At 39.6% G+C, this 144179-nt stretch overlaps 4 protein-coding genes and 1 long non-coding RNA gene across 6 annotated transcripts in view; 2 read left to right on the forward strand and 3 right to left on the reverse strand.

Moving 5' to 3' along the window:
* Positions 1 to 36767: 36767 nt before the first annotated feature.
* Positions 36768 to 37596, reverse strand: LOC136097919 (uncharacterized). The gene is made up of 3 exons (XR_010650882.2): positions 37420 to 37596; positions 37133 to 37179; positions 36768 to 37027 (listed from the first exon to the last, which is right to left on the reverse strand). It is a non-coding gene; the product is annotated as an uncharacterized lncRNA (long non-coding RNA).
* A 468-nt stretch (positions 37597 to 38064) lies between these two features.
* NSMAF (neutral sphingomyelinase activation associated factor) lies at positions 38065 to 77674 on the forward strand. The gene is made up of 31 exons (XM_065830821.2): positions 38065 to 38179; positions 48865 to 48954; positions 49053 to 49131; positions 49225 to 49292; positions 49380 to 49416; positions 52184 to 52234; positions 54578 to 54649; positions 55018 to 55065; positions 55163 to 55215; positions 55725 to 55854; positions 56810 to 56881; positions 57760 to 57868; positions 60268 to 60444; positions 61356 to 61435; positions 62844 to 62934; positions 63028 to 63091; positions 63211 to 63262; positions 64152 to 64272; positions 64566 to 64697; positions 66558 to 66600; positions 67125 to 67288; positions 68383 to 68491; positions 69863 to 69921; positions 70624 to 70691; positions 72331 to 72398; positions 72632 to 72755; positions 73505 to 73588; positions 74589 to 74739; positions 75125 to 75227; positions 76223 to 76332; positions 77299 to 77674. Exons 1-31 carry the CDS (start codon positions 38127 to 38129, stop codon positions 77391 to 77393), a joined length of 2757 nt encoding a protein of 918 aa, XP_065686893.1. The 5' UTR covers positions 38065 to 38126; the 3' UTR covers positions 77394 to 77674.
* A 4237-nt stretch (positions 77675 to 81911) lies between these two features.
* SDCBP (syndecan binding protein) lies at positions 81912 to 97335 on the reverse strand. Its single transcript, XM_065832595.2, has 9 exons — positions 97197 to 97335; positions 93038 to 93103; positions 89791 to 89869; positions 87124 to 87233; positions 86635 to 86793; positions 85406 to 85581; positions 83937 to 84108; positions 83292 to 83383; positions 81912 to 82631 (listed from the first exon to the last, which is right to left on the reverse strand). Exons 2-9 carry the CDS (start codon positions 93086 to 93088, stop codon positions 82577 to 82579), a joined length of 894 nt encoding a protein of 297 aa, XP_065688667.1. The 5' UTR covers positions 93089 to 93103; positions 97197 to 97335; the 3' UTR covers positions 81912 to 82576.
* Positions 97336 to 113463: 16128 nt separating this feature from the next.
* Positions 113464 to 120451, forward strand: CYP7A1 (cytochrome P450 family 7 subfamily A member 1). Its single transcript, XM_065831867.2, has 6 exons — positions 113464 to 113594; positions 114936 to 115176; positions 115830 to 116443; positions 117779 to 117909; positions 118854 to 119029; positions 119510 to 120451. Exons 1-6 carry the CDS (start codon positions 113512 to 113514, stop codon positions 119807 to 119809), a joined length of 1545 nt encoding a protein of 514 aa, XP_065687939.1. The 5' UTR covers positions 113464 to 113511; the 3' UTR covers positions 119810 to 120451.
* A 22115-nt stretch (positions 120452 to 142566) lies between these two features.
* Positions 142567 to 144179, reverse strand: part of UBXN2B (UBX domain protein 2B) — a 14031-nt gene continuing 12418 nt past the window's right edge. For both annotated transcript variants that reach the window (XM_065832839.2, XM_065832840.2), the window contains one exon: positions 142567 to 144179. This exon is cut by the window's right edge. In XM_065832839.2, the coding sequence (XP_065688911.1) occupies positions 144057 to 144179 (123 nt within the window). In that variant the 3' untranslated portion in view covers positions 142567 to 144056.

Genomic DNA, 144179 nt, shown 5'->3' on the forward strand with positions numbered 1-144179 from the left:
GTCTAATAATTGCCTTGGGGGACTTCCACACCCAGCAATGCTGTATCAACATGCCAACACAGCAGCAGGTGGGCAGGCAAAGGTACTAGCTACCTCTTCCTCAGCACTTTTCTGCCCTTATCTCCACTCTCCTCTCTGTGCTTTGATGTGAACTGAAGCTGGGTCATCAGCCATTACCAACTATTTCAATCACACCTGAAAAACTGATCATTGTATGACTCTGAGACAGAGTAAGAACTGTCTCCATGGCCAGGATTGTATGGAATTGTATTAAAATTGCACGGAAGTTTCTCAGCCTATTGCTTTGGGGAGCATACCTCCCCTCCATGCTCCAAGAAAACGAACTCTCATCATAGCAACAAGTAATCATGACTATGATTTTGCCATAATGAATATTTGTACCAGATTCTAGTCAGGGAAAATGGACGCAAAGCATGACCTGAGTGCCCTCAAAGAGCTGTGACTTGAATTACAACAAGCCATTCATGAATAAGCTGCATATCAAGAAACAGTTCATCTCTCTAAACATCAGATTCACAGTGCATATTTGCAAACAGGAAAAAAATGAATTAATTGTATGAATAATCTGTTGCAATTGCTTTACCTGCATTGGTTACTTTTCAAAAATCTCAACATTTTCATGCCTTTCCCAAAATGAATCAGAAAATTTCCTCTTGAGAGACACATGCAAGTCAAAAAGCCTAAGAAGGTGTTTCTCCAGTAAGACCTGACCTTCTGTCATTAAGACTAAAGGAACTTTTGTCATTGTTTTGAATAGAACTGAATTTAAAAGTAGAAAAACAGTTTAGATTGTAGAAATATATGAATGGAACCAAGCACAGAATGGTGTTGAATTAATGCCTTAATTCCATGCCATGCTGTTTTTCAAAAGAAAAAACAGATAAAATAGGTGAAGGCACAGAAGCAAGCACTTAAAATGAATTAAGTTCTACTTCAAGAGAGGGTTGAAATTCCCTTTTGTCCTCAAAACAGAGTCTTCTTTCCTTGTCCTTAGACAAGCCAGAGATTTAATTTGCCTCACACAAAGGAAGTGCTCCCAGAGGAATAAGCATCCAATTTGCAACATGACGTGAATGCTCCGCCTGCTTTGGGCCATGCAGAGAACCTGCCTTTCTCCTGAGGACACTGCTGCAGCAAGGTCTCCATGGAGATTTAAAAAATTACAGCCTGAGATGACTTCTGGATATGAGCAAGTATGGCCTGATCAGTGGTAAAAAAAAAAAAAACATAGGTAAATAAACTGTATTCCCCTTCAGCGCATCTTTAGGATTTAAAGGGTGCATAACTTAATTCACTGATTCACTCTTAGGCTCTGATATCTGGTGTTGCTTAAGTGGTAGCTCACTCCCAGGGTCTCTCTAGGAGTGAAGTTCCCCTTCATCCCAGGCCTGTGTGTGGTTTTAAGCCCATTTCCCTATGGAAACCCCTTAGTTTTGTCCCTGAGGACAGGTGAGATGGCACCAGACCTACACAGTACCCCAGGACTATCCCTGTATGCCCATCGCCCCCAAGGAGTCTGCTCCTACACCCGCACACAGCCTCCCTTTCCTGATGTACACTCCGGGGGGCTACATGGGTTTTGAGAAAAAAAACAACACCACTTCACCAACACTGATCTGTGTGTTATGGCTCCAGATTACTGTGGGAGAGCACAGGACACTGAGCTGAGGGTAGAGTTGTAGCCACCCTGCCCAAGGAAAGGCTGGCCCTGGTCTGGGGGGTGCTGGACCACACTAAACTGCTTGGTCTGGAGGCCTGAGGTGGTCCTTGCAGTGTTTGCCTTCAACTACAGCACAGCTAAAGAAACATATCTGCCCCTTGCACCTTTTCTGTGTCTCATTCAGGGAATCCTCCAGATCAAATGGCCGTGCAGACACGTTGGCCAGCGAGCAAGGCTTCAGTCATTTGGCAGTGCTGTTTTTTGCACACCATACAGGAAAGACTGCTGTTTTTTTTCTTGCTCATCCAGTTATGCTCAGATTCCTGTCTATTCTGGAACTGTATGTAGGAAAAACTTCTTCACAGAAAGGGTTGTGAAGCAGTGGAACAAGCTGCCCAGGGAAGTGGTGGAGTCACCATCCCTGGAGATGTTGAAAAGGTGCATAGACAAGGTTCTTAGGGACATGGTTTAGAGCTAGAGTTAGGTTACGGTTTGACTCAATGATCTTGAGGGTCTCCTCCAACCAGAATGATTCTGTGAATCTATGTACATACATGGGGAAGAGAGTTTTAATTTCATTTCTGAGTTTCCAACCTATCTCTCTGAGACAGTAAAAATGATTTTGCAAATGCAATAGAACTTTTTTAACATAGCTTGTACCAAACATAGTGTACAAACTAAAGCAAACCCTTAATGGAATAAAATAAAACAGCCAATGGGAGAATATAATAGAAAAAAGGTGAGACTAAGCATTTGACAGTTTCCCACTGCTGAGTATTATTATCAGTAGCACTATATTCAGCCATGTGAATTATCATCATGAGCTACACTTCATCTTATAATATGAAAAAGGCCATGTTTGAAAATTCTGATCAACATAAATTATGCAGTTCATAAGTGATTTCTAATTCATGTTTTGATTCATTTTGTGACTCACAGCTATAGTGATATCTCAGTCCCAAAGCACTGAAGAGTCTGCTGTATGCCAACCAGGAAGACAGAAACTGTGCAAGCAGCAAATGGAATGAGCTGGCCAGGGAGGACACTCCAGCACCCTGCTGCATGGGCTCACGCCACAAGAGCCAGAGCCAGAGCTGACTGGGAGGTGAAAAGGTTTGCTACTGAGTCATAATTCTGTCATTGCCCATAGATTATCAAATAAAAGCAGGAGAGTTCATACTCTTTGGGGACAGTACATGTTATCTGTACACCAGACAGGCATGTATGGAGTGATATGAGAAGATGATCACTTGGGAGCAGTGATCATCCTTGTCTCTTTGGATGAAACCAAGTGGTTTAATTGTTGCTCGTGGCTGAATATCACAGCATACAACTCCGAGTGATACTCTCCTGATGATGGGTTTCTTTTCAGCCTCCACACCCGGAATAGGTGGCAATACCATGGACCTTTTTTATCTTCAAGCCATGGAGACTTAGCCCAAGGCCAAAGAGTAGTCTTTTCCAACATAGAATGAGCCAGAGAAGCAGCTGCACAGAGTGACCTACTGTCACAGAGCAAGACATTACCATAATAGCAGCCAGATGGTCAGGCTTTGCCTTTATTATTGGAATCATCATTCATATCACAGGAGTGCTGAGAATCCGCAGCCAAGATTGGCACTCGACAGATACATGATAAAATACATCCTTTGTCCTACAGAGGTTCTCATCTAAAATGTTGGGACAGGTAAAAAGGAAGGAAGAAACAGGTCCACAGAGAAGTTAAGGTAGCAGAGCCAGAGAGATGGGGGGTACAGGCACCCACCAGACCCAGTGTCAGGCACCCACCAGCCCTGCTGTCACACTGCTCTCCCAGCCACACCAACCACCCCACAGCTGCCAGGGCTCACAGCTGTCCCACCTGTCAGAGACGTCCACAGGCCCCAGTGTGAGAGGTCCCAATCTCTGCCCAGGTGCTCCTGCAGTACCATAATAAATACTAGCAGTTTTACCAGAGGGCAAAGTGAAGTTTCAACAAGTTAAAGACAGATGTTTGCTAGAAACCTTCCTATCCTGGCCATCCCTGTGTCAAATATGACAAATTAATTTTGCCAGCATCTCCTTGCTATGTTGCTGGTAAAAACTGGTTGGTTTTATCTTTGTCCACTCCCAGTAGAGGAAAAATATCTCCGTAGTTAATAAGAGCGTAGAGAAAGATCCAGCATCAGATAGCATGTGTGCACTGGCTTTGTTTATTGTAAACCCACAAGGAGTCACATGCCATTTTGGTTTCAGTTTTGCCAAGATCGGAAAAATCAGTTTAACAGAAACACCAAGAACTCACCCACAAAGGTAAAAACCCTGGGGCAAGAGATAACCATATGGGATATTATCAAGGTACGTACATTTTTCTCTAAAGTTGAGTAAACTCCTAGAACTGATAAAATCTTGCAGCCAGACTTCATTTGATATGAGAAAGCATTTGTGGGAGGGAAGCATCTGTTCATTATCACTCACGGGCTTAATTGTATGTTTCTTATCACGCAGTGGTGTTTTCATACTTACCACATGCACTACCGTATGCCCAGCTTCAAAGAGAGTAAAAAAAAACTGCAGTGCTGAGTGACTTGTTTCAAAAAGGAAGATAGGTAGTTTCAAACAACCTGTTTTTCTTCTGAGTAAAGGGAAAGGAGCAAAATCTGGGGAGTGCTGTCTCCTATAGGAGTTGAGCTGATACCTTGGAGAATAGCAAACTGTTTTGAAAGACCATACAGCTCCAACGAGTTAGTTATCACTCTGCCTAGTGCTCACAGGAGCTAATGTGATTCATTTTTCCCTTGAGACAAAGACTTACTCTTTTGCCTCACTTAAAATAAATAAGCAAAACAAAACAATTTGCTATTTCTCTTGAAAGAGCATATCGCAGTTCAGAGACAAAAGTGAACTAAGGGGGAGAGGCAAAAAGCCAGAGGAATACCGAAAAGAAATAAGAAAGGAGAACAAATTAATGTGAGGGGTGATGATATTTGAGAGATTTTGTCCATTCCTTCTTGCAGTACTTCCCTCCCGTCTGTGCCTGTCACCTCTCACCTCATGCTCTGCTCCCAGACTTGGGTCTGTGGTTTGAGCTCTGGTTTCCACTCAAAAGTCTTCAACATCAGAAAATGGGGGAGAAAAAAAAAAAAAAAGAAAAAAAAAAAAAAGCCTACCAAATTCTTTTGAAATTGCTTTTCCTACTTTCCCATTAAAAAAAAAAATCATTGCAGGGCTGAAGTAGTCCTCTCAGTGTGAGTTTAATTAATTGAAGCAAGAGACTCCCCAGGAACCCTGTCATAATTCTCATCAAAAACATTGTAGTAAGTAACCCATAGCTATAGATGAAGGTTTTTTTCCATTACTGTTTCAATCTCAACCCTTCAGAAATCCTTTTCGTATTTCAGCCATGACTCAGCTGATTTAGGTACTTTAATTCTTCCTTTCTTCCTTCATGCTTTCCATATTGTTCTGTATTTCCTAACAATACGGACATGAAACTCATGCTGTGAAAGATGAGAGGTAATCTCTGATAGCTACTTGAAAGCTCAAGTTAAAAATAATCTTGTGGCACAAAGGGCTGCCTTTTCTTGTTCTGAAGACTTATACTCAATACTGGTCACATGCAAGGAGTTTACAAAGATGTTTATTTCCCCACATATAGCCATCTCAGCGTGCTAGTCTGTTGAAATACACCCAAGAGTAGCCGTCTGCTGCACTTCCATGACATACTGCATTAAAAAAAATAAGCGGACACATTTCAGTGACATCTGAGGATTTCTTCTCCCTAATACCCTAAGAAGCTTAAGTTCCAAAAACTGTTTGTTTATCCAAAACCCCATTATCACAGACAGTGAGAATTAGGCTGTTCAATCTCTCTCCTTTTTTTTTTTTCCTAATTTTTAATTGGAAACCCCTAGATGTGGCTGGCTGAGGCAGTAAAATGGAGAATTTTGAACATCCAGCACCTTTGTCTCCTTCCCTGTGCTTTCAGTCCTGTTGCCCCTGTCTGGTCCGGGACATCATTTTTTTGCTCTCTTACAGGAAGACACCGCCTGCATTTCCCCGTCTCCATTTCCCCATCTCCCTTTCAGCCCCTGCCACAGGCAGCGACCTGGGCAGAGGACACACAAGCTGGTCTGGGAAACTTCTTTTTCCTCTTTCCTTTCCAGGATTAGTTCACCCCCCAAGCTCATCTTGTTCATCAACCTTTAAGTTACCCTTATTGAAGTTACTATAAATCCATTAGATTTTGGATCCAAGGAAGAAATTCTGTAAAATCTACTGCAGTATCTGCTGCACTCAACACCTTTTTTGTTGAGGTATTACCTTGATTTTCCTCTTTTCTCTGTCCTCTGGCTGCAACAGGACAGAGCGTCCTACACACTAGCTCTTAACATGGAGCTCCACGACCTCAACTGTGCACCCTCATCTCCCCCATCCTGCTCCCACCAAACATAGCTTCTTGCTGCTGTAACTATCTGAGGTAAGTGTCCTCAGGGTAGAGTAAACCCTTCATTTGCCTGGTGGCCCTGGCCCCAGTGGCACTTCTAAGCTGACAATTAAACTAAGCTCCCCAAACTAGAATGTTACAATCCTTTGCTCCCCGTCCCTGCACATTTCCTTCGTCTGTAAACTAGACCAGCATCACTTACAGGAGTTTGACAGAACTTATATAATTCTGGGCCATTTCAGATCTTTATTAAATCCAAGCAGCTCTGCTATGTTTCCATAGTTCAAATTTTTTAAAAAATGCAAGAAGTATCAAAATTAAACTTTCAATAGTGGCTTTAGTTTGCTGCAACATAGTTGAAGAATGTATTCCCATAGCTGTTGACCACAAAAACAATACAGCATATCAAGATACTCATTTAACCAGAAAAAGAGAAGACAAAAGCATTTGTAAATGTCCCCTGCAGGCAAGGCACTGTTTCTCTAGGAAATTTAATGTTCACATACTTTGAATTTTTAATTTTTTGTTTTGCATTTAATTTCCTCTTTGGGGTTGTAGCTGGGTGTTTTTTAAACAACAACAAAAAAAATATTTGGAGTTACTTGATTTGAGAAATTTATTGATTCTTTGGACATGACCTCCTAAGTTAAGGGGCATTTTTATGATGCTCATTTTCCAGAGCACCCTTTGCTTACCTCATCTAAACACTGCTCTTAGCTATTATCAGCAAAAAAGAAAATATTTTCTTCTATTTTTTTTTTTTTTGCATAGTCTGTCACTTCCTTTCATAACTTCAGAATTTAAACTTAGAAAACATTTCTCAGAGTGCTTTTTCTGCCTTCTACCATTCCTCAAAAAGTGAGCATTTATGTGATCTGGTCACTTGTTTACAGTTCCTAGTTCCCAAAGAATGAGGGCAAAAGTTTTGCTCAGGAAACTTTTCCTCTACTTTCCATCAAAGTACAAAATCCAACGGTCACAAATGATGGTCATCCAAATGATGGATCTTATTTACTTCAGGGACCATGCAGTCCAGCAGGCAGTGCCTCCATCCCATCTGAAAACTCCTCTTCTGGTAGAATAAAGAAGCCTTTCAGACCCTTTTGCTAGTGCCTTGACAGGGGATAAATCCCCACTTCTACCACACAAATATGTTTCTTTATGCTTTTTGGAAACGTTATGCAAGTAAGAAAGCAGTTTCCCTGACAGCTACTTATAAGGACTAACTGGAAGCACAGAGAAGCAGTTCTCCACTGACATTTAAAGCCACTTTTAGGATTAGGAAAGCACAGTGGGGGTGGAGCAGTTGACACCATCATTATACAGTCAATGTACTGATATCCCCACCAAGGGTATTAATAATTGTATTCTTTTGTATTCAAATAATAGTAAAAGCTATCAAATCAAATGATGAAGGTAAACAAGGAGCTAATCAGGAAGGAGATTTAGTAGTTACAGAATAATTCCCCCCAAACCCCCAGCCTAATTAGTAAAGAAGATAAACTGGTTGACAGATTGCACGGCTAGAAAAACATAAAGCAAAGAAGGTTATAATATTTATTATTATTGTATAAGACAGTGATTAGACCCCCAACCTATGCACAGATCTAATCACCATCCCCTGGAAAGGATAACAGCCAGCTTTGCAAGTCTGGTTTGACAAATTAATCCAAGGCTCATCTAAATAAAGAGATTTGTAGCTTTCAATGAAAAATTAACTCCCTGGCTGTGCAGTGGGGACATCATTGCATGTACTAATGGCATTGCTACCCAGAGACAGTGCTGCACCATGTTTGTGCTCAAGGGTCTGTCAAACAGTACATGGTTTGTTATTGCAGTAAGGGAAAAGAATTAATGTAGAAATTTGTGTGTTTGTGAAGCACTAGGCATCATAGGACATAAAAACTGATCCCAGAATGTAGGCACTAGTCTACACACGTGAGTTGACAAAGCTTGTCATCCTCTAATCCCCGGCTTTCTTGAAGGACATCCATATAACTCAGAAAGGTTAGGGTGAGGAAATGGCTCACACTGAGCATCCCACAGTGTAGAAAAAAAAAAAAAATAGAAAAAAGATTTCATCACATATTTATACTACTGATAGCAACATAAGAAAGAAGCAACACAATCAGTGAGATGTTGTATGGACACCCATGTGTCTGTAATAAGAAAGAGTGTACGAAACTCAGGGAACTCAGGAATCCTCAGAAAACTGGTAGAACAAAAAGCAAAAAATGCTGAAAAGGATCTACCCAGAAAAACAACAGTGGGGAAAAGGAAGGTCTGATTTTTTTTCCATGTACATGGAAAAAGGTTTTCTGGTTTGTGTTCTACAAGAGCTGTAAGGATTTCAGTCCCTTTGGTATATTTGAGGAAGTGGCACGGCCATTGCCTTCAGGGCCATAGCCTGTGTGGTATTCCCTCACAGAATATTAATAAATATTGTCCATATTATAGCCTTTACTTCATTCACCTCAACAGTACTAAAAATATACAGTGATATATCAAGCAAGCACGATTTCTGCTATAGTGCTTTTAATGAGGTGTGGAGGGAGACCGAGGCAGCAAAGCTCAGCAGCTTGATGGAGCAGTTCTTACTTTTTATGTGTCTAGACTCCTGAAATGAAAGCTTTCATGTAGAGTCGGGCAGGTAAGCACTCCATGCGATCGCAGGGCACGTTGTGTGTATCAGAAGAGCTTTCACAGCAGTCAGCAGCCCGAGAGAGTTCAGGTTGCTGCTAGGAGAAGGTGAGGACAGAAGTGGGTCTGAAGTCCTGCCCATCTCCTGTCCTGTGGCACGTGGTTCTCTGCTACCAGGAGACACTCACCGACTTCCCTGGGTTTTCTCCAAACCTCTTTGCAAAAGCACTGAGGGGGGACCAATCTTTCTCCTCAGGTGACAGCAGCAGCAGTGGTCTTCTGGTCAGAAAGCAGAAAACAGGAGTTTATTTTCTGCCATTTCCAAAGAGGGCATCAACCCATTATCCCACCTCGTGGCACAATGTCCCAACCATCGGACTGAAAGATTTTCCTCAGTAGGAGTAGTGCAGATGGTGCCCCTGAAGTGAAGTTCTAGCTCTGAAGGATCACTTTTGTAAAATATGCAGGTGTCCTTGGGATTAGATGGCACTATCACAATATTGAACTTCAGTGTTTAACTTGGAAATTAGGTTGGACTGGAAATCTAACCCAATTTTCTACCTACATCTAATCTTCCTTTCCCAAATTGTGCAGAATTCAATGTAATCTTCTTTTTCAATTTTCAGTCTAGATGGTTTTTCCATTTTTGGCCAAATGTAGAACTCTTCAAGAGATTCTTTCCCACCCTTCTGGCACTAAAGCCTTTATTGAAGCAATGTAGAGTGTTTGCCATCCTTTGTGCCTGCATCTGAGTGATTTAAAGAAGTGACACTATGTTATTGTCAAGCTGTCTTTTAAACAGCTGGGCTTTACAACAGCACAGAAAAATAGCTGAGGAGAATGCAGGCTTTTGTAATACTATGAACACAATATTCAGGAAACAGAAGTTACAAAATAATCTTCTTTTATTCCACCAGCTAAGTGTTTGAGTGAAATTCATATTTGAGGGGACTAGATAACTAGCAGCAAGTCCTTAAGGTAAATACCCAAAACACTACTGCACTTGTGCTATACAAAGATTATATATGGTGATAACCAGATACAGACACTGAGAGAAGAAAGTAAATTCTCATAAAACACTTTCTTGAACTACTAAATAAAGAAAAATACAACAGAATTACAAAGATAAAAGTCAAGGAGATTTAAAGGTAGGTTTTCTTGCCAGAAAGGTTCTGACTACTGAATCTAAATCATCTCCCAAGTTATGGTCAAGGAAAAGTTATCAGGAAAAATGTTGTAAGCACACTAAGTCTGGTAAGAGCATCTAAGGCCCACTGATGCACTTGCAGTGCACTGATAAACATGAAGGAAGAGTTTCGTTGTGGCTAAGGTTGTTCTGTCCTTAGGCTGTTTAAATAAGGCTGCCTCTGGTGCTACTAAATAAATAGACCTCAGTGTGCCATCTACAGTCCTGCTGAAGAATGATACCAATAAAGTTACATAGTCTTGTTGAACTAAACTCAAAGATTAGGTAGAGAGAAGATACCACTGTGATGACTCAGCCTGTTTCACAGAATCACAGAACCACAGAATGTTAGGGATTGGAAGGGACCTCAAAAGATTATCTAGTCCAATCCCGCTGCCGGAGCAGGAACACCTAGATGAGGTTACACAGGAATGTGTCTGGGTAGGTTTTGAATGTCTCCAGAGCAGGAGACTCCACAACCTCCCTGAGCAGCCTGTTCCAGTGTTCTGGCACCCTCACTGAGAAGTAGTTTCTTCTCAGATTTAAGTGGAACCTCCTGTGTTCCAGTTTTTACCCACTGTCCCTTGCCTTATCATTGGTTTTCCTGCCTGTATTGTCCAAGCCTATCTGACTTACACTCCAATGCAGGTGCAAGTGAAGTCCTATGTCCTGAGCCATGAGCAGATGGCATAGGAGAGATGACTCCAGTAGTAATTGCTTATCCCACACAAATGTAACAGCTCCTGGCTCTAAGAGGCTCTCTGTGTGCTGGAGAAGGTACCAAAATGGTGGGTTTTCATCTCCTGCCAGACAGTGAAATAAATGTGCTGGACTGGAAGGAAGCATGTTGTGGGTAGGATTTGACTCAGAGATCAGCATTTAGATATTGGCCATAGGACTTCACTGTGTTGATTGCTGCCTGTAATGAAAAACACTTTAAAGAACACATGATCTTAACTGAGATATTCCCCAATAACTTCAGCACAGATTTTGATAAACAATTAAAGTGTTTAACTGTATGTGTCTTCAACTTCTCAATGCTGGATTTTGTTACGCATTTATATCCAGACCAAAGAATCCTCTGTTCTGACCTATTTTCCCCCTGCAGTCGGCTATGGACCACGACCAAAGGCATCCTCCTATCTGTTCCTCCGTGAGCTAAACAGACAGAGCTCTTGCATTCTCCCTCTCTCTCTCTCTCCAAGGTATGTTTACTTGTCCTTTTGTATCTGTCATGGCTGTTCCCTGAATCCTTTCCAAATCGTAAACATTTTCCTCAGGCTGCAGAGAAAACAGTAACACAGGCTTGCAGTAATAGTCAGATTCATGCCAAATGAAGAGGGAATATAATTTTTCAGCTCTTAAGATCACTCTGTTTGCAGTTCACAGATCATGTCAGCACCACAGCCCACTGCCATACAACAAGCACTTGTACTGAGCTGAGGTATATCTTCACAATTTGGTGACACTCTTTGCAGAAAGAGGGTTAACTTGAGTGATATTGTATTCATATGTGACGTTCTGAAAAAGATTTGCTTACACCGAGCAGCTCACCCCTTCCTCTCCATTACTCACCTTTCCCAACAGTCTTCCTATCATCTGCAAACCCAGTCAGTAATGACAGAGTTATGAAACGGTTCCAAAAGGTATGAAATGGTTCCAGATCCTCTCTCCGCAGAACAAAATAACTGAACAACACGTTCTCTACATTTGCAAAGAGTAGTTAGTCAGTTTTCTATGAGTTACATGTGCCATTTAATTCCAGCTTTCACCCCAAATCTTGTGTTGAACCCTGTCAAAAACTTCTAAAAGTCATGTTTATCAGCCAGCTTCACTGAAAAAACCTATCAGGTTGGTCAGACAGAATCGTTTTTCCATCCATGCATGTGAGTTGCCATTAACTAGATCAGGCCTATAAAAGCAACTGTAGCACAGAACTATATGAGCACTAAGGTTTGCTTATTCTGTGTCAGCTGTTTATTATTTGAACAGGAAAAGGCTGATAGACCCACACTTGCCTAGCCTATTCCTCTTACCTGTGAAAATCCATAACTTTTAAAAATGACTAACGGAATTTCTTTAGTGCTCTGAGACTGACTAAATTTCAGCATTAATGTTCATGGAGTTCCTTTGCCAGTTCTTTTAAAACTCATGGGTACGGGGTGACCAGGTTGCAGATTTGAAAATATCTTCTTCCACTGCTGTTTTCTAACATATTCTTCAACTGCAACTGGAGAGTACAGATTTGACACTGACATATTCTACACTCTATGCTGTACATGCATACAAATAGAAATGTTTCCCTTTTTTTACAGTACTATTGGACTGACATAACTTACCATTTTTGCATTAATAAACTTTAGAAAGAATTGTATTATTCTTTTATTTGTGGTTGTTTCAAAAATGTTCAGTTATGATTAATGTTTATTACTAGCAATTTCTCCTTTCTATTTCTCCCAATAAATAGAGAGACAACTTTAATCCTTTCTTTAAGCAAGTCTGAGTGAGTTAGGCTTTTCTTTTTCACTTGGGAAATGTGGCTTCTGGATTATTTCATACAATGTTCATAAACATTTGCAAATAATCATTCACATCAATTATTTACTACAACTTTTTTTACAGATTTTTGAAAATTACTTTTTTCTGTATTTCTAGCTTCCTCAGACTGAATGTTTACACAGTCGTGCAATATAACGAATAGGCAATGTTCAATATAAAACACTTTTGGGATTGGGATCAGTTTACTGATGACCTTAGAATGAAGAGAATTTGAAGGGAGTCATGAAAGTAAATAGAATTATCTTACATTCAAAGAAAAAGAAAAAAAAAAAGAGGAGCCAGTGCAGCTATGCAAGAGATGTATGTATTTGAAATGCTGAGTCAAGAAAGCAATTTTTGCACTCTGACTTGATACTAGTGATAAGAAGTAGCTTCAGCAACAGAACTTCTGCATGAAGTTGAATGTCTCTTCAGAACTGAAAAATGATCTTTGGGAAAAACTCTCCTAAATAACTCCCAACCCACTACTGAGACTGCCTCTGTGAATAAGTCATCACATCATGACACTATTAGCGTATAAGATTTGCTCATTGTAAAGGAAGCATTATAAGTATCTCATCACCATTTGTTGATGAAGATTTAAGGTGGTGGTTGCAATAGTGCTTATAAAGCTTGTTATTTTCTGTGATTGTCATCAACTCATTCATTAGATTTTTATGTATTCTCTTATAATTTTAATGTATCAAATGAGTACTGAAATGTAATGATATTAACATAAAACTATGACAAGCACCCAGTCTTTCTCTATTACAAAATATGAGAACAGGTTATATGGTGTAATTAATGGCAGTTAAATAAAGAACAAATTTAAGGAAATATTATTTCATGCAAAATATGGGATTTACAGCCCCAAGAGACCTTTTGAGTGAAATAGTGAGTTGAGTGATTGGATTTTTAAAAAATCTAGATAATTATGTGACCATTAGCATTTATAATTATGCTAAGATAATTACATATAATGAAATCTCATACTTCTTGGTATAAACAGATTACTTACAGAAGTCAGGAAGGAATACATTTTAGGAAATCAGCATTTCACAGCTGGCCAGGTGGGTTTTGTTTTTGTTGCACAGACTCTTTATTTTAATTTTTCCAATAAGACAACGAACACATCTGTAGGCAGAATGATAGATTGAATTGGGTAGCCATCTATTTTACTCCAGAATATCTAATCTCCTTAGCAGTTGAAGATAATAGAGTTTCACTGTCTAGTTGTGGAACTCTTTAGAAGTGTTCAAAATTGACTATTCAAAATTGCTACAGAGGAAATCCTATTTAGAGATATGTCAGTAACCTTATCTGCTGTATCACCTTCTTGTTGCTCTTTCACAAACAGGAATTTCATTGATGGACACCATAGTTTCAGAAGCCAGATGTGTTTTTCAGAGAAAATGTCATTGATCTAATAGAGGGCAGGCTTTTGGCAGAAGACAAAAAAATCCTGTATGAATACTTTTAACCAAGGCAAGACTTGCAAAGGTGGGATTTTTAATAAAAATAAGTGTGAATCAGAGATATGTCACTGTTTACAAAGTTGAAAATCTGTTTTAATGTATTGCACAGTCTGGTTCTTATTTAGTCATTCATTTAAAATAAGACAGTTACAACATTTTACTGGTGAATATCTTTGTTTACAAGTTGCATGGCTGATTTATATAACCCTGCATGTTGCATACATATTTAGGGTATCATAAAGTGAATGTGTTCTGATTGAAATATCAGTCTATTTTGGCTGTGTTTCACATCACGTGTTCACAAAGAACAAACCTGATGTAGTCTAGGTATTTCTTGCCCATTTTGTCCATTCGGTGATAAGCAAAAATATTTTGTACAGGCTGAAGTATAAATCTATGTTGTTCTGAAAGAGACTGTATTTAAAGTACTGAAGAGAAGTTTAAAAATGAGCTGGAGGTCAATAGACATGGCATATAGTTCTGGTTCACACAAAGCCTTTGTTGGCCAGTTATGCAATACTTCAGTATGTTGCTTTCCCTAGCTGCAGGACGACAATAGCAGCATTTATTTCAGCCACTTTGGAACTGCAAAGGTTTATAAAGTTCCTTAAGATCTGGCTGCCAGTTGTTTAGAGGATAATGCTTAGACTTGCAGAACTGTGGACACTTGTAGAAATTATTTAAGAAACAAACAAACAAAATACCCAAGAAAAACCCACAACACCAAAACACAACTCCAGCAGCACATCTAGTCCACTCCAGTCACTAACAGGCATTCAGCCTGTACGACCAGAACAGAATTAGCCCAAACTAACACCTCCTGATAATGCATATAATATGAATGTCTGCAGATCCACTCCTATTCATCTGCACATTTGCTATCGTAGGCATAGCCAAAGAGCTTTTCAGGTCAAAGGACAGTCTGAGTTATCCCAAAAAATACGTAAATGCAAAAACCTTTTGCATGAGCAAGCCACACAAACACATCATTTATAACATTTGCTAGGTGTAGTTTCTGCTTAGATTTTTTTTCCAAGCAGAGGTTGATACGTTGTTATATATTGCATATACATACATATATATATATATGGGCATAACAAACTGTTCTAAGAGCTGAAAGGTAAAAGTTACATTCCCATGACAGGAGTCCCTTCTATGGGCCACCATAGTAGTTTATTCCTCTAACTGGAGCTAAGGTACCAGTAGCTGGACAGATTGCCCACTTCTCTTGCAATGGCTCTAGAAAACCATGGCTCAGACTTCACTTCACTTGTGCCCTTCAGAAATTGTTTATCTGCCTGTATATCCATCTACTGCACTTATACAATTCATATCACTGTAGTACCTATAACTTTGAAATACATGAGCAAACACTTAATTATAATTTCTATCTACTCTTGAAGAAAAGGGAATCTGCAGCCATTTTAATAGGTTCAATGATCAATGGTGTCAGGGCAGCTGATGGGACAGAATCAATTGAGGTGGACTTCCCTTTTTCCTAAAGAAAAAATCTGCTCTTCTGCAGCTATGAAATAGTGCTTTCAGTTCTCGGAACCTCCCTTGGAAGTTTCAGAAAAGTAACATACTACTGAAGTATCAACACACAGGATCTTTAAAGACTCATTTCTTGTTAAGCTGCCTCGGCTTCGGCCTGCCGAGTCAGCCCAGCTTGGGTTATATTTCATTCACTTTTCCAAAATCCACTACTGCTGAGTCGTGGATTATCCCTGCCTAAAAATTCAGTCCCCCTGTGTGTGAAGGTGAAATTTGGTTTAGCAGCAGGAAGGTGTTAACACAACTACGTTGTGGAGATTAACGTTACAGCAAATCATCAAAAGAACCAGAAATATCCAACACACTCAAGACTTCTATTTTTGATGAATGCTTCAAGAAAGTAATAAGAGAATAGGGTTTTATAGTAGATCAGTTATTAGTTTTTCTTGGAACACCAGCAAGAGCTTGTCAAGAAGCAACATGTCTGAAATATATTTTTTTTATTTTTTATTTAATAAGAAGTTCCATACACCATTTAACTTTCTTTTTGGCTCAAACTAAGTATTTACTGTATTATCTGATTTGAACTAGGAACTTTGATCTCATTAATAAAAGGTTAGAAGCACTGTTTAGTTTCATTGTAGTTCCTGTAAATATCCCTTTGTTAGCACTGAAAAAGGAGCATGTGATATGCAGCAGCAGCATTCATGATGATTCACAACTCAAGTCCCTCCCATGCCAAGAGCTTTGTAACTACCCATACACACGCAAAAGTGAGAGTTGAAGGGGCTCTCCCTTTTCTGTGTTCAGGTCTTAAGGGGGGACAACTGCTATCCTGGCACCCCTGCACAGTTAAGATGCTCCAGGTTGTACTTGCTAACCTGCAAAAAGAGTAAGAGAGCTGCAGAACGTGGTAGCATCACCTCTTCCTGGCCAGACTCTCCAAGAGAATGGCCCCTATTCCTAAAAAAAAATTGTTGTGTCCACCCTACATGTCTAAAATGCACTGAGTCTTGTGGTGTGACAGCATGGCCACATGACAGCATGATTACAGAAGGACTGCCCTTACCCACATTAGCTTTAATGAAATGAAAACTAAGGTGAAAAAAAGCAGTGATACCTTATAAGGGTTTGAAACATGGGTAACTCAGCAAAGCAAGGGTTCATTTCAGACAATAGTCTCATGAAGTGTGGTCCCCCTTGTTCTGCTAACATAGAATCATAGAAGAGTTTGGGTTGAAAGGGACCTTCAAAGGTCATCTAGTCCAATCCCCCTGCAATGAGCACGGACATCTTCAACTACCCCAGGTTGCTCAGAGCCCCATCCAGCCTGGCCTTGAATGTTTCCAGGGATGGGGCTTCTACCACCTCTTTGGGCAACCCGTTCCAGTGTTTTACAACTCTCATTGCAAATACTTTCTTCCTCATGTCTAGCCTTAATCTTCTCTCCTTTAGTTTAAAACCATCACTCCTTGTCCTGTTGTAACAGGCCCTTCTAAAATGTCTGTCCCCATCCTTCTTATAGGCCCCTTTTAATTACTGAAAGGCCACAATAAGGTGTCCCAGGAACCTTGTCTTCTCCAGGCTGAAGAACTCCAACTCTCTCAGCCTGTTCTCACAGGAGAGGTGTTCCAGCCCTCTGGTCATCTTGGTGGCCTCATCTGGACTCCCTCCAACAGGTCCATGTCTTTCCTGTACTGAGGGCTTGTCCCGTCCCAACAGATGGGATGAGGGATGAGTTAACTCCGAACGTGACACACGCCCTGACTCAACAGATGAGATCAGGTGTGAGTTAACTCCGGGTAATTCTGCACGGCAATGTGAAGTGAATGACAGACAATCACTTCGGGGGTCCAATTATGAATTTACTAAAAGCACAGGGCGGTATACAAATTACAGCAATTAGTGACTTGGCAAAAGTATGTTATAGTACCACAAAACTTATCAATACATTGACAGCAAAAACCCTTCTAAAAACGGTGGATTGGCAACAATTAGTAAACTGTAATGCAAAACTTAACAAGACTTTCACAGCAGAACTTAAAATGATATTACTTTATATGTTTAAGAAAAAAGAAGAGAGAGAAGAGGAAAACTAAGATATCAGAAAGAGAAAGGGAGAGAGAGAGAGAGACAGAGAGGGAGAGTAAGATATCACCACTCCACAGGTACATCGGTCCCGCGACGACCTCCGGAGGGTGGGACGCGCTGAAGATTTACACGCCACCCACCTGTATCGTATGTGAGGTTGTTTTATAACCCAGTTCATTTACATGCGAGATAGGAGAAGGCGGTTCGTCTCCTCCCTCTGCTCGCTCTTCATGCTAATTAGGAAGACTCTTCTGGAAATGGGTCTGGGGTCTTCAAACTAGGGGAAAGTTCATCGTATTGACCAGAAGTGAGTTGTCTTGCCCGTCAGGGGTAGCTGTTGGTTCGTGGTTTCTTCTGGTAGTTTGTTGTCCGACAGATGGTTCATCTCTATCATCCCAATTAGGCCATGAGGACTTTCACAGCAACACTGTTAATTGTCCTTATCTTCCAAGGTGTCTACCTTCATGGTCATAAAACTTCGGGAAAGATAAGATGAGATGTCATCTATCTCTTCCTCCCAAAGTTACAAAAAACAGACATTTAAAGCATAACAAGGTCCTTTGTTCTGCTAAGAATGGGGGGGAAGTGCTTCAAGGTTGTCACAGGGCTGCAGAGTGGGACACAGGACTCCAGGTGGGGTCTCAGCAGAGCAGAGTAGATGGGCAGAACTACCTCCCTCAACCTGCTGGCCATGCTTCTTTTGATGCCTGTCCTGTGCTGCTACTCTGCTACAGCTGTCTGCTCAGCTTTTTGGCAATATCAAGTTCTCATAAAGCGTGCTTAGTCCTTCACCATGCTAATAACATAAGCGGTTTTAGTATATACTACTGCCTCTGCTGAGTTGGTGTGTGTGAAGTCCCACTTCACTAATGGTGATTCTGGAAGCGTTTTGGGCAGCAGTCTGAAAATCTTTTAAAGAACCAGTGGTTCCATCAACTTTCCAGTCATTTGAAACAAACCTATTTAAAATCCAGCCCTTTAAAACAAAACCACCGTAAGTATGTACTAGATATAAATGGATATAATGCTGGGAAAAGTAGTGAGCAACTGACAGAAAAGACCTGATTTAATAGCAGATTGCCAGCTGTAGTGTCTGTTTCACTAATCTTTGATCCATACGGTTAAAACAGAACAAAACATTTGTATCTGTCAACTACAGACTGCTTAGCTCACAATGGCCACACTTAGAAGAGAAGTTCATGCTGTAAAATTAGTACCTTCCGTATTTAATCTGTCAAATCTACATGAGGTAGATTGGAGAGGAAAAGATCATGCATCAACTGCTAGACAGCAGCCCAAACAAATGGCCTTGCAAAGTGAAGTGGACTTGCTCAGCTAAGGCTTCAGACACACATTTCGCTGGTATCTAAACTTCATCAATCTATGAAAACATAGTCACTCAGTTTGAAATTTTTCCCATCTGAGCTCAAAGGTTTCACTCTAATACTTCTGTTACTGTAAGAAATCAAAGCAGCAAAGAAAAAAACCTTTTTCCCTAAAGCCTCTCGCAGAACTATCATTGCTGCTTCAGACATAGCAACAAAACAAACTAAGATGTGTGTGGAACCACTGACTTAAAACTGGCAGTATATGCACTCGAGTATGGGTGCTAGTCATGCGTGTGCATAATCATGTTAAAACTGCTAGCCCATGAGCCTAAGCTCACACTCAAATAACAGTCCTCTGAAATGACTTGAACAACACAGGGAAGAGCTTTTCCTGAGTAGCTTCTAGCTTTTCTACATCATATCCTCATATACTGTGTTGGGGGATGAAGAAGAGAAATATGATTAAGGTATTTCAAGCCTGACATGAATATTTTTCCAGTGGAGAGGGTTTTGATAATGTAGGCTTGTGGACTGAATTTGGAATTTTCTTTGCTTCTGTAATTGGGCTTCTACTGCCAGCAGAAGAATCAAGGCCTGACAAGCAAACTAAAAATACATTTCAAGGGAATGCACGTATCTGTGCTACGGTAAAACTATTAGGCTACTGAATGCCTGTTTCGAATTACATCAAATCACCTGAAGACCATATGGCAAATGGAAATTTTAAAGTTAACATTTACTGCCTTGTACAATATCAGTAAAGATTTTTTTGTTATTTTAGCTAAACTTACATATGTAAACTCACACACTTTCAACTTTTTGTAATCAATATCTGAAGGCCAAATGCAACCTGATACAAATGTATAATCTGCAGAACAGTGAGACATCTTCCAGTGGAGAATCATGTCTGCATTTTTTAAAATGGGGTGAATAAAGGCCCAGTCACCTAATTCTCAGATAGTATCACCGATTCTTCTCAAGATCACACAGAATCACAGAATCGACTGGGTTGGAAAAGACCTGAGAGATCATCAAGTCCAACCCTTGGTCCAACTCCAGTCTATTTACTAGATCATGGCACTAAGTGCCATGTCCAATCTCAGTTTAAAAACCTCCAGGAACGGTGAGTCCACCACCTCCCTGGGCAGGCCATTCCAATGCCTGACCACTCTCTCTGTAAAGAATTTCTTCGTAATATCCAGCCTAAATTTCCCTTGACAAAGTTCAATCTCATGCCCCCTTGTCCTACTGCTAACTGCCTGGGAGAAGAGACCAATCCCCACCTGGCTATAACTTCCCTTCAGTTAGTTACAGAGAGTGATGAGGTCACCTCTAAGCCTCCTCTTTTCCAGACTAAACAACCCCAGCTCCCTCAGCCTCTCCCCATAGGTCTTATGTTCAAGTCCCTTCACCAGTCTTGTTGCTCTTCTATGCATCAGCTCCAGCACTTCAATATCTTTCCTGAACTGAGGGGCCCAGAACTGAACACAATACTCCAGGTGTGGCCTCACCAATGCAGAGTACAGGGGAAGGATCACTTCCCTTGTCCTGCTGACCACGCTGTTTTTGATACAGGACAGGATACCATGGGCCTTCTTGGCCTTCAAAATGCTGAACTGGTGACTCAGGTACCTGACTTCAGGTGCCAATATTTGAAAACATTGACCTATTTGTCTGCCTCTAAGAGGAGAAACTGTTCTAGCAAGTCTAATTTCCCTATGCACTTTCCCACATACATCCCACACCGTATGTAAGTTGCAGATGGAAAGTGGACAGCAGTCCTAAGAACAGTTTTCTTGCAACATGGCAGAAGAACTTTGATAAAATGTTAAAACAAAATTTTGTCATTTTCTAAGCACATTTTCAAATATACATACAGCAATTAGCCAAATTGTTGCATAAAACAGTTGTCTAACACAATTGATGAACATTTGCCCTTACATTGTCAGAATGTGACTTCATATTAATGTCAACATTTCATTACACATGCACCATGGGGAGCAGTCCCATGGTCTCAGGTTGTTTCCCAATACCTAAGAAAATTGGAACCTTTCAGACTAGAATGCCCATCACAATAGAAACTAATTTAAAGTTTGCATCGTATCTTAAGGCCATTCTGAATATATATTTCTCATTGTTGGGATGTATTATGTCTCTCCTGGCCCAGGATTTATAATGTTTGTCCAGCTATGCTTGAACTGGCTTTTCTGTACTGGGTCTTGAGCAGTCTGTCGCAGGAATATTTACTCTCAATAACTAAACATGAGTATGTAAGTGTTGTAACACACAGATCAGCACTAAATACACATTTAAGGCAACAGGAATTGTGTGAGCATTGCTGAGTAATGGCTACCTGGACTTAAATGTCCTTGTACCTAATGTTTTCAAAAATAGCCATCTCTCACTGCAAGGTTCTTTCCTGTTTTCCACAGGAGAGAAAGAGCATCAGTCTCTTAGAGCTACCACTTTAGTTTATTATTCATATTCTTACTTCATCCCAGTGAGAAAAGAGGAACCTCCCTAGATGGAAAAGGTTGCATTATGCATTCTGTCCAATAAAACATGGGGGTCTCTTATTGTTGTGTTCTGTTTTGTTAGATGTAATTAGGCATATCAATGAGTTGCACTTGTCTAACAATTGAGGACTTTTTAAAATAAAAAGGTACCTTATTTAAAAGAATTACTGTAACGAAAAACATACCAGACTGATTTATATTTCGATATTTTAGTTTATTTTTATATGCTCTACATCAATGTGCTCACCTAAAGCATGTATAGGATAAAGGCCTTTCCTATGCTTGAACATGCTATGTTCTGTGAGGTGTTACGTCAACTCACAGAATTAAGTTACTCTGCAGCACTAATATTCATTATTTGAACGTTATATTGCAGTTGCTGTGACTATGGCTATTCTGCTAAATAACACTTATTTGAGGACCATTCTCTGGTGGCCTGGCCTGATCCTGTCTACACTAGGTACCACTTGTCCTTCAGGTCTCCTTCAGGCCTGTTGTGGTATCCCTGAGGGTCTAAAATACAAATATCTTTATATGTGTGTGTGCATGTGCTCAAAACGCTCACAGTAATACGAAAGCACATTACAGCTTGCTAAAACGGTGCTTTTGCTACATGAAAATAAAATTATGGTTGCATGCCTTGGGACTGATATGCTGACATGCTTGAGGGTACAAAATCCACTAGCAAAGTTTAGGAGAATTGGGAGAGGTGGAGGAAGACAAGTCTCGTCATTCTTTTGGGAATGGTCTTTAATATCTTCAGACCACAAATCTGAATCTGACTGTCGTGGCACAGCACAGTGGCTGTCAGAGGATAAAATCAGGCCAGTGGACTACTGAGTAATCAAGCAGCACAAATGATCAGAGGATGAGTTTCCTCCACGACCCCTGTTATTCAGCTGGGTAGAGCAGTGTTAAACACTTCCATGGCTTCCAGTGGTTGAAGAGTACAGGATTCAGGTGTGTAGGTTTATCTGGGTATGTATATCCTCTGTTTGGTTTTCCACTTGGCATCATTAACTTTAATTATCCTTGTTTTCCATGGCTGACTGAAAAGTCAAAACTCCCATTTTGTCCTGCTTAACCCAGATAATGGGAAAACCATTCTTTTTGCAGCTCTGAGTTACAGGGCTGTGCGTGGAATCATAGAAATGCCCAATCCTTGGGCATTTCTGGCAGGACAGTTCATTTTACCTGCATAACAATACCAGGGGTATATTCAGCCTTTGTGCCTGTCTGCCCTCAGCTGCGGTCTCTGCTGGGACCCCACAGCACCCCACGCTGCTGGTACAGGGGGATGCAGGGGAAGGGGTCCTTCAACAGGCAGAGAAGATGCAGAGGCAGAGAGGATTGGTATCATGGAGGTACTGCACCATCAACACACACAACTGCAATCACACCTCTTGGGTAACAACTAAGCCCTTCCAAAATTTCGCACATTATTCAGGACTAGAATTAAGAGTTTAAAAGGAAGATTAACACTTAGCAAAGAGAGGAAAGAATGTCTTTGCTACACTTAATTGATGAGGGAAGACAGCTGAATTAAGTTCAGCCTCTTGAGCAGATCTTCATGCACACTGTGGTTAATCTGGGATGAGTGAATGCACTTTGTGTGAACTCCATAGCCTTCTTTATTTTAATTATTTTTTCAAAACTTTTATCTTAATTTTCCTTTGAATTAACAACATGTTTCTGTTTCTTTCAGGGAACAATATGAGCACTTCCTAGTGGCCAAAAATAATGTCTAAATTCCAGTAAACTTTAATGAAAGACTGCACAGACCTGCGGATAAAGTGTCTGCCGTACATTTCAAAGTACAAAGTTCAAATTTATTAGGTAACTGTAGTTTTATTTTTAAATTTTAGCTGGCCAGATTCTCAGATTGGGTAAATCAGCAGAGCTCCACTGATGTTAAAGGACCTACGTCAAGCTGCATTAGCTTAGTATCTGGTTTCACAAATTTTTTTCTCTTTGTATTTAATTCAGCCTTCAGGACTCACACAATAATAATTCATTTGAAGTCTGTAACTAAATGGTTTTTTCTTTTATTATAAGTAGAAATATAGTCTGTGAATTTGCAAAAATGAGTAGGCTTTCTGGAGGGAGGATTGTAGGCACAAAAACATATTAAAGCTGGACTGACTTACCCAGTTTAGACTTCTACTGAAGTCAGTGGAAATGTTGACAGATAACGAACAAAATCATACAGATTGAGCCTCTTCAGTCTCTTCTGCCTAGCAAGGCAGAAGAGGATGCAACAATTTCATTCCTTCTTTTACACTCGGGCACAAGACTGTTTAGAGTTATAAAGCGACAGCAACCTGATTTTTGCCATGGATCTCAATGTCTGCATCTTTCAAAAGCGACCTGAGGCCACAACAAACTGCTGGATGTGCCCATTCCCTAACTGTTGACATCCATGGATCCCTTTCCATGCTTTGCCATCCACTTCCTTGAATGTAATGATTAATTAAAACCTGGTATTTAATTTTGTTTAATGTTTGCATCTAACACACAACCAAGTATTATACAAGGTCCCGTGTGTTTTGTGGTACCACTGCTGGGGCCAGGTTTGCTGGATGGATGAGCTGCAAACTTGAGCCTTGCTGGGGATGTCCCTCCTGATTCAATATGAACCTATCCACTTAGACCAAGATTTTATCTTTTAGTTTTATTATGAAACTCCGGCGAGCACATTCTCCAACTAGGAAGGTCTATAACTAAAATTGTTTGCAATGAAGAGTTAAGCTAAGCATCTGTCAGATGCATAAATCTTAGCATATCTGACTGTACACAGAGAAGATAGAACCGAATAGAGCAGAGCTGTGGGTCTGCCCTGGTAGGTAGCTAATGGATGATCAGGGCTAAAAGGGATAAGTAGTGAAGTGAGTGGACACGAGAGGTCTCCCTAAGAGTCTCTAGGAGTGTTTCTGGTTGTGTAACAGTCATCTTTGCATTTTATGCCATTTTATTCTGATAGAAATCTAATGCAAATCTGTTTGAGTAAGGATCATGAAGTTCCATGAAGACACAGAGTAGCAATGCAGCAGCGCCCATACCATTTGGGCAGCAAACTCACCCCTCAGCCAGGCAGACCCCCTGAGACTCCTGTGTCCATCTTCCTGAAAGTCCCCTAGTAACTCTTTCAACAAATGCTTGATTTTTTCTTAAAATCTTTACCAAATGATTACTTTTGCCATGTTTTAAAAAACCTTTAGAAATTTATAAACCATTTAATTTAGGCTGTATGACCAAAAAACAATTTGGGGAATGATCACAGTTCAGCAACATAAGGTGAGGGTAGTTTCTGATCTACATACATACAACTGTAATCAAACCTTCACATTTAATTAAAATGATCATTTTTTTACCAGGCCTGTAAAAAATTAGGTTTTGTGTTATGTGATTCCACCACATGTATGGGAAGCACAAAAGACTAAGACATGTAACAGTGGAAAACTTGGACAGTGTACGATACTGAAAGGAGAATTTCTTGAGCTTTTCCTCATTTCTCTTCTTTGTTTCACTGGTAGTGAGTTTGCAGATTTGAATTTAGGCTTGAGATCCTATGCTTTTATTTATCATGTAAAAATTAGACCTGCATCTATTAATTTTTAGAAGATTTTCATACATATTTCTATATTTCCATATATTTTTTAAATACAATTTGACTGGTACTGCATAGAACGGTGTGACTTTTCACATGGTTTATATTAGCTTAGCTCACATTTATCCAACTTCATGAACAGATGCAGCTTGTTGTAGTTGGATTAAGTTTAGTGAGCACATAATCAGATAGCCATGAAAACAAGGTATTTTTAAGCTAAGAAAGCCAAATTCATCCTCACCTCCTGTGGAAAACCATTAACTTTTGTGAGTAGAAAGGAGGACAGAAACTGGCTCTGCATGCTGTGGAGATCACTGCAATGCTTTGGCCAACCCTTATTGAGATTACAAATCCAATCAAATCTTTACAATGGATTTACTGGTTGACAAGTTGCAGATCTACTGTCTAACTGAAGCCATTGTAAAGTCCACAAAACTCCCAGGAAGCATCTTACTTCTTGATATTTGCAGAATCACTGAAGACAGGCAAGTATGAGGACATGAGAAAGCCAAACCCATCACAATACTCTCTCTGCATTAGTTAGACAATGACAACATGAAAAAAACCTGCAGATAAATGCTCTGGGGCACCAGAAGTAGTGGTGAAGTCATGGAGGATTTATCCCCTCAGGATGAGTACCATCCAATTCTCTCATACTTCAAGTAGATGAAAATGTAATAGGTAATAAAAGGGGAATGGAAACACATTTAAAGGAAAAAAAAAAAAAGGTTTTAACTTTAAAAATTACCAAAATAAAAGCATTACCTTAAGATACAATGACCACATTTCCTTCCCCTTAAGCTAGGACAGATGCATGTGGCATCACGGGATTCCCCACGCTCAGCTCTATGAAAGTCCATCTGTGGAAGCATCACTCAGTCAGTCACACCGGCTCTTTCAGGATCACTGTGAGGGACGGGGAGCACGGCTGCGATCTGCAGCATCATTTCTAGAGCTGCCTGGGAATTTCGTGCCACAACTTGTTGTGTTTACTGATTCATTTTAACCTAATTTGTGAGAAAGGTTTGAATGTAATCTGCATTTGAAAGAGAAAAAAAAATTCCCTCCCCACCTTTCTAACTTGCTGAAATATTGTGCTTTATGTTTCCAAACTAAGAGCTTGCCTTTGCAGGTCGTAAAAAAAAAATATTTCAAAATTTTTAGAGGTTTTGAAATCTAAGTACCTTCTTGTTGAAAAATAAGTTAAAAACATCCAGAGAAAAGGCATTATCAGAATAAAATATGTTCTTTGATCCAATGAAAGCATTGTTTATTACTGATATGTTAAAAATTTACAAAAAATTTGTTTTTCTTCCCTTTGTAGCAGGGGAAAATGTTTTGAAAGCTCAAAACTTTCTGACAATCAAATGAAAATGTTCCCTTACTATTTCGTTTGTATCCTGATAAGTTCCAAAAAAAAAGGTTCCATTTAGCTGAGAATTTCTAAGTACACATAAAGATAATACAGACATTTTTCTAGACAGTCCATGAGGAGGTTGGACTAGATGATCTCCAGAGGTCCCTTCCAGTCCTAACCATTCTGTGTGATTGTATGAGGTGCCTTTACGAGGAAACTTGGTGGACTACAACCCCTTCCCCAGCCATCTATGACCCCAAAAGCTTCCTATTACAACTGAGACCATCCAAGCAAAGTTCTCCCTGCTTCACCTCTTCATTGACACAATGAACCCAACATTCAGCCCTGAAATATCGACAGTTTCCCTGTAGATACTGAGATGTGAAAGTCCAGGATGTCCATGTGCTCTGCCTCATGTAGCTGGCCACCTGATGGCCACAGATTTTGGTGGAAGTGCCACTGTCCAAAGTTTGCAGATATTTCTCCCAGGTTTTACATTGGAAGGCTTGATTTGGTCTCTGGCCTGGTATGTTGTAAAACTGACTTGTTTTGCTCAGAAATGCAATGTATTTCACTATGTCGTGGTATTTGTTGTATGTCATGAACTTTAACAAGACAGATGGAACATAGTCAGCCAGATTTTATAACTGTTTCCTGGTTTTATGTTTGTTTATTTTTTAATCTCTTTTATGTCTGAAATCTGCCCTCAACAAAACAAAGCACTTTCATCAGGCCAAGGCTTAAAAAAAATACACTGGCACAGAAATATTCTTATGCTATTGGTGATTAATATGTATACAGTGTTAGTTTAGTGCCATCAAGTGACCAAAAATATGAAACAGCACTTCTATTTTTGTTGTGGTTTTTTTTTTTTCCAGATTTTTTTTTTTTTAATCTAAGGAAAGGCGACCTGGTTTATACTTTTGATATAAGTACAGGGAAATACCTTCACAGGCTTTTGGTGGTCTGCTTCTATGGCATTTCTGATAAGAAGCCCAACTTTATCTTCAAATTTTCTTGCACACATTGATAAATGCCTCCTCTGTTTTCTCTGTTTAAAAGGTTTGAAGAAAATCACCCAACTCTCTGGCTGAAATCTCTGCTGTGTAGAATTCAGTAGGAAGTCTTGCCTAGCTGAAAACTCATAACAATTTTTATGGTGTGGTGGTATCCCGAGGCTCTGATAGATGGGTTTTTAATGAAGAACACCATAAACTGGGTATATAAATCCCTATTTTAGTTTCTGAAATGAAGAAGCTAGGTCTGCCAGAAACAAGCATTCTAAATGGATTGAAATGGATACATCAAGGAAAATGCTTAGGTTTTAGTATGTCCACTTATTGTATTATCAAACATTGCATAAACAAGCATAGGTAATGTAGACGTCTAAAAAAAACCCATTTCTACAAATTATTTTTCCAGAGTTCATCTATCTAAAATTTATGTAAATTGATTTCAAAACACTCATTAATGTAGTAGCTAAATAAAAATTAAGTTTCTGATTTGTTAGTGTGGAACCAACCTCAGAAGTGTCACTCTCTGAGGTGAAGAGGGCACATTTTCTCCTGAGTCTGTTGTACTGATTTTCCATCAGCAGATAGACCTGAGCATCAGCTACCAGTTAAACACCAGCCATACGATCTGGCAGAAAAGTGATGCTAAGACTGCAAAACACACTTGAAAGTGAAGGGAGAAGTTTGCAGAGCTGAACATCTGCGGACAGGTTACTAAATACAAGCATTTTAAAAATCCCAGATCATGCCTTGGTGAGCAATAATCAAGCTTCAAGAATATCGGTCTGCCAGGGCTTGCTGTGGTCGAGAGCAGAGCAGAGTATCACTGCAAATCATGTTTGTTACCTGGTACTCCCAAAAGCAGAAATAATATCATAGGTGATCTTGTAAAAATCTTTTATTGATAGTTCACCACATCTATCCTTTTACGAATTAATTCTTATATTGTGTGTAGACAGTTAGCACTTGTGGTTATAACTTAGGATGAAATACACGGAAGAACAAACCTTTGTGATGTTGCTATTTCACAAGAACCTGTGGTTTACAGTTGGATCTATTTTTTGAAAAGCCAGCAAGAACTGAAAGCTCTGCACATACCCCCTAGCTTTTAAAGTGGTTTCATGTGCTGGCTGGGAGTGTTCTAGGTGCACTGGGAGCTGTGTGAGCAATATTCACGTATTTAGACACTATCTGTGTTTTAAATGCATATTTAAAGGTGTGGTAACTTCCTGTCTTTTCATTATACTTCCTCTTGCTTTGTTTCTCACATTCCTACAAAGTTATAAAAAATTATAATTCAAAAACTATTTGCTTCTTAATAAAGTTTCTAAATCTCTCTATAAAAAGGTGGTGGAGAAAAGAGCTGCTACATATCCAAAGGGCATGTGACAGTGACAAGAGCTCAGCTAGCAGCAGAGATCAGCCAGAGAAACCTCTGTACCAGTTGCAAAGAGATGTGCATTTGCTGGCAAAAAATTGAAAAACATTTCTGAAGAGACAAATTTACTTAAACATCACCTCTAATTACAAGGTTTCAAATTCTGGAAGGGTTTAGCCACTCTACTGATTGAATGAAAAGTGGTGGTCAGAGTAGAGCAAAACTTGAATGTTAACCAAATACTGTCAGTAATTTACAGGTAGAATTTACCTTGTTCATCATAACATTTCCTTTTGCTTATGATCTCATAATTTAGACCTTTTGTGTCTTGCTGATTTCCTTGACTTCCTCATGGACCAGTAGCCATCATCATCAACCACAAATGTAGCTCTATTGTTGTAATTTATTTAGCATCATAGACCACAATACCCTGCTATATACTACACGAATGCAACCAAAAGATGCCAACAAATTTACTGTTTACATGCGTAAAAAGGTAACAAATCCTCACAGGGAGAGAAAGGAAAATAGCTAAAGTCAAAAATAACCAATTCACAGGTAAAACTGGCTAGAAGAATGCATCCCACTTGTTGGACACAGATACGGTGATGCATGGAGTGATGATAAACCATACTCTTGTTTTTTCCTCCCGTTCCCTTCTTCCCAAACCACCAAGGCTCATTGCTTAAGTTGTCAACCCAAGTGCTGCATCCTTTGATGCCTGACCATTAGAGATGCTGAGCATACAGACTCCTTTGAAGCCATGTATTTCAGGTTCAAAACCTCAGAAGAAGAGTCAGTGCTTTTTGCTTTGGACTTTGAAAAATTCTTAGTTACTTAAAGTACACCATTGCGGCATATGAACTCTTTAATCTTTACCACTAAGAATGACAAGGCAAATAATGCTGCAATGTCTAAACCATCTTTCCAATATCCTTTTGAAAGAAGTGATCAGATATATTGAAGTTGAACAGCTTCTTCCAATAATGGTCTTTCCCTTTACAATTTTTTTAAATATTTAAACATTGGAAGGCTTATAGCATGAGGAGCTATTCAATTTATTTTCTGCATATTGCTGAGTGATGAAGTCCTAAGTAGTTTCTCACACTCTATTCTGTTCCAGTTCTTTGAACAGAAGGCTATTGAAGTCAGGCTATTATAATGAGGCAGCAATATCAAGTACCAAATTTTTCTCTTTCATATCATACCAAGTGGGAACTCTAAATGTGATACTGTAAAAATTACCATATGCTCATAACTGCTGAGCAAAAGTGCTGGCTTGGTTTTGGAAATTTTTCAGAGCACACAAGAACCTAGAATTTCACCTCTGCTCCTGAATTAAAAACAGTTCCCTCAAAATGCAAAAGTCTCCTTTTCTTCTTTCCTTCTAACCAGAGAGCTGACATTGGCTGTGTATCCACCACAATTAAAAACACAACTTACAAATCAGCTGTAAGAGCAGTTTGCTTTATGTCCAGCAAACTTTCCCTCCACAATGCTGCCTGGTGGACAGCCTGTCCAGGAATGCCTGGTCACTATAATTCATGAGATCAGCATGGCCACAGAGATTTTGACATGTTTAAAGTGGGCTGGAACTTATTCCTGCATGCGTGTGATATGGCAATGGGTGAGTTAAATCTTTGGAGCCATTTTGGGGTTGCTGTTAACAAATAACATAAAATAATCCATTGATTTTCTTCGAAAAGCACCTCTTGGTGCACAGTTCATTTTACCCAGCTGTGATTACCTTAAAATTGAATATCTAATCTGGACCCTCTTCACAGTGAACAGAGATCCTATAGGAAAGAATTCATTTTCCTTAGGTGTGATGTCTAAGATAAGAATGGTGAATCACTCACCTTTCTCCATGATGTACAGTACATGGAAGACTCTCAGACTGGAGGCTTAGCTTATATATTTGGCTACATTTAAGTGTGAAAAATCCATCCTTAGTGCCTCATGTGCAATTATATCCTGAAGAAATTCTGTTCCAAACAATTACCCTGAATAGATGTTTACATTCATTTGTCACTTCTCTAGCTGCTCTGAAATAAAATCTAACTCTACTGACTGGTAACAGAGGAGACAGCATTTTTCAGTTAAGAAAAAGATCTGGTCTTGCATTCAGAAATATAGTCATAGGACATCCGTGCTTTACATCATATAAAATATGTCAAGTTTCCTAGATTGGAATGAAAAAGGAAGGGCCTTTATACATTTTTTGTGTTCTTCGATATAGGGTAAGCAATCTGATTTGCTTATTCAGGTTTTGGCTGAGCTGATCTTGTATCTCCCCAGTTCATCACACAGTATCAGCTTTTATACAAAACTTGAGTTATCATAGTTTGCTCTCTATCTTTGCTGAAGTGGCTTCTGATTTATGGAAAGCAGGATACAGTCAAACAATAATTTAGAATATAGATCAAAGAAATATTACGTGCTTGCATACATGTCTGAAAATTAATCTAAATTATGGTTTTGTTTTACTGAACTAAAATGGAAGCATGAATACTATTCTATTACATCTCTTCTTTGCAGCAAGAATGTTGTTGGATACAGAACAGAAGTAGTTAACAAACAAATGGCCTAACACACCTGTGACTATTACCTATGGAAAAAATATGGGCATTTAAACTATTCTTAGCTACCTAAGCAAATTAAACAGTTCAGTCCTGCAGCTCAGTTCTTCTGCTTTCTTTTCCCTCCCCCACATCTAATCAAACCACCTCCTGCCAGGGAAGGTACTTCCCAGCAGAACACTGAACCTGTTTACCAAAAAAGGGAGACATGGGATTTTAGCACTTACAGAGTGGGATTTAAACTTCTGTTTGTCACAGTTTTATATATATGTATTCTTAAACATAATAGTCATATGCACTTGCTTACAAGGAAATAAATAAAACAATGTATGAATCTGCAAACTAATGTTCTGCCAACAACTCAACTTCGCCCATGCACAAGTAGAGAAAAGCCAATATTACAAGTTGCTTCTAAAATTTCCATTTAAGTGATATATTATGGTTATGGATAAAATGGAAATCCGAGTTTAATCTGTAAGGCTGTATTTGTATGGTACTTCTGTATAATGTATCTCTCCTCAATAGATGCTCTCTTGCTCTTTCAGACTTTTTGGGTTTCCTCTCACCATCACTATCCCAAATTATTGTCGTTAATGTTATATGAAATACAGCTCCATTGCCTTGTGGACTATATGTAACTAGTTCACTAAAAGGGTTTACTTAAAACACTTGCTATACAGAGAATTAATTCAACTGCTCATCCACTTTTCAAATTAACGTTTGTGGTACCATATTTAGTACCCCTACAGCAGAGCAGAGTGACTCATGCATCTAATGACATGAAGTACATATGGGTGTTGGAGGGGAACCAAGTCATCAGCTTGCTAAAGTAGCTGGGACAGCAAATGTGTGAGGAGGGATCTTACTCGACAAACACAATCATCTGTTTTTCCCAGTATAGTTAGTATGAGTTCTAAAGCTGATTTAACAAAGAAACTATACTCTTTTCTGCTAAAATGTTGTTTCTGATCTTTTGATCTCACATGCCTTTAAATAGAGTAAATTAGTATTCCCCAGCAGTGAGGATATATAAGAGTGTACTAGATTATTTCTGGATCACCATACACCCTGTGCTATTTTACCAGTCCTCTTCAGGACACTCCTATAATCAAGTTCCCAGATCTCTCCGAGCAGTGTATTCCAAACCAGAGGCTGAGAATGTAGCTCTCAAATTCTGCATGGCTTAACCTATGGAAAAGAGCTGTTAGTAATGTTACCAAAGGACTGCAGAGACCTAAAGGAGGTGTATTAACTACATAATCCTTCAATGAGTACTAAAATCAAATTAATTTATAGTCAAGTGTTTCATTTAATCATGGGCGTAGTTCAGAGAGATTTCACTATAAACATTACTTTTACATAAAATTGTCAACTTAAATTGCTGTGTAAAATAATTTTACAAAATTCTCTCTTCCTTGCCTTCACAGTTTTACTTAGGGAAGACCTTTAAATGCTGACACTGCAAATCTGCCTCCAGGATTGTTTTACTTCAGGTAAAATGGTAAATTATGCATTTGTTTATTGACAAAAAATGGTTTAATTAAAATTGATTTTAGATCAGTTCAACACAAACTGATTTGTGGACACATATAAATTGATTTACAACTAGCTCAAAAAACTTAGACTTTAGTAAGAATAAGCTGATTACAAGCTAGTATAGATGTGTTCACAATGGAGCTTGCAATGGTCTGATTAAGGTAAACTTTACATAGAGATTATTTTTAAATTAGTGGAATTTCTGCATGTACCTCCAAGCCATCAATCAGATCAGGGCAATAAGTAAGCCATGGCACATCTAATTATTGTTGTCGCTGATGTTTTAGATTCTATTATCGTTACTATGATAGAAGCAAGATTTACCAGTTAAGGATCTATTATTCTAGGCTGTGAGTACATACACAATTAAAAGATAGCATGAGCCACAAAAGAACTCAGAGCTAGCATCTCTTTTGCAGAAATTAGCCTGCCCTAAACTTTTGCTGAAAGCGAAACTATTCATCTTTATCTTTAGAAAAATGCTAACTTTACAAAACTGCAGACTTATTTTAAATAGTTTAAATGTCACTGAAAAACAGTGAGAGGTGGCTGTTATTTTCCATGAAAAAATGCTTCTGTTTTCTGACTAGCTCTGGTAACAATAAGCTAAAGTACTCTTTACCAGCTCTGCTTTTGGTTATGTGTCATGGGTTGGTCATTGACATATCTTGCAGAATAAATACATTATTCGATGAATCCTTGAAATACATTCAGGAGTCTTTTATGCCCCCAACAATTCAGTGGGAACTTTACCACTGACTTCAACAGTTGAGGTTAAACCTATTCTGAACATGTCTGAAAATTCTCAATAGAATGGATTGACATGGAACACTTGAGCATTGTATTTCATGAAGCTTTTTAGGTACCTGACAGACAAAGCTTTACCGGAAAAATACTCTGAAGAATATCTGCCAGAAACCCACTGCTGTAAAAACCTTCACTAATAAAACTGTTGGCACAGTAAGTATAGTACTACACCTGAGACATGAATCCTGTACTCACAATGACATTAATGTATATAGTGGGTAACATACATTCATATGTACTTCTTTGTACCCGAAAGAAAAAACTATGTACACCTTTAAGGTTGTGCTGACATGTGGGCGTTGCCTGAATTTAACCCTTTATTTATTTAAGATGGCGCTAGCGGTGTGAAAATATAATAGTTCTAGGTCTTGTCACTCTGATTCTTCCAATTATTTGCTCTCCATCAATTTCACCAGGAAAAGGAAAATAAGCAGGGGTGCTTATCCAAAAAAATACAAGCAAAGATGAAGACATCATTAGCAGGATTCTGGCAGAAATCAAGAACGGAAACTAGCCAGACTGACAGGATTATAACAGCACTTTGACAGAAGAAAGACCAATATCTCTATAGGGAGGATTGGGTTTTGGCCACCCTGTGGCAAATACTCGGGTTAACAGCACAGATTTGTGAATGATTTGGCCTTATGACCATGCGGTATTGTTCCATAATATTATTGCAAAGAAATAATGTCCATTCAACAAGGTTATGAAAGAGCATTTGAGGACAGTGACTCACAGACATGGGGAGGTGACCGTTTAAAAACAGAGAAGGGGGCTTTGAAAGAGACCCGTTACAAAGAGCTAGAAATCAGGAATCTCAAAGAGGAAGACGGGGTAAAGAAGTAGGCATTAAGAGATAAAACATGAAATCTTGGGATATTTGAAGTCAAATTGAAGAAAACATTGTTTCAGTAGCATCCCAGAGATGCGGTGGCACACTTCAGTGATATTTGTACATAATAATGCTAAGGAAAATGGGCACAGGAAATCAGGGGAGGATGATTCATTTTGTATTGAACCCAGGAAGGGACAAAAGTTGCTATTCTTGGTGAAAATGAAAAGGAGGAAGTAAAAGTATGTCATGATCGGGGTCTATTTTTCATAATAGATTATAGGTGTATTCAAAAGGAGGAAGTTGATGCTTTTTCTGACTTATTTTGAGCAACCAATAAAAGTATTCAAAAAGTTTGCCAGTGAGGTAACAGTGGATTTTGATTACTTGGATACCAATTAGAAAAACAATACAGCAGGACAAAAAAGGTCCACCAAGTTCTTGCAATATTTTAGGGATGATCTTTTGCTTCACGGGACAGAGGAAGTAATCAGAGGTATTAGCAACTCGTATTGCATGACAAGTAGGGAGGAGATCATTTCAATTTTAAAGGCAGAAAGTAAAGTGGGTGAAAGTGATGATGACACGTTTTACCAAAATAGGCTTCCCTGCTCTAAGAGAAAGAGGAAGAAAAAGCAGGATCACCCTGACAACTATGGACTGCATTGTTATGTAGAAATAGCTAAACTAGCTTTAATCAAGCCAGTCTTGGTACTAAAAGCATGCTCATCATAACAGCATGCCATTCTATATGAGTTAATTAACCTCCTTTCTGTATGGTCTAGGCCTGAGCTCAGTCATTTAAAGCTAACCTAGATTTTCTGCAGAGAACAATAGACTCATTTTTAATTAAACATACAATAGCAAGCTATCTTGATGCGAACAAAAGGAAGCAGGAGAAGCTTAAGTAGACTCTGTTAACATCACATTAAGAGCTCTTCAAGGACTTGGAAAAAAAAAAGTCACAATAAGCGGGCACAACTGAAGAGTAACATAAAAGAATATGAATAAAAGAATAAAATTACAAAGCCTACAGTACAAAATGAATGACAGGTAAAAAGGAGTATAAAGGGCAACAAGAAAATTTTCTGGAAATACATTAGAAGTGTCCAGATGCTTAGTTAAATTTATCTTACCATAGAGTTTAGAGAAGGATTGAGTTAAATCTATTTAAATTGCATATATTCGAGTTAATAGGGCCTGAAGAATTTTACTTAATAATAGAGCAAAAATAAATTCTGAGTTCCTAAAATACTATATAGGTTCAAGGAGACTAGAAAAGGATAAAGAAAGTAGGTCCAAAGCTATCCAGATTAATTTTGATCCCAGCGGATACTCTAGGAGAAATTCTGTGATGAAGAGGTTAGCATAAGATGGTCAGGAACGGTTGTTCTCACACTAGTCCAATGTTTTTTTTTTTTTTTTACAATCAATTTCACTCATTCAGTAGAATAAGAGAAAACAGTAAGTATCATAGATCTTGAGTTTAGTGAAATTTAGACACTGTCCCATGACAGTTTCATTAAAACAAAAATCAAAGGAAATACAGTCTTAACGAAACCACCCACCAATTGGCGTGCTGCCTGCAAAAATCAAAGTTGGAGAGAATTTTCAGTGAGATCCCATAAGGATCTGTTATTATTTCCGTTGTACTGAATATTTCCATTAGTGATATGCAAGACACAATAGAATAAAGACATATGAAAAAATCTGGTTTTCACCAACCTGGGAGCTAGAAGACAGAATCAGATTTCAAAAGTAGTTTCATAACTTGATAAACATCTAAAGTTAGCAGCATGAAATCATCAAGGCTAAGACAAGCATTATACCTGAGAAGAACTTAAACATACAACATAAAATGGGGAGAGCTAGGTGGCAATACATTAGAAAAGGTTCTAAGAGGAGGCTTCTGTCATGAGAAGAAAAGCAAGTTATTTCTGGGATGTATTTATAGATGCTTCTGTCATGAGAAGAAAAGCAAGTTATTTCTGGGATGTATTTATAGATGTTTCTGTCATGTGTAATACATGCGACATAATTACTGTGTTAATGCCTCAAATGGACAACTATAAGGGGCTTAATACCTTAAGAAAAAAGTCATACTGGAAAGAAGTCAAGAGTAAAGCTCTAAGAATAAACCACTTAAGAGTGCATTCTGTGAGGAAAGTGAACAAAATTGTTTAGCCTATGAGAAGACGACATACATATCTGCACATACAAACGATTGTATAAATGAATAAACACATATTTACACATACATATTTATTAAAATATATGTGAACAAAGTAACAAATATTGTCTGTTTCTACTGGGAGTATGACAACAAAGAATGCAGCAAGGAAAATTCAGGTTGGATACTTGACAAATACGTATTCATAAATGCAGTTAGACATTTGTACAAGCTACATGCAAGTGTTGCAGATTTTGTTCAAACAGGTGCTTTTACAAATGGATTAGACAAAAGTTCTTGCAGATGATACCACTGGTTTTCAAATTGTGATCTGTTGCCTCTTTAGATTCTGTGAACTACTCCTAAGAGGTTTCTGAAAGACAATTACCAAAAGCAAACCTCAGTATATACACTTCTTGTATTCATGTTTATGGCTTCACAAATTGAAAATGTTTGAGTAACACTGATCACCACATACCTGATTCAGTCTCAGTGCAGAGATTGGATTAGACGATCTCTTGAGGCCTGCAAGCATATAATTCTTTTTATTCCTATGTGAAAAATTACATCCCCTCTGTGAATCGATTTTTTTACTTATAAAAATGCAAATAGCAGTACTTTTCTACCTCACAAGAGATCGTGTCAGTAAACACATTATAAATTGTTCAGATACAATGGCAGTTATATGAACTGAAGTGTTTTATATGAACTAAGGGATTTTATTTACCTCCCCCTCCCATGGAAGTATTTTTAGGTTTTAAACACCTGGCAGAACTTCACCTCCTGCGCGGGCAGCATCTGTCTCACGTACTACAGGTAGAAGCAATCTCACTGCAACATTATATATACAATTTTAATTTAAATGCAGGTAAACAAGGCTCTTTCACAACGTAATGATGTGCGTGCTTCCCTCTGCACACACACGATGGTTTTGGGGCGGGCATCACCATCGCTGTCCGCCCCGGACGCAGCCCACAGGCCGGGCCCCCCGTCAACCCGGGTCCCCAGGGGCCGCGGTTCCACACCCGGGCCCTGCTGCCGTGGGCTGGGGACACGGGTGGCACCTTCGTGCCAGCAACAATAAAACCAGAAGGCAGAAGCTTTAAGGAAAGGGAAGGAAGGAGGGTGTGTGTGGGGGCGGCCGCGTTCCCGTCGTGTGGCCCCCCAAGGCAGCCTGGCTGCCCCAGCCCAGGCCTCACCGCCCCGGAGGCCCTAAAGGGCCGCAGAGACGTCGCAGGCCGGGAAAAAACGCAGAGTTCTTGGTGCCGTCCGGCTCCCTTTCCTCGGCTGCTTGTGCCACCTTCCCCCGCCTACCCGGCGCTAAAAACAGGGCGGGCGCCCCCGGCCGGACCTGCCAGACCGGCTGCCTGCGGCCGCGGGCCGGCCCGCTCTCCCCGCCTCCCTGCGGAGCGGCGCGGCCTGGCCTGGCCTGGCGTGCTGTGGCGGCGACTGCACTGAGGCCGGGTGGCTCCATGGCTTTCATCCGCAAGCGGCGGCTAGAGCGGGAGCTGTACTCCAAGGAGAGGTGAGCGGCCCGGGCCCGGCCTCCCTCCGCTCGGCCTCGGCCCCCGCGGCAGGGGCGGGGGGTGGGGGCACCTCCCGCGGGGCAGCGCCGGCCTCGCCCGCTCCCTCGCCGGGGAGAGGGACTCGGTTTCCCTGAAACCCGGTCTTCCCCCGCCGCCGGGGTGGCCGGGCCCTCCGAGGCGGGGAGGCGGAGGGCCCGGCGGGGCGCCGCGGGCGGTGGGGCCGCCTCCAGGGAGGGAGCCGGCCCCGGCGGAGCGGCGGAACCAGAAGCCGGATACTGTACTGGGCTTCACCCTCCTTGTTGTTACAGTTGTAACCATATGGCTGGTGATTCCTGAGAGTTAAGGTTGAAAAGGCTGTAAAGCGGACCTGGGAACATATGAATGCCTCTCACCTTGTGTAAACTGCATGAAAATAGCATCTGGAGATTTTTATATATTTGTTCTCCCTTGTGTTAGTGGCATGGAGTCAAAGCTCTGTATCACGGTAGATGAAGTTTATTATTTTTTTTTTCCCTGAACATTATAATCAGCATATTTTCATCCCTTAAATTGCAGACTGTGCTGGCTCTTCAAAGTGTTAAATACAATAGCCCCATTCCTGCTTTCTGACTGTGGTCTCTATTTTGTGTTGCTGTGGCTAACCGAACATACAAGAAAGGCTTATCACACGTGTTTGAGTATGTTGTGAATTTGCTCTCTTATTTTTAGCCACTGTCTGGCTTGCTTTTCCACGGCTTATCTGCATCTGGCTTGTTACAAAGTTTTAAAGCCCTTTACGATATTAATATTGCCGTGTAGGAAGTCGGTATGAGGTGAGAGCAATAGGTCAGTGTGGGTCACGCAGTGGAGGGACATGGGTGTTTTCTCTGGGGGGAACAGGGCTCCCAGTTTGCCTCCTGCTGCAGGAATTGGGGAGCCAGCAGCAGAGGGTCTGGACTGCGGACTGGTCCTGTTCCAGCCCTGGGCAAATCCCTGATGCAGGTCTGCGCAGCGCTGTTTCTTGTTGGTGAGAAAACCGCATGACGAAGAGCTCGGCTCACTTTGTCCATATAAATTCTGATTCATAGCTGTTCAGCCTGTAAAGCTGTTACAGCTTTTGAAGTGTTTTTGAACCACAGGCACATTCTGGATCACTTTTTGTCTTGTATATCTTCTCCTTGTTGCTTTTGGGGGCTGCTGTGGTTTCAGTCGTGTATGAGGGGCTGGAGGGAGAATGGAAAAACTTGTGTAGAAGGAAAAGAGAAGGCTTTTTAATTTTGAAGTAAAAAATCTTAAGTATAGGAAAAGCTAGAAAAATGACTATATTAGCTCTGTTAAGAATTTAATATAAATAGTTGTTTTTCTGGTTTGTTTTTTTTTTTTTTTTTAAGCTGAGAAAAAGGCCAAAACTCATCAGACTTGTCCCAAAGAACCGAAGTGGGATCAAAGTATCTTTTCCAAAAAGCCCTGAAACACACCCAAGATATCAATGTCTGCAGATCAGCATTACTGCAGTTATTGAAGGTGTCTAATGAGAAATATTTTTCTTTGCTCATATTTGGAAGCATTTTAGGATCTTATTATTTGAGTTTGTAATTTGAGCACTTCATGAAAGATGAGTCTTGTTCTCATTTGCACGGGTAGCTTGTCCTGTCTAAATATCTGAAAACTCATTTCTGTGTTTCTTTCTCTTGCTGAACAATTGATAGTTTTGTAAAAGAAAAGCAAATTTTTATATGTTTTGTACCCTATATGAGATCTTTTCCCCTCCCACTCTTCCTATGGTTTTCTAGATTAGGAAATCTTAAAAACATTTAAGTGATGTAAAAAGTTTTGGGTTCTGAAGTATCAAATAAGAAATATCAAATTCTGTTTCCTGTTTTCCTTAGTGTCCTGCCTTAAAACAGTAAAAAAACCAACCAAACAAAAAAACCAACCACCAAACAACAACCACAAAAACAAACAAACCCAAAGCAAACAAAAAAAATGAGCTCTTTTATATCATTTAATGGAAGGGATAGCCTCTGAGAACTTTTCTTTTTGCCTGCTTGCTGGGTAATTGTTAGAGAGACACCAATTCCTGCTTCAGAGCTTCTCTTGATTTTCATAGTCTTGGTGTAAATATTTCCTAGTGAGATGATCAGGACTCTCTGAAACTTTATGACAACTGCATTTCAGGTGTGGGTTGTTTTTTTATTTGCTTGTTTGGGTTTTTTGTTGTTGTTATTTGTACATTGCTTTCTACAAAACTGTAAGCGATAAAAGTTCTGAGAGTACTGTGAAACTTAGTAGGTAAAAAGTTAATCTTGTTATGCAGTTGCTTTGAGGGGAAGGAAGATCAGTTTGGTTTTAAGTGGTCTGAAAAAAATTATTTCCTCCTAACTAATTAGTTGGACTGCTATAATGTCTGGTTATATAAGCCTGCTTTTCTGACTATGCAGTTTTCTAGAAGAAAACAAGAAAATACTGAAATGTCCTCTGTGTGCACACTGCGAACACGCAGCAGGTTGTATTTTACATGTGATGGAGCAAATCTATGTCCCTACTGAGCAGAGTTCATTCTGGCAGGAATTTTCCTTTCAAATTAATCTGATTTGGTAGATATCTATTTCACTTTGCTCAAGTGTTCAGAGTAAAGAAAAGTGAGTTATTATGTCTCTTTTTAATTAGTGTTGTGTGCATGCTTACATAGTTTAGTCTTCAAAATATTCAGTATTCATGAGTAGGAATCCTTTTTTAAAAGCAATTTTAGTTGCAAAACTTCCAGTTAAATGATGTGGTGTTTCAAGTTCTTGGTTCTGTTGGCACTGTGCCCAAGCACGGCCAAGTCAAACACTTGGTACAGAGACTCTCTTTATAATGTAGTTCTGCTGGTTTGTCTTGCATGCTGCTGGGATTCCTATTCGAGGGGTTCATCTCTTCTGGGAACGTTGCTCACACAAAGCAACTTACTGGCAGGATGTGGGTCCTGCGGGTGAATCTTTTGCATGATGGTCACTTGGGTGTTTTGGTAGGTTTTTGTTTTTTTTAAATCTGTAGCCTGTTTTTACTCCATTGGGACAAAATATACATAATGAATGCTTTTATTCAAACATCAGGAAATGAGTCCTACAGCTGGTCTATAGAAACTTTGCTCTTGTTAGTAGAAGGTTTAATTTTAGCATTGGTTTTACATATCTATGGGCTGCTGCTGTATTAGGCTGGTCTGCTTTTTCATCCCTGGCAATGTCTTTCCCTTAACAGGGTTGTACTTTCAGTGTCGTGTCAAGTGGTTGTGTAGTATGTTAAATCAACCACTTGAAATCCTTGTGTTCCAGTAGATTTCTAGCATGTACTTTTCTGATGAAGTGATGTAAATAATAAAAATTCAATCAAAGATTAAGAATTTAAAGCAAGATCAATGGAGTCCCTTCTCCTCTGGATGATATAAATGGGATTTTTCCAGGACACTGGTTCCCACACATTAATGCCTGTGTCTGATTTGAGCAAGTTTTGTGCTCCATTTGGTGAGTAATATTGGTATATAAAATAAATTGTAGGTTTGTTGGATTTTTTTTTTCCTGACATATTGTTGGATCTCAAATGAGATCTTTTCAGACTGAAGTACAGAGGGGCATGCACATCAAGCAAAGTAACAAGAAAATTCTAAAGTAGACTAAGCCTGATATAACCCTCTTTACTTGGAGTACATTTTATAGCATCTTGGCAGGACTTAGAGAACCCAGGCTGTCATTTGTGAAGTATGATTCACTTCTTTGTTGCATCCTAGGAACAATGCTAGGAATGTTTGGGTACCATTTGGGTTTCCAAACATTGTGTATAGGGGATGACATCCTATAAGATGAAGTTTTGCATGTGTTTTCCTGCTACTTAGTGTTGTGCCTAGTTTTCCTATGCATCTTGGGTTCTTGACTCATATTCTTCAGCCCTTTCCTGAGTGGCAATTATAGGGGAGCTTTTTGAAAAAGAAAAATAAACAAGACACTTATTATTTAGGAAAGAGCAACCTTAGTTCTTCACTGCTTAGTTCATTTACCAGCCTTACCAGCCTTACCTGTGGTAACCCTATCTTTCTGCTGCTGTACATTGTTTTTGTTGGCAAGGTGCTTGCCTTTTTTTTTTTCTTCCGCTGAAGCTGCTTCTCAAACCAATACTGGTTCCCTTCACAAGAAAATACCTTCTATATCACTTCCATATGAATTTTTCAGGTTTTTCTTAATACATTTTTTCCTAGGACGATGCAAAGACAAGAATTTGAAATAAATCTTCAAGCATCACCTTAAGTGTTGGTCCTTACCTTTTAAGCTCGAGCAGCTCCGTCATACATTATTAAGAGATTAACTCTTTACCAGGTTCTGTGTACTTCCAGCACTGGCTGGGAATTGAAGATGTTCCAACACAGAAGCTTTTAGGGCCTTCATGAAAGTTATCTGGGAGATGGATATGACCATATTATACTTATTATCCATAGCCTCTCCTCTGCCCCCCAACATACCCTGCCAGACAGACTGAAACAGCTGTGGCAGAACAATCTTACTTCTCTTTCAGACCTAGGGAAGTCCTTGTGTTCTTTAAAGTTGTCTTGGTTTTTTCCATCTATGTGAGTTGTTATAACAGAGTTCCCTTACATACCATGCTCTTCTCTCCCCACCCCCCCCCGCCCCCCCCAGATTCTTCTGCTGTCGATTATAGAATAGATACACAGTTTGCATTAAGAGCTGTAACATCATAAGTGCCCTTTCAGCCACCCAATAGCTCAAGGCTCTGCCCTGGTGGCAGCGGTGCTACCAATTCACTTCATCCTGGAAAGTGAAACTGCTTCATCCTCAGCATCTCTGACAGCAGAGCTGCTGCTCAGGCTTGCTGCCCTCCGACGGGTAAGATCTTGTTCTTGTCCACCTTGTTCTGCCTTCGACCCCTTCACGTTGTGCCACCTCTGGTAGTTCTTGCGTTCCATGGACTAATTCAGGTTACCAAACTCCTTCAGAACTGTCCTGAGGAGACTCCACAGCACTGAACAGAAGCTTGTTTTCTGATCTGTCTGCTAATGTGAAAGCTGCTTCAGTCAGGAGGGGGTGGTCTCCACAACTCTGAGTAGTTTTTGAGGCATTACAGGTTGGTAGGCTGTGTTGGGCCAATGAAACTATTGAAATATTATTTTTTCCTTAAGTTCCAATTTTCAAGTGATCACGTTTTAAGAAAATAACTTCTCAGAAGTTTTTGGAAAACCTGTTTGCTATTGACAAGACTTTGAGGATAAAAGAGCAGACTGTTAAGAAGAAATAATGTAAGGCATTGAACATCTTTTGAACTCTTACCCCTTGCAGGTGCTGTCATGGGGTTTGGGCTTTCTTTGAAAGTCTTGTCTAATTTGTCTCTCTTTGTCATTTTCAAAAAGTTATGTTTTTTTAAAAAAGCAGTCTAGTATGTCAAGTTCAATATACAAGAGAAAATGATAAATGATCCCTGAAGACATTACTCTGGCTTACGAAGCTGATCAGTATGTTGTGAGCTATTAAATAGCATGGTGACCAAAATATTTGTGGACATAAACCTGTGAAATGCGTCTTTATTAGGAAGCCAGCATGAAAATATCCTGTAATACACTTTAAGATGGGAGTCTTATTGCTTGATTTCAAAGGTTTTTGCGTCGACAGATATTTCAGTTGCTTTCCAAGCGAACATATAATATTACCCTTCTCTAAGTAGATTTTTAATAGATGCTGATTAAATAATTTATACTTGGGAAGTTTCAAGTAACAATTGGGTTATACATTTTGAAAATGGATTAAAATGAACCACCTGATGATGCTAAGAAAAATATCTCAAACTTGATTCTTTTCTGTTTGCCTGAAACAGAGTAGTTTCTGATATTTGATTATTACTGCATTATAGGAATAAAGTGTTGGAGAGCAGCAGGCACATGCAGAAGATCCCTTTGCTTTTTTATTAAAAACCACGACTGTTTGTCTTAGAACCAGAACTGTTTTTTTCAAATATTAGTTCTTGCTGATAATTTAAAGGGACCAAAAGAAATTTTTCATTTGAGGTATGATAGTATTTTCATACGTTTCCCAGTTAATATTTATAATTTGCTTTTTGGGAGAGAAAAAGATATTTTAATAGGGTTTCTTTAGGGGTGGGAATGGAGGTAGCAGTTGCATTAATGAGTTGTCCAGCCCTTGTCACTTGAAGACCACTTTGTCTGACTAATTGCTGAGGTCGAGGGTTGGGGTCAGACTCAAGGCTGGGAACAGACTTTCTTAGTCTTCCTTGACTTGACATTGGTTTTGTGATCCACACTGTTCTTCCAGGGTGGTGTGGCAGGTCGCAGGCTTACAGTGTGTGCTGTTAATTACACAGCACAAGGAGCAGTACAACTCCTCGGTGGCTGAAGATCAAAATACAGTTCTCAACTGTTACAGATTCAATCAGTTTCTCATACAGGGTGTCATATGCATTCACTTCCTACTGTGTGATGTGGGTTTGTTTGTTTGTGTGGGGTTTTTTTGGTTTTGTGTGGGTTAGTTTGTTTTCTTCTGTCATGCACAAAATAAATAAATTACTATTTTAGATCTATACTAAGTGTGCATACAAACTCCTGTTGTAGGACTACGCAGCAGTTGATAGTATACACATTTTGTGTGTCAGTCATCTTGATATCACAGGAGTCTTTGGAATACCTTCTTTAGCTCTTTGGAAGACAGCCTTAAGACCAGCTGCTTAGTTTGACGTTAAAGATCCCCATTGCTTAAATTGTATAGCTATTGTGATTGATTTCTTGTTTTTTCAGGCCTTTACAACACTGTGTTTACCTGCTGATGGAACACACCAGGGACTGATATGTTCCCTTGCTAGCTGTAAATACTTGTTAAACCTCCTGGTGGGCCTGAAGTATCATCCTGTCCAGTGATAGATTTCAGGAGGGACCCTGTTTTTACAATAACTATCAGTGGCTCCACTCACTTTCATGGAAGAAGTCTGTTCTGTGAAGATAAAAAGCTCTGACTGTAGTAACATCTGATGAAACTTGACTTTTCCTTTTTTTGACAACCCTCTGGGTCATTAACACAGACAAATGAATTTTAAATACATATGCTGTCAGGACTGATACAAGTTGAGAAATTCCAGATATCATGCTTCATAATCTCCAAGGTTCATAATCAGCAGTAACTTAAATTGGTCTAGATTTGTTAGCCAAACACAACCAGAGGTTGAGATGCAAGTTTGAAAATTTTGATTCTACTTAGGGTATTATAACTAGAATTTGAAAACTTACTTGTAGAAACTAAGGTGAAGAGGGACTATTGACGCAGGCAACTGAAAGAGAGCAGTAAGGGAAAAAGCAATGTGAAAAGCTCCCGGGAGTTGTAACACAGTGACAGTATCATGAAAAAGAGTGAAACACAGACTTGATCTGCGTCTGCAAGCAGTTGGACTCTAGGAAAAAGACCAGCAACGTTTCTTATTAGTTTATGATGTTCTTCCTTGAAAAGATGTGGACAGTGACATCATATGGTTTGAGGGCTACTGTATGGCCAAGAAAAGTGGAATTTTAAATGGTGCAGTTTTTGTGACAGAATCTTTGGACAGGCCATAAGTTTATCCCAATTGTAATGGATACTTGAGGAGATCAGAGTCTGAAGATTGTGTTTGTGGAGAGTTGATGTCTGACTCTGTCCACCTGCAGAAGTGACTCATTGCAGCCTGAAAGTTAGGAAAATGCAGTTAGCATAGATGCATTTGCAAGTAGGAGAGTAGCAACAAGCACAGAAATGCTTGTAGGAGACTGCAGAACCACCTAGAAAGCTCTCTGGAGAGTGTGGGGGAAAAATAAAATGTGGAAAATACACGTGGCTTATGTGATGGGCAATGTTTGGAGGAAAATGCTGTAAGAGCTGCCAGCACTACAACCCTTTTTCAGGACAGCAGTGCTTAGATCAGAAAGTGAGTATGATATGACAGTGTGGGAGGTTGCTGGTGTCCACCAAGGAGTTCTACAGCAATACTATCTCTGTAAAACTGGATAGTGAGTAGACATGTGGAAGAGACAGGAAGACTAATAGCAAATGTTAAAGTGGATACTGCCAGTAAATGTATTTAAAAACAAAGAAACATACAGTTTCCCATGGTACCTAGCTAGCCTATCTGAAGAATTTACCTTGAGGTTTTTTTCATGTACCTTGTGCGTTATTTTTTTTTTTTTTCATTAAGTCATTGGATTCAGCAGGAGTGAAGACAACACCAAGGGAAATGTACCTCATATCTTTCCCAGTAGCCCATGGCTTTGGAATTTGGGAAGATGGATTGATGTATAAAGTGTTGTGTATAAAGATAAAACCATTTCTAGGGGATGGTTATTCTGAAAGATTTGAAAGAGAACTCTCTTGGTTTATGTATTTTTGACTTGTGCAAGTATGATGTAGTTACTGTGAATAACAGAAGCAATGTTTTGATGTAAAAACATGGCTTATCTTGAATGTATGAAGGGTTCCTTCATTTACCAGAAACTCGAAAGTCATCACTAGTGCTGCCAACAGGTGAATTTGGAAAAAATGTCAGGAATTTCTCAAAAGAATAGGTGGAGACAAAGAGCCCAAGAATGAAGGATTTCAGAAATAAGTTCAGTTGAAGAGAATTTTTTTCAAACAAATCTGGGTGTTACCTTTGTTCTTAACTTTTTTTTTTATTTAAATATTTTGGTTTGTGGATAATAAGCTGAATATATATGCTTATATACTAGGAAGAAAAACATGCTGATGGTAAATTGATCTTTATCCCAATGAAGCTTTATTAAAAAGTTTTCAAAGTGTGCTAGGACTTACTAAACCAGAGTTTGCAAAATCCCAGAAATTTTAAGTTTGTCCCAGGTGATTTCAACTAGATGATTTGTTGAAAAATAGGATTTAAAAATAACTGTGTGGAAGTTGCTATGATTTCGTATTCCTCTCCCCACTTAGCTTGTAGACTGTTTCTGGTGAAGCTTTTTTTCCTCCAAATGCAGAGCTATTTTAGCTTCCTGAAAGTGAGTGATCAAAATAAATGTGAAAAGAATGATTTGGCTACTTCAAACGCACCAGGGACTCAGAAACCTGGAAATTCAGTTTACACCTGTTGACAGGACATGCTTTCATAAGTGGCAGTAAGCTTGAAGAACAGACTTGTATGAGAAACAGAAGGCAAGTTATGTCTTCTGGGAAAGGATATGTGAATAATACATTAATATCTCCATTGGAAACTGGAGATATTAAAGAACCTTACAATAGCAGCAACTGGGGTAGAGGCTGAAGAGACCTTTTGAGATTTGTGTTGAATTTTATTTAGTTTTCTATGGCATGTACCGTTCTAACTCATATATTTTCCAACATTTTAACATCATTTGTTTCTCAGTGACATCACAAAGTGTCTGTTTTCAAGAGGGGAGAGGAAAAAATAATACCGTTTTGAAAAAGCAGTGAAGTGTTAGGACAAAGTGCCTTGGAGACACACAAGCAGTTTTGAGTATACAAACCCACTGTTACTTGTAGTTACAATAAACCTTTATATGTTCTGTTTAATATAACAGACACAACACGTCTTACACAAACAAGATGTATTTTCCAATAATGCTGGTTTTTTTCTATTGTGAAATATGCTATTTAGTACACTCAGTTCATTTTGTGAACTCTTGACATGTTCACTGCTATTTGAATACCACACTGGGGACACTTGGCATTTATTGGCATTGTCATGGGCATTTCCTGTGAAGCACATCACAAACACAGTACTAAAAGCTCAAAGCGTGGATATGAATAAATACTAAGTACTTCTGCAGATCAGGCCAGTGCTGCACACAAGCTGTTGTACGTCCAGCTGAAGTGATATGTTTCTGCTCCTCGTGCTGTGCCAATACCCACTGTCATTCCCCAGAGCTGAGAGCAAAGTTGACCATGTGTTCACCCTGTTAGTAAAGTTGGTGAGTTTTAATCACTTGCGGCAGTTTTTTGAGTCTGTAGATAACACAGTTTCGTGTTATATCTAATCTGGCCTGTTTGCATTTACCTCATACCTGCACTGGCATTACTATGATCCTGCAATTAAGTATGTCAGAAGACTTTTTTTTTTTTTAAATTTTTGTTGTTGTTGAGGTCTGTCTATTTGATTAGTTGGTGAACAAGCTTCCTGTGGGGTTGAACAGCCACTGGTACATAGGAAGTGCAGAAATGTGGTTGGAGAGGAAGGTGATGCTTCGTCGGAGGGTATCCATTGAGTGACTTAGACATGTTGTAAAAACCATGGCTGTGTTTTCACTTAACGCCAATGTAGTTTGGCCATGCTTCAGAAAGATTTAATCTCTTCCATTCCAAGTGATTAGTTCCTGTCTCTCCTCTTGTGTCATTGCATATTTTGACTGGCATACATTGATCAGGGCTAAACTGATGATTACTGTGGGGAAATCCTGGCTATGTTAGTATAGTTCCTACCCTTCCATATGAACAGAATCAAACATCTACCCTTATGTATGTTAGAAGAGTGTCAATAGATCTTCATGTGAACATAGATTTTCCGTATGTGTTTGTTCTTTGAAAACGTTAATTTAAATCAATACATTTTTGAGATGTGGGGTATAGCACAAAAGACTTCCCGAACACTTGATATGTTTTATTAAGAACATTAACTTTTATGGTGTTTTCTTTTTGAATAAATAATTTTTGTTTATTTCTAGGTTTTCATTGCTTCTTCTTAACCTGGAAGAATATTACTTTGAACAGCACACAGCTAATCATATTATAAACAAAGGCTGCAGAGATGAAAGGTGTGAAACTTTTACATACATTCACTTACTGGAATTGTTCTAATCCCATGCGTATCTAACACATACACAACTACTTTATTTCTTATTGTTCGTTTTAGAAAATTCAGAGGCTCTCTAAAAATATGTTCAAAGTCAATAATTTTTGAACCTGATGACAATATCCGACCCATTATCAAGGTAAGCAGTGCAACCTTAACATTTCCTGGTGACTTAAGATTCTCTTTAAAAAGCTTTTTAAGAAGGAGTATGTATTTTTATAACTTGCTGCAGATACCACTGAGAGACTGCATGAGTATAAAAGCCCCAGAAGACAATGAAGCCAGTAACCCTTTTACGCGGTACGTGAATTTGAGTTACTGTATGTGTGTTTAACTCTTTTTAAAGCTGAAACACCCAACTCCTCAAATATCTTATTTACCTTTTAGGGATACATCTGGAAGGTTTTCTGTTGTGTGTAATCAGGTAAGACCTGTATGTAACAAATTCTTGATGTATAAATGAGTGACGTAACATTCTTTAATGGTGTCTTTCTTGAAGCTGAAGTCTTAGGGTGGGGGGTTAACTGGAAATGGAGCCAATTAGTGTCAAAGCCTTAACATTAATGTGAAGCTATTGATGGTAGAAATTTCAAACTGTTAATGACTTCATTAAGTCATTAATATGATAAAGTGAGCTTTTTGCACTGTGCATTTTATAATGGAGCTCAGGGCAATTTTAGAATTGAATGAAAAAGGAGGATAGACTCATATTAAACTGGTTATTAATCATCATTGTTTTGACCTTGCTATATTGCTTTCTTCTGCTTTCTGTGGTGTGTAGTGGTAATGGCAAAGCCATCTTGACCTTGTGATTCAACTTTGTGAAAACATTGGACTCTTGCTCTATGTCCACCAAATAAGTATGAGAAGTTGTCCTGAAATCTGGATTCAAGTTTCAGTCATGAGTTGTGGTTAACTTTGATATGTTCATACTTAATTTAAAGCAAGGGATTATATTTCAAGCTTTGGTAAATTGCAGCTGAAAGGTGTTCCAAAACTGTAAAAGTTTCAAAAAAACTGTTCATGTTTTAATTTCAGGAAAAAACAGAGCTGAGGTGGGAAATATCCTTTTAAACATTCTAGCATATTTGTAAAATCTGTCTTTAGTAATACCTAAAATTGATAGCCTTGCTCAGTTAGGTACTGCTGCAGTTCAGAATGAACTTAAGGATTTAGTATTGTCTATGCTGAAGAAGTCTGTGAAATGTGTTAAAGTAATTTAATCTTGCAACAGCTTCTGTGCAAAGTATTGTGTAGTCAAGTTTTCTTGTGTTGGCAGGTTTTTTTGTGTACTGAGTGTTTTTTAAAAGGTATTTCTAATTGTTCCATGCATTTGTTCCACCATACATCAGTAGAGTATGTTCTGAAGAACAAATAATGATAAAAATATCTCATTGGAAAGGAGAATTAACTTTGAAAGTGGCAAGTGTGGTTAGCACCCTCCACTAACACCCCCACTTCCCCCGTCATAGGTGGCTTGCCAGTCGTCCTTCTGGGTCTGGGGAAACGTTCTAAAGTAGTTTGATGACATGATACATGCTGGTATTTTGTATAAAAAGGCAGAGGGACTTTTGAGGGTGAAGTACTGGCTGGTTGTACTTATGACAAATCGCTACCTAATTGTAAATATTTTTTTCTAAGTAGAATTTCTGCCTTGTAGGAAACAGCATGTAACAAATAATTGAAACATCTTAAACATGTTTGCCTTTTCCTTGGGCTCAAGACAGTATGCATAGCTGGATAAGAAGCTTTGCTTTATGTAACAGACAACTTAGAAACTAATGGCTGTATAATACAGCAAATGGAAGTAGAAATTGGAGATGATTTCAGTATTTTTTCTCAAGATAAAATTGGGGAAAAATCCTCCAGAATAGGAAATTAATACATTATGCTGAAGTTTTTGCTCTTGTTCCATATTTTTTTGTTTTTATTGTCTACTTTTTCATGTAATTTGGTGCTCTCAGAATAGAAAAATGTTTAATTATCCTGCAGAAGAGTGACCTGAGTGTAAAGCAGGTGTCTGATTCATATTCTCGTATGGTCTGATTCAGGTTTGTACAAGCTGATGTCAGATGAAGGGCACTAATTGCCATTATTTTTTAATGTAGCACTTAGAGGCATGCTGAGCTTGTTTAAGCGTACCACTCATGTTCTTCTGGCTGGATGGGTCTGTGAGGGGTTGTGTGAAGGCTGGCTCTGATGTCTGCTGGTGGCACATGGGAAGACTGGTGGGACATGGGAAGGCTGACCGTGCCAGAAGGCCCCTGACTAGAGAATGGTACAGCGTGTGCTCTCTTGAGAGTTTAATATTTGCTCTTGGTTTGAGGCTGCTGCCACCACACCTTGGAGTGGAGAACCACAGGCGTGGTGCCACCCATAGGAAGTAAACCAAGGTACCCAAAAAGGCCCTTTCATTGGCCAAGTCTCTTGGGCCATGGAGTAGAAGACTCCCTGGTAACACAGTCCAGTGTGTTTTGTGCAGTTCAGAAATAATCCTGAGTCTTACACTCAGGCCTGAGATTTGACAAATTCGAGCTGCTCTATGAACAGAGCAAAGCCATGACTGACTTCTGCCTGGTCATCTTTCAGACAACAGATAGTAAGATGAGATCTACAAATGAATGTGTGAACAGTCAGGCCTTTCTATAGGAGTTGAGAGAATGTTCTGAAGAAGAGATCGGTTTTATGTGGGTTTTGGGGAGGGGAGATCATCTCAGCATCAGAGAAATAAAACTGTTCAAAAATATGCTGTTGGATGAGAGGGTTCATTTGAGAAGGTTTGCAGAATAGTTTATGTTGTGACTTAGCCTTGTGGGGTAAGGGTCAGAATACTAAGGGCATGAGCTACCAAAAGAAAAGAGGGGGAGGATCCTCCCATTGAGTGGGGTTAGACCAATTGCTGTGCTTATTGGCTTTAATCTTGCGAATCCTCGGAGGTCATATGATTAGAATAAAAACCCACTAATAAACTGCCTAGGTAAGTAAGCATCTGAACTAAATTGGACACTTGCCCCTCTTGTGGTTAGCTGCTATAGAAGGTCATTGTTTTTCGGCAGTTTATCTGGGGTAACCAAAGCAAGATACTGCAACTAGTGTTTTGCTTGCTTAAACAAGCTCTGTCTTTATCAGTACTTCTGATTTATTTTGTTATTTTTTAAGGACTGAAACTGTAACATCTCTTACTCTTTCAGGTTTTTCTCATTAAAGAAAGAAATATTATTGCACCCTATAAAACAGTAAGAGTAAGTATGTATATATTTTTTTTGCCATTCTTAGCAAACTAACGTTCTGCAAGGATTCATGGTCTCATTTCTGAAAGAGTAAGACAATTATCATTTGAGGAATATGACAATAAAGCTTTTTTAAAAAAAACCCAGAAGTAATTGTTCGTAGTGATAAAATGAGTGTCTGAATTCTTTTATAATAGGTTTGTGATATTTCTTCGAGGACATACTGCAGACTTGGTATTTGCTATTTACCTTGATGTGCAGCTCTGTGGGCTCAACAGTCAGAGCTGGCTGCTGGTATTTCAGTGGACACCACATCCTGGCTAAATGGGTTCTGCTCACACCCGATTGGAGAGATTGCTAACTGATATTTCCCAGCTGAGTGTTTCACAGTTCAAGGAAATGGCAGAGAAGGCTCCCCACATCAGAAATCAGACCTTAGTTCTGGTTGCTTTCTGCTGATGGGGCTTCTGAGCCTGGAGGCTTCAAGGCACAGAAGGCATAGGTGCTTTTCACACAGAATGCAAGATGGATTAAGACACAAACGCGAAATGAAAATGCAGAGCCGTTAAGCATCAACTTTTTTTGCCCAAGAATTGAAACAAAATTGTATTTTTCAGTGTACTTGTTCAAGTAAGAAATTTCAAGAATGATGGAGACCATAAATTTGCATTTCTGTAATGAACAGCAAAGAGGCAAGAGATTATGTCCGTTCTTTCAACGACTGCTTTGGGTTGTTTTTGTGATAAGATCTGTATCTGAACTAGGCCTTTTTATTTTCTTTGTTTTCTCTATGCCATTAATTCTTCATGTGTTGAACCTGTTTTCTAGTCCTATTTTCTGCTTTGTCTCCATGTGCAAATTTTTTTTACAAGACAGGAAAAAATAAAAGAATCAAAAGGGCTGTTTGGATGTCTTTTCACTCTATTTTCTCCTAAGTCAAGATTCATTCATACCTAAAACATTCCTGACAGTCAACCATTAGATTTACTTCACAAAAGTGCAGCTATGTTTCTGCATATTGAAACAAGAAATCTAGTTTGCCTTCAGTCATTTCGGATTTTTTTCCTGTTTCTGCTAAATATCTTCTACTTGAATCATTGCCAGCTCCAGATGCATCACTGAGTGCTGGAATTTGGGAGTACATTTTATCTTCCATGTCTGGCATTGATTGTTTAGAATCAATTACAAAATAGTGAGCTATTGTCTTTGCATATGGCTGGAGAGCTATAGCAAGAACTGCTCACAAAAGCTTTTACATGGTTAGTTGTGAGTAATCCCTGTAGACCATCCACTAGCATTTCTGAGAGCCATGCTTTCTCTGTGGAAGGAAAATGGTGCTCTGGGTGAAATGTTACAAGGCTTTTGTGTAAAATGCTGCTGAATTTCTTGTCTCCCTTTATTCCAGCTCTATTTGCTTTCTGAGGCGTGCTTTCCACGGGAATTGCTGTCAGTTCAGCTCAGATCACATACATTACACTGAAGATCATCTAGATTTCTATGTCTTCTTTCTTTCAGATTTAAATTAATCCAAATGTATCCACTGATCTTGATGTAGACTTACTGATCACCTTTTTTTTCTTTGGAAGTCCAGCCTGAGAAATTACAAAACCCTACAGAAATGTTTTTATACAATTTTATACTACATTCAGAGTCCATCAAGGGATCTCGCCACCTTTGCGAAATATGAGTTATGTTTAAGAGTTATCATCAGTTGATCCACTTTTAAAATACTTAAGTCAAAACCAGAAATATGGACTATGAAACAACACTTAAGAAAGCTGGGAAAACTTTGTGGAGGAAAAAAATGAGGATGCCACATACCCTGAGTGATGTGTTAGTGAGGTTTTTATAAATGACTTGTCAAAATAAGTTGTGATTGGCTTTGGGACCTTTCAGATCAAAACTACTTATGTAGCGGAGAATGATAACATCTATAGCCTAGTATATAAAGATTTGGTGGGGTCGTATCTTTTGTCTAAAAGATATATAGTAGCCGTTTAAATGTAATATGTCATTTGCTAGTTCTATATTTACATGTGTTTACCTGATATTAAAATAGAACAGATACTAGTTAGACATATACTGATATTTATACTGTATTAATTTGTTCTTTTGAAAGCTATTATGTTGTGTTGTATTAAATAACAGACTAAATATGGCACAACGAGCTTACCACAGGGAAGATGTATTTGTAAAGAAAAAAATAAGGTTTAACAACTGCCTTTGGAATGTTTCCGGTATACTGCAACCTTCGATACTTTGGCCAGGTTTTAGATATTTTGATTTTAGTTTAAACTTTTCTTCCACTGAGCTTTATTTTAAATTCATTTGTAGTAAATGTTACTTTTGGTTTAGGGTAGAACAGAACACTTGTTCCAACTGGATGTTGCTGGGAAACTAGGAGACGTTGTGCAAAATCTGCATCAGGTATGTGGTTATTCGATATGTCTACACATTTTATCATAGCATCTTTTTTGATATTTAATGGAGAACTTTCTCTAAATATTTATTCTCAAGGTGAAATTCTTAGAGTATCTGTTTTTAAAATATAGCAGTTGAACACAGCTGGTTGTTACGTGTTGTAAGCTACCTATATTAGCTTTTACTATGCAGCATGATAGTGTATGGACAAAGTAATAACATGACAGTAGCAGTGAACAAATGTTTCATACTTCGAAAAGAAATAATAAGAGCTCTTCCACCAAGAATGCTAAAGCCCCCCCCCAGTTGCTATTGACTTCTGAGCTGTGTGGGAGATCTCTTTGCTCTTTCACTTAAATCTCATTGTTCTCTAGCTTTACAGGGCTTCCTGTCTGGATAAGATGGGAGACCAAGCTGCCATGGTAAGTATCTTATTATTTCTGATATCACTTTTTAATAATAAAATTATAATTGCATTTGAATCAGAGACCATATTCATTTTTTTTTCCTTCATATTAGATAACTGCTATATTGCAATCGCGCTTGGCTAGAACTTCATTTGATAAAAACAGGTATCTTTCTAATAATTTTCTATTGGGAAATTATTTTCATCTTGTTGATTTAGCCTACTGCATTAGTGCTTAATAGGTGCTTGTTTGGGGCAGCATAAGTTCTGTAATTCAGAGAGTTATCTTTGTATTCTGAACCATCTGGAATGGACAATGGGAGATACTGTGTTGTGAACATGAACATGTTACTTTTTTATGTCTCCAATCTATTCCATTAATCTGTGAACTCATTGCAAACTGAGCGTCAGGATATGCCAAATAAAGCTCTGCGTAGAAAAGTCAACTTGTTTGCTGCCAGACGGGTGCAGAACGTAGGAACTTTCCTTTCTGGAGTGCCTGTTAAGGTAGAGGTCTCAACAAAGGACTTTCTTCGTGTCTAAAATAGGCTTAGTGGAGTCCCCATTCTGATGTCCCAAGGTTATAGGCTAACCTAAAACCTTTATAAAGAATGTAACGGTAGCTGTCCCTAAGTAAGATCTGGAGGTAAACTTACTCCCTTTCTTCACTTGTAGATTTCAAAGCATTTCTGAAACGCTGCATATGGAATGTAAAGCAGAAATGGTGACGCCACTGGTGACTAATCCAGGGCATGTGTGTGTTACTGATGCTAACTTGTACTTCCAGCCTCTTAATGGATATCCTGTAAGTGCCTCATAGACTGTCTTGCATATGACGTGAGCACATTGCCCCTCTAGTGAACAGTTCTGATTTTCTGTATTTTTCCCTCTTAAACTCTCATGGAGCACATCCACCAGAAGACTGTTTTCAGTTACAATCAGGAGTTCCTTAGTTTTCCTTGGAGGTGTGCTGCTCTATTGGCTTCAGTGTATCTCTGCTTTTGAGGCTCTATTCTGTGCTAACTTGCCTAAAGTAACCTCCTACTCACAAAGTACAAAATATCCTTTTCTCATTCTGTATTAATATTAAAGATCACTTTTTGTAACATTTCATTTAAGATAAATTTCTGAATCTTACTCTGTGGTGCTGTTCCTACCTAGTGAGAACTTATATATGTTTATATTAGAAGATCTTAGCTGAGTTTTCTGTTAAACTGATTATTTCTTTCTCTAGAAGAGAACTGTCTGCATGTCACAGGCGGATTACTACTTTGAAGCTTTGACACAGAAATAGCTGTGATAGTCTTAGCAGGCCACTAATAGACTAAAAGTATGTCCAGACAATGCAAATGTGTTTTGCAACTAAAGATGACAAAATGCCATTTAATTTCCGTCCACCAGGTGGTACCATTGGCAAACAGTTTGCCCTGCAGCCCAGGGGCTTCCTTATTTTTAATACAATTTGTTGTGTTCTGCTCCTCTCTTGCATGATTATTGTAACAGACAACAGATTCTTTATTTATTCTTAAACTGCTTTGCTACTCACACAAGAACCAACAGCAAAGACAAGCTTCCTCTTTTTAGTGTAACTGCTTAGCACCACTGCTCCACTGCTAAAATGACATGAGTAGATACTGTTTTCATATTACTACTATCTCTAGGCAAGAGAAACTTGATATTGACTGGAGAGGTTAATGTAGAAGAACATATACACTCTGGAGTATCTCCATATTTTCTTCCCTCTCCCTAATCCCCCACAGAAACCAGTAGTACAAATAACACTGCAAAATGTGCGTCGCATCTATAAAAGAAGACATGGCCTAATGCCACTGGTAAGCTCAAATATATATATATATTTTATTTTATTTTTTAATGTCTTGCTGTATATATAGCATTTCTTAAAATGACCAGCTGAAACTGTGTGCATCATTAGGTAGAAGCTACATGTTTCTAAAAACTCTGGATTAAATAGTGAACAACACTCAAAGATCCTTTCTGGTTTTTAAATGTTTTAGTTTTCTGTATTGTCAAAAAGATGAAAACAGGAAGAGTGAACCCTGTCAAGGATGAAAAATTTCTTTCATAAGCAGTCAGTGTAGGAGAAGAGAGAAGGGAGTAACTCCAGGGAGCAATTAATTCCATTTATCTCAAACACTTATCTTGGGATAGAATGAATTGCTCTCTCATGGTGTATTTTCTCTCTGGATTGATTCATGGAGGGAGCTTGATCACTGGTTCAGGTTGAGGCTAATGTGGAGTGATGAGTCCCGCTGTACGTGGCTGAGGGGTGATCAGAATGCTGCAGTGGAACCTCAGTCGTATGCTTTCACTGTTTGCACTGAAATATCAGTCTTGAACAAAATTTTTGTCTCAAGACATTTAAACTAAATAGACATTTAACTCTTGGCTTCACTACATTGACTTAGGACAAAAAAGCATATTACCTGTGCTTAATCAGTCTAGACAGAGCTAATGTATGGACAGCTATAAATCTGCATTTCTTCAGTTGAGTGTAAACTGAATGCTTGTATAATAGGAAATAGGAACGGTCAAAATGTTAGACCTTGTTGGCAAAGCTGCTACCCAGTTTAAAGTATTAATTTTTAGATTTTAGTAACTGGAATATTCTATTAAAAAAAACCAAACATGAATATTACAGCTTGTCAGTAATTACTGTCATTTACTTTCCCATCCTCCTTTAACTTCTAAGGGACTTGAAGTATTTTGCACAGAAAATGAACTATGTTCTGACATCTACTTGAAATTCTACAACTATCAAGATCGGGATGAGCTCTATTTCCTTATTGCGACATACATAGGTTTGCAGTATTTATTTATTAATGTAATCTGTAGTACCTTGTGAGGGGAAATTTGTCTGGATTTTGCTCTGTTGATTTGTGGAAAGAATAAGAGGAATAAACAGATATATTAACCCTAAAAACTTTGATAGAAGTAAGCAAAGTTCAATGAATGTTGTGAAACTGCATGTATTCTGTTTGTGTTTGAAGAGCTGAGATAGTATTAAGGTGAAACTAATTGTCTTAATTTGCAACTAGAAATGCACTGTTGTTTAACATGCTCCTCCCCCAAAAAGGTGGGCGGGGCAAACAAAAAACAAACTCAAAACACCTTATCTTCAAAGCAAGGGGTAAATAAGATTGACTCAACTGAATTGTATTTTGCTGAAAGAATATGGACTAACTTGTGGGTGGATCCCCCTGGCCCCCACTTAAGTCCAAGGTAAAATCCTTTTGAGAATGTTCCCGAATGGTTGGATTTCCAGGGCACACACAAATATCTGAATTTTCCTCAATCTCAGCAGAGCTTGATGAAGATTACTGTTCTGAAACAATTAAATTATCATTTCTATTAGATCTTGTATGTATTAATTCCTAGAAAGTAATACATATCTTTTGCAGATCATGAACAGAAACTTCCTAAAAGGCTAGTGTATCCTGGGGGAAAAAAAAAAAAGGGGAAAAGCTAGTAGATTTTCTGTGATGCTGCTACAGCCAACACACTGAGACTCATGTTTACTGCCAATATTGAAAGTGTTCATGTATTTTATTTTTTTATTTTTACTATTTGGTTTTCATACTACAAGGCTAGTTCTGTTTTAATGAATTTGCTTGAAAATCAGTTGACACTTTCCCCGCTTCACAAAGCGGAAAGGCCACAAAGAAGGGATCACTTGAGAATCATCTTAGTCTTTTAGATTTAGAAGAAATAGATTCTGAGATGATGTTTTCTGTTGTTGAAATAACTGCATGCTGTTACCCTGCTTCAGACTTTGTTTTCTGGATAACTTTCAAAGGTGAAATTTCAAGGTGCAGATGAAGATGATGTTGTTGCTGAAGTTCAGAAATAAAAAACGAGTGAGCCCTTTCTCTAAAGGTATTTGTAGTCCCTCAGTAGCTGTCTCTAACAGCAGAAGATCCTCTCTTTGAAGGTGTTAACACTTTTTACTGGTATAATTTAAGGTGCTAAGGTGAAGGGAGGATTGAGTTATATTTTTCCAGCCCATGCTAAGCTAAAGTAGAGGCCCACCACAGCCTAATCTGAATTCCTTCTAGTTAATAATTGTAGTGATAATATTAATTTGATGTTCAATAGAAATCCTAACTCTTTAGCTTTGTTTTGTAGCTTTCAGCAGCAAATGGTGGTAAAAGCTATTTAAGGATTTTAAGTAGAAGGAAGAGCAGCCTGTAACACAGATGCAGTAGAACAAGCATACAGAAGTGTGTCATGTAACGCTTCGTATAGCAAGGATGTGGTTTCACTGCGATTACTTCATGAGGAGGCTGATGATGGTTTCTTGCCATCATACCACAGTTGCAGTCCTTCAATTCTACTACCACAGATACTTGCCAAAGTGCCATAAGCCGGACCAATGGAAGGAACAATTAAAAACAACAATAAAACACTTCTGCATGCAAAACCATTCCCCGAGCCCCCTATTTCTCTTGATAAACCTGCTACTCATAGGACAGACAAAAATAATGATGATGATATCTCTTTAATTTCATTTTAAGATGGAGAGACAGAATGAATATTAGCAGGTCAGTTTGTTGTACAGCATACCTTTGTGTTGTAGCTATTGAGCATAGTGTAGTGAAGTACTGAATTTGTTGAGCACCTGCCTAATGCTTCAAACAGAAGCTCCGGGTGCATAATTCCTGCTTTCTTGAGTGGTGGTCAAGTTTTATCTTCCTTTAGTCTCTCTGTTTCAGTGGTTCTGAAACTGGATCCTACTTGCATACAATGTGACTTCTTTCCAGAAGTCATTGTTAGTGGGTGTCTTTAGTTGTCCAGTAGGAAAATATATTTAATTTTTTCTTGGCTCTAGCAGAACTACTTCTAGAAATTTGAAGTCTTAAAGGTTACCTGATTGCCAGGAGAGCTGTTCATGGTCTGCAAATACTTTTCTATATCTCCATAAATCTTTAAGTTCTTTCCTATCCATTGTTTCCATGTTTGGTTTCAACACTCCTGCATTATTTTCTTGTTGAATGCAATTTAGACCTGTTTAGACAGATCTTACAAGATGTATAAAGTATGGTAGCTATTGAAACACAAAGTTAACCGCTTAATTCTGCCTTGTTCTTTTAAACAACTTTGCCCTTAATCATTTTATAGTACCTTGCATAATGTTAATCATCGTATAAATTGGGAGTGGAACTCCAGACTTCAAAACTCTTAATGCTTTGTTTTGTTTTAGAAAATCATGTAACAGAGCATACAGCTGAAAGTTATATGTTGCAATGGCAACGAGGACATATATCAAACTACCAGTATCTTCTTCATCTCAACAATCTGGCTGACAGGAGCTGCAACGATCTCTCCCAGTATCCTGTATTTCCATGGATCATAGCAGACTACTCTAGTTCAGTATTAGGTATGTGTATACAAAAAGGCATGTTAGTGTATCATGTCCAACCTGGAATATTTTGAGGCGGGGGGATGTGAGTTACACTGTGTAAAGTTCATGGTACATCAAAATGCACCTGGTGTTAGCGATCTTGGGTCTTTTCTTGCACATTTACCCTTACGCTGGAGTTTAGTGGACAAAACACCTCACCTTTTTCTGTTAAATATTTCATCCCATACGGAGTTTGTACCAAGCATCTGCTTGATCACTTTGAAAGTCTGCGGTCCTGAGCGCTCAGACACTTTGTGATTTCAGTAAATACAAAAGAACCAGTAGAATGGGCTCTTGTGGAACAAGCTGGGTGCATTGAAATATATAGAATCCAGATGTTCTTTTACAGTTCTCAGCATTGGAAGTTTAAATAAAGAGGCTAACAAGGCTTGTGCCTAAATCAAGGGCCTTGTGTTGGATGCTTCTCCTTTTGGGGATTCTGTCCCTCGACAAGGAGAAGGGGAATCTTGTGGTGTTCATCATCACTGTCTCAAACACTCCAATCTGACTGTTTGGTGGGGTTTAACTGTAGCGTGACAGAATAGTTAATGAATGGAAAGAGGATTCCAGCTGCTTTTGTGCCCTGTGTAGCAGGATTCATGTTGACTAGGTAATATTAGTTGCAATAGCCATCACATATATGTAACTACTGGGTCTTAAGCAAGAGGTTTGAGGTTAAGCCTACTTGAAAGGAAGGCGGTAAATAGCTGTTTACAGTAAGACTCTCGTTCTTTTGTAGTTAAGGAGCAGAGAAAGTTACTAGGGAGGGCTCTGAGTTGGTTTTGTGTTTGTTTTCTTGTGGGGGTTTTTGTTTTTTAAAATACTGATTAGAATATATTCTTGTCTAGTAGAAACAACAAACACATTTAACTATGGGGTTTTTTCAGATCTGACAAAGCCTGAAACATTCCGTGACCTTAGTAAACCAGTTGGTGCCCTGAATAAGGAAAGGCTGGATAGATTATTGGTATGTATATCTTGGCATTTATGTGTTGCACATTTTGAGCCTTATACATATTGGCAATAAAAGGACCTCTGTCAAGCAAGCTATGAGAACTACGTAGCTATCTAAAACTAACTATAAACCTTATCAGAAGCAAACTTGCCTATACACATATCACATTTATTTTCAGCTTGATTTCATCAGTACTGCTTTTGTCAGTACTAATTTAAAGTGATTTGAATCTGTTTCCTCTTTCTTAGTACCCCTTCATATGTATGCACTTTTATTTGTTTTACGTCATTTTTCAAATAAAATCCTTAAGTCCATTTAACTATTGTAACTGCATTTCTATGGCAGGCACTGAGATGCTAGAAACATTCTTGGAAATATAAAACTTCAAGCCCAATGGGTTTAAATATGTCATGTAAAATACATGTATGAATTAAACAACACAAAGTACTAGAATTCTTAAGTACTTCCTTTTAAGTAAAATGCTGAATTTGAGGGAGAATGCTTCCAAGGAAGGAGATCTGTATCCACGGAGATCAGAGCACCAACTTGAAATTTCCACATGCAGATAATAGTGCACAGACTTTTTCCATTTCTCAAAGTAGTCAGTTGTTTTCCTTTTTTCCATAAGCAATCAAACACGTGGTTACAGGCTTAGAAGGTTCTTGGTTTCTTAGCTTTTAATCCTTTGTATTAAGTCATTGTCTCCTATGGTAAGTTAATTACTCCAAAACCGTTTACAGAATGTAACTGTATTTAATGTTTCGGAATCTTTATTAGTTCTTAATGAAGTATTAGGAGAAAAATATCGCCAGATTAACTTTTTTATATTGACAAAAAGGATTATTTCAAAATCATGAAGCTTCCTGAGGTTGTGGAGGGAAAGAACATTATCAGTTTTAGGTTTCACTAAGAGTAAATAAAGTTTTCTCTCTGAGATCTGACTGTTTCCTCAAACTGTTAGCCACCTCATACATAGTGCAGTAGAAGTAATTTTGTTTAGGTTATTATAGGTTTTATGGATAATACCTAGGAGCTTCAGACAGGAGGGAATCTTCCAGGTTGAATTGAGTCAATATGTTCTTCCATCCTCATTAAACTTCACGTGAAAGATGAAAAGAAAGTCTTTGCACTCCTTTGAAGTTGAGTCACTGCAGTTACAAGTGAAAATGAGTTAAAAAAAAAAAGCAGAAACCTGATAATTCTGGATGATAAGTGCTAACAATTTTTTTGCTGTATTGATTTACTGATCTGATTAAAGCTGAGTGGTTGTTAGAACTTAGAGGTTTTTTTCTCATTGGAAAAAAATAGGGTAGTCCTAATCTGTGTCTTTACAAAGAAGTAGCAGGTATGTGTTCAATATTGAGGGAAAGCAGGAGTGCTGATTTTAAACAGACCTCTCTTTCTTCTTTACATGTTGCAGACACGTTATCGGGAAATGCCAGAGCCCAAGTTCATGTATGGGAGCCATTATTCATCTCCGGGTTATGTTTTGTTTTACCTTGTTAGAGTTGGTAAGGCAGCTTTTACATGCTTTGTGGGCAGACAGCTACCTCCACCGTGGACAAGGTTTGGAGGAAACTGATGGTTTTTTTTCTTCTCCTTAGCTCCAGAATACATGCTGTGTCTGCAGAATGGAAAGTTTGATCACGCTGACAGAATGTTCAACAGGTTTGTTTACATTTAGGCTGTAACTAGTTTGGTTTTGTTTTCAAATGTGCATCAAGGGAGTGCAAAGCCTTAAAATGAATATTTTTTTTAACAAATGTTGATTGGTATGTGTTATCTAGTCTTGCAGAAACCTGGAAAAACTGTTTGGATGGTGCAACAGATTTCAAAGAGGTAAATAGTTGGAAAACAGTGCGAGTCCTTCTTGGTGTCTGTGCTAAGTTTTCTGTTCTTAGATGTCTCCTATTGATTTGAGAGTTTTGGGGTGGGGTGTGTTTGCTTGTTGTTTTTTTTTTTTAATTTTGTGGTTTGTGTTTTTTAGTTGTGTACGGTTTTGTTTGGTTGGTTGGTTTCGTTTTGTTTTAAGGCTCTTGACTGCATTTTATGACTCCTTTAACATTTGTAACTTGTTCCTTCTCTGTAATTTCATGATTGCATGTCTGTGTCTGCTTTCTGGCTTGTAGTTTGACAGAAGTGTCATTGTGAATGTTATTGCAATAAGTGGGAATTACCAGAGTGGATTAAAGCTGAAAAGATGCAATTCTATGTCTTGTCTGCTGGAACCTTGTAAGGATTTGTCATATTACATCTGGAGAGGTTGAACTATAGAAGTATTTTCTTAGTTATTTGAGCCTTATAAAAACTATAACTTGTAGAATATATTGAGAATTATTAGCTGTCAGACAGTAAGTGCTGGTAAATAATGTCTTTTATAAGGAGTGGTACTTTAAAAAAAAAATCTATCATTAATCATTAACTATAGTGGTCTTTAAATAATTGACTTCTGAAACTTCTGTCACCATGCAAGTTTTATTCTAGATTTTTTTTACTTGACTTTTACCTGATGTCTTAAAACTTAGAAGATACCTGTGCAATGAGAATTCTGAAGATACTCTTAGATATTATGGATCTGGGACAATGGGAAGAAGTTTCCAGTGCTTCTTCACTGACAGAGAAGAAAGCCTGGAAAAATTACTACCGAGGTTTTTACTGACTGTATTCTGCTTAAGTGATCAAAGCTAAGCTAATCTTGAAACTTTTTTTTCTTTTTTTGTTCTTCCAGTTAATTCCAGAATTTTATGAAAATGATTCTAGTTTTCTAGTAAACAGTTTGAAGTTGGACTTGGGAAAAAGGCAGGGTGGAAAGATGGTTGAAGATGTAGAGCTTCCCCCTTGGGCATCAGGTAACGACAGTCAAACTTCTTACATTATGAATTAATTCAAGATTATATGGATTCCTGGGATGGTGGCTCTTATCTCAAATTCCCATTCCATTTCCTTTTGAAGGAATTTTTGCTTCAAAACATTGATGTAATTAGTAGTTGTATTTAATTTTTATAGCAAATTTGAGGATTGGTGTGCAGTGTTGGGTTGGGGTTTTTTTGTTTGGCTGTTTTTTCAAGAAGGAAGAGGAACAGAGACGGATGACAATACTGCATGGGATATCTTCTCCTTTAATTAACTCTTCTCTTGCCAGGTCCTGATGACTTTCTTCAGAAGAGCCAAGAGGCTTTAGAAAGTCAGTATGTATCAGAACATCTTCATGAATGGATTGACTTAATATTTGGCTACAAGCAGAAAGGAAGTGAAGCAGTTGCAGCTCACAATGGTAAATACACACTTTACAGAAACAAGAAAAAAAAAGGATGCTTTAATTAGGGAGAAATGGTAAATAACAGCATATCTGTAATGCGTAATTTCTTTTGAGTGTTCATAACCATGCTTTGAATGCTTGATTCTTAAAGGAAATGCAGTTCTTCGTTACTGGAAATAGTCTTACCTAGTAAAATCTGTGGCCTTCATGGTGATTTGCATCTTTGAAGATGTACTCAAGATGATAGGCAAGAAGATTCTACAGCACTGCTGTTATAGCTCGCACAGTGTGGTGTGGCAATGCAGTATGGAATTAGTGTTTCCCAGTTAAAGATGAGAGTCTGTTGGGTCTGCACACAAACATGTATTTAACTCTCCTATGCCTTATTTGCAGTGTGAGAATTTAAATGCGATATATTTTTTTTTTATTATTGTTATTTTCCCCCCGGCTCCTGAGAGAACTGGCTAGGGAAAGAAGAAGCTAATCAGTTATAGCTCTTTAGGAGCAAGAATGAAGGAAAAAGTGTGCAGGTGACTCCATTTGTCCTTGTGTACTACTGCAGTAGTATATAGGCCTTTTACTGTACACATGGAAAGTTTCACTGTTTGCAGTCTTATTCTGAGGGTGTAAGTAGCTGTGATAGATGCTTACAAAAGGAGATGTTATTATGTGATTGCTTTGGTGATGTGTTTAATTTATCTAGACCAAATAGTAATATCAATGATTAACAGATCGAGCAGTCTCATATTTAACCACGTATGTTACTACCCAATAAGGAAATGTCTTCTTGGAAAAGAAAGATTAGCAGATCAGACTTAGAGGGTGTTTATTCCAGCAGCCCTGATCCTTTTGAAGGATTACAGGTAACAAACAATACTGAGACAGTTTACACTTCACAAGAAAAAATAGATTTAAAAATAAGACCTTCCTACAACAGTGGGGAGGGAAGGAAAAAGCAGCTCTTCATTTTGGTTGTCAGTGCTTTCTACTTCCAGGGTAAGATAATGCAATTTGTTTTGTGATGTGGTTTTTCTTGTGTGTGTTTTTTGGGATTTTTTGTTTTGGTTTGGTTTGGGTTTTTTTCTGTTTTTGTTGTCATTCGTTTTTTTTAACATGGTTCTTCACGTGTCCTTAAAACATGATTGGCCGTATTTTATATTTTTGGAGTTTGGCATCTGATCATACTGTGACCATGAATGTTAGTTACAATGTGCCAGGGCCTTTGAATATTGCAAATTGGCATTTAAATTACAGCACCTATATTTTTATCTCTCAAATGAGAGTACTTCTAATACATAATGTACTTCTGCTGCAATGCATTTTTATTAGCATAATGAATTGCTGACACTTAGGTAGATAAGAGAGGCAGAAGGGATCTGTGTATGAATGAACTTGTCAAAACATAAGGTAAGTATTGCTTTGCAGAGGCCCCAGAGTAATTCACTGTGTAACTGCTAGCCTCATAACAAATGAACAAATTACCAGGTAGACCTTTATGATTAATTTTTAGTGCATTTTGTTACCTGTCTAGAAAATAACTAGAGATCCGGTTATGAAACTGTGCTTTTCTTTCTTTCTTTATTGGGGCGGGATGGTATTTAATGAAGCTTAAATAGATCGTCCTTCCTTTGTGGAAGGACTGATTTCTTCTGAAAGTTTCTCTGAGTCCTTTAGAAATCCTAAAATATATTCAAGTAAGAAACCCAGGATTAAAACACAAGATCTCAAACTCTACAGCCTGCTGGAATAGCTTAGTTGCTTAAATATAACCAAGCTGAGTAAAAAATACAACTTTTTTATAGTAGTTATGCGAGGCAAAGAAAATGAGGTTTGCATATCTACATTGAACAAATAAACTTTTTTTTTTTTCTCCAGTGTTTCACCCGTTAACTTATGAAGGAGGAGTGGATTTAAACAGGTAATTAACAAGAATCAGAATGTTTGTGTTAAAGCAGTTAGCTGGATTTCTCAGTATCCCTCCAGGTTATCTGTGGGCTGTAAAAGTGCTCTGTGTGTGAATGGTGTAGCTCTTTGATTTTTATACTCCTGTCCATGCAGACAACCAGCATCAGGTTGTCATTTTTAGCATGCATTGAAAGGTTCTTACTTGAACATCTCTTCAGTCTGACTTTCGTGAAATTGCTGTGTTGTTCGTTGGTTGGTTGTTTTTTTCTGTTGTTGGGTTTTTTTTGTTTGTTTGGTTTTGTTTTGTTTTTTATTTGTTTGTTTGGTTTTTTTAATCTGCAAGCATACTGTCACTGTACATAAACAAAATTATGAAGTTGTCATGACTGTCCATCACATCTCAGGTAAATCAGTTCTGTAAGAATTTGTGATGGCCTGTAGTGCTGTACTAACCGCATGTGCAGGCCCATGCTTCCAGGGGAGTGGAGGGAAAACAAAGCACTCGCCTACTTAATCAAATGTCTTGTTTTTGTAAAGTATTATGGACCCCAATGAAAAAGTAGCTCTGCTGACACAAATCTTGGAGTTTGGACAGACGCCAAAACAGTTGTTTACGATTCCTCATCCCCGAAGGATAATACCGAAGTTGAAAAGCTTGTCTCGAACATCTAGTCACAGCGTTTCCATAGCTGAGTCTCCAGGTAAATGTATAACAGATAAACTGATGATATAATGGATTTGTAGTTTTGAGAAGTTCCGTATCTTTGTCCCACAGGATCTCATTATACAACTCTCTTGGCTACTTTCCCTGTAAGACAACTCAGAATAGATCCATGAACTGTTAAAGAAAATCTGACAATATCTGCTTCGAATTTGAAAACAGGGGTGTTGTCCTGCATTTTTGCCTTCTGTTCATGTGGTCTCCTCTGGGACTGCTCAATCTCTGCTTTTGAAGCTGTGGAAGGTCCATCACCCCTGGCCTTTCATGGCAGTTCAAAATCAAGCTGATAATGACAACAGCTTCAATGACCATATCTGCAGGCATTCTAAATGATGTAACGATTTGTTCAGTTTTTGGAACAGGGATGACTTTGGAGTGGCTTGGTCTAAATAAGCCCTAAGAACTTAAATTAAGCATCCAAATGTTTTTCCCTTTCCATTACTTGGATGAAAATCTGTAAAGAAATTACTGTTTTCCCTAGATACTGTAGGGACTATATTGACTGAATAACTGTCTTCAAGACAAGTGTGTGTGTGTATATATATATATGTATATATGAAAGCTGTGGACAGGCTGGAGCAGGTCAAGAGAAGGGCTACAAAGATGATCAAAGGACTGGGAAGTCTGCCATATGATGAAAGGCTGAGAGAACTTTTCCATTGGGAAAGTTCTTGATACCTCCATGGAACACCGAAACATCTCTGCTGAAAAGTCTTTCATTTGGGGTGTTGTGTGGTGGTGTTGTTTTGTTTGTTTGTGTGTGTTTCTTTTTTGTTTGTGTGTTTGTTTTTTTTTTTTTCCATATTGGAAATGTATTCTGTAAAGTCTCCAGTTTAATAGCCCTGGTTTGAGGAGAAGAATCATATTTTTGACTGTGTAAGGCTGTGCATTCAGGAAGAGATTTGGAAAATAGTCATCTTGTCACTCTCTGCATTAGTCAAAAATTCTTACTCCTTGGAAATCTGCATTATATCTGTACTTTCATATTTATGTTTGCAACTTCAGCTACCTAGTTATTTGAAATCTTTTTATTTTCTATTTGTGATGAAACTTTATTGTGGCATTTTATTGCAGTTTCTCCAAATGAGGAGTCCTTTGAAGATTTGACAGAAGAAAGTATAACACTTGCTTGGAACAATATTGCCAAACTAAAATTAGATGAGCAATATAAAATTCACAAAGAGTAGGTACTATTCTTTCCACAGCCAAAATTGTTCCATTTAATGGGTGAGGGGTGTGAGGGGTGGTGGTATCTGCATGTCAATCTGAATGATGGGTTAGGGTCTAAGGTAAATACTTTTCTTTGTGGAACAGCTATTGATTTGATTGTGCAAAATGAGTTTGAGTATATGATGGGTTATCAATCCAGGAAAGTTATTTATCAGCTTGATTTTTTTTTTTTTTAATTACTTTTTTGTTCCTAATTCAGCAGATATTGATTACCCTTCTCTAAAACAGTGATAACAGCAGCCAGACAAAGTCTTCCATTTATTTATTTATCTATGTATAATCCCAGGATGACCTCACTTCTTCATCTTGCTTGATTTGAAAGCTTAAACCACTTAAATTCATCTACCGTACACCTTGAGCTGCTGCTGTGTGAGCAGTTTGTCAGGTGTCCAGCTACAAGTTTTCAGTTAATCCAGATACAAAACTACTGTTCTGATGGATTCCTGGGGAGCTGTGAGTTGGCAGGGGCACTTCAGGTGAACTTTGAAAATACCTAACAATGCACAATGCAGCTGTCTTTTAAAGAACAGATTTTCCTTTGGTCCCTTCCGTTGTCCTAGTAGCTGGACTAGTAGGAGGGTTTCTTGCTGCCTGAAGTGCAACTACTTTCTTGGTGGCTGTAACTCAGTCTAGAAAATAAATATTTTCTTGTCTAGAAAACAAGGTACTATTTGTAGTGAGAAAGGGTCTCTGTTACCAGATTGTTAGGGTTAGGAAAACCTTGATCCTGAAAACAGTCTGGAATTTCAGCTTCTGATTTATGTTTTTTTTTTTTTTAACCTGAAGGCTGCTGAGAAAAAAAAAAAAATAGAAGCATATCTGTATAGCAGAATTTTGGCTGAGCAGAATGCTCTGTGCTTCCTAATAACTAGTTCCCTGACATAATTTATATGTCTAAATTTCTAAACAATGTTGACTTTGCCAGTATCAAGTTTGAGGAGAAAAGACCTGCAAGTTCTGATTTCTGACACGTGAGGTGTTCAGTATCTGCTTGTAGGCAGGTTCCTGACTTCTTGTAGCTCATCCTAAATCGGAAAGACTGAATGTGAAACTATTTGTTCTCTCATGTGGCCATGGTCATTCTGATGAGGATGAAGTTCTTGAAGAACAATATGGGAAACCTGTACTGGTGTTTCATATGTTATGTCAAGGTATATTTCTGTCTCTAGGCATATAACACACTGCTGTAGTGCTTTTCATCTCTTTGTATGTCTTAGCTCTTACAGAGATCAAAGAATGAATTTCAGCTGTAGTCGATTTGCAGTGTGGTGGTTTAAGTTTCAAAACTTGTGAAATGACCTGTAAGCTTACTTGTATTAAACAGGGCGATCACTGGAATAGCAGTCACGTGCAGTGGGTCATCTCTTTTCACTACTTCCCAGGGTAAGTATTGTTGCAGAGGTATTTACTAGAACCTGCAGTGTAAATGCAGGCTAATGTTTTGTGAACAAAATAGCATGAAACTCTGAAATGTAGTTAAGATTGAATCCCATTAATATCTTCTCTGAGAACAAAATGAAGACATTAAAGGGGATATTTCTGGAATCACTGAGTTCTAGGTTTTTTACAGGCATGAAAAGAGTGGTCCTAATCTTTTGCCAAAATCAAGATTCTTGTTTTCATTTCATGCTCAGTTCCTTCTTACTGTTAGAGGGAATTTCAGTGTTTGTATGTGAAGGCTACTTCTGTTTGGCTTTTGGATCATCACCTTTGCAAGTCACCTATTATAGAAATGAAGTTAAATATATATTTCCTGTAATTAAATAGCTTAAATTCATTATTTTTTTAGGTTTTAGACCACTTTGATTCACAGATTTCAATATTATCTATATCTAGGCTTAGGAAGGTGGTAATTTCTCTTTTTAGATACCAGAGTTACCTTAGAGTTTGATGGGCATGGGGAAGTCCAGCTGTAACTAGTTCCAGGCTCAAGTCAAAAGCTTTTATAAGGGTTTCTCAAAGACTATGAGAAACCTGTATCTGCTTTTCCTAGTAAGATATCTGAATATTCAAACAGGAGCAAAATTACTAGCTTCTATAATATGAAACAGTTCTTTTATCTTCTGTTTTGTCCATTATCCCCAGATTCAACTTTGAAGATGTTTTCCAAAGAATCAAAAACAATCCAGAGAAGTGTGTCCTTTTCAAACATGGTAAGTTGCTGTTGAAATAAAAACGAGATCACTGGACATCTTCTGAGAGCTCCTCAGAGAAATGGCTCTGGGCATTGCATCGCTGCCTCTTTTCTTCCCCTGTCCACTCAAATGGATTGTGTGTGAATAATTCAGCAGAGTGAACTGAAACTCTTATCAGGCCTCCAGGGAGACAGAGAGCATTCTGCAAACATAGACAGGGAGAATTAAATGGCTGCACTTTACTTCTGCACTGTAATAGCTCTGTTCTGAGTTGCCCTGCTATCAAGGGAAGGGCTCATGGTAGACAAAGCTAGTTTGGCATGAGCAGAGGAGTCTTCCTGAACAACCTTGAACTACCATTGGGACCAGGATCACAAAGCTTAAATTCCACCCACGTGGTCACATCCAGCATTGCCTTGCTGCTTCCAGGTGTTTGAAGGCTGCAAGTCAGCCGGCAGAGAAGAGCCAAGCACAGGGAATGGAATCCATGCTGGGGAAGTTTGAGACATCCTTCCCCAATGAGCAGTGATCTCAGCAACCTCTGAACAACATTGTTCACCCACTTATAGAATGGAACTTGGAAAGAGATTCTATATTGGATTTTCTGTGCCTGAGCACAGACCTGGGTCATAGAGATTAATTCCCAATTGTCATGTTCAGAGTCCTTTACTGAGGCAAGACACTAGGATATGTTAGCCTTCTCTGTACCCTCATCTCTAGGGGGAACAAAAAAGGCAAATGGGATGCCCAGTCGGAAGCCATAGCACGCCTCAACAGGTCCCCAGGCAAGGTACAGGAGCAGGGCCCTCTGGTCTGCCATGGCTCACAGCAGGTAAATCTAGATACAGCTATTCCTAATGCTTTAGCCAAGGTAAACTTATGAATGTCACTTCTTGACACTGTAAAAAGGGAGCTCTTTGCCTAGGCTAAAAGTCAGCTTTTCCTGTGGAGGCCTTGTATACTTTTTTTTGTTTTTACTTACTCTTCTCCGCTCTGTAAGTTGAGTGCTGATCTGTTGTAGCAATGCTAGAAGCAGTAGTCTTTTTACAGTCCAGAAGCATACTGTTTTTTAGAACAAATATGAAACATGACCAGTAATGATACTAGTAGAAGCACTGGGCTGATTTTTCTTTCCCCTTGCTGCTTCCAGTGATGGTAATGTAGCTAAGCAGCTGTCTATAAAGGATGTTAAAGAATGTTTCTTGCTGAGAATCATAGGAATTAGATTTGTTGTTTAAAAGAGCTGAGCTGATAAGTAACTGTCATGGAGAAGAAACAGAAAAAAAACCATTCATTTTTACTTTCTGTTAGCTGCTTGCATCTAGAATTGACAGTAGCTTCAAGATGAAGAGCTGACCCAGTTTCTCCTAAGTAAGGAATTACATGCCATCTAATTTTGAAAAAGGAGGTCCATCAGTTCTGCATGTTTCTGAACTTCAGTGCTGCTTTTATATTTACTGGGAATTAAGTATTCTTGCTGTTCAATGTCCAACAGTAAGGTTTTACTTGATTAGTATCCATATAACACCTGTATGTGGTGTGTATAGAAGATAAAAATGCTTCTTGTTATCCAAAAACATGTTAATGTACTTCTGTTTGATTTGGGCTAAGAAATTGAACACTACTCTTTTTTTTTTTTTTTTTTTTTCCCTTACAGGCTTTGTCATCTTGTCTAATCTTACCAGGAGATACCACTGTCATAAGTTCTTCATGGGATAATCATATGTGTGTATTTACTTCCTATTGACTCTGTTGAATTACATTGTGTACCTTGGTTGTCATATTTATGGTTTTAGATAAAGATACAGCAATTCATTGTTAAAACACAGTGTCTATATTTTTAGTTTTTTCAGTACATTCTGTTAGAAACTGTAGAAGCAAGGTTACTTTATCTATTTAGAAAAAAAAAAGTTTAAGTTTTCTGAAGACATAATGCCTTTATATCCTCTTCCTGTTAGATATTTTTATTCAATTGCATTTGGAAGACAGCAAGACATCTTAATGGGACATGATGATGCAGTCAGTAAGATCTGTTGGCGTGATGGGCGTTTATATTCTGCATCTTGGGATTCCACTGTGAAGGTTTGCATATGAGATTTTTATACTTCAGTAACTACTTAAAGCCAGCGCTTTGTAATATTCAGCCAGCCAAATGCTTTGGAGTGGATGTCCCTGGTGTATTAGAACAATAACTTAGCTAGTATCACATTGAGTTTATTTCTAGAATTTCTTCTTCATATAGCTTTATCTCAATTTTGTTTCAAAGCTAAAGGGTTACTTTAAAGAAATGTCATTGATTCTAACTTGCTCTAAATGTGGGGGGTTTGGAGGCAAACTGGATTTGTTGGAGGATTTGGAGTGTTTTGTGATCTTGACCGATCGTTCTGTTTGAATGGAATAGGCTTCTAAAATGTTGAAGTTTAATAGTTTTGTAGCTTATGTTCTTCAGCTAAGTGGACCAGGAGCTTACTAATCTGAAGAGCATGCCTACAGTTAGGTGGAAAGATAATTTGGAAGTTAGAGACAGGAAAGAATTTCCCAAAGCCTTCTACGTATGGCTTTTTGGTAAGTATATATTCAGTGCAGTGATACAGCCCTATTTAGGTAGGCTTCTGTAAGCTACCTGGAATCAGCATAATCATGTTTAATATGTGGCTCTGCTTAGGGTAAACGAGTTCAGGTGCCATTTAGTGTTCTGTATTCTGCCACGTAGGCAAGGCCCACAGCTGACACGAGCCGCCCTTCTTGTGATGTGAGGATTCAGTACTAAAGAAACTCACCCAGTGTTACATTAATGCTTCCGTGAGCGAACTTAAATATCTGTGTTGTAGGTGTGGCACTGTGTTCCCGGAGAGATCTCGAGCAATAAAAAGCACCACTTTGAACTGCTTGCAGAGTTAGAACACGATGTTAGCGTAAGTATGTGGATAGAGATATAGTATCTCAGAATATGGAAGTTAATTGCTCATTAAAATCAAAGTCAAGATCTAGTGTTAAGGCACAAGGATTGGGTTAGAAGGCTGAGGGGTTGTGTTGTTTTGAGAAGTGTGTGTAGGGGGTTTTTGTTTTATGGGTTTGTTTTTTTCAGTCTGTGTCTTGTGGCAGTGTCCTCTGCTTCCTTGTTTGAAAAGTCCATACCTGGCAACTGAAGCAACAGCATAAACAGAAGTTTCTTAATTTACTTTGCTCAGCTTGTATGCACATAGTTCCAGGGGGTAACAGGGAGGGCTGAGATTTTGTTTGTTTGTTTGCTTCTTTGTTTTTGAAAACAGACCAATATTTTTCAGGTATTTTCATTGCTATTGCTTCTTTTTAATGTATCTTTGCCAAAGGCAAGCAAATGAAAAGGAATGAGTTGTTTACCATGCTACAAAGTATATTACTGAATTTCAATGTAAATATATAAACACATTGTGTGCAGTGAATCATAAACGTGTAACTGCACACTCTTATTTATAGCCTCTTATGTCACTCTGGTAGGATATTTATTAATAGAATTGCTATGTGTTAAACCTTTGGTTTTTAAACAGGTCACAACATAGGCTGGTACTAAAATAGTTCTGGTAACATGTAAGAACTGTACCCAAGAGAATTGGAAACAACTGAGAGTCAGGAAGTTCTTTAAAGACGAAAGTCTTCCATCTAGATGGAGAGTATGGGTACTAAAAGTAGTCTGAAATGTCAGTTTGCATTTCTGATTCTTCAAAGAAAAAGCATTTTAAAATATCATCAAAGGCACCAATCATACTTTTTATAGGCACGATTTTTAATAATTTTACTTAATAAGGATGTCACATAATTAAATGTAAAAGCTTTTTGTAAATGAAATATAATCTTATGGATAATAGGCTTGCTTTGTGTACATTTAAAACCTGCCTCAAGAATAGAAAAATCATGAGATGTTTAACTTTCTAGGTAAATACAATCGACCTTAATGCTGCAAATACCATACTAGCATCTGGAACCAAAGAAGGTACCATCAGTGTGTGGGATGTTACTACAGCAACAGTGCTGCACCAGTTGCCATGTCATTCTGGGACTGTGTTTGATGCTGCTTTTAGTCCTGGTACGCTGGATTTCTGTTTTTAATATGTTTGGAGATTCAAAAGTAATCTCATTCTTGATGTCATATAATATACCCTTGTTATTGGAATTACTACTTTAAGGGGATGGTGAGATGTTTTGGATTAACAAGCATCTCTATTACAAGAAATTTCTTAGTTATACACAAGACCATACTGGACTATAGACGAGTTGTATAGACTCTAAACCAATTTTGTTTATCATTGCTTGCTTTGAGACTTAATTTACAGTACACTGTCTATAAGTAAGTGGGTCGGGCAATGTCACATCTAACTTGCTGGACCACAGACTGCTTCGGGAACTAGAACTGAATGTCTAAACGTGCTTTTTGATGCTGTTTCTTTTGTTTGCTTTTTTCTTTTGTACAGACAGCAGACATGTACTCAGCACAGGAGAAGACTGTTGTTTTAAAGTAATAGACGTACAAACTGGAATGCTTATATCTTCAGTAACTACTGATGAGCCACAGAGGTAATTCTGAGAGCAATTATGATTATGAAGCTGTGCGGCCAACTCAGTTAACTGTGGAAATGCTTGATGGTTGGTGGTAGCAGAATGGAAAGGGCAGGAATACCAACAACTTTGTTTTATCAAATTACTTTTGAAAGTGCAAAGGCTGATACTCTACTATGTTGTGCGATTATGGTCAAGCTGTCCAAATTGGGGCAAAATCTGTATCTATGTAAATAACTTGCATTCTTTCAACAACTTTAAGTTCCATAAAAGATTATGAGAGCTGTAGCTAAGCAGCTCTTCCAGCAGCTCAGCTACTGAAATTTCTAACAAGTAGACAGTTCTCTTACTTGAATCATCTCTGTCAACAATCTTTATTTTGGTTTGGTTTGGGTTTTTCTTGCAGTGTTTCCTTTTTGTTTTCGATAATCTAGGAAAAGATTGGCTATTACAAAGAGTGATCACTTTTTCCACAAAGCAGAATGCAGAGAGTTCTCTATGGTTTATCAGGAAAATGGAATGCTTACTCAGTTACTGCGTGAAAACATGGCAGCCAGACACAGAGTACACTTGATTTCTTGTGTGTGTATATACATAAAGAAAAAAAAATATATACACATGCATATACATAGATATATATATATATTTATCTATTTCCACAAAAGTTCTCTGTGCACTTCAAGTAATTGTTTTGGGAACATAAAGTGACAGAAGTGAAAGTGATGGTTCATGAAAGCACTTGGGAACTCACACATGTACAGCTGACCTGGTCCTCTTCTGTTATGAGAATGTTTCCTCCTCCTGCCAGGGGAAGTTCTGGCTGAGAAGCAAGTTTGGGTCATGACCCTTTAAAATAATTTGGGAATAACCTTTCCAGAAAGACTGTTAAAGAGTAGAGTTTCCTTCAGTTTCATACTTCCATTTTCAATTATTTTTTGGCTTAGTCAGTTTGGAAATGTTCAGCGCTTATTATACAGAAGCTTGAAGTGAACTGATTTCAGACTTGCTTGCAGGTGCTTCAAATGGGATGGAAATACCATATTGTCGGGAAGTCAGTCTGGTGAGCTACAGATTTGGGACCTTCTTGGAGGAAAAGTTATTGAAAGAATCAAAGGACATACAGGTATGCTTGGACTATTCATATTTTCAAATTGAGTGGAAGGTTCCTATTTTCCAGCTCTGTTAGTATTGAAAAGTTTGAGAGTCATCTGCTCAGTGAGTGGGTTGTTGTTGATATTAGTGTTACCTGGAACAGTAGAACTAGAAGTAGGTCCACAAGAGCCTCCAAGGAAATTTTGTAGCAGTGGAGGAATATTGCTGTTCACAAGACTGACCAAAGATAAATGACTTAAGATATTTCTAATTCACACAACATCACAAAAGTCAATATTTTTCTACCTCATGGCCATAATAAAGTGTGGTATAGACTACACTATATACTTTGTCGAAGTTCATCAGGACTGTGAGTCTAACAACAGATTAAGTGCACTAGAGAAATTGTTTTGGATGGGGTTTTACAGGCTTCTTAAATGTATCTGTATAGTCTTCAGTACATTAGCAACCCAGATGCGTGAAGGAGAAAATCTACCTCAGTTTTATTCAGTTTGGTTTTCAAGGCTGCCTTCATGAACAGTTAGTTCAAACTTCCCTACTATAAGCTTGTACTCTCAAATTTGACGTGTGTAGAGATCATTCTGTAGCTGGAGGAATGTTTAGAAGTGGGCTTCTAGGCATAAGCTAGATGTGAATACACCATTAATACAAGAAGTCCAAATGGTGGAGTGAAAAATCTAGAGAAACCTCCTCCTGTTGTCCCCATGAATCCCTTAGCCAGTGTGCCATCTACATTCTACACTGCCATGGATGTTGTCCCTCCGGTACCCAGAGTCAGCAGAGGCCACGTAGCATGAGATCATTACTGTGAAAAAGAGCAGCCACCTCGTAGCCTACTAAAATTCTTCTCAGCATATGTGGTGTCAGTGTAATCCAAACTAATGATCAGATGATCCTAAACTCTTAAAAAGATCTGTTCCATCACCTTGAGTACCATTTGCATTTGGATTTACTTGTTTGGTTTTCTTTCCCATAGGTGCTGTAACTTCCATGTGGATGAATGAACAGTGCAACAGTGTTATTACAGGAGGGGAAGACAAACAAATCATGTTCTGGAAACTGCAATACTAAGTGCCCTCCCCTCCAGATATTTAAATGAACTCTTATTTTAAACCAAACCTTTTAAAGGAACTTTAAAAGTGTGCAATGATGGCTGCTGAAGTTCAACCAGATAGGAAGCTTTGTTCAGCTACAACTTTCTATGTTATGGTGACTTCACTGAGAGCTCTTAACTTCCCTACTGTATGCATTTGTTTTTCATGGACTATTATGCTGAAAATGCTTGTCTAAAATTATATCTGAGATGAAATTAAAGACCTATTTTTCTGTAATTAAAGAGCTCTTAACTTGCAGTCATTGTTTGATTTGCGTAGAATGCATCATAGCACGCTGTTGGAAGTGGTTTCAAAGCAGCATTTGCATTCTTGAGTCTTTAAGGATGCTTGTGATTAATGCCATGTCTCATGACATAATGTATGTGCCTCTTGTGTAGCAAACCTTTCTTCCTAGTGAAGAGACAGAGAGGGGTAAATACTGATTTTGATGCTAAGGCAGCTGTTCTGAGCTGTATCTGTTTTCTGAGTTGTATCTAGTCTTCCAATGTGGCTATTTGCAAAGGCATGGAAAAGAATAAGAACGTCATCTATATTGCTTTTTCCTATTGAAAACCAGTACTAATGTATTAGCCTGAAAGGAAGCCATGCATTAAATTGATCCCCTAACAGAGAGCAGTTACACATATATGTAATGTCGTGATATAGATCTTCCCCTAATACTGTGCCTGAAGTTAGTCTGTCATGTCTTACGCTCTATTACTACTGCCCTTCCTCACTTCTGTCACTCTCCTTCTCTTAAGAATCTTCAGCATCTTCATGGTTTGTTTGATGTTCTCAACCTCCTTCAACTTAAATCACCTTTGGGGTGGAATTTAATGATTGATAGCATTTAAACAGAGCTGCAGCTCCGGGGGTTACTTAATCCCTTGTTGTTTTAACCCAGTGACAAAGCAGTGTTTCACTAGGCTTATGTTCTCTATAGGACTTAAGGGTATGATTTCCTGCAAGGGACCATCCTGAAGATGAAGACTTGAAATAGTCTTTAAATGGCGTATTACAGCAACAAGCAGCTGCAGTTCAGATGTTGCTCCAGTGTGACCCAAGATCAGTATTTATTTCTCTGGTGTTCTCTGCTGCTGGTATTAAGAAGCCCTGTTGCTGTGTCCAGGACAAGAATTCTTCTAAACTATGTTCAGTCAGTCCTTGTCCATAGCATCCTGCCTTGGTTTTTACACTTCACACCTATTTCAGGGCACAGCTGTTTCTTTAGCATTGTAAAACAATTGTTTTATGGTTGGGGTGGTTTTTTCATTCCCTCAGTGGTTTTTTTTATGCTGGACTTTGAACTTTTCAATAAGGTAATGGAATGATGTTAAAGCAAACTGGCATTTCAGCTGCATTACGCACTTGGCTTAGCAAACAACTGAATTTATGTGTAACTAACGTGTGTAGTGAAGACATGTGGTGAAAGGTTAGCCCATATCATGCATGCCTGCTGTTACTAGACTTGCTGTCACAGCAGAATGTTTGGTGTCTGCCCTGTTTCTTTACCTTTCATTATATTTATTTCTGAAATGTATCTATGTGTAGTCAAAGACAACACAGAAAGCCACATTCTACACTTCTGTAGAAATATCTTGGGTGATTTCTGGGTTGTACTGAAAACTTTATGTTTTGTTTTAAGCTTATCTATCTATATTGCTTGTTTACCTCCACCCTGTTTTATTTTTCCCCTGGCCCACAAAGCTTAGGTTTTTCTGCATTACATTACCAGCCTGGGTTTAAAACCTTTAGCACATCCTACTTTTGTATTCTGTTCCTGGTAATGTGCAGTTTTGCAACTCAAGTTATACTCCCCTGTGCTTGAAAATCACAAAGGAATTACTTAAGCAATAGTGAAGTACACACCCTCACACACCTGTTTTCTTGATGCTGTCTTACCCAAATTTGGGGCACAGCTGTGCTCTTCTGTCACTAGGTGGCCTGCTACTGCTATAAACCAAGGGAAAGTGACCCTGAAGTTTATGACCTGTGACTTCAGCAACCTCGAAGAGAAAATACCCTTAACTGACTTTTATTTAAGTACAGATGTACACAATGCATAGCTATTAAGTGAATCTGAGGTTTGCTTTCGGCTGCAAAGCATCCTCAAAAAACAGAGCCCTCACCCAGCCATTTCACTGCTTAGGGCAGCCTTAGGGGTGTTTTTTTTGAGGGGGGGGGGGAAAATCAAGTTAACCCTATTACTTAGTTATATCATCAGTATTGTTTTTTAATCAACCAGATGCATGCAAGAAATTACATATGGACCAATATTTTCTTGTAGCATAACTCAGTTTGTCTTAATGCATATAACCATAGCTTACTCTTCAACGCAAGCTGGTTTCTGCATGAAAACAGGTTTTTAATTAGTTCTTTTGCTTCTGGTTGCTACATACTACAGCTGGAGGGAAAACAGTACTTGTACTGAAGTTCTACCTCTATATTAATTCCAGTGGATCTCCCCTTTAGCTAGAGCTGTCTGCCTGATAAAAATAAGTTTGGAATTTTCTTCCTCTGTATTTGTGTTCTTCCAACTTGTTTTTGTTCCAGTTTACTTTTAGTAGACTTGATAGGAAATCACAAGGTTTTAGGTTTGCTTAAATAATGACTTTTAAAGAAGCTTGAATCCATAGAGAGCTGGCCCCTGCAGAATCATCTGCACTTACTGAAATAGAAACTGGTCAGATGCAGAGCTCAGAATTTCAATCATACATTGTTTTGGGCTCAGCAAACTTGCTCCCCAAGGAACTCAGAGATGACTGCTACAGGGCACAGGCCCTATGCCCATAAGGCTGAATCATACCAATGTTAGATGAAGCCACCAATTACTGCCAGTAAGCACTTGCTGTGGTGGTTCCAGAGACATATCATTTAGTAACCAAACAATCCAATTAAAGTGAATCCCAGGATGAATTTCATCACCACTACAGCCTGAAGGAGTGTAATGATTTTCCCCCATATACCATAACTGAAAAATTCATCTGGGAAACAAGAAGCTACAAGGCAGACTTCTTGCCAGGCACAGCTGAGTTTATACTGCTAAACAGTACTCAGTAATCCCAGGTTGCACAGCTGAAACCTGGATCAGAGCTTAAAAAAAAAAAAAAAAATCACTCACCAAAACTGGTATTTAATTTCATATTTCAGCAGCTAGGCCTCCCCTGAGTTCACACAGAATCACAGAATGATTTGGCTTAGAAGGCTAGACACCATCTAGTTCAACCTACCTGCTGAAGCAGGTTCACCTGAGCAGATCACACAAGAATGTGTCCAGGTGGCTTTTGAATGTCTCCAGAGAAGGAGACTCCACAACCTCTCTGGGCAGCCTGTTCCAGTGCTCTGGCACCCTCTAAGTAAAGAAGTTTCTCCTCATATTCAGATGGAACCTCCCATGCTTCAGTCTGTGGCCATTGCCCCTCATCCTATTGTTGGGCACCACTGAAAAGAGACACCCACCCTTGAGATATTTATAAATGTTGATGAGATCCCTTCTCAGCCTTCTCTTCTCCAGGCTGATCAGACCCAGCTCTGTCAGTCTCTCCTCATAAGAAAGATCCTCCAGACCTCTCATCATCTTCGTAGCTGGACTCCCTCCAGTAATTCCTTGTTTTTCTTAAACTGGGGAGCCCAGAACTGGACACAGTGCTCCAGATGTGGCCTCACCAGGGCAGAGTAGTGGGGGAGGAGAACCTCCCTTGACCTGCTGGGCACACTTCTAATGCACTCCAGTTCCTTAGTCATCTGCCCCACAACAGGATGGGCGAGAGAATGGGAAGGGCAAAAGCTAGGAAAATGTGTGTGTTGAGATAAAAGACAGTTTACTAAGTAAAAAGGAAAAAAAAAATAAAAAAAAAAAAATGAAGCAATCACTCCCCACCTCCCAGCAGCAGCAGACTGATGCCCAGCCAGTCTCCAAGCAACAGCTACTTTGGAAAGACTCCCCCCAAATTATTGCTGAGCACGATATCAAATGGTATGGAATTTTTCTTTGGTCAGTTTGGGTCAGTAGTTCCAGCTGCTGGGTCACCCCAGCCTATTCCTGGAGTCAAGGGACAGAGTGAGAAGCAGAAAAGGCCCTAACACAGTGCAAGCACCACTCAGCAACAGCAAAAGAATTGGGAGTGTTACCACCACTGTCACAAGCATCAAAGATGGCACCATACCAGTTGCTGTGAGGAAAGTGAACTCCATCCCAACCAGACCCAGTGCACCCAGCAAGCTGCAAACCGTCTTAGAATGAAATTGCAGCTATGCAATTAGTATGTCTGTTGGAACGGCCAGGCTGCTATTTCATCTGTTAAGCTGAAGGTACAAAAAGTTAAATATATCTTGTCTAAAGTATCCCAGATCTACCCTTTTAAAACACTTCAACATTGTAGGCAGTGAGCTTACTCAGCAAGCTCTTTTAAACTGCATTTCCTACCTTAGTAGTTGGTTGAAACTGACTTCAACAAAATTCTTGGCTCATCTTAAGAATCATGCACACAATAACTAAAGGTTCAGTCATTTATTTGGTTATTTCTGAATTCTTAAGAACATGGTTAAGGCGAGAGATAAGCATATTCGTTACAATTTGTATAACAAGTAATAAAAATATTTGAGTATCTGTACACTACTTTTTAATATGCTTACTTACTGAATGATGCCTTTAGCTATATTCAGCTTAGCTGGCAGTCTTGTGTAAACAGTATTTACTAGAACAAAAAATTAACTAGTAATAGCCATACTTCTAATACGCTACTTCAAATCTACCCTTGCAAACAGAAAGCAGTAAAAATACTTACTTGTCTTAAACATACAAAGCACAGCATTGTTCTAGGTAACAACACGTAACTTTGCAAGTGATATCTGGTTCCTTTAGTCGCAATGGCTTATAGTAGTAGTAAACTAAATAAAAGACCTACGAAAAGTCATAACACAATTGGAATTTCACATTTGTCAAGCATATAAGGCGACAAGTTTTACAGTTTGTGAATAAACAAGATATGTTGAACTGTAACATTCCCAGCCATTATAGATGCAAATGCTTGATGCAGCATATCTTTTCTCAGCCTCCAGAAAGGCTCATGTGCAGAAGAAAGAAATCACTGAGTATAATAGCCCAAGTTTAGTGGAATCATCATGATATATACGTGCACACACATACACGATGCAGGTTTACACTTCAGGAATGGAGTGATCCATCAGGCTTTTCATAATGCTAGTTGCCATCCTAAAGAAAAGGAAAAGACAGTCAGTTTTGTAAGGCAACTGTAGAAGACCACTACTGCTCCTGAGCTCTCTCTGTCATCACCAGCCCTTTAAAGAAATTTAAAAGTTGGCCTTTTACTCCACTCTTTTTGACACGTATGTTGCTACAGAAAGCCGCACCAAACTGCACACACAGAAGCCCACAAGACTCAAGGTTTTTATTAATAACTGGGCTAGCAACTTCAAAAAACATTTTTTCAGGAGAGATTAGAAAAAAACCAAACAACTACATCCTGCCAAGAATCATGTTTACATCACCAGAATTAGTTGCACTAGAAACAGCATTTCAGTTACAAGGTAACAAATGCCTATGTTATTCATGTACTTGAAAGATCTCAGAGACTCATGTTTAGTCAAAATATGTTTAGAAAAGGGTTTTTCAAGAGAAAAAAAAGGCAAAGGAGCATCACTAATATATGAATAGTTTAAAAACAGAACCAAAATACACTCTTTCCCTTAACCTGATGGTTTTAGTCAATTTTCAGACTCCCTCCACACCCTCTCCAGCCTTAATTTTTAAGTTTGTAATTAGGTCATAAGCACATTTTATTTAACCTACAAAAAAACAGTCACTGTCACCTTGATTATAATTAACACCACGGCTGCTTGGTTGATTACCTACCTCTTTATTATATACTCATAAATACTGGAAGGCATAACAGTAATGGTCACTACATTTCCAGCTGTTGCCAAGATGTCTGCAATCTGGGGGTCCTGTTATTAAAGAAAACGTCATATAAGCAACATTAATCAAGCAGACTAATAAAGCAGCAGTTCAAGAGCTTTTTCTAGACACATTTCACGCAGCTTATAAGACCCACAACTCCTTGCTTGGAGTATTTAACCTTCAGGGCAAATCACTGAACCTGCAATACCACTTCAGATATTTGGTTATCAGTATCTTGCACAAATCGCCTAGAAAAGGGACACAGATGTTACACACAGAATTCGTACTAGAATTTGATACAGGCTGGCAGAAGGAAGCTTATTATGTGTTGCCAGCAAAGTTAGACTAAAAACAAAAACCGAGGGTGAGACTAGCCAGGTAGATGCAGAAAGGAAGAGAATGAGTTGTCCTGCCTACTGACATAAAACTGCAAAGAAGCCTCAAAACATATGTCTCCCCAATCAAGTCACTACCTCTCATGACTTAATTTCTCATTTTATGAACATTCATCAATGTATTAGAATCCTTTTCCCTGTCCAAAACACAATTACTATACACAGAGAGCTTACAGCTCTCCACACCCACCACACACTGTTTTACCTTCAATCCAATTACATTCTGGCCGTTGATTTCACAGATGTTGTGCTCTGTAAGAAGTCCATTTCTTGCAGCAGAACTATCTTTCACTATTGAGGTTATTTTTCCATTCTTGAATATGAAACCAACATGTCCTGTGCTGTCCTTATGCATAGTAATAATTCGTTCAAAAGGCCTACAAAGAAGGAAGAAGACCTTTAACATGTAAAACCATGTTATCAGTCTACTAAACCATAGAAAGCACCACAAACTATTTCAGCATCTTTGACTGAGTAAAAGTAATTGTACTCTAAGAGACTCATACATCAACTACAATGAAAAATAGTTGAGTTTTGTTAATATTTGCTAGTTTAATCTCTTCTTTCCAGGCTGAAGTCACAGTGTATTTGTAAACTTGTTTCTAAACCTTACACATTTTCCCGTTATACAGATACTCCGCCATCTTGATTAATAATAGTAATAGTAGTAATAACAATAAACTCACAAAACATCCACACAAACATAAAACCTAATTTTAATGGCCATTTGTGTGTATCTACAAGTGTTAAAAGATCACCAAAATAATGCAGGCAGTTTTAACAACTGCAGGCAGACCATAGGATTCTGGAGTACAAGGCTTCCCCAAGAACAATTCTATTGCTTTACAAACAATAAACCTTCAAGTCACATATTAAACTGTGAGTAAATCCAGCAAGGGGTTGGGGACTGGGGCACTGAAGTGATAGGGAATCTACTACCACAATATCTTGATTAAATACAAGATAGAAGAAGCAGCTGCCCTGATAGAAGCAGCATGTCCTCCCTGGGTTAAACTTGGTTCCTAAACAAGAATGAACACTGAAAAAGCTTCAAGTCATACACCTAGTCATAGTATGTATCAACTGCCTTCTCACAGTCCACTGATCTTGTGGAATTCGAGCTATTATTACAACACACAACAAGATTGAAGCTCGTTATTCAATACAATTAAGAATCTGTATTGATTCGTCACACATACTTTTAGCAAAACTGGCATTAATTCAAACATAAATAACAGAGTTCACAAAAAAAAATCATGCTAAATAAAAATGCAAACGTGTTTGTTACGACAATATTTTGATTCCATCTTTTATTGCTTTTTGAAAAAGTATCAGCAAAAGACAAGTTGTGTCCGAAAAAAGCATGGAACTCTTGAATTCAAAGTTTAAATTTGACTTGTGCTATCATTTTTTAGTTTAACCTTGAAAAAAAATGCTAAACCTCATCACACCCCAGGCAAGCATGCGCTGGAAGTTTACAAGTCAACAACTATTTTGTTTATTATTTTGACTGTCCCCCACAAAAGGGACATTTCTGAGGATATTTACTGTTGAAGTACATGGACAAACAGATTTTGTTACACCTGCAGTGCTGCTCAAGCAAGGGAAAAACCAAAACCCCAGCGAGTTACCCAGAGATGGATAATAACAACCTGTATCTGCAGTTAGTTTTACCTGTCCCGAATGATCATGGAAATCCTTTCTCCAGAAGCCTGTTTCAGCACTTTATGCGCTTTATCAGAACTCCATCCTGCGCAGTTTTCACCATTGATCTGCAGAACTTGGTCCCCAAACCGCAGACCAGCGAGGGATGCTGGAGAGTTTGACTGAACTAACTGGACAAATATACCCTACAAAACGGAAGAAGAGAAAAAAAAAAATCTGAAACAACCAGATCAAGATGGACTAGTGGTAAATTTGCTTATCTCTTTGTGCATTTGACTAATAATTCCTTTACAAGGAATCAGAGTCTATATATAGACAGAAAACTAATTCAGCAATGCTAGAAACACTATGGCAAATTTTTCCTTCTTTTACAACCCTATTATTTTTCAACTTCTTATAGATGATGATTTCTTAGGATCTCAGGTAAAAAAAACCCAAGGCTTTAAAAAAAGTATTTCTAGTCAAAGTACCCCTAAAAGCTGAGTAAAGCACACCAAGGGAAACTATAGATAATACCTTCTCGGGGAAGGGGGGAGAAAAAAAAAAAATCATGTTACTCAAAGAAAAACCCAGTATTTCCTGGGTTAGGAGAACTACAAAAGGCACTTTAACCCTATATGAAGCCTTGAATACAATTTTTTTCAAACTTCCATATTAGATGGCCTTGCTAAAATAACCCCAAATGAAAAAAGTGTAGCATTTCCCACAATAAGAATCAAAACACAGAAGCTCCACAGCAGGTTTAAGGATCTTCTGCAGCTATGTTCACATTAAGGGAAACTCAAAAAAGCCCCAAATTACTTTTTTATCTATTCTTACTCTTCTCATCATTGTACAAATGTATTAAAAGAATAAATACTTGTAAGCCACAGTCAGTTCTCTAAATACTGCTGAACTTTAAGTACAGCCCAGCATTTCCACAAAGATAGAGAGAACAAGTCTTGAACTGCTAACAAGTTTCACGGCAGCTTTGTAAAGACAATTTCATGCTTTAAAGCGAAAAAAAATTTACAAGAATTTTTCAGGTGTTATAAAACATATGCAAGTAAATTGCTGCTGTAAATTTAGATCTTAGCCCAAACAGCTGTAACTATTTACTCCTCTAATCAGAGATTTTCAAATTCTGATAATGGACAAGCAATACACAACAGGCAATTTTTTTTACAGTAAACTAACTTCACTACTAATTTAATCCAGTAGTAAGATCTCCATAAGCAAAAGCAAACTTCTATACTTACATTGTCAACAGACTTAAGGCGAAGTCCAATTTTGCCATCTTGATCTTTACATAAAATAGCTTCGCGGATGCCTTGCTTAATCTCTGCTCTGCGAATTCCAATATCATTTCCTGTCACCGGAGCTACCATGTAATTAGTAGAAGGTCGTGTTACCAGTTGCTGATTAAAACAAAACAGCCAGACAGCTTAGTTTCAACTTTTTAAAATAGCTATGCATCAGTTTATATGAAGTGATATTTAAAAATAAAAACCAAAAAACCACACATACAAACTAAGTCACAACACCAGCTCTTGCCCACCCCACCCCTCAACATTGGAAATACACTGCACAGTTTAAGACCAGAGAAAAACAGGCACTGTAACTTAAAACAATTCTTTTATCAGTCAAGTATGGTACTTAAGACAAATAGTAGTTTACTTTCTAGAATGGTATATATACATTTAGCCTTTCTACTTCTGCTTTCCAAAACATGCTTGGTTGGTACCTACACCCTGTGGCTGAGCAGCTGCTGCCACTGGCAGGTTTCTCTGCACTTCTTCCTCGCTGAGGCTCAGGCCCATATACTGAGAAAGTTCCGGATACAGTCTGGGGTACAAGCCTATAGGAGAAAAAAAAAAAAACAAAACATCAACACAATTGTTGGTTTAAGAGAACAGCTACTGCTTTCATATGTACAATTACTTCAACAAAACTTGTGCTATTGTGATGAATTTAATTTTAAAATTATGACAGAAGACCCACTTGAATCAGAGCTGTTACTCCAGCCCAGCTTAGAAAAGTAACCAGACAAGGAACACATCTGAGATAACGAGCTCACAGAGAACTTTCAGTTTCTGTTACTCCATTCACCCTTTATGGCACAAACATTAGATAAATGGTGATAAATTCAAAAAATAATGTTGTGCTGCAGCCCAAGAAGACATGCCCTCACTCCAAAGCTTGTGGGGTAATATTCTCCCCACCTCCCCAAACCAGGTGTGCTGGAGAACACACACAGAGTGATCTTCCACCAAGTGCTAGACACAAGACAGCATTCTCAAGAGGCGACCACACCAAGGACATTCCAGATACCAGGCATGGAAAAGTTCCTGCAGAGGGCAAACTCCCAGCTGCAAGGTCCACAATGCAGTCTGCTTTCAGAATCTTTGTAAGTAGCCGTCATTTTCTCACAGCATCCAAATGAAGTATCCAGACATGCTTCTCAACATGACTAAACAAACACGGTCCTTAAAATACCCAGCAGGAGATGCATCTATGCCAGAGAGGAGTGGGGCACAGGAAGTGGGTGGAAAGTTGAACTAGCAGACTCATCAGACCTTGAGTTGAATCACTCTGGAAATAAGCTTGATATTGCCCTTGACATTCCACAGACAATTAACTGGCAGGATTTAGCAAGTGGCAGTTACAAGAACTCTTCAAGAGTCCACCCACCACGCTCACTGAATCAGTGGGGACAGAAAAGACAGCTTGGAAAGCAAGGTAGGGCAACGGACGGGGCCTTGGGAGCAAGGAGCCACCCCAGTTCACAAAGCTTGGGTTTTCAGCATTCATTTATGGGCACACGTACAAAACCAGCTATGAAAAGAATCCACATTTGACCAGAAATGGAAAGTAACTTTTCTGGGAAGGAACACAAAGGTCACTGCAAGGTGAATTCCAGTGTAACTGAGAGAATTTTTTTGCTCCTTAATACTTTCAGTGGTCATGTTTGCATTTGGCTTCACATCAGAGCTGTCTTGTCTGATCTTATTTCCAGATTGATCTGTTAGCCTATCTCTTCACCAGTATCGATTATTAAGCTTTTAATGAATATTTCTTCTATGTTCGTCTTTTGCTTGTGCTTTCAAGCTCCTAGGGTTATACCACAATTAATGTTGCACAAGAGTTCTGCAGCTACTCAACTTTTCTCTTTTGTTCTTCAAAGACCACAACACAGGATGCATCTTTGCTGGCTTTATTACATTCTCATTCAAAAGAGAGACACCTACAAATCGCAGAAAGCATCCAAGAGTTCTTGGTGATGTATATTCTCCTGCCTCGGCCAGGACAGAGGTATTCCCAGCAGGTTTGGCACAGCCTACAGATGATGCAGGCCTCCCTTCCTTTGGGATATATTGAGTGATTAATCACTCTTCAGCCATACACAAGGTGAGGTCAAGGCTCTGTCATTTGGCATAAAAATTGCCAGGAGATTCAAACTCTGGACAGCAGAAAGAAGGCTGACAGAAAAGGACTGCTGAAGCAAACTTCAATCTGGTCTGTGAGGTTAGGTCAGGTAAGTATCTGTTCCAGAAAGGATCTATGACAGGTGGCTCTCTGGTGAGCTACACAAACTCCTGCCTTAACGTCACCTTAGACACATCAGCACCAAGAGGAGAACTGGTTACATCCACCAAGCTTTCATATCTGATCCAGCAGCATTTTTGACAGCTGTTCTAGCACTGCTGCTGGTGATGCTGGTTAGAGATTTCAGGCCTTTTAGACCAAGCATAGCTTAGTAGCCCAGAGCTCTAAACTCAAACATACCCATGCTCCTTCATGAATGTACATGGCAGAAGGAGAGGAAAAATGGGTACAAGTCATCCATCTTTAGGTCTGACAGATTTCTCTCCAGACATTTGATCCCAAGATCTATTGGAAGCTTTATGATGACAGCCTCACAAGATTAAGTTCTAACTTCCTGGGCACTTCTCTATTGACAAAGATTCCTGTTTGTTTGTTCCCAATTGAGCTCACATGGAGAAGAAAAACACTCAGACTCATGCTGCCCTCTAAAGCTTACAAAAAAAAAAAAAACAAACAAAAGCACTTAATAAAGACAAATAAGTTTGGGAGGTCAGCGTTAAAAAGGGCTCAAACAGTACCAACAGCAGATCCTGTTATGTTAGGTTCACTTGGAAAAGGTTTCAAGAAGTTAGAAGGGTTAGTGTTTGCCACAACTTTCTATTATAAACAAACACTGGTTTTTGACTCTATACCACTACTACCAAGGTGGTTTGGGGCAGATCAAAGGGTGTTGGCCTTTCCAAAAAGGCATGGTCTCAGCCTTAGTGAACAGAATTACCTATTTATAGGTATTTTTGACTGTACTGTAACTTTAGGCTTTCATAACTGCTTTCCACAACATTAGGATGCTATACAGTACGCAAGCTTACCTCCATCATGAGGAATGGGAGCAGAAGCCTCAGACAAGATTGCTGGATTAGCTGGATTTGAAGAAAATGCAGTCTGAGCCTAAAACCAAAGAAACTCAAGTATGTTATCTTGTAGAAGAAAAATCTATGAAAACTTTATTAAGCAGTCAAGAGAAGAAGCATTTTCTTTTTATTTGTACATGGTAGTTATTCTTGAAGCTCTGAAGTCACATTTTTTTTAATAAACAGCTTCAATACAATATGCTGTAGTAGCATCAAACCACTGCAGCAGATCAACTTTTATCTTCCTCAGTAATAATGCAGAAAGGCTTTTTTGTCAGTCTGGTTTGGTTTTGTTATTAAGCAAGTTAAAGAGCATAAGATCTCCTAAAAGACACATTAAACTTGGCTGACAAAGCTTTATAACTTTGAGTGTTAAGGTACAACTTTTGGCAGAGTGTTTTGCGATTACTTTTTTCAGCTGGCTAGCAGCCATTTTTATCTCTTCACGGTTTACATACATTATTCGTGAGTTCTGCCACACTCCTTTACAGGTTGTAAGTTAAGTTCCACACAATCTAATGCTACCAGTTTAGCGCCCTCTGAAAGAAACAGACCTTATGAGATGATTTTTCTGCAGAAGTTGCCACTACAGTGAGCACACTCAGCTTACTTTCTATATTGCTCAATGACTCACAAACATAAGAGACCATATCAAAGCAAGTCAGTTTCTTTTCTTCTCAGTACCTCAGCTACTACTTTTTTGTCCTTGGGTAATCACGACCAGTCAAAAACGCTGCTGTGCAGAGGCCTGCTAAGTCCGATGTAAAGAGCTACCCCAATAGCTTTCTTAAGTTTCAACATCAGACTGGGGGGGGAAAGGAAATCACTAAATGCATAGTTAATCATTATGCTGAGCAGGGCACATAAATCATCTAACACAACATGACAGTTAAATTACTTTATGTTTTTAAGGAAATCATGCTTAAAAATAGAAGACTTCATAGTCCTGTGCTCTCCAGGAAGTTGTTCTTAGAAAAAAGTTTCAGAGCAAGAATGACTCATTTTTCAATATTAGATATATTTAGAGGAACAGCCACCAACTCAAATCTTGGACAAAAAGAACAGGTTAGAATATTTAATGTAACAAGTCCATTTGTTTTAATCAGCTGTTATTTTAATCTCACTAGTTGTGGATACAGACTTTGCCTTTCAGTACTATGTCCCCTCCCACCCTAAGAGGGTTCTCATGTGCATTTAAAAAGACACTATTTTAATAATGCAGGTTTTGGGAGGGGCAAATCATTTGGCCTTTGCTACCAAAAATATAAATGAAAAAAGAATGGCTTACTCTTAAAATAATGGTATTTAGCAACAATAATATTTATTTCCCTTCTCTCACAAGTATACTCGGTAGACAGCCCATTACCCCCCTAGTTCCTCCTATGATTACTAGGAATGAGATGCTGTCATGTCACTTCATTGCTGAAGGGCAACCTTCCCCATTGACAATGGCAACAAGGACATCCAAGCCTCCCCACCAGGGATCTGCAACCGAATGCTCCCTTCTCTCCCAGCCTCATATCAATTTTCTCAAACTGTTTCGCTTGACATCCCACCCATCAAGTGGTAGAACTCTGAAATCCTAATTTACGCTCTGAGTGGACAATCATCTTCAACCATGACAGCAAGCATCTGTCCTGCAAAAACTGATTTTCAGAAAACTGATCTTTGAGATTACAGAGTCACCAAGGATTAAACTAGTTTAACCATTTGTTATGCTCCCTATAGGAATCTCCATAAAGTTTATTCTTATTTGTCTGTGAAACACCACAATAGACTGCGGGCATAGTCACATGAAAAAAGCACTTCTGCCCAAGTTCATAAGCCCTGCTGAGCATAAAGGCAAGACCACCTACAAGAAGAGTTCTTGCTCTATAAAATGACAGAACAAGGCTTACAGAACTCAGCATATAGACACTCTACTTCATGCAGTGGTCACTAAAGTTAAGTAGTAGAAAGACCACATATAATATTTTTTAATTGTAATATATAAACTACAGCAGTTGGTTGTTAAAAGGCTGAAGGAGCACATTCTTGGCACCAGGCTAGGGGTATTTTTTTCTTCAGTTCAGCATCACCTGACTTACAAATGACTTACAAATATAAGAGACCATATTAAAGCAAGCCAGTTTCTTTTCTTCTCAGTACCTCAGCTACTACTTTTTTGTAGATAAAGGACTTTGGTAAGATAAGAAGAATGGGGCAGGATGGGAGGACACAACAGGGAAAAATCCAAATGTAACGCCCACAATTTCAAGAGCCCCAACCCATACACACAAACACAGGAGAGACTGAGGCACTCTGCTTTGGGACCGCACAGGAGAGTTAATAAGCTGTTCTGTTCAGTTTGCTTGATTGCTTCCCAATGAGGAGGACGAGGACATAAGCAGCAGATACCTTAAAATACACTATAATGCATCCAGAATCACAGAATAACTCATTGCTGCTGTTTAACCTGAGAGAGAATCTAGTTTAAGTTTAGGAAAGAAAAATGAAAGCAAGGTAAAATGCTAAGGAAAGCAAGTAAATTCCTTGTAAAATATATTCATGTCAAATTTCTCATGGAGTTTTATCCAATAAAGTGGTTTTTGTTATTATGTTCCACAAATAGTTTTTTCATCTTCAGCCTGTCTAATAATAACAATACAAACATTCTTACATATACAGGGTTTTACACAAATGTGACAATCTTGGATGTACTGAGAGAACTGATCACTACCATGACACAGCCAGTGTACAAGTCTCTGATTCCCGATGACATTATGAAAGTCAGTGGTTTTTTTTTTTGTGCACAACTGACTATGAAAGCTTTCTGCCACAGGTTCGGACACCACAAATGAGAGACAGCAGGTTTACTAGTTCAGTTAATATTGATTCATCACATGAGAGCTAAAGTATGAGAAGAGACTGACTGTGTTTGTCTACCTAAGACCAAGTAACTATGCTTAAAAAAAAAGGCCAAACATATCACATTAAAGACAGATGACTATAAATAAATAAAACAAAACAAATATACCCCACAGTAGTAAAATAAGCATTGATCATATTTTATCAAGCTAAAAAGTAAACAGTTTGTCTTTCCCCTTTCTGAGTACGATGGTAAAACACAAACTCATACCTGCAATAAAAGTTTCCCCTCCCCTAAATTAAAAATCATCACATCTATTACTGTCATCAAACCTCGTCTTATTACAGTCCAACATACCTGAATAACTTTGTCCACCTTCAGATCTTCCAGGGAAGGATAGAGAGACATTTTGATGCAGTCTCACTGGGTAGAGGGAAGACCAAGAAAAGAAAAAAAAAGGGTGGGGGGGAAGCAAACAACAGGGTTGGTCATCAGATATATTTACTTAGCATTACATCCTAAAACAAGTAAAAAAGAATAAGAAAGAAAACAAAGTGTTAAATAAGTGATCTGTGACCTGCACATCTTAGCACTAGAGGTACCTGGCATTGCAGATAGATTAAATGGGCAGTCTTAATGGAATTTGTTAGCAATAATACCCTTTGCATAATAGGCTTAATTGAATATCCTTAGCATTGTCAAAGTTTACGTCTCAATGATGAGAAAGCCTATACAGAGAAAACTGTTTACATGAAGTATTGCAAAGACAGACTTTAAGAGGCCAGAATGCAATGACGATGAGGGTTCAAAGGGAAAAAATGCAATCACTCTCCTCCTACTCCTCCTCCCAACTGGGACAGTATCTTATATACAACTGTGGAAGCTTTCACTCTGTTATCCAAACAATTCCATTAGTTCAAGTATTCCAGTAAGAAGCCACTAAAGCAAACTGGGTTCCCAAGTCCATTTGCAACACGAGAATTGGCTTCCTGAGTCCCCTTGCAGAAAGGAACTACAAACCAGCAAGATTCAGTCAGTGGTGAGTTTCAAAACACACAGAGGCTTCAGGCTGACTCTCATGTGATGCTGGGAGAGCCCTGTGAGAAATCCTCAGGAAGTAATACAGCAAAATAAAGCCAAGGACGGAAAAAAAAATAGCAAGCAAAACAAAAATCCCATTTCACGTGACCCTCTAAGGCACCACACTGACACCCAGCTCCGCCAGAGCCAGGCACCTGAGGCTTCAGGAAATCCAATTTTTCCACAGCTCCTTCACACGTTCTCACTGAGGTCAGCTGAACTTTTCAAAACCATAAAAAAACATTTCACATCAACATATGGGAACATTTTAACAATGGGGGGAGAAGGACATAAGACAATAAAGTGTGATACAGCTTTGCAAATTGGAAAAGGTACTGAGAACACAGTTAATGAGGCAGTTCTATTAAAAGCTTTTGGTTTGGGGATTAATTTTCTCATCCAAAGAACAGAGGTCCTTATTTGTGTAGCAACTTAGCAAAAATTTCAGACTAAGAGTGACCACTGCATAAATCCTTGAGCTACTGCTTCTCTAAGTGCAGATATTGATTAAAACAAACAAATAAAAAAAAACCACACCACAAAATGCACACACTCTGATGCCTAATGTGATATTGTAGTAACACAATAGACATCTTTTTATATTACATTAAGCATTCTGACAGCTTTTCTACTTGTTCAGGAGAGTGGCCAACAGCTCCAGTATCATGTCAAACCACAATTAAAACTTTAAAAAAGCGTGCCCTAGATGGGAGAGAGATCTAAACTGCGAACGCGTGGCCAGTTCTCTCGCAATAATTAATTGCTACTGACATTTTTGACTAATTGTTGCAACTAAGTCAAACATAATCAAAGCCTGGAAGCTTTATAAATTAAACATACACATTTAAAACTAGTTTGAAGTTCTGTTTTAATCCAGCATTGACCTGAAACAATCAAGTGCTTTTGCTCAACCAAAATGGGTCACAGCAAACAAGCCCAAGCGCAGCAAACCCCTCACTCGGGTAAGCAGAGCCTGGACGCTGCATTCTGCTGCCAGCACCAGCCAAGTCGCACACAGCATCACACTCACCGTCTACACTACAGATGCCCCAGTATATCCCAGCGCCAGCCTAAGTCCTGGCACAAGCTCAAAGTCAGCACAGAGGCACAGCTGGGAGAAGAGGGCAGGCTGAGGACGGTGTGTTCCCAAAGTCACCCTCTTTCAGGGCAATGAGGGGCACAGGAGCAGCGTTTTGCTGGTGGCGAGCTCTGACAGCCGCAGAGCGCAGAACAAGGTCTGCCAGGTCCCTGGGCCCTGCGACCAGCTTCCACACCACAAACCCCAGTGTATTCACACGTCGGCCAGCTTTAGTTCCCCTCCACAGATCAGTCTCTGCACACAATTACTGGTGCTGCTTGTCCCAGACCAGAAACCTTAAGCTACCTCTAGCTTACAAAGAAGAGTGTGGTCCTTTCTGTAGAAAAGTATTAGCAAACCCACACGTCTTAGTTCTCAGATCATATCAGATGACATTCCAGCAGCTTATCCTCCTACCTTACAATCTCCCTGGTCACTTCACATCCACAGCCAAGCGCTCACAAATGCAGGCATTTGTCATTGCTACCGGGGAGGTCCCCCCATCATAATCTCACCAGTTACTATTTTTGGTTTTCTGACTAAACAACCAGAATAACTGTCACCACTGTAATTGCATCCAGTAAGCACATAACTTTGGGTATGGAGTTTTCAACTTCTGCACAGACATTTGTAACACACCTTGTTAGGTAGTGTGAGATGCACAAAAATGCAGCATTTAGTTCAGAATATGATTTTTTTTTTTTAAATAACAATTGCCACTGTCAGGGACCACCAGCAATCACAGGAAGAAACTGTCCACAACTTCTGTGCAACGTTATTCACAGTATAAACAAGGGTTTCCACAGGCACTGTAACGGCTCTTGGAACTGGGGAGTGGCTACTACAGAATGTGAGTCACTACAACCTCCTTTTCTCTCTTAAAATCTACATCAACACCAGAATAATTTTACTTCATCACTTCCATATTCCCGTGCCTTGTGAGGAACACAAGTGTTTAGGAAAGCAAAAGTGAAAAGCAAAGGCAGGTTGTGGAGCAGGAAGGAGAGCCATAACTCGGCTAGTGACCCACAAACCTGGCAGTGAAGACCTCTCCCCATTTGTCAGCACCGTGGTTGTGAAGTTCAACCACCAGCACCCATCCGCTCGTCCCACCACACAGATCCTGTCTGCCAAAGGCAAGTGTGGGGCCACTGGCCAGAGATCTGTGAAAAGGTGTCACTCGTGACACCCTGGGGCTGCCAGCAGGAAGTGCTGTGGGTGGGAGGGATCCCAAACTGCCCTTGGTGGCACAGCTGGGAGAAGACAGGCTTCCACGCGTACTCCCCAGGTCAGAAAGCGTAGAGCTGAAGGCAGTGTGGGATCCATCTGAACCCCACACCTGGCCAGCCTGTAAGCTACTGCTGCCCCTGAAAGCACCAGCAGCCAACACTGGTGGAGGTAAAAGAAGCAAAACAAAACAAAAACCACCACCCACAAGTGTTTTCTGCCTGTGGCACACGGAGGGATGACAGCAAGCCACAAAGCCAGCACCTGAACTGAAACATTGGTTTCCACTTCCACTTGAGTAGATGCTCATGAATCCAAAAGTTGATCTTGAAAGCAGATCCAGGGCAAAAACAGCTGGAGGTCAGGCTAAGACAGAAGGAACTGGGCAACTGTTTTGCAAGACACGTTCTCCACCAACAACTCAGAGTTTCCCTTCTGAGCCGTATCTAATTAGCCTCTGAGCAACTGCTCTCATTATACATTTAGCTCTGAAATCTCCTGCCTCCATTTCAGACCCGGAGCAGAGCTCACTTGCCCGAAAAGGGGCGTCACATCCATTCCACCCCTACAGCAATATTTAGCCCGTGTAAGAAGCCATTACAAATGCCCGAGTTCATTACAGACACCGGCCAAGAAACACGGTCCTTGCGCAACGACCCTGGAGCCTGAACGAGAGGTCAGAAGACAGACCCACCCCCAAACCCAAGACCGCGGGAGGGTGCGCACACAGGCAGGTATTTACTCGCCGTTTTCTCTGGCTGCGGCCCAAGGAGCCCCTCAGGGAGCCAGGCCCCTCTCGCCCGGCAGCGGCTGCCTCCCCCGGCCGGCTCCGGGGAGCGGGTCGCCCCGCACTGCACCACCGCCCCACAGGAGCACGACACGGCTCGGCGGCGGCAGCGGGGACAAGCTCTGCCCTCACAAACGGCACAGCGAAGCCACCTCGGCACCGGCCTCCCTCCCTCCCTCGCCTCGCCTCGCCTCGCCGCGCCCCCTCCCCGCTCCGCCATGTCCGCAGCACCCCCCGTCTCCCTCCCCCCTCACGCCGCCGAGAATGGGCCGCCGCCCCCGGCCCGCGCACAAAGGGCCGCGGGGAAAGGGCCCCCATTCAGCCGGCCCCAGCCTCTCCTTTACCTCCGGCACAGGCGACAACGGGGCCCTCAGCAGGCAGAGAAGCGTCGGCAGCGACTGCACCCAGTCCCCGCAACGCCGCTATGAGCGGAACGGGGGCGGTGGCGGAACTGGCCGGGCCCCGCGCATGCTCCGCGGCGGCGGGAGGGGGCCGGGCCGGGCCCGGCCCGGCGGGCGGGGAAGGGGCCGGAGCCGGGGCTCTGTGCTGGCGGCTGTGGGACGGACGGGAGGGTCAGGCAACCGGGCGGCAGAGGTCCTGCTCCGCTAGAAACAGTGCCGCTTTGCTCGCTCGTTTTACTCATTCTTCGCTTTTGCGCTGCCTTGTCAGCAATCATTTACCTTTATTGGTGCACAGCTGTCACCTTCACAAAAGAAAAAGTATCCTTTCTTATTCATTTTTCAACTTTTTTTTTTTCCCCGGTAATTAAGCACGCTCAGGTAACTGCCTTGTTTTCTCTGGTTTCGTGTTCCCCGGCCAGGCGTCGGGGAGTTGCGACACGTCAGAGCCGGGTGCTAACGTCACTACACGTCAGGGCCGGGTGCTAACGTCACAACACGTCAGAGCCGGGTGCTAACGTCACAACACGTCAGAGCAGGGGGTGCCCACGTCGGCACCTGGAGCAGAGCGGTTCTGAAGAGCTCCCGTCGAGAAGCCGTGATGACAAGTGTACCGGCGACAGGGAAATGCCAGAACAAGCTCGGAAAGAGGCTTTCATACTCCATTACCGTAATTATCCCACATTTGCCTTACTTTATAGCATGAACTTCTCTAGCATCAATTTCCAGTATTTAAAATCCTTCTTCACTAGACTGCCTATTGTCAAATCTTGTTCAGCATGTAGATAATTAAATGTGCTGAGCACCTTGGACCTTCTCTTCAGGTAAGAAATCACGGCATTCACTGAAACAGTTTATTTGCCAGCACTGAGGAAGGAGCTCTGCTCCTACCTCCAGTCTCTTTCTCCTGTTCTCAGCCAGTCCCAGCACTTGTCCAGCTTTTCCATGGGACAGCTTAGCTCAGTGGAGCAGCAGAAATCGAATCCACCAAAAACAGGAATGTTTTTTCTGCTGGGTCAGAGAGCCAAACCAGCAATAGAAAGATCTCACAAGCACCAGTGCCGGCCAGAGCAGGGGAAGGGAGGGTGTGGCTGAAAACAGGAGAAAAGAGGAGGAGGAAGGAGAAGTGGGTATGAAGAGGAAGGGTGATTCCCTTCCTTCTGGCACTAACAGGCTGTTTCTTCATTTGAGCTGCCTGCACAGTTATAACCCTAGTTAAGCTAAACAGAGATTTTGTTGTGATGTATATTTTCCAATCCTCATTACATCTCTTGATCCTCTCCAGTTACCAGCATCTTTGGTGGGCACCACAGGGATGTGTAGGGTTGGGATAGCAGCTGCAGCAGCGCTGAATACAGAGGTCCAGCCTCTCTCCAGCTGCTCTTAATGTTGCTGTGTCTACAACTGGAAATCAGCTGAGTCTGGCACCTTCCTGTATGAGCATGTGAACCTTTGTCTACCGAGTCATTCAGTTACAGATCATTAAATATATATGAAGTGCAATGTTTGGTTTAGGGTATAAATTCATGAAAATCCTGTGTTCGGTGCCTTCTGGGCTGAGAGGAAGAAGAATAGTTCCTGTTTAATAACAACAGTTGATTATTGCTTTTGTTGTGCTAAATTTTCTGTGCAGCCAAAGGTGATTGTTAAAATAAGTGCAGTAAAACGTTTAGAACTTTACATGCTCAGAACAAGGCTGTAACTCTTCATATTGGAGAAGAGAAGGTTCAGGGGAGACCTTATTGTGGATTTCAATACTTAAAGGGGGCTTATAAGAAAGATGGGGACCGACTTTTTAGCAGGGCCTGTTGTGACAGGACAAGTGGTAATGGTTTTAAAGTAGAGCAGATCCAGACTAGATATAAGGAAGAAATTTTTTATTATGAGGGTGGTGAAACACTGGCCCAGATTGCCCAGAGATGGGGTAGATGCCCCATCCCTGGAGACATTCAAGGCCAGGCTGGATGGTGCTCTGAGCAACCTGATCTAGTTGAAGATGTCCCTGCTTATTGCACGGGAGTTGGACCAAATGACCTTTAAAGGTCCCTTCTGACTCAAGACATTCTATTCTATGAGTCCATGAGCTCATTGAAGCCCTGCACCCAGCCTAGAGAATCAAGACCACAGTAGTGTCTATGTGGAATGGAAATGTACAGGTGTGTGATTGACAGTTGTCCAGGTCATGCGATTCTGCTGGATGCTGGTGCTGACAACTGAAGAGGAATGTTTTCCTTTGGTTTGCCATTGAATGCCCCTCTCATTTCGAATACATTGCTCTTTTCTCCAGAAAGCTAGGTTGTTATTTGCTATTTCTGCATTACTTTGTCTCTTGTCATGGTCTCTTGAGACAGCTTGCTATCAAGGTATCCATCTGATGGATGTCAGACCTGCACTGTCAATGCACACTTCCTGATTTTACCCATGAGTCTGTAATGGACATTCATTTTTGCTAGGACATCATAATAAAGAAAGTGGCTTCATATAGTCTATTACTTGCTGGGCATACTCTGTGTGCACTATTAAGAGTATGTCATCTAAGAAAAGCAAAGTCCAGGTTACAGGCAGCAGTTCTGGCACAATGTCCACCTGAGGGACATCCACCTTGGTAACAAAAGTGAATTTTGTTTTCTCCAAAACATGAAACACAATTTCAGTAAATATTTTGAAGAACAAGATAAGGATGCATCCTTGCTAAAAACAGCTTTTGGAGAGATAAAATTAACCTGGTACTGAAAAGCTTTCTCAAATTTATTGTTCATTTATATGTAGGAACAAAACATAGTAAAATAGAATGATAATTTCTAGAAAATGAGAACATCTAATCTGTGGAACCAGTGCAGTTTGGTATGTCTCAGGGGCCTCGTCCTTCAAATACATAGACCAGAGGCAATTCCAGCTGCTCTTCTAGTCTAACCCATGGGTCTGAGTTTCCTTCCTGGGGAAACCAAAGCTTGGAAGGGGATGACACACACTGCAGTTGCTCTGTGACATGAACTGAGGACCTGGGACAAGGGAGATAATTCTGTGCCCTTGAATTCAGAGGGGGGCAGCAGAAGGGCCCAGCTGTACCTTTCTAAGAACTTCACTGAAATTGGGGAGCTCTGAGGAGTGGGAAGTGAATCACCCAAACAAATGGCTCTTGATTAGTGCCCAAGGTACTTGGAAAAAGATTATCTATTGTTTGACAGAGGTGGAACAAATGGCCGAGTTATCAGATTTTGCTCGTTGAAATTAGAACACCCATGGACAATAATATGGCAATATTCCATTGTCAATATACTATTTGTGGGGTCTTTTTGATATTCTTGTGCCAACTTTCAAAGAATAATAGAAGCCACCTACTGATCTGTATCAGTCTCAACAGTTGCAAAAATCTTAATAAAATTATGCATGGTTGTTACCCAAAAATCCATGTTTCTCCTTTGAAGCAGGAAACAAGCTGTGCTTTTGTTCGTTAGGAAATTCTCCACCCAGTCAACAATGAGACGTTATCAACGGTCACTCAAAACCTGTACGAGCTGTGCAAGATAGCATCCCACCAGTGCTTTAAGTAGAATAGTTGTCTTAAAGCTTTTCTGTACCTGGGGAAGTTACGAGGGAGTTAACAGGACCTGCTCTAAGCCAGGTGCAAGGAGTGTCCTGATGTATTGTTTGTATTTCTAGAACAAATCAGCCCCAAAACAGCTTAAGTAACTGTGCTGCCTTGCACGGAGCTGTGCCAATACACCTCTAGACTTTGTAAATAAGACTTTTGGAGTTTGCATCTAGAAACAAGAATTTCAGCATAAAAACCTTTTATACAGAAGAAATTACATTACAGGAGCTTCGCTCCAGTAAAGCACTTACCATTAGAAACTGCTGGGATTAAAATTGCTGGGGTCACTTTGTTTCTGACTCCCTGTTCATATATGTTTTATCCCCTCTTTGATGGGCAATGTATGTATTACTTTCATTGTCCCTTCCTCAGCCCACAGGGTGGATGGTGCTCAGTGAATGTATAATTTTCCACTGTTCACTTGGCAGTTTCATGCCTGATTTCCTGTCTGCTATTCAAACTTGCTTCTAAAGATGGAAATGCTAATGCTGTCACCGTCTTTTCTGAGTAACACTCCAGTGTCTGAGTGCTGTGCAAACAGTTACTAATTTTCTATCCTAATTCCCAGGATACAGACAGGGAATTCAGGCACGTAAGATGAATACGCTCATGATGCATTATTTTGAGCTCTCAGCTCTACAAACTTGTGGCTCATGTTTGTGTGAGAATACAGAAGATACTCTGTTAAATCCCCACCTTCTTGACTTCACTCACAGTTGCGTGCGCCCAACACTTCTGAAAATTAGACTCTAGGGCCTTTGTGGGGCAACTGGAAAATGAGGAAAATACAGGAACCACTTGTGGAGAGCCTGGCAAGAGAACTTGTTTGTCAGGAGAGTTCCGTGTCAAAGGTGGGAACAGCATCCAACTGCTCAGCCTGACAGTCCAGGGCATGAGCAGCAAGGTGTTCCTCTCTCCTCCTCAGCCATTAGACACCTTCCAGCCTTGATAACAGATGAAGCAGAGGTCCTGCAGACAAGAGGCTCCTTCATGCAACGGCCCTGAGTCAGTTCTAGGAGAGAGGAGACAGGAAAGAGAGCTGAGGAAGGGCTGGATTTGAGCTCTACGTGGGCAGGCGGGAGCGGTGAGTGTGCTCTTCCTGTGCCTGATCCACAAGTGGGATTTCACTGGGAAGGACTTAAATAGCCTGAACACCTCTTTCATATCTCTGACATACAAGTTTCAGTCTTTAAAAACCTGTACTCTTTGTTTTCATGTTGTAAAGACTAGAAACAGAAGGCAGGCATAGCAGAAATAAGGCATATATTGCACAATAATGGTGTTTTTTACTGTTTACCTGCTTCCCTAGGAATTCAATGTTTTTTTCTTTCTCCCAGTGTCTCTAAATCAACATTTTATACATTCATGTTAGACACAGTGTGATTCAGGCTGTGGTTATGGTCTCTGATTTAGGTGGCATTTTGTGGTCTAGACAAGGCATGAAGCCAGACTAGAGGACTACACACAGACTCCTCTGCCCTCGAAATATGGAACCTGGCGGAGCTTACTTCTGTGTTCTACCTCTACTGGGTCACAGTGATACACTGGAGAGAACTGAACGTGAAACTGCAGCGGGAATTTACACGGACTTGAGTGCCACTGCCCAAGAAGCTCCACCGCGATCATTAGGCAAACAGTCCACTTGAGGAGGACACCCTGGCCACCTCTCCTTTCTACTTTGCAAACACATGGCACAAGTGCTTGCAGCAGGAGTGGCACGAGGAAACTTCGATGGGAGCCTGGCACCTTGTCTTAAAAGGCCACTGAGGATAAATTTAAGCAGCCTGTGGGCTGGGGTGGTGGGATCCGTCTTGCACTGTTGTGGCCACTGGGGCTGTAACTTCTGGCAGAAGAGGAGAAGGAAAGCTGAGGCTTGCAGCGATGTCAACCACTTCAGCAAGGCCCTCCAGTGGTGTCTGTTGGAGAATTTCTATGATACTCCCAAGGCAAATTAAACAACTTTGTGCATATCTATAAAATAAAAAAATTAATGAACTATGCATTGAGCAGATTCCCACCACAATATGCAGTTCTAGATGGAGTCTGCAAACATACATCACAAGCAGATTCCTTAAATACACTTGCACCAGCACCAACCCCAAGAGTAGTTGCCTGGGGCACCTCCGTCCCACTGTGGGTCCGTCCCCAGTCCAGCTCTGCTGCCCAAAGGTGGCCCCTGAGCTTGGGCCCCTGAGCGTTCCCTTCCAGGATGGCTACAAGACAATGCTGAAGCTGTTTCTTATCTCATCACCAAGGGAAACTTCACTCTCTTGGAAGGAGTGTGTTCTGTCCCTGGCATTCCTGCTATCAGATAGTTTAACCCCTTGTTGCGGTTGAGCCTCCTTGCCCTCCGTGCCAGATCATTCCTCAGTCACAAATTGCCACTGCTGGGCAGTTCCAATTAGAATTTCCCTTTTGCATCTCTCACCACTGTAAGTCTTGAGACCAGCCTGAAAATTCTGGGGGAGGCTGTCGTGGGAACTTGAATTGCTGTGGGCCATCAGAAGGCAGCTTATCCAAGGGCACGGGTTGGTGTTGGCACAGTGCCCTGGCTTGCTGGGGAGCTGCCTCCACACTGACTCAGCAAGTCAGATGGTTTCCGTGGCTCAGGAGTGGTGTGTTTTGGAAGTCTGCCACCACATTTCTGACTACACCAAACCTGTTTAACTTCTGAGATCAGACTCAAGTCATATGACTACAGGAGCACCGATATTTGTCAATTTGTTAAGAAGAGCATTCTCATTTATGAACTTCCCAGGTCTTTCAATGCTTTTGTGTTTTGTCTTTATCTTCCTCAGTTCCTGGCCTCTGCAACACCTACCTGTCATCTCTCATCCATAAGTTTTTTCTTTCTACATTACCATGTTCTATTTGTGTATTTCTTTTTTGTCTTTGTACTTGTGGTATAAGTCTCTTCATCTGCAAAGGCATAAGAGGTAAATCTCTGCTCTTTGCCTATTTAAATTTAAAAATAATGTGAAGCTATAAATATATAAAAAAAATGGGTAAAATGCAATATTACAGCAATTCTGGTAGTGGAAAATCAGTATGACTTGTTAAACATCAGCACATATGGATAGTTTTTCAAATTAGCCATCTGCACTCAGTTGCAATTCGATTTTCTCAGGCCAGAAAGCTGATTCACACATAAAGCTAGTAGGCTGTGCTGTGGACAGCTTGTTTATGGAGTCCCATATTAAGCTCTTTTTAATCTAATCTGGACAGTTGAGCAGCCTCAAGCTTTGAAGTTGCTTTCATATTATGTCTATTACAACACCATGCCTTGTTTTTCCTTTCTTCTGCATAATGAAGATGTTGTTCACTGCCAGGGGTCCTTTGAGACAAAAAAAAAAAAAAAAGGCACTCTTTGGCTGCATAGAAATATGGTCATGAAGACATGAAGTTATGACTGCCAGATTTCTGGTGCAGTACAGAAAGGCCCTCATTCTTTAGTTCTTCACTTGTATCCTCCAGTAAATACTAGAATATAAAAAGTAATACGTGGAGATGGGAAAAATGTAATATTCAAGTAATTCTAGTAGTAGAAGGACACTTGTATTTTCCCTTGGAAGGGTAAAATGTGTCTCAATCACATAGCTGTGTGCCCCGCACTTCTTTGAGTTCTTTGCATTTTGCACAGTCCAGTGAAGCTCAGATCCACATTAAAAGACACATTACGTACAACTGTTCTCAGGGAACGATCCCTGTGCTTATATATGGATCCAAGGAAAAAATGATAGAAGATCCTGAAACAAGAGATCAGCTGTCCAAGGAAAGTTGTGATGATAGATTCTCCTTGCCCACCACGCAGCCCCCAGCATTTCCAGGTGGTGAATCCTTTCCAGCTGGCATTGTTAATCCAGCTTCTCCATTTCCCCCAAACTTCTGGAGACTTCTCCAATCCCAAAGTGGCCACAATAGTCTCTGAAGTCACCATCAAAGGGGAACTCACTGATGGTTTCCAACTACTGGTTCCCTTTTGGCCTCTCTCTTCCCTTAGCTCTACAGTGGATACAGCCTGAAGGGTCTCCCCTGTGACTACAGGTCCCAAGCTGACTCCCAGCCCAAATGGCATCCCACCAGTAAGGTGGTGGACCTTTCCATTTAGATCCGTGTTGCAGTGATAGAGGATGCTACTGCACAGAGTGATTGCTTCAGGAACAAAAGGCAGCACGTAGCCAACCTTTCAGCAACCTGATGCTGTGTGGGCACAAATCCAAGCTACAGGGACCAGAGGGTTACCAGCACCTGCACAGAGAAGATAGAAATAACTGTAAACAACAGAGTGGTTCTGAAGATACCACCCTTCTCACAAAATAAGTACTGGCAGCACTGGTTATTTTTAATATTTGCTTATGTGCTTGCCCAGCCCTTTACCATCTGACCAGCCACTCTCTGCCTTCTCCCATTCTGTTGGCAAAGCCTTGCAGCAATCTTCAGTCTGTTAAAGCTAAAATCAGACTGATTTCATCTACGTGCCTGCCTTAGAGGGGAGAACAGCAAAACAACCCTCTCTCTACTGTCCTTTGGTGTCCATTTAAAGTGTCTGATAAAACAACAGCCAAGGTATTTGTGAAAGGGCTGGATGCTTTCTTGGTAGTGGTTGAGCCTCATTGCTGATTTGGAGCCTTTGGTTTGACTTACTTGACCAGCTTTTTCTCTTTTCCCTGACAATCATGCGATTTAAATTTCCAGCAAGACACATGAAGAACTATCTTACTTGGATATGTAAGTAAAAAGGGGGAAGGTCTTACGCATGTTTGTAGAAATACACTTGGGCATACATATTTTAGATGTATCAGGAGTGCAAAAAAAAAAAGCTTCCAGGTGTCCCCTCTTAAAATGCTTTAGTTTGCATTTGGTGAGGCAGGATTGGAATTAACAGAGTGGAACTTTTTTAATATTTAGATTTTTTTTTGTTGTCATTTTAGACCTTTGCAATACAGGAGGACACCTAATCTGTTCTGCTGGTGAACATTCAGTCTATTTGGCCAGAGAGCTAGTATGAAGATAGAAGGAAAAAAAAAAAAAAGGTGGATAGAGTGGGTATCAAGTCTTCAGCACCATTTCACTCTACATATCCGCTCTTACTGTCTCACACTACCTGCTGCTGCTGACATAAGCTTGGATGTGTAAGGAGCTTTCAACATCTCAATCTCTGTGGCTTCTAAATGGAGATGTAAAGTGAGTTGTGAGTATGATGAAGTAGGTGATACGAATTAAGAGCTAGACTTAATGGATGGCTAACACAGGCAGATGAATCCATGCAACTAATTGTAAAAGAGCAACTAGTAAGCTACAATGCTATGTGGGAGACAGGATGGGGAACTCAATTCAATGCAGCAGCATAAGAAAAGCCAAGGAAAACAAAGCAAGGCAGAAAGTGCTGTTACATTCCCTGCTCCACCTGCTGGGGCAGCCCAGAATACCTTATCATGTTCATCCAGACAACTGTACTGTAGTAATCTTCCACTGGCTTGTTACCTAGCGACCTTTCTGCAAATAATTATTTGATAGTAGTGAGCTGCATTATTTTTGTAATCACTTCTGAGCCTTGATTTCTCCCTGTTCAGTGTTTTGAGTAGCTGCAATTAGGCTTTTAGGTGTAATAGGATAATATAGAAGCTGCTGTTTTGTTATCAAGTGATATGATTCAACTCCACAGTTAAAAAAAACAAAACAAAACAAACATTGCTCTAAGAAGGTGCAGTTTGCTACACTGAGTGAGCGGTAATTACTCCTCGTGGTTTAGTTTGCATACATTTGCTTTCCTTGCTTTGGTTTCCATCTCAGTTCTCTTTTGTCTCCACTTTTGTAATTGCCCTCTTTCTTTACAGTTTCTTCTCTGTGATACCTAGAAACAAGTAACTTAACCAAATCTTAATATTCCCAATTGTTCCTAGCAATCATAGTTTTAGTAGTTCCCTTTTCTACTAGTTTTAAGGAAACCTGTCATGCCAGAATGCAAAATATTATTATTATAATACTTTCATCTGAATGAAAGGATGGTATTTGTTAATGAAATTTAGTTTATAATGCTTGATATTAAAGAGTAGATAGTGGCATTGTAAGTTCAAGGTTTTGACAGAAAGGTTACTAAATTCTGAACTGACATTCCAAAAGAACAAAGGAAATCCCGGAGAGAAAATGAACTACATGCTGTAAGCAAGCAAAGTTAATTGCTTGATATATGAGCACTTCTGAGGATACCCTGAGATAAATATGTAAATATTAACTTGGTCATTAGAGGAAACATCTGTCCATACTATTACTTAAATGCTCAGGGGCAATTGTCCTGAAACAGGATGCACATAAACCCAGTTCCCCAGCCTGTCCAACTTTATAAGCCACCAATGTTGATTATCCTAATGCAAATACAAGGCATTGCATATGCAGAGTGCTTCATAATGAAAAAAAGTGGCAGGGTCAAAGATATCACAGAGATATCAGATGACAAGAGAATTTGTCTCTACCATACTACATTCAAACAATCTACAGAAAAATAAATAATAATTTTTAAAAAATAAATCTGAGCACACTATTTTCCTGAAGCCAGGTGACTCACAAATTTTGCAGAAGGCAGAGCACAATGTAGACAAAATCTGCCCTTTGAACAACCATGACAGTTGCTAAAATAGAGCTGTAGCATGTTACTGTACTAGCATGAATTTATTATAGACTATGTAGATCATTAAATAATTAAACTGATTGCCATTATTCTCTGCAGTATCTTTAATATCGTTTTACTCATATTCTTTTAGATACTCTATTCTTATCTAGGTATACAAGACTTCTACCTTTTCCATTGACCCAAGACAACCAGGGAAAAGGTGAATCCAGCTAGAGATCTGTTTGATTTATTTTTGGGATCACAGTCTGAAGAAGACACTATATTTCTGGCCTGATGTCTTGATAACGGCAACCTGTTTATGTTTTTTCAGCAAAGGTCTAAAATGATGGAGAAAATAAGATAGGGTAAGAAGAGGCAGCAATGCAGAGGTGCTGTAATTCCATTTTGTGGTAGTAATTTTTCCTCAAGAGGAAACCACAGTGAAGGCAATGGTGTGTCATGGTTGGAGGTCAGGTCTGTTGTTGCTGGTGGACACAGCAGCCAGCATCTCTCCTCTCCTCTCCTCTCCTCTCCTCTCCTCTCCTCTCCTCTCCTCTCCTCTCCTCTCCTCTCCTCTCCTCTCCTCTCCTCTCCTCTCCTCTCCTCTCCTCGCCTCGCCTCGCCTCGCCTCGCCTCGCCTCGCCTCGCCTCGCCTCGCCTCGCCTCGCCTCGCCTCGCCTCGCCTCGCCTCGCCTCGCCTCGCCTCGCCTCGCCTCGCCTCGCCTCTCCTCGCCTCGCCTCGCCTCGCCTCGCCTCGCCTCGCCTCGCCTCGCCTCGCCTCGCCTCGCCTCGCCTCGCCTCCCCTCTCCCTCGCCTCTCCTCCCCTCTCCCTCGCCTCGCCTCTCCTCCCCTCTCCCTCGCCTCGCCTCTCCTCCCCTCTCCCTCGCCTCTCCTCCCCTCTCCCTCACCTCTCCCTCTCCTCTCCCTCTCCTCCCGCTGGAGAAGAGGAAAGCCATGATTCTGTTGAAGTCAATAGCAACATTTACACTGACCCCTGAAGAGCCGGGTTTTGAGCTCAGCCTCCAGGAACATCAGTGGTCTTACGCAGCATATCAGCACCGACAGCAATCCACAGCCTCCAAAACACCCAGGCTCTGAACAAACCTAAGTCACTTTTCCCCAGAAACTAATAGTATAATAGCTTTCATGAAAGCTATACGTGTCTGTAAATACAAAGAAAAATACTTAGGCACATAAAATAAATACCATTTTTGTTCTTTAAAACAAGAAACACATACTGACTAGCACAGTTCACATTAGAATGCACCACACAAGTCTGATTCAAAGTTTACCAGCAGGTGGTGACATATAATTATTTACTAGCAATGTTCTGGCTGCAAAAGATTCTGAGCTACAAGCAGCTACACCATACAAATTTTTATTTAGGCTTTCTTTTCATATTTCTCCACCTTTCTGAGATGTCTTTTACATGCTTCACAGCTGCAGAAATGTTTCATAGCTGCAATTGCATCTCCTGGCTGTAGCATGTCAGACTGCTCCTGCCCTGTGAACTGCAGGGCTGCCATCGCACTGAGTTGTTTTTCGTGTGGTTTCTGTGTTTTTCATCTGTTGATGAAAAATATCAACCCAGTTCTCACAACACATGCGAGAGAAAAAAATGTCAATCATTTCTTTATAGGGTGTATGTCCTATTTAATTCCAGTGAATAAACATGCTTTATCCTTAGCTGTGTGCAAATTTGCTATTTACTCCCAAATGTCATCAGCAGCTTCTCGTAACTCCATTACATCCTTCTGTGCGCCAGTGATGCTGAGCTATGAAGCCAGCAGTAACCCTGGAAAAAATGATTCACCTCAGCTTGTCTATTTAGATACCATGTATGGGTCATGACTAATGAAAGCCATATAGCTGCAACATATTGGATGATTAGTGAGTTGTTTCCAAGCAGCTGTATGAAGCAAGCCAGAGGCTTCTCTTTGGATTCAGGAATCACCACAAGTCCTCTCCAGAAGTGAGCTGGGCCTGTTTGCTTTATGGGAACAGCATTGGGTCCACAGAGGCCACTGCCAAACATATTTCATTGGCTGGAGCAGAGGTGATAGATAAGAGTGTTTCTGGCAGCCTCTGCACACAGTCAGTGTCCATATCTAGGTGAAAAATGTCTTGGTATCCTTTTGAGGACAGTGGTGCAATGTAACCATGCATCAGTCTCGGCACATGTCCTGACCCTGAAGGCACAAGCAAAGCCATATCTCTGCTGACCTTGCAGCTGGTGTGGGCAGCTGGGCAGAGGTAGAAGCAGATGCTAAACACATTGTATGGGGTAAAATGTCAGCACACTGCTTTGTCTGCATCCATATTCTCTTGAGTTCTGTTTTTGGACCAGTTCTAGCTCAGTACACGCTAGAGTTTAACCAAAACATCACATGACAGTTGCTAAGCCAAAAGATCTAATGACAGTTGTTGAAAGGTTTTCCATTTTCTAACTACCACCTACTGCACTGCTGAGTTTCTCCACTGTTCTTAAGGGATCAACACCTATATTCAAACTTGCAATGATGAAGGCTTATACATTCAAAGATACTTGGTGCTTTATTCCTGCTGGTGTCATTGGCCTGCGAGAGTCTTGAACCCAAGTCATGTCAGTTCTTTGCACTAATATTCTTCATATCATTTATGGTAGGAGTTTCCCTCACAAAGTCAATATGTTTTTCTGACTGCATCTGTAACTCCTATGAGTTGCCACTTTGGGCTGAAGCAAGAGAGCCAACCCCATACACAACACATAATGTGCTGGAGAATATGTAATATCTGTCAATCAGTGTGACAGCATGGTGCCTTCAAGCCCTGCTGTACAGATTGATGGCAACTGCCTGTGCTTTGGCAATAGAAAATGGGACCCAGATGTCATGTCTCTGTGTGTCTAAAACTGAAGAGCGCTAAAATACCATATCCAGAACATCAGAGTACCCTACTGGTGCTGCTGAAAAAATCAGGAAAGCCTGATTCCTGCTGATATAAATCAAAGGAGAAACACACTTCTCATCTGCTGAATTTGTGGGAGTATCTGTGGCAGACAATGCTCTTGCTTATGTTTCTCACAAGAACTTATGTTGCAGGCTGTAGCCTACTATAGCACTGGCTGCTTTGGGGCTATAGATTGGCCTGTTTAAGAAATGATATGGGAGTTGATTTAGCACTAGGAAGGCCCTTAAACTATGTGAAAGTGACTCTGTTCAGTCATAATAGTTGTTTATCAAGGGTGCTACCACATAAAGATCTCTTAAATGGAAAAGAGGGGGAATATTTGATTTTCCTGACAGAAAAAGCTATTAATTAAGGTAGGCTACCAAGGAGCTCTGGTTCTTTTCCTACATCTGGTTACACTTTTAGTATGTTATATATGTAAAAATCGAAACTAGAAAGAAGGTGAGAAGCTTTAGAAAAGTTACTCCTGTTCTGACAGCAGGATGCTGTTTATAAATGAAGTTATCATCACATTGCAGCACAACTACCCAATGCATGTAAGGAAAAGGCATGTGGGACTGGGAGCTCTACCTGGTGCAACACGTGGTAGTGTGAGGAACCACAGATATCTGTTGCTGGTTAAACATTATTCCTGTGTATTACATACAAAACTGATGGAAGCTTCTTTTTCAGTGTTGTTTGGACATAAAAAAAGCTGAGACCTACACATGCAATAAGAATTAGACAGAAACATAATATGGTCGTAGTTTTTTAGGATGAAGATACGAAGTCGTCAAAAATGACACCCAGAACTGCAATTTCCTATAATGGAAACAAGCAGGAAATGGGAAAGCACAGATTTTATAAAGCAGTTCTAACAGTCTAAATTCAGCTGTTGAAAAAACATTTTTTTTTAGGAAAATATTAGACACACCTGTGCTTAAATGAAAATGAAGTGGAAGACTGGATCTTGAGCTGACATGCAAAAGGGGTTGGCTATTAGATTGAGGGCAAGCCTCAGTCCTGTCAGAAAATTTTTCTTCAGTATGGAAAGTTAAAAATTGCCTCGAATGTAATGGCATTTTCACAGAGCTATCCCATGCCTCACTGTCTTCCTTGGTTTCAAGTCAGGAAAATATTCCCATCTACCAGATTTGCAGCTCGACGTCTTCAGGGTAGTGCTTGAAGGGGCAGACTTTGGTGAAAAGTCCAAATCTTTGCTGTTTTATTACACAGCTGTAGGGACACCAACAAAAACGGGTACAAAAGTGAGCCTGGAAAAATGACTAAAACCCATCAGTTTCTGCCTTAGAAATATATTAGGCCCTAGATGAGTAATGAGACATCACTATATGCTACTTGAGCTGGCTCTTCAGTGGCTCAATGCCAGGTGCTAAGAGCAAGCCGAAGTTTGAAGTCTCACTAGTTAGGAACAAGGGGAGAAAAGTTCAATCTTATGGGATAAAACTAGCACCATAATAGAAATAACACATCTGTGCCTTTTTTTTCTATGATCATCCAACAATCCTCACTATGTGAGTTAGTCATGGTACGTGTTCATTTCAAACAAAAAGCAGCATAGCCCTCATGACCTTTTCCTTAACTTTTCTTGAAGTCTTTAACCAAAACACAAGAGGGGATTTCTATTTAATGTTCACTAAATTCACCCCAGATTACACTTTGCCCTCTTCTGAGTACCAAAAGTGCTCTCCTACTCCCCAGAGCTTAGCCTTGAGGGAAAGCAGAAGGGAGAAGCTTGACATTCTCTCTGTCAGATAAAAGCATGTCCAGGAGCAGTCCCAGCACTGACTCCTGAGCAGCTGGAATGTCTCCTCCACTTACCTGATACCTGGATTATCTCCAGCCCACATCTAGTAGACTTTTTGTTCCAGCCTCCCATTTGGCCCTTTGCAGTAGGTCGCCCACTTAACCCAGTCCTCTCTCCCACCCAGTTCTTCGTGACTCCTTTCTTTCCTTTTCTCATCTAGATAATTTTCCCCCTGGATTAGCAACATTTGTCTTTCCTCTTTCTCCTGGCCAGCCTGCAAGCAGTTATACTTGATGTGGCCCCCCTTTAGGGTGAGGAATATGCCTACAGAGCACTGAAGAAGGGATTTAGCAATATATGGACAGCGTGTGGCAGAACTCAATGTGGATGATAGGAGAAAAGGGGTACACAGGGATCTATTTAAACAGAAAGGAACGAATTAGAGAAAAAAACAAAGCAGGGGCGGGGGGGGACTTGGTCCTCTGAGTGCTGAAAATTCAATACATTTTTCAGAATTTTCCTGAAATGGGACCAGACATCATATTCCAAGGCTGCAAAGTGGACTGAATTGGTGCTGTGCAGCTTGGAACAAAGGCAGAAAGAAGAATAATTAAATGGGAAAGTAAATGGTGGATTCGGGATCCAAGGACACAGGAAACAAAACAAAACAAAAAACTGTGGTTGTCTAATCCTGCTTTCTCTCTCATGCTGTATTACAGAAACCCATTTTTCCCTTTCTACCAGAGAAATGTTGTTAGAGGGAGTAGGTCCATCCATCCCTGCAGCCATCCCTTTAACTGGAACCAAACCCCCACCATTCCCTCTCACAGTGGCACACCAGAGCCAGGACAGTCCACACGAAAGAGAAGGGAGGGGATGAGCAGGATGGCTGCTACAGGGCAACACGAACTGCAGCCACCAGTTAGCACAGTCTGAATCCTCTGGACACCTGTCAATAGCCATTTCATAGATTGCTAAACTTGAACTATAAACTCCAATTGGTAAATCTGCAGGATAGATCAAAACACACCTGACAGACCTTCAAATTATCAATTATTACAGCTCTTTGATTACTTTGGAAACACTACTGATAGGTGACATCGGCTCAAGGCCAGGTCTGCAACTGTCTACAGCAATCCAGTGAAGCTCTCTGCAGAAAGATGTCAGCACACGGGCAAAACAGGCTCTCACCAGAAATGGTTAATCAATAGCTAGCTAGGTGGGCTGAAGGCCATTAGATACAGAGGTGCACCTACTGTATATAAATAGTGACATGTCTTCTGTGTCATTCCCAGTCCCCTCTCCTGCCATACTGGTAATTACCAGTTTTCCACTTCGAAGTTTTTGACCATTACCAGAAATGGTTGTAGCATCGTGGATCTGGGGAACAGTGATAATACTCTGTTGTGGTTTTTGGTTTCTTGTAGGGAGGAGGAGGAGGAGGTAAGGAATCTATTTGTAAATGCATCTCAGTGTACCTAGTCTTCATTTCTGTCAAATATACCGTGTACATAGCTAAAAGAAGTGTAGTCTTAAGCCTGTCAGATGGACAGATGCAGGGCAACAATGCAGTTTGGTCTTCTAAGAGATTTATTTTACAGCAGAATTTTATGTATGGGCTTTTTAATAATAGTGAGGTAATGCCTAGACATAGCTGTAAGTACAAGTTATGCATAAATGAGGTCATTAAAATATGAATATGCATTTCCTGATTTCCCAAAGTACTGGGCTGTAGTTTTACCTGCATTCTAATCACAGCTAATACTTATATCTAATTATAGTTTAATACCTACTTACAAACATTTTCATATTATCAGTCTATCATATCTAGTTCCACTGTTGAATACAGATAATATTTATGTACCTTACTGTGTCAAATATGTATTCCTTAAAAGCACATCTGCTGGCACATCTACATAAGAAGCAAATATTTGCTTACCTATTGTAATTTTGTATTTTTCAGCAGTAATTTTCTTGTTTTACTTTTTAAAGTTTAATAAAAAAAGGTGAAAATAGCTAATTTTAACCATCAGGAATTTATTATAAAAGATAAAGTATTGTCTGAAAGTTATTTAAGTAGCCATGGTGTCCCTATGCAGGAAAGTAGTTTTCTGACTCAGAATAAAAAATATCATTTAAATGTATACTTCACTTTAAGCATATTGTTAACTTAAAGCATGTGCTCAACAATACTTCACCTCAAAGACTAACTCTTATACTTGCTGAAGATCATGGCAACATTCCCACTGTTTTCAGCAGGATCTGGTTCAAATGGGATATGCCAATAATAATAAGCTTTCTATACTAAAAAACTATTCCCCTTGGTATTCAAATTGAATTGGAAAGAGCATTGCCAAAAAATGTATCAGACAATATGAATGAGATGGATTATTCATTTATGGGACAATTATTTAGCAGTACATGTTAGCTAGTGGCAACAATGTTGCATTCAAACAAGTGAAAGATAATTTTCTGACCCAGGGAACAGAAAAATTATAAAATCAAACTATGTTTTATTATGTTTATTATAATACAGGCTGTTAAAGTTATTCTTGTATACTGTAGACCTCACAATAGGCTTACTTTTTAAATGAGAGAAAATGATGTGTCAATATACTATTTTTGGGTTGGTTTGGCTTTGGTGGTTTGTTTTTTTTTTTTTTTTTTTTTTTTACATTTTTCATATTACAAAAATCCTAACATCATCATTTAATTTACCTGGAAGTCCTAGAGGAGACAGCTTTATACACAGCTCTAAATTCAGCTTTTGTTTGTGTTTTGTAGGCGACAAGGTGAGCCGCCCCTTGAAAATGGGTTCCTCCCATACCTGGGCTGTGCCTTGCAGTTCGGTGCGAACCCCCTTGAATTCCTCAGAGAAAAGCAGAAGAAGCATGGCCACATTTTCACTTGCCGAGTAGCAGGGAAATACATTCATTTCCTCACTGACCCTTTTTCCTACCATGCATTGATACGCCAGGGAAAACACTTGGACTGGAAAAAGTTCCATTTTGCTACTTCTGCCAAGGTACCACTTGAAAATTGTTTTTAATATCTAACATGCAAAGTATCTGCTGGCAGGACAGATGTACCCAGTTAATCCCTACAGCATAACTATGCCTTTGAAATATAATTGGGTTCCATTGGTTTAAAACACTAGGGTCTTTTTTTTCCCGTAATGGAAAGGAAATTTGCAGTGATTTGAATTGTCCAAGAATGACATTATTTAGTCATGTAGTATCCCAGATTGCTAAAGTAGAAAGATAACTAGCACCATCTACAAAATTATAATACAGCTTGCTGAAGCTGAAATCTTCTTCAGGAGGTGCTTGCCACTATGGAAGACTTGGTCTTAGTGCCTTAAAAAATGATGCAACACGATAGGAGCTCAGGCAAACTCTTACTGAAATGAGCAAAAAGTATCCTGTTGATGTCAATGGGAATTGAATGAAGGTGTAGGTAACCAACTCCATTTATTTGTAAGCATCTATCCAAATCTATTTTCATTTGCCTACTTAACTGCTATGGTTTACTGAGAAAGTATCAGTTCTAGTATGAATAGCCCTTATTATGCTTCCCCCTATTAAGCTATGAAGTTTTACTTTGGCTTTTTCCATTAGACTTTATCATCAAGGGTATGGCAGGCCTTATTTATCATGCAAACAATTTCTTTTGTGACAGGCTTTTGGGCATCGTAGCATTGACCCAGCAGAGGGAAACACCACTGAAAATTTTCATCAGACTTTCATTAGAACCCTTCAAGGTAATGCCTTAGATGCCCTCATTGAAGCAATGATGGAAAACCTACAATACGTCATGCTGCAGTCGAGAACATCTAAACTTCAGCCTAATGACTGGGTGACAGAAGGACTTTATACGTTCTGTTGCCAGGTGATGTTTGAGTCTGGCTTTTTAACACTTTTTGGTAAAGAATTTAGTTCAAATCACGATAAAAATCTCTCATCGAAGCAGGAAACTGAGAGAGCTCATATCCTAAATGCCCTCGAAAACTTCAAGGAATTTGACAGGATCTTTCCAGCCCTTGTGGCAGGGCTGCCTATCCACCTCTTCAAGAGTGCACATAGCGCACGTGAGAAGCTGGGAGAGGCCCTCCTCCACAAGAACCTCCTGAAGAGGAACAACCTCTCTGAGCTTGTCACCCTCCGCATGTTCCTGAATGACACTCTATCAACCTTCGATGATGGGGAAAAAGCGAAGACCCATGTGGCGGTGCTCTGGGCCTCCCAAGCCAACACCATACCTGCCACATTTTGGAGCTTGTTCTATCTTCTTAAGTAAGTCCCAATATTTCTTGTTTTCAAACAAGACAAATGTTTGTTAGCTTTCAGAAACCAGTTAATTCATAGAGGCAAATTCCACTGCTTGATACCTCATCAGTGTCAGAAAGCTTACTGATTACAACAGGAGTGGCATGTTGTTCTGGACTTCCGCAGAAAACCCCTTCACTTATCTGGGACAAAGTACTGGTGGTAGCACAGAGCAATTCCATCGCCGTTTAGAAGTTTTTTTAAATAATAAAAAAAATACTCCAGGGCAATGCTACACTTTGTCAATAAAGCTTTGTAGTAAATCTATATGACATGACATTAAAAGTGCTGGTTGCAGTCAGAACATTAATTGTATTCAAGGCTCCCAATATAATTGGACATTTTTAGACCATTTCACCACAGCAAGCAAAATGGCCTTTAACTTCATTAAAGTTTTCACAGATACTTAACAGAAAATAGTTTATATTTTCATAGATCCTACCAAGGTTGCAGTGTAGACTGTCGTTACTCAGGAGAGGAGTGCACACACAGTTCAGATACTACTATTAGATGTTCATTTTAGAGTGGGCCTCTGTGGAGTATAATCTACCTCAGCATGACTAAGTCTTGAATATGTATTTAAATTTCTGACATTTTTATTTAGCCAGTGGCTTACATCCTCATATCTACCTGCCAATGCTAATATCTGCAGTTCTTTAGTACCTTTCATTCCAAGAACACGTTGTCTTTAGATCTTCTGACCTTGGAGTCTTTTAACACCCTGATCAGTTGTGCCTTTATCAAGACACAATTGCATCCTGTATTATTATCTATATGTGTTTCACCATAGCTCACATATTCAGTGTCCGTAAGAAAGTCTAGACAGTGAAGGATACTATGTGGACTTTTAGTATTAGGAGGATTCTTTTCAGCTAGACAGAATATTGCCGCATAATAGGACATCATCCAGGATAAGTGATGTTATAAAACTGATCTATGATCCAGTTCCTGCACTTCCTACCTGCAGTGGGACTATTTCCTAATCTACAACTGACTGTTTTATTTCTTATTCTTGGAATTGCTTTTTACCTATTTATTACCCGAGTTATGCATTCACCTGAGTTCTGTCTCACTTGTCATTGGAGGCAGAATCAAATCCTTGGGGTTCTTTCCCCTTTTTGAAGCTATTGTATCTTTGCCAAGACATGAAAAAGTGTAATTCCAGCATTTTGCTTTAACTTTTTCATTTTAGAAGGTTGTACATGTCAGTTAACAAACTGAACTTTAGTCAAAGTTGGCAAAACATTTTTAAGCCATTCTTTAGCGTGAAATCATGTTGTTCTTCTGCTCTTTTGATCTTAGGAATCCAGAAGCAATGAGAGCTGCTACCAAAGAAGTACGAAGTATTTTGGAAAGTGCTGGAGAGAAGATCAGCTTAGATGGCAAACATATTTCCTTGAACCGAAAACAGCTGGATAATATGCCAATACTAGGTATGGTTATTTTATGCAGGAATACCAGAAATCATCCCACAGCTTTCACAGTCTTCTATTTGTTACTGTAGAAATACTTGCTATGGAATTACTATGGAATTAGCCAACACACACCAGAACAAAAACTGCTGTGTTCCTTAGCAATAGTCAACACAGTCTCTCTAAGGTCCCAGGTGATACTGACAGCATAAAAATTCACATGAATAGCACTTTTCTGGTGGTTAGTGGCATGTCTCAATACTGCTACACAGCTATACAGCATAGTATTGGAGATCCATGGATAATTAATAACAATATTTTGTTTAGTAATGACTTTAGCTCAAACAAAAGGGTGTTTCCCAATTTTGTATCCTAATTCTTACGATGTGAAGCAATATGTTCTAATACCATTATTTTTATTTCTTCTTAATATATTTAAAATTATAAGCACATTTTTCAAAAGTGTCCAAGTTACAGAGAGTTTGGAAAGTGTCACCCTATAACTATTTTTCTTTAAAAAAAATCAGCTTATATTGAAACAAAAAAAAACCCTCAAGTAAATTTTTATGAGTACTGGTTTCTCTCAAAGTTTCAGAAAATCCTGATCACTGCACTGTTTTGTTGTTGTTGTTTGGGGCTTTTTTAATGTATCCAGTTTTGACTGGTTTGTTCTTTATCTCAGAGTGGAAATGTGTCTCACTTTCAAATATTCTGTTGCATCAAGTCTAAGTATTTTTCTAGAGGAAAGCAGATTATGTTCTTGGTGTTATCTGCAGAGGAGATAATAATGCTAAAAAGAAATGAGAAAGATACCTTCTTAGGCATTTAAAAAGTTATTGTTAAGTATTTCTTCTAATATATGCAGAGTTTGATAATGGGTTTGAAAGAGTTCAAAATGTGTGACCTTCCCCAAGGACATGTGCATCCTATTTCCCTGGTAATTGTTCATTTTCCTCTCCTGACAGACAGCATCATCAAGGAGGCAATGAGGCTATCAAGTGCATCCATGACTTTCCGAGTTGCCAAGGAGGATTTCACTTTGCACTTAGAGAACAATTTTTACAACATTCGCAGTGATGATATTGTAGCTCTTTATCCTCAGCTCTTGCATTTTGATCCGGAAATCTACACTGACCCCTTGGTAAGTATTTATTGAAGTGCATTAAACTCTGTGCTGGAGCAGAACCTAACATGCCTTTAAACAGAGCATTTGTCAGGGGTGCCCCCATAGCTGGTTTTCCTTTGTACTCCAGTCTGTTCTTACACCTGGAGATGTAATGATAGGCAAGAAAAATAATGGTGTCGGTGCTAGCACTACCTGCAAAACATGTTTTAGTGTGCTATCAGCTGAAGAGAGCCTTGTACTGACTGTCTTCTTCAGTGAGGAAAGATTACCATTGAAGGCGAGTTTGAGGGAGGACAATGGTAAGGATAGTATTTTCCCAAAGGCACAGAATGAGAAATCTTCCAGTTCTGCTGCATGAACAAGAATGCAAGTTATAATCCTTATTTTAAGAAATCAGAAAAGAAGAGCTATAAGCAAAGAACTTGAGATCATGTCCCACATAACAGAACTTCAATATCCAAATATCAACTAACTCTTTTGTGGGTTTAATTACAGACATTCAAATATGATCGCTTTCTCAATGAGAACGGAGAAGAAAAGACTGACTTCTACCGCAACGGTCGCAAGTTGAAGTATTACTACATGCCATTTGGGACAGGCACAGCAAAATGCCCTGGCAGGTTATTTGCTGTCCATGAGATTAAACAATTTTTGGCTTTGATTTTTTCATATTTTGAGGTAGAGCTTGTGGACAAAAATGTGCAATGTCCTTCTTTAGATCAATCCCGTGCAGGACTGGGTATTTTGCAACCAGTCAATGACATTGATTTTAGGTATAGACTGAAATGTGTATGAATATATATTTTCTACTATGCATATAAAATATGTACTATATAAATACACTACATAACGTATACTTTATATATATTTTATGTATATATGCAAATGAAATATTGCAAGTCTTTGGGGAAAATCTATATGAAGATGCTAATTCATCAGTCTAATGGAAAATGCATGATGTATACCGTTACGGTGTCAGCATGCAGTGACTTTAATGCACTGTATTGATACAGATGTTTCCCCTTTTACCAGCCATTTTGAAATGCAAGTTGAGATTCTGAATTGTGCGTGTATAACAGTTCTTTTTTTCCTGTCAGCAAATACTTCCCCAGAGTGAGTTAGAATTTCATCAGCTAATTCAAAATAATTGTCCAAATTCAACTACAGTTAAAACTTATTCTTTTTTATAATTGAAATGCTGACTATGGTGGTTCTCCCCACAAGGAAAATGAAAATTTTGTTGTATAAAGGCTGATTTGAGGTGGGGAGGGGAGAATTTCCTGGGGAAGTACCTTTATGGTTTTATGAAAAACTAGAAAAAGATCTGAAGAAAATCTACAAAACTGTTCACGTTCTAGTGAAACCGCAGAACTTGTATTATATTCATTGTAATATATTTCTTTTCAGAAAGTTGTAACTGTATTAAAATAAATGATATTGCCTGAACCAAATGCATAATCTGACTGTTTGTCATTTTAATGTCTTAAAGTTCTCAAAGATTTACACCAAAGCCACTTAAGCCAGCTTTAAACCAGCCAGCTCAAATGTCAATATGGAGATAAATAAATAGCCACTGTATATTCACCAGTGGTTCTGGTTGGAATTTGCACCATTCTCTGAACTCAGTGTTTCCATAAGCCTCCATCAGTCATACTCCTTAAGTCTTCCTTGTCTAATTCCATTAAAGTTATCATGGGTGATGTGCCCATGGTGGCATGTCTGTGAGAGCAATTGTTCCAGTGATAATCTAACGTGGTTCTCTATACCATCCCTATCCTTTTCTGCTTCAAATAATGGATGGATAGATGTCACAAAAGTCTATTTTTAATGAAACATCTTCAGGCTGAAAGAGAAAGCTTTCTTATAATCTGCCAATGAAAAGAACAAATGGACTTAAAATACTCTTGTTATCCTGGTTTTGTATGTTTCTAAGGACTTATGGTCTGACCTATTGTCCTTGACTCAAAAGTAAGCATCATCACAGAAGATCAGATACAGGACTATAAGATGTTTTCAAACTTCACATTCTGGCAAGACATCCAGTCAAGCTGATGGAGCTTTTCCTAAACATGGAATTCTGGATTGCGTCCTAGAACTGCTTTAAATTATATAGAATCAGAGAATCGTAGAATTGTTTAGGCCAGAAAACACTGCCAAATCTGTCACTAAACCATGTCCCTAAGCACCACATCTACACATCTCTGAAATAGCTCCAGGGATGGTGACTCAACCACTTCCATGGGCATCCTGTTCCAACGCCTGACAACCTTTCTCGAAGGAAATTTTTCCTAATATCCAATCCAAACCTTGCCTGGTGCAACTTGAGGTGATTTCCTCTTGCCCTATTGCTTGTTACTTGGGAAAAGAGACCAACACCCATCTTACTACAACCTTCTTTCACATAGTTTTAGAGAGTGACAAGGCCCCCCCTGAGCCTCCTTTTCTCCCAGCTAAACAACCCCGGTTCCCTCAGCCGCTTCTCATCAGACTTGTGCTCCAGACCCCTCACCAGTTTTGTTGCCCTTCTCTGAACTCTCACCAGCACCTTAATGTCTTTCCTGAAGTGAAGGGCCCAAAACTGAATGAAGGATTTGAGCTGCAGCCTCACCATCGCTGAGTACAGGGGCACAATCACTTCCCTAGTGCTGCTGGCCACACTATTTCTGATGCACACCAGGATGCTGTTGGCCTTGGCTACCTGGGCACACTACTGGCTCATGGTCAGCTGTCAACCAGCACCCTCAGGTCCTTTTCCATAGGGTTTTCCCTGTAGAGTTGCATGGGGTTGTTGTGACCCAAGTGCAGGACCTGGCACTTGGCCTTGCTGAATCTCATACAATTGGCCTACACCCAACAATCCAGGCCGTCCAGATCCCTCTGTAGAGCCTTCCTACCTTCCAGCAGATCAACACTCCTGCCCAACTTGGTGTCACCTGCAAACTTACTGAGGGTGCACTTGATCCCCTGGTCCAGATTATTGATAAAGAGATTAAACAGAATTGTCCCCAATATTGAACCCTGGGGAACACTTCTCATGACCAGCCACCAACTGGAGTTAACTCCATTCACCATAACTCTTTGGGCCCGGCAATCCAGCCAGTTTTTTACCCAGAAAAGGGTACGGTCATCCAAGGCATGAGAAGCCAGTTTCTCCAGGAGAACACTGTGGGAAATGGTGTCAAAGGCTCTACTAAACTCTAGGTAGACAACATCCACAGCCTTTTCCTCATCCCCTATCCATTTCTCTTCTCACTAGCCACTGCACTAAATATTCAAAGGTAAATAAAAAGATTCTGTAGTGTGTGATTATTTATTACCCGTGTGTTGTCTTCATAATTTATTTAATCTTCTTACATTTTCAAAGGAGAACAGAGAACAACAATTTGTTGCCATTTGCAATACTTATAACATCAAACTGTTATGTAAAATGCAAGTGGTTTTGAATAATTATAATACTTTGGTTCTCTTGGTAAGGTAAGTATCCGGTCTTTAAGTACAGCTTGTTTTCATACTTTGGTAAACAATATTTTTGTATTATTTATATAAATTATAGCACATTCAGTGTAAGTTAGCACTGACTAAGGGAACACATGAAAGCCTGACATTCTCACAATTACTTGTAATCTGGCACACATTATTACCATTAGAGTATCTACTCCCCCATTCTTAAACAAATCCTGCTTAAAACAACAGTTTTTGAGGGTAACAAAGCTATGCAATGTTTTAAGCAAAATACCTTTTATTGATGGAAAGGAATTCAACACAGAATTACAACAGCAGATAACAAAAGGCAAGAAGATGACTGCTAAACTAATTCTAGGTTCCCTGTAAAATTAAGCCTTCTTTTACATCCGCTTGTCTCCTTCAAGCTGACTGCTCCAGACTGCTCTGACTGTGGTTTAGTGTTTTCTTTCAGTTCCCTTGGTCTGTAAGAAATTGAAGTATTCAGTAGCTCCTAAAGCTGATCTGACATTCAGCTACCCAAAGAATACCAACACTGGAATTACATTCTCAGGGCTGTGCCAGACTGGCCCAATCTTGTCACCCAGTCTCCCTCACAACGTCAACAGTGTCTACGTTAGGTCAGATGCCTGTTTTCTTCCCTGGGACTCTGAAGACCAGTCTTCCCTCAACTACTAAATCTTACCCTTGTTATAGTCCTTTTTCACTCTGGACACTTGCCACATGGGCAGATCTACAGAGTGTATTAGGAAAGGCAATGACGTGGTCTCTCTGTTTCTTCAATCCCTTCATAGGGACTTTGGCATTTTAACTAGAAGTTCAGCTGCAGGGAATCATGACACATTTTTCATTGCAGCAAGCATAATAGGGGGTAGGAAGAAGGCTCAGTTTCTGTTGGAGGTTTACTTTTTCTTTTTCAGTGAGGATTAAATCAGTCTTTACTATTCAGAATGTACCAGATAAATGCTACAAATATGTTAGATTTTGACTATAGCCTTCAGCCAATTTTGTACCAAGAAGATAAAGAGTAAGCAAATAAAAATTCTGAAGTTCTGTCAGGCTGGACTGTTATTTACAAATTTATGTTTGGCTTTGTAGTCAGTGCTTAAATTGTTGGCATTCTAGAACAAAAAGTGCTTCATTGCAACTTGCATAAATCCCTATACATTTCTAAAGGAAATAATGTAAACTGATCATCTTAAAAGTCTATTTGCAATTAAAATAGCTACATTTAAAAAAATGTAACACGTATTGATGTCTATGATGAACAACTTTGCTTTAAAAATATTTACTCCAATACGCAAAGTACAAAGCTTAGTTTTCAAAGAAATATTAATAAATCCAAGCCCAATGGAAAAGAGATCTATTACTGCTAGAGCAGATATAACTAAGGAATGGCCAGAACTCCCAAATGTTCATGCAATGCAACTATCTTGTAATAATAACAATACAGATCTGCATACTTTAAAATGGCCAGTTTTAGTCATTCACATTGCTCTCCTGGAGAGCTAGTACACAGGTTTCCTAACAGAGGCAGTGATACCATTCCCAGGCAACAACAGCAGAGGCAAACCTGAAGGTCCGTATCCATCCCACCCAAGTCCAACATCTTTACTGCAGCGTTATCACAAATTGGCAGCAGCCAGTACTGGTGCCAGGCCGTACTCGGGGTCGCACAGTGGTGGTTTGGGTTCTCCTGCCAAAATTCCTGCACGAGCATGATCCTCACCACTCAGCCTCCTGTCACTCCTCTGTTGCTGGGATAGCAATTCTCCAAGGACAGCTGGACCTATAACCTGTGGATTAATATTCAGTGTACAAAAAACAGAGGTGACCAGCTCTTTTTTCACAGTTCTGAATTCATGTAACTTAAGGAGGATATCACCACATCTTCAGAGGCTTCTGTGAAGCAATGACACTTTTTAATGTTGAGTTAATGTTACACAGTTGAAAAGATCCAGTATAACCTCCTGAGCACTCTTGTGAGAAAAGACGTACAGAGGAACAGTTTGAACAGTTTTGGATAGGGATTTCTTCTTCCTTTTTTTTTTTTTTTTTTAATTGGTCTATATACAAATACTTTAGTTTGCTGCCATGGATGCTTATTTTCTAACCTCAGTTAAACCCCTGTTATTAGGGTCACACAGATGCAAGTCAGGAGAGAAGAGAGTACAAAGTCTGTGGGTGCTGTGTTCAGCTAATGTAATCAAATACTTCAGCAATCGATAGTCATCTGCCTTGCTAGGGTCATGGACACAACAAAATTATCACAGGGCAGTTCTCTTTACTGCCTCTCCTAGTAGCAGTATTTTTCTTAAGACAGGAGACCAAAATAAGTAAGACTAAAGACTGTAAGAGCGATGAGAAAAATTTGCGTAGATCCAGGCTGGTGGGAAGGAGGCAGCCTCTGCCATGGGTTGTGTGGGTATTTCACATTACATACTTACTAGGTATAATGCGTAAAGTGATATGGGCAGAAGAAGGGCAAAGACCTCGCCTCCCGCATGAGAATCCTAACCATTAGGTTAGCTCAGGCATTCACTCCTTTTCTTAGGGAATCTGTAACCTGATTTCTCTGAAAAATGGAGCAGATCCAACAGGACAATTCACTTGACTCCACGATGGCCCCCTTACTGCTAAAATGCTCTCTTAGCTGAGAAAAAATTCAATTTTGACATGGCATTGAAGTCTCTGAGGTAGAGGAGGGAACTGAGTTCAGTCTCTTCCACACCCCAGGGGACAACTCTAACCTTGCAGTTCTCCTGTAAAGGTTAAGTAAGAGCAAGAGGTTCCTCCTTGAGGGAGGTACTAACACATTTTAGGTTAGGCATACCAAGGAGTTTAAGTGCCCAAGCTCCTTTGGACCCAGATGAGCTCTGCATGGGGCTAGCCAGCTGCCTCTGCACAGTGATCTTTGGATTAGGAGCAAGACACAGGCAGCTGAATGAGAGCAGGTGGCTCATAACCCAGCAGAAGGAGGCATTTTAGCTAAGCAGATGGAATCTAGGCAGTGAAAAAGTTTTATAGTTTTCAGGCTAAAAGAAATCTTTACCTCATCATGGAGTTCTTGCAGGTGACATGGTGACCTTACTAATGAAAACAGACATCTTATCAGAAAAAAAGACAGTTTTACATTTCTGAAGCCATGCTGGCCATAGCTGTTGCACACCAGCTTGGCTTCATCCACCAAGAAACTACCCCGGGTAAGCTTTTGCTGGTTGTTAAGTGTCTCGTAAAACTACCCTGGGCAAAGTCATCTGTCTCCAGCAGGCTGGACCAGCTCCTTTCCAGGAACAAGAGCAAGAAGCAGCAGCAGCCACACTTGGAGGCAGCAGCATCAGGCTTGGGAGCAGGAGGATGCAGCAGGGAGGGGCTCTTGGTGGTTGGGACCTGGCCCTTGTGAGCTGCAGCACACTGCTGATCCTCTCAAAGTTAAGGTTCAGCCTGGAACTCCCTGACAGCATGAGGCTGACGCTATCCTAGACACATTTTGAAAGGAAGAAGCTGCCACTGCATTGTGTGGGGGCTTGATCTGAGAGGCTTGCTTTGAGGAGCACCCCAATGGCAGAGAGAGACGACTCCTCGTCTATGGATCCTGATGGGCTGAGGGTCAAAGCTGCGTGCAAAGCGCTGCTCCTCTTAGTCAAAACTGCAACACTTCTGGGCTCAGATAGAATCAGAACTGTAGGCATTTAGCAACAGAGCTGCCAGTGAGTTTGAGCAGCCACTCTTCAACTTGCCAGCTGTGGTTTTGGAAAAAGATTTTTCAAGTCCTACCTAAAGCTCTTAAACTGGTTTTGGATTTTACTGTAGAAATACCAGGATGAATTGGTGTTTATAACAAGATTATCCATGTTTCCGAAGATATAAGAGAAAGCAAAAAGAGGAAGAGTCATGGGGCATTTTTTCCTGAAAGCATGAAATAAATTTTATATATATATATATATATAAAATTATAGCTTAGTTATCACTTGGGTGCTTCAAAAGATGTTGTTCGTAGTCTTGATGTAAATGGATAGCTGTAGCAGTGTAAATAGGTATTCACCATTTATTGATGGTGCACAGTGCTACAGTCACATGTCAGCAGCCTGAAGATAGGGCCAAGATCCTCAGTCACACCACAATAAGGTCAACACAGTTAAGCAGCACACAGAAAGCACTTGATTATAATGATGCCTGCAGTGTGTCCCTCTTGGGCTAGCTGCATACAAGAGGCTTGGTGGCAAAAGCAGTCGTTGCCTCATACTAACCTTGGAATTAAACAATCAAAAGGTTACATACTATTAAATGGACTGATTGTCAGTGTAAATACCCAGCTTGCTAACTGTTGTTGACTTATTTTGTTTTCTGCCAAGACAGACAACGCTGTGGGACACACTTCAAAGCAAATGGTCTTCAGTAGTCTACCTGTCATGAAAAAAGAGGTCACTTCAGAGCAATTCACTGAAGAGACACGGATTTTTAAAAATTAAAAGTTCATTTTACATAATTCACAAATAAATAAGATCCTACAGATCCTACTTAACTTTTTAAAGATAACAGTAATTTCTGGATTTCATGTCATCAGATAACAGGATCCCATAGAGATTTTGAAAGCTCAAAATACCTTGGCTGACTGGATCCCTCTTGTTATGAGAGCTCTTCAGTGTGAGGAGCCATGTAATTATTTCTCAGTAGCATTTAAGAAACAGCTGATTTGGAAGGGATTAGATGTCTCTCAGTCTCCAGTAACTGCAGACAGGAGACATATAAACATCCACAAAAACATGATTAAAGACTGTAGACTGGAAAATGTCAGGCTAGAGGTTCACTTCAGCCTGGGTTTCTCTTCTGAATAATGCCCTGCAGGTGCCAATGGAAGTACATGGGGGTATGGCAAGCACAAGTAGAGCTTCCTTGGGTTCCATACAAGACTCCTAAGTAATGGACTTGCTCTCAGAGGTACTCAACCTACAAGTGCTCAACACTTTTCAAGGAAACAATTGGTTTTCTGTTAGGTTTTGGAGGGCTTTGGGAGGCTCCCATCCTTGCATTAGCTTAGCTACTGGTGACCACCTCATGCCAAGTGCTCCCTGGTGGGAGTGTGGGGCCCAGCCCCACCACCCCTGTGATCTGTCTGTGCCATTTGCACCATGGCCAGTCTCACTTTTGCTTGGTTTAGGGAGAGATTAATTGCAGATCCCCTGCCTTTTCTCAGTCCGTGCTCCATACAGACGTTTGGCCTACATAGCACAGAGTGCCTCAAAAGGTAAATCAGAGCCTGCAAGAGAACTGTGGGCAGATGCAAAAATTTGGTACCTGTGAAAGCTTTGTCACTGACCACCACAGGTTTGTAGGAGTGGTCTGAAGCACAGGGTGAGGAACACTGCCCAAAGGGTTGCAACAGCAAGTGAGAGGAGATCTGGGTCTTGCTGACCTACCGTGACCTCAGATCTGCTCCCTTCTTTAATTATGATTGTTCCTTACACCAAGGAAGACTCCTGCCTTATGTGACATTTCAGCTTGACTGCTCTACCCAAAAGAAGCCTCAGGAAAGACAAACAAAAAATGCATTCTCCACATTGAACTGACTCATTTCATGCTTATTTTATTTCCCAGATGTAATAACTTGGAACAAGGAATAATAGCCTTATGAGGATTAAAAGCTGATGTTAAAAAAGACAGCGGACACCATTAATGACACAAGCAACAGTCAGTTATCTGGGTTCTGTTAACTGTGCCTCATGCTCCTGGTACATAAGCTTCTTACAGGTATTATTATTACACAGCAAATCTGTGTAAACAGATCAAAACAACTGTTGTCCATTGAAGCTGTGTGTCTGGAGTTAGAAGGGATTCTTCTACGTCTATAAAGAGACTATAGTCAAAGGACTTTTTCTGAAATCGGTTGATACGATAAAGCATTAGGAATTCCGTAGAATCTGCAGAAACCACAACCAGATGCTACGGATGCCGGATACAGATATACAGAGATATGCTAGACTGCAGCACTATCTGCAGATATTAGGTTCCTGGTGGAGGCATTGCAATACCAGAAGGTAGATGCTTGGTTGCAGTTCAAAAGACCCAATAAACTGCTGAGGGTCCTGGTGCAGGCAGAGCAGAAATGAGGGCTGAAGGGCCAGCCCCATCTCACCCCACGAGTGGTTTCTAATGCTAAATGATGGCACAAGATACATGTTCATTCCTTGGCCTCCCTACTAAGAACATTTTTACTATTGTTATTTATTATTGATATTATTTCCATACAAATCAGGACTTCGTTATAATTATACAAACAGAGAACAAAACCACCATGCTTCTCTCAAGGATGTCACAATCTAAGGAAGAGACAAGGTGAAAACCACCCTCCTAGAGGAGGGCAAGGAAATCATGAGGCAGTGTTGCCAGCATGCCAGCTTGTGGTCTGAAGAGACCAACAGGTTGGTTAATATCAAGTTTGTCACTGACACTAAAGCATCTTGGTCTGGTCAGATGTAAAACATGAGAACTAGACAGTTAATACTAGATGATAGATAGGTGAGGATTAAGCCATTAAGCTCATTGAAAGTGAAAAATGAACTGTTTATCTTTGGTGCTATACAGGATGCAGAAGAAGGAGGTAAGGGAGGAGGGGTCACAGTATAGATAAATGATCTTTTCAGCAAAACTACAAATGGATGTAACAGGACATGAGAGCACCGGAAAATTGCTACAGCACAGGAAGGGAGCACTTGGATGAATGTTTTGTTAGAAGAATGGCTGGGAAAGGCTATATCTTAACAGCAGTAATGCAGAAGCCAAGACAACATTCTAAGAAGAGGAGTACCACTGTGACAGAGATTGCTGATGGGTGACCAAGGGTGAGCATGAGGTACTGTTTTTGAGACTTTACCTGACTGAAGACATTGGGAAGCAGTGTCACTTGAGTGAAGCAAGTATAAATTTAGTTGATGAGAAGCCAGAACAGCACTTAAAAGCAGTACTTCAGAATGTGATTTTAAATGGTGCCTCCAGCAATCTATGAAGCAAGAAAGGGATATGGCACGATCACCACTGAAGTAAGCTTGCTGTAGGTAACAAAAGAGTGAGGGAGAACAAAAGGTTAAGGGAGGAAGTGACAGACAGGATGACTCTTGGAAGAGACAATAGGATGGAGTCAGAAGAAGAGGAGAGCAAAGTAAAAGTGCTGATTTACTGGAAACCATGAACCTCAATCTACAGAGTGGACCTCAGATTCTGTTCTTGAACAGTTACTGCTGTAAATAAAACACACCAGATTGAATCCACATGCATGTACTTACGTAAATATTTGCTGCCACTCTGATCAAAGTTATTAGGTGATAATGTTCAGCCTTGGAAACTGGCCTTGAACAGTGTTCCACTACTACAGGTGTTCCACTACTACAGCTATTGCTAAAGATCGGTACACCAAACTGCACCATCAGTCAGCCTTGAACCTTTGAGCAGAGGACTACCAGTAAAAACACATAGAAAATAATGTATCTGCAGTCTGACAAATAAAACACACATGAAACTATCACCAGCACCAGAGAACCATTATTACAATTTATCTATTGTCAAAAAAATGCTGGGTAACAAAAAAATAAATGCAGAAATACAGAATTTTCATTGCTTGTTTTTCTTATCTGGGGGATAATAATAATGTTGAGGCAGGTGTTTTTCATAAGTTAACAGTCTTTATTTCATGTTCCCAGCTTCAGTGAAATATAGATTTTTGTAATGAATATATAGTGACCATACAAGAAGGAAAGGAAAAAAATTAGGCGCCAAACATATAGATGAAAGTAATTTATGCTGTAGTCTGAAAAATAAAATATTAGATTGTGCCACCACAGACTATGTGAAGATATAACTAAGAAAGTTTTAAAGTCTTATTTTGAGAGTGGCAGAGTCAGTGTGAGAGTCAGATCACAAATTAAGGAACCTAACTCTACATGTCTGTATATGAACTAGGTTTCAAAACTTGCAATATAGCAAATGGAGATCTGGCCAGCACAAGCAGAGAGCTGAACATGAGCAGCTGCCAAAGTATACGTGTCTAGGGTAAACCAAATAAATCTCTAAACTGAAATGATGGCACTAACAAGGAGTTTGACTGACATCCACACACAGGTATCTAGACCCATTTGGAACACCCTGTGGTATTCCATGTAATCTCTAGACTCCCTTCATTTGGATCCCATAAGTCAAGTGTCGAATCTGTCAACTTCATGGTGTCCTAAGAGACTGAAAAGCATCTGGGATCTGACTGTGGGATGGCAACCTTAGCAAGCCCTAAGCCTCCATCAACTAGAATGGGAGCTGGGCACCTTGCTCCTATGTAAACGTGTACAGGTAGATACCTACATTTAAGTGTCCTAATCTTTGAACTGAATCCCATTCTCAGAGTTTTGAGTACTGTCAAAAAACCACAAGCTTTGAATTCGGTTTTGGTCACTGGCTTTTAAAATAAATTTTGATTTCTACAGGAATAATGGCTGTAAATTTTGTGAAATAAGAAACCTGCCCTGGAGACTTTTGCTCTCAATTACCTTCTGAAAGGAGATCCTGGAGTCACAGTGTTCTTGCTTTAGGCATAATATCATGTTATTTATGAATAAGCCTAGGGAGTCAAGATTGCACAGATCTGGCAAAACACTTTGGCCAACAGCTTTTGTGGAAAAAAATACAAATTCTAGTCAATCAAAAGTTATACATGGTTTGTATTTCCTGAATCACTTGGATTGGAAATAAGCAAATTAATCTTTTTTCCTTTCACTGTATTCAAAATGACACATTTCTGGTTTTCTTCCCATTTAAAAAGATCTTTCATTTCAAAATTACTTCAAGTTAAAGGATTAAAAGATGAAAAGCACAGCACTTTGTTTCATCTGATCTACACTGGCTGTCACAATGTTTTGCCTTGCTGAAGATTCTGATATATTTTACTTAGATCGGCTAAATGGCTATCATCCAGCTCCTTCTGAAAAATTATTTTCGTAGCTTCCCTAGTAACTAAAACTTCTCTTTTTCCATTTTAACCAGAGAACCATTAACGTTTTCCTACCATGCATTCAAATATTGAGATCTGTGTAGACTCATAGCATTTTATTTTGTAAACATTTACCAGACACTTGTTTTTGGAATTCTTACACAGTAAAAGTTCCCCAAGACACTTGGCACTGGTTTGCTTCCAGTGTCGTCTACATCAGTAAGAACTTAATCTGAAACTTCCACCATAGAAGAGAAACCAACATGTAGTCCTCTTAAAAGCCTCCTCTATAACTTCTACTGTAAGGACAGAAAATTGCTTTGTGTATTTCTATTAACTTGAAATCACAGAAGAGCTATATCGGGGCAGATTCCAAGAATTATTTTCTATCTATTGCTGTATGTGCAAATGCAGATCCATCAAAGTAGAGAGATGTTCCTGTCTACTGACATTAAACTTTGGTATGCAGTGTCTCATGACTATCACAGCCATCCTGTTCAAATAATTTGGTAAGATGCATGTCGCACAAACCCTTTACAGTAAAAGTTCAGGTGCAGAAGTGCATCTTTTTTGTTTTCTTTAAAATGTAACAGAGAAAACCTAACCAAATTCCTAATCACAAATCGAAGTCACTCACTGACTGTCATTTTGTAATACTACTTTTTTGCTTTGTTTGCTGTTCATTCTATTAAGCTTCTGCATATTTATGTTTGATGCTACAGATGTTTCTTATAAACATGAGAATTTCATTAATTTGTTTGTTTTATATAGAGCTACAGAGAACAACCTCTACTTACAGAAAGGAAAAAAAAAGTGCCTGTCTCACTAGGTTCATGGGTGCAAGTCAAATCCATCTCTGTCATTACTTTCCCCCTCCAAACCTCAGAAAGAAACCTGAAGACATCTGGAAACCTGAAGACATCTGGAAACCTGAAGACATCTGGAAAACTCTTCTGGGTAGGAGCTATATTCTACCCTAGATGACACTCTCACTAATGTATCATTGAAAACTGACTTGTATTCCAAAAAAATTAAAGTCATGATTCTGTGGGCAAAGACTATGTTTAGGCTTTAGGGTCTTTCCATTTCTCGACACCTACTCCCATCCTTTGTGAAATAAGGTGTATCAAGGCCTTGTTCTAAGAGTTGTCATTGGTGACGATGCTGCCAACAGGTCCACAAACTTCCATCTTTTCATTTGGCATGTGCATCAGAGTTGCCTGTTTTTTCTCAGCCAGGGAAATCCCAGAATCATAGAATAGTTTGGGTTAGAAGCGACCTTAAAAGGTCGTCTAGTCCAACCCCCCTGCAATGAGCAGGGACATCTTCAACTAGATCAGGTTGCTCAGAGACCCGTCCAAACTGGCCTTGAATGTCTCCAGTGTTTCACCACCCTCATTGTAAATAAGTTCTTCCTCATGTCTATCCTGAACCTTCCTTCCTTCCTCTAAAACCATTACACCGTGTCCCATTGTAACAGGTCCTGCTAAAAAGTCTGTCCTCATCTTTCTTATAGGCTCCTTTTAAGTTCTGAAAAGCTACAATAAACCCGCCCCAGAACCTTCTCTTCTCCAGGCTGAACAAACCCAACTCTCTCAGCCTGTCCTCACAGGAGAGGTGTTCCAGCATTCTGACCATCTTGGACCTGTTGGAGAGGGTCCAGAGGAGGGCACCATGTCTTTCCTGTACTGAGGACCCCAGAACTGGACACAGGACTCCAAGTGGGGTCTCACCAGAGCAGAGAGGGGCATAATCACCTCCCTTGACCTGCTGGCCACGCTCCTTTTGATGCAGCCAAGGATAAGGTTGGTTTTCTGGGCTGCACACACATGTTGCTGGCTCATGTCCAGCCTTTCATCCACCAGTACCCCCAAGTACTTCTCTGCAGGGCTGCTCTCAATCCCTTCACCCCCCAGCCTGTATTGATACCAGGGTCTTCCCTGACCCAGGTGCAGGACCTTGCACTTGGCCTTGTTGAACCTCATGATGTTCACATGGGCCCACTTCTTGAGCTTGTCCAGGTCCCTCTGGATGGCATCCCATTTGCTGAGGGTGCACTCAATACCATTGTCTGTGTCAATGATGAAGATATTAAACAATACTGGTCCCAATATGGACCCCTGAGTGGCACCACTCATGACTGATTTCCATCCAGACATGGAGCCATTAGCCAATGGTCTCTGGATGTGAACATCCACCCAATTCCCAATTGTTTTTGTATGCTTGTTTTCCTTTTAACTTCCTCATCTAGAAAACACCATCAGCTCACAGAATGAGAACAAACTCCTGCTGACTTCTGCAGCAATCCACTCTGACTGTTCTGCTTTAGAAAACAGATAAACAGGAAGGAAAAAAAAAAAAAAAGCAGAAACAAGAGAAAGGAGAAGTTGTCCCACAGCTCGATTGCAATATCTGCAGTCTTCAGCACATCATGGGTTGACAGATCAGCTGCAATGACAGCTAAAATCCCATTACTGGGATGAAATCTTGAGAGCTGGCAATGCTGTTAAAGTGCTCAGAACTTAGATTAAAGGTGATAATTGTCCACTCAAAAGATGTTGAGGAAAGTGGCATGTTCTAGCATGCAAAAGACAGAAAAGCAATGGGAAAAAAAATAAGTCCATCATCTAATATTACCATGAGAACCAGCCACCACCCCCTCTAATGTTAAGCAAGGTCCTTTCTTGTTACCATTCACTTATGTCTGCTATGGTATTGCACTAGAAAGATACTGTGTTCGGAGTATTTCAGCTCACTGAGTAAAGGAATAGTCTCATGTCTCCAGAGCAAGTCTTGCCTTCTACCTCTGTCTGCAAATTAAAGGACTCCATTTTGACCAGAGCAGGGCTGAGAAACATCTAGACACCAATATCATCAGAGTAGTGGCAACATATTCAAGGTCGTTAAGATGAAAAGTTTAGCTTAGCTGTGGCAAAAAAAGGAAATGTAGAAAAGGGAGTGTAGAAAGCAGAATCCATTAGTGACATTTGCATCAAACATGACGATCTTCCACTACTGAGTTGAAGAAGAGTGGCTTTCGTTTCTGCTACTTTAATACGTGTCTTCCAAATGATTTCTTAAATATGCACAAAAATGTGGCTCTCAGAGAGGTGAATCCTTGAGATATAAACTATCACGATCCATCCTCAAGGAAGTAATTTTTCGGCAGAAAACAAACTGCTACATGATCAGCCTAATTAGCCACTAAAGCAACTCATTACTCAGAAGCATTAATTGCAGAGGACCAGATAAAATGGATGAGGTGCAATGTAACAGATGAGACCCCGAGAGTACAGAATGAAAATATGTTGTTAGAAGGCTTTCCTTGGTTTCAGTGACAGATCCTCAAGTAGGCAAGTATACAAGAAAAGCCACAACATACCTGAAAGACCGGCAGCTCCCTGCGTGGGAAGCGTAGACTGCAAGCTCTGTGGGGGCTACAACAGCACAAGTAGGAAGGTAGTGGCTTTTATCATCACATCTGTTTAAACTTTTCTAGCAGAAATACCTGATACAAATTACACTATGTTCCTTCCTCAGAATGACAAGAAAGAAGGAGAAAAAAATCTCACCCTAATCATTTGCTATGGTCAACTTGAACGGTGTTTGTAACCAACTCCGCTATGTAAGGGCAAACCAGAAAGGAAAGCCGGGCTCTACTGGTATTAGCAGCTACTTCTTAATTGCTTAACTAACATTCAGGTCTGGCCTTGAAATCTCCAGTATACTCAGGCTTCTTTTAAAGCCTAACACTTTCCTTTTGTCATAAAGCACAAGTTATTGGCAGAACCTACATCCCTATTTCACTGAGGGAATTCAGACAAAATACCACATCCTGAACAAACCATAATATAGTTCATTCTTTAGATTAATCTGATTTCTTCAGACCAGCAGCTTTGGCAACTCCTGCTTGGTTGCATCTATAAAACCCTAATCCAAATAAATTTTTCCTGATAGTATATTTATGGATTTTTTTATCCTGTCTTGCAGGAATTAAAACATCCTTGTAACTGTAGACAAGCTTTCTATAACAATGCTACTGCTACTACACAAATTTTCAAGTTCTTATGAATATATTACAGAAATCCATATTATTGGCTATCATTTTATCACTCTATGGAAAAGAGACTGATTTTTCATCTAAGAGTGGACTCAAGTCCACGAGCAAAATGTAGTTTTCTCCATAATAAAGATATCTCACCACTGTAACAGCATTTTACACTTTGTTATTGTGCTGGTACAAAGAGAGCAGCACCATCTGACCTTGCATATGCTATTATTCTGAGAAAATCCCTAAAATTAAATGTGTGTTTGTTGGTGGCCTTGGCCATGAGTAAAGGCTATTTGGAAATCACCAGCTCCAGGTCACCTCTACCTTCTCTGCTTGCGCAGTCGATTGGGTAACAAAGCCTATACAGACAACTAAGGCAAACAGACCTTGCCAGGTTGACATGTTCTAACTTTTTATGGGTTCAGCTAAACTGCTGAGAGAAAACAACTGTTTTTTCTTTTCCATACATTTTCTCTACACCAAAGCTACAGCTCATATGCATCGATGCATAAACCTTAGAGATCCATGGGACTGATACTGTAGTATCAGTCAAGTCACTAGGAGCTAGAATTTGTCCAGGTACTAGGAGTTCGAATTGGAGAAACAAATAACAGTCATTGAACTGACTTTTTTATTGTTTCAAAGTTTTACTGCATTAGGGCCTGAAGATCACAACTAGAACTAGGCAGCCAATGTTTTTAGGAATTGCACACATGCTGAGAGACATGGCATCAGCCACAAAAAGCTTAGGTATGTGAGCATTAGACCTGAAATTAATTATTCTCACATGTGCCTACAGACAGGCCAGCAGTCTCCAGGGAGTTCCTTAGGAAGACAGGCACTAAGCATTGCAGGCTTAAGTGCCGTATACAGAACTTCTACAGATTTTCTGTACACATATGAGATAATGTTTAGCTGAGCAAATAAGTAAATACTGCTGTGTGGAAGAGGTCAGTTCAGGTTAAAGGAGAAACATGGAGAATCAAAGTTCTTCCAAAATCCTTTCAAGGTTCTAGTTTTTTCACATGCATTTGCTGACACCATGGTCTACTCCACATCTTTATCATATGTGCAAACTTAGATTTATTTATTAATTTGGGCCATGAGAAACTAGAAAAAATCCCACAAAAAAACCAGACAGAACTGTATTCCAAAGGCTGAGCTCTGCAACAACAGCAATACAAGAAGCACTAGCTAAGTAAATATCACTTACTAAGAGTCCCTTGGAGGGTTGTCAAAGAATTGTCAGATTTAAATGTGAAACATCAAAACACTGGAGAACTCTGTGCAGCCTGTAATACACAATGACTAACTGAACTTTATCTGCTAATAAACCAAGCAGAAAAAAACAATAACAACAACAACAACAACAACAAAAATTCTTGCCATAGTGAATTCTTGCCCTAGTGAAGTGCAGACCTGAGGAAGAAGAGCTGCCCTCACGAGAACTCCACAGGCTGGAGTCCTTGGGCAGAAATTATCTGCCAGCACCATAAGCTTACCAGAAGGGATACAGTCAATAAGCAAAATTTTGATTGTATAATTCATTTTGTTGGGGCACGCGTATTTAAATCAATTAAATGGAAGTAGGGCAAGTGCCTTATGAGTGACATGATGAGAAGATAAGACAATGCAAACTTGCTTAATGTACCCAGGTTAAGCATTAGTTTCGTGTACCTTGGGGTCTTATGCTGAAGAAACTGGATGAAGAAAAGTATTGAGGGAAAAGGGAAGACTTCAACTCTGCCTTTTGTAACAGACTCTTTCAAACCACTAGAATTGTCTGTGAGAACTGACATCCTGCAGGCACTATTCTACCAAACAGGAGTGACCAGCAGAGACAAGAACCAGTAGATAGTTAGGGATGAAGGAAAGCAGGTGTCAGAAGCTCAGCAGCCTGGAGTACCAGCTTTGATCCAGCTACCAGCCTCTCTTAAAACAGTGATTCCTCCAGCTGGGATGTGTTACAGGTCCCCAATAAACAAGCATCCTGTCCTGCCTACATTTGCTCAGCATGATTGTTCTGCCCCCCAGGCCCAAATTGCCTCCTGGTTTGTCAGACTGTCACATCCATCAGTCCCCTCTCCTCTGTTTATTTAGCTCCATTCATTTAAGTAATTGCTTTAGAGAGGGGGAAATAAGGACTGAGGCGAGTCAGACAGACACCTGGAAGCTGAACTACACTAGATTTTCAAAAAAAACCCCATTGAAATTAGACCCTTTTGTCAGCAAGTAAAAACGCCTCTGCTAACATCAACACCTTAAATCATCACATTGCAAAGAATCTTTCATTTCCAATTTTCCCGTGTCAATGTGACAGGAGGCATTAATGAACCATGGGTAAGGCAGAAATGTTCAGAGAATGTCCCTTTGGCATATCCCAAAAAATAGGACTTAATCCTCCATTAAGGGTTGTAACTGATGCCAGACCTATCTGTTAGGTCTAGCTGAAACCTAGAATGTTCCCAGGCCTTTTAGTTTTATTTTTGACTCTACCAATGCTGATTGTTAGCCTCTGTCTTAAAGCCATCTTGCAGTACAGTCACGTCAGGAACAGTTAGCTCTCTCCTTGCAAGCCAGAGTTTATTTTTACTGTTTTCACAAAGAGCAGAGGGAAGAGCACCTTCAAAACAACTAAAATCAAGTTTAAAACAGCCATTTTCCCTTTGGCGGATGAAAAGATGTCCTGGTTTTGTTAAAAACAAGACCAGTTCCCTTTTAGTGATTTTTCTTTCAGGTAAGTTCTTCTAGGTGGCTGTACTTTTCTGAGTTTTTGCCTGCATATTTTCCCCCAGATGCTGTACTTGGTGCTGATAAGACCAACGGAATGCTGAAGAAGCTCATGTTTACATTTATTACTATGGAAACTGAGAAAGACGGATAAGTTTTCCCACGTTCCGTTGTGAGCGGGGCGTGTTTGAGGAGGGGTGGATGGAACAGGTGACTTAAATTGACCAATTAAGTATTTGATCCCATAATATTAATACCCCCTGTATAAGAGGGTGATCACGAGGGTCACTCTCTCTTCGACCATGGCCAGCATCCAGAGAGGACCCTGTCTGCCTGCCTGTGATCTACAGGCCTCAGGCCCTGCATCGCTGCAACCAGGTTCCGGTTTGCTGTGAAGTCCTGCCCGTGACTTCTGGGGGCCTGAGCTGCAGCTGCTGGAGCCACCAGCTCCGCACACCCAGCTCTGCTGCTGGAGTGACGCCAACTCCACATCGAGCGCTCGAGACTGGTTTTGTATATTTTGTATATATATTCTCTATTTATTAGTAGCATTAGTAAAACACTTTAAAGCCTTGCAACTTGGAGTCTAAGTCTCTCTTCCTTCCTCCTTATCTTTCCTATCATCTTTCTGATCTAAAGGAAGGGGTAGTGGGAAGTGAGTGGGTAACAGGGAGTGTCTGCCACAGTTTATTGCTGCCTTGCCTTAAACATTGACAAAAGATAAACCTTGAATATGCATATATGGCACAGTGGTACAACTGAACTTTCCCAGTGTTGGGATTTAAGATAAGATCTGGGTTCACTTTTTTCCCCTGAGAAGATCCTTTTAAGGTCTAATGGTCTGATCCCTCCAGGTGAAGTGTTCACACCTTTCACACAGACCAAATCCTGTTGTACAAGATCTTGAGTGATGACCAAGGTTACCAAGCACTTCCAACTGGGTCTAAGATCTGTCTCTGTTTCCAGGAAAAATAGTGTTCAGGAAGACTCCTTAGAAAACCAAAAGAACTATTAGACTCTTATGAATAGGAGCAAATCATTCAGTGAAAAATATTTTAACGGAACTGTCTGCCTGTATCTACTTATGCTCCCTCTTCTGCTTTCAGTGACTCCTTTTAGACAACAGGAATTGTAGACTGCCATGGGAAGTAGCACTACATTAAAAATACTCAGGAATATAATTTTAGAGCTAGAAGAGTTGAAACCATAGACATGACATATTCAAAACAAGAGAATCAATATACAAAAAGTGATGAAGTGGAAACAATATTCACATGTATCAAGGTATCTGTTCATGGACAAAAAGTGGTAGCAGTATTCTACATTCAGAGCCAAAGTCATCTCCATTGAAAATTTCTCAATTTCTTTGAACAAGAACCAGTTTACTAAAACAAGAATTCAAATGCAAGTATTTAAGTTCTTCTCTATTAACTGCAAACTTCCAGAAAAACAGTAACACATTTTCACACTCAGGCATAGATTTTTATTTGTAAAATCTAATTTAAAATGGATTAACTTAATTGGCATGAAAGACTGTAAGGACATTTTCATTGTGAACAGTTGAATAATGATGATTTATTTTAACTTGATTAGGAACAGTTGTAAAATAAACAGAAACGAATTATCTTCACTGAAATAGAACACTTGTCCAGGGTTTGCACAATACAGGCACTAACGTCCTAAGGCTTCCATTGGTTCAAAACATTGTAGACAGCTATTACCATGAAAAAGTTGATTACAATTTAGTTTGGAAATAAAAAAAAAATTAACTTGCCCTCCAAGTGCAATTATTTGGTAATTTTTAGGGTAGAGCTAGTAAATACTATGAATTCTATTTTTTTGCTACAATAGACAATCAAAATTTTTATATCAGCACCTAGTAAGACACAAAGAATTCCATGAAATAAATACCAGCTTCATTGCCCTGCATAAGTGATTCTGTCTATTCAAACACTACCTAAAAATATTGTATACGAAAAATGACACCTGGGTATCCCCATTTGGCAGTACATGCTCATTAGTACTTAAATGGTCTAAGATCCCACCGAATTAATTGGGACTGGAGTACATTTATAAATGTAAAATAGTAGCTCTTCCAGAATAATTCCCTAAAGGTGGTGGACTTTTTTGTTCTGTTTTTTGTTCGTTTGGGTTTTTTTGTTTTGTTTGGTTTTGTTTGTTCCACAGTTAAGAATGTGTCGCTCAGTTTACCTTAATTCACTTTGGAATAACACATCTATCTTGCATGCACCAGAAAAAGAACACAAATATGTAGTTTATAAATCACACGTTTAACTCAAAAGCAGACAGCTCTCAGCAAACAGAAAATAACTCAATACCGTCCCCAATTCTCAGTTTTAGAAGACAAATTTTTTGAACTTAGTTTCTTTCCTTTAAGATTCAGATGTGCTGCCAGACAGCTCTTCGATTGTGGACAGAACAAGACCATTAGTAAAGGAGAAGAGTTGCAAGTAAGAAGGGTAAGAAGGTGATTTCTGGTCTGTAATCGGAGTTCTGTTAATCATCTCTTTGAAGTACAGCAGACTTCTTTTTTAAATGTCTGTAATGAAAATATTGAAGATGCACAGTGAGGTACATAATGTTTCCAACCTTTAAATACGAATTACACAGCAGAATTTACTGATTGCAACTATGACAGGACAAAGGCAAAGTAAATTGCTTTCCAAAAATGAAGCCATCTTATTTTACCTTGTTGTCTGAGTAGCAATAGTTGACATTTGGCTGGATTAAGGATGCAACTGATCCACTTGCTACAATTCACTAAATGTTCATCATAGTTGCTGCCTACTGTTGTCATTGCACTTACCTATAAAGTGCCAGTCCTACTTCTAATCTCTTCAAGAACCCATTCCAAATACATGGAAACACCACAAGCTTACTGCTTTTGGGGTACCATGAATTCAGTATTTATTATTCCAGAGTATTCATGCTCACCCTCTCATCTGCCCATAGAACAGCACATGCCTGCGCTGAGGCCTGTCAGGCTTAACCAGCACAAGCAAGGGAAAGTGCATCTCTCTCTGGCCTCCCTGCACAGATTAATAGTGATCATGGGAGCTTCAGGTTAGTGCAAGCAACTGAGCAGGGAGCTAGTAATAGCACCTCCGAGCATGTGCATGCTCTTCCTTGGTTCATTTAATATTGGACAGATTTTCACCAAAGAGTGAGCACAGCACGAGATAACTGTTAATACATGCTAATTGTACAAGTGTGTCCAGTAGGCTGATTAAAGCAGAATGATTACAAACATCTCAATGTGCTGCTGAAAAAAACAGAAATATCCAAAACCTACCCAGCCTGTGTTTATCCAGAATCAATTACTACAAAGATGGGAATAGTGTCCAAACAAAACAAAACCACAAACAAACAAAAAACAGCAACAACAACAAAGAGAGAAAAGCACAAGTATTCAGGTCCAGAGAGATTTTCTTGAGAGAAAACATTCAGTTCTGGATTATTTGGCTCTTGAGTGATAAAAGATTTCTGAGCAAGACAAGCGGAGGCAAAGTCTGAACCTTTCATTAGCTGCCTACAAGAGCAAGTGGCAGGATTATTACCTGTATTTCACGGAAGCTAAGAGGAATTCCCAAGAAGCTCAGCAGCCTTGCTGTGAGGGAAAGAACATCATCTTCTACCAAGTTCCTTCTTGCCAAGTTCCTTCTCCTTAGTTTGTCTCCTTCTCCCTTGTCACCAGTCTTAACTGCATATCCACATAAGTCTATACTCAAAGAACCGTTTTGTGCCAAAAATGCTAAGATGTTAGCTACACAAGTGAGAATTTAGCGTTAATAAAAGGTAGGACATAAAATTACGAGACAGAAGATTCTACAGGTTTTAATGTACTGAGAAGCAGTGAAATATATAAACACAAGCATTGATATATTTTCTTAGTGCTTGACAAAATAATGTCAACTAGTGGGACCCCCAGTCAACTCTCAGCTGCTCCTGAACACTGAAAGTTACCAGCTATTTGAAACAAAGAGATTGTGATAATGTGCCGTTGTGGGTTTTGGCATAATGAGAGGAAAACCCCCTCAATTTAGTTAACCACGGTCCTTCATACATCAGTGTTTAATTAATGATAGACTTCAGAAGTAATAAGCAATGTAACTTTATCTATATTCTGCACTGAAATATTCCCAAACCACAGATTGCCCAAGATAGATCTCACAATACTGACTGTGGTCTTGCATTTGTGTAGAGAAGTATTAGTATATTGAATGTATGCATAGCAAGTGCCCATTTCTTTCTGGCACGCAACACAATCACCACTTTATCACAACATAAACTGGGAAGAAACCAAGAAGCGTTGGCTATGGTCTCTGTCACTTAAAACTTTAATTACTTAGCACGTGAAATTAGTTATGATTAAAATCATGCAGATATTCAGTGTACAAAACAAAATACTTTACATACAATTGCACGTTTAAAATTTACTCAGTCAAATATCTACTTTGAGGTAAAAATGTGAGATTAATCAAATATACTGAGCAATTATAAGCTTGGAATAAATAAATAAGTATTGATATTTTAAGAATAAAATAATCAGTGAAACCAGCACTTTAACACATAAATTGGTACAAGAGATACAGTCCATTTACCCTTCTTCAGAGCATGATCCATTCATCTGATATAAATCCACAAATACTATAAAACTGCATTCTTCTAAACAACAGCAGCCAGTTAGCCCACAACGTAAGAATCCTGCCTGCATACTGCAGTGTAGGGCCAAGTTATTTGAAAAAATATATAATTTCAAAGATTGAGAGGTTTAATTATACAGCTTCCAAAGAAGTATAGTGAGAGCTGCACAACCACATCCCCACTGAATATTACAAAATGCCTCTGGCCAAAATTTCAAATACAAAGACCTGAAATTAAGGTCAAAAATACCTGATCAAATAACACGTCTACTTTTGTGCATGCAAGTGACAGCAGAGTGTTTGTGCACCTTGGTGTTTTTTTGTTTGGGGTTATATAAGTAACTGTTCATGTGAAGAATCATGTAGCTGTGCAAAGTTCAACTGCATATTCAGGTTCAAAGTGACCACAGGTCCACTCTTATGAAATCTAAATCACAGCATTTCTCCAGATAACAATGGTCTCTCTCATTTATTTAACTTCGAGAAGAAAACAAAATCATACTTATTTTCACCACAAGTAGAACTAGAATACAAATGAGAACAAACTACTGTAGTCTGCAACAGCTGAGGTTTGCATCTCCTGAACTGATTCACTCATATAATCTATGATACAGGGAAAATGACATAAAAACTAGAATATAAATGTTATACTGCACCGTGAAACACTATAAACAGAATATACAAAAATTATATTAGGGCATTAATTATTCATCAACATATTAAACAGAACACCTTAATATTATTAATACAGCTTGGAAGGTAAACATAACCTACAGGCTGTTTTCAAATGGCTGTTTGTCAATGCAGCATTAAAACATTTCCATAGTGCAAATCTTACCAACTGTATGAAAGATACTGTCCCATTCAGAAAAACACTTCTCCCCTGTTCTTCCCACACCCCCCAAATAATGAAAAGTCATAAAGTCATATCTCATTTCACATTTAGTACAAGATATGGTTTAATTTTAACATTGAAAAAAAGTTCAACAATGTAGAAAAATTAAAATGTTAGATATGCTATAGCTGGAAGACACAAAACCCAAAAATCTGATCTGTGGAAGAGAAGGAATAAAAGGACACTAATTTCTGCCTTTTTGTCATCTGTTGGAAACAGATTGTATGACAGTACAGCACGCTCCCTATGTTGTACCAACTGTAGGATTACTTTAATTGCTGAAGAATCACAGTGTTAAGTATATCTGCTTCTTGTAGTGTCAAGTTTTCATCTGTTAGTTCTTTATTTGGAAAGGTAGTCACGAGAACAAAATCAGTTGTTGCAAATTC

This window comes from Patagioenas fasciata, chromosome 2 (assembly GCF_037038585.1).
Source record: "Patagioenas fasciata isolate bPatFas1 chromosome 2, bPatFas1.hap1, whole genome shotgun sequence".
NCBI classification, from domain to species: domain Eukaryota; kingdom Metazoa; phylum Chordata; class Aves; order Columbiformes; family Columbidae; genus Patagioenas; species Patagioenas fasciata.

Coding starts and splice junctions, on each gene's coding strand:
- CYP7A1 (XM_065831867.2), top strand. CDS start 113,512: ATGGTTGTAGCATCGTGGATCTGGGGAACAGTGATAATACTCTGTTGT. Junction 117,910..118,853: donor GGATAATATGCCAATACTAG/GTATGGTTATTT, acceptor CTCTCCTGACAG/ACAGCATCATCAAGGAGGCA. Junction 119,030..119,509: donor AAATCTACACTGACCCCTTG/GTAAGTATTTAT, acceptor GTTTAATTACAG/ACATTCAAATATGATCGCTT.
- NSMAF (XM_065830821.2), top strand. CDS start 38,127: ATGGCTTTCATCCGCAAGCGGCGGCTAGAGCGGGAGCTGTACTCCAAG. Junction 72,756..73,504: donor CTTGGGATTCCACTGTGAAG/GTTTGCATATGA, acceptor TCTGTGTTGTAG/GTGTGGCACTGTGTTCCCGG. Junction 75,228..76,222: donor ACTACTGATGAGCCACAGAG/GTAATTCTGAGA, acceptor ACTTGCTTGCAG/GTGCTTCAAATGGGATGGAA.
- SDCBP (XM_065832595.2), bottom strand. CDS start 93,088: ATGTCTCTCTATCCTTCCCTGGAAGATCTGAAGGTGGACAAAGTTATT. Junction 89,870..93,037: donor AGGTGGACAAAGTTATTCAG/GTATGTTGGACT, acceptor CTTTGGTTTTAG/GCTCAGACTGCATTTTCTTC. Junction 85,582..86,634: donor GCCTTAAGTCTGTTGACAAT/GTAAGTATAGAA, acceptor TCCGTTTTGTAG/GGTATATTTGTCCAGTTAGT.